The sequence below is a fragment of the Anabrus simplex genome, chromosome 11 (assembly GCF_040414725.1).
Source record: "Anabrus simplex isolate iqAnaSimp1 chromosome 11, ASM4041472v1, whole genome shotgun sequence".
NCBI lineage: Eukaryota > Metazoa > Arthropoda > Insecta > Orthoptera > Tettigoniidae > Anabrus > Anabrus simplex.
This window is the reverse complement of record NC_090275.1, coordinates 104,602,163-104,746,341: the sequence shown is the minus strand read 5'-3', so window position 1 is coordinate 104,746,341 and position 144,179 is coordinate 104,602,163. Positions and strand designations below refer to the sequence as shown.

General features: G+C 39.0%; 2 protein-coding genes across 2 annotated transcripts in view; both read left to right on the top strand.

The window, feature by feature from the left end:
* Window positions 1–19,617, top strand: part of LOC136883531 (myb-like protein X) — a 114,341-nt gene extending 94,724 nt beyond the window's left edge. Inside the window, exon 7 of the mRNA XM_067155898.2 lies at window positions 17,733–19,617. Within this exon, the coding sequence (XP_067011999.2) occupies window positions 17,733–17,821 (89 nt within the window). The 3' untranslated portion in view covers window positions 17,822–19,617. The remainder of the gene's footprint in view (window positions 1–17,732) is intronic.
* Window positions 19,618–67,940: 48,323 nt separating this feature from the next.
* Window positions 67,941–129,936, top strand: Gnmt (Glycine N-methyltransferase). Its single transcript, XM_067155474.2, has 7 exons — window positions 67,941–68,009; window positions 89,467–89,711; window positions 91,360–91,487; window positions 93,734–93,869; window positions 96,229–96,349; window positions 116,541–116,668; window positions 127,806–129,936. Exons 2-7 carry the CDS (start codon window positions 89,506–89,508, stop codon window positions 127,972–127,974), a joined length of 888 nt encoding a protein of 295 aa, XP_067011575.1. The 5' UTR covers window positions 67,941–68,009; window positions 89,467–89,505; the 3' UTR covers window positions 127,975–129,936.
* The last annotated feature ends 14,243 nt before the right edge of the window (window positions 129,937–144,179 follow it).

The following is a 144,179-nucleotide window of genomic DNA, read 5'->3' as shown; positions in this document are numbered from 1 at the left end:
TTCTTCCACCTTACTTAATTCTTTCTTTCTTCCTTTCCTGTTATTTATTCTGAGTCAAATGTATGGTCCGCATTGAACTGCGAATTTCTATCCACCTTTATTTAACTCCACGTAACATCCATCTTCCTTCAAGATTCTAGAAACAGAAGAACTTTCTTCTAGCATCATACTTTGCATCCGCATATATATCAAGTTTATAAACATCTTGTGAAGACAATGTTACTACAGTTTCATTTGATCTCTGAATGAACAGCAGCATCGCTTGGAAGCCAGCCTTTTTCGATTTACATGACCAGCAACTTAAGGATTACTTTTACAACTTTTTACTTTCATATGGTGCACTGGACTTTTTTATGGATCTCTATTTTTTAACATAGTGTAGCACATCTCTGGATTCTTAAGCCTCCACACGCAACAATCACCTTCCTTCAAGTTCCAAAAACCAGAAGATCCTTTCTAGCATCCATGTGTTTTTACGTCTGTGAATATCTTGAAAAACGACTTGCTTTGTCCCAGTTCTTCGAATGTACAACAGCACATTTAAGGAGTAAGCATATATTGAATTCCTTGACCTACAACTGAAGGATTTCCATCCCTAACAACTTTTTAATGCTGTACGGCGTACTGGAATTTAATCGTAAAGAAACGACGTGACTTCGGCTCAGTTGTTCTTCAGTTGGATAACAGCATCTTAAAGGAGCCAGTATATCCTAATCTCCTTTTCCAGCAACTCAAGGATTCCTGTCTTTAACATATTTTTAATGCACACTGAATTTTATGAATCTCTGTCATGAAGTTATTTTTTAACAGAGTGCTGCACGTCTCTATAATTATTTTCTCAATATCTCGCATGGTATGTACGAGACCTTATATGTCTTTACATTGTTTGATTTCTTTGGTATTTCTGTTTTAATTTGTCTTTAGGCTGATGATGACCTAATATTAGGTCAAAACTAGTCCCTAATCATTTATGTAATTTAAACTCTGTATATTTTGTATTGAAAAGGTGGACCTTAATAATACATTAGTTTAACTCTGTTGTTTCTGATATCTTCCCACGCCATCTCTCCACTGACAGCTCATAACATACCACTTAGTCGAGCAGCTCGTCTCCTTTCTCCTAAGTCCTCCCAGCCCAAACTTTGCAACATTTCTGTAATGCTACTCTTTTGTCGAAAATCGCCCAGAACAAATCGAGCTGCTTTTCTTTGGATTTTTTTCTCGTTCTTGAATCGAGTAATCCTGGTGAGGGTCCCATACACTGGAACCATACTCTAGCTGGGGTCTTACCAGAGACTTATATGCCCTCTCCTTTACATCCTTACTGCAACCCCTAAATACCCTCATAACCATGTGCAGAGATCTGTACCCTTTATTTACAATCATATTTATGTGATTGCCTCAATGAAGATCTTTCCTCATATTAAGGTTTAGGTATTTACAATGATCCCCAAAGGGAACTTTCACCCCATCAACGCAGTAATTAAAACTGAGAGTACTTTTCCTATTTGTGAAAGTCACAACCTGACTTTTAACCCCATTTATCATCATACCATTGCCTACTGTCCATCTCACAACTTTATCGAGGTCATTTTGTAGTTGCTCACAATCTTGTAACTTATTTATTACTCTGTACAGAATAACATCATTGTCTGACTTGTTCGATATATTGTCTAGACTAACTGCACTAAGTCTTTTACTGCTGGATTTACTCATAACGACTTAAAAAAAAAAAAACAAGGAAACTCGCAGAACTGCACTCTTACATAAATAATCCGTGCGTGAGATAGACAATGACTTTGTCACGCTACAGAGCACGCTTGACTTACCCATATGGGGTCGCACCAAGACAGGAATTGACGAATGGAAGGTGGACTATACACGTACTTAAATAGACGACCAACAGATGGCAGGAAGAGACTTTATACAGCTTTAAAACACATACTTACTGCGCACCGAAATGGGTTTGCACAGTTCTCGATTTAGAACGAACGTACGACCCCATATGGAGACGTGAAGTTCAAAAACTTGACTACTCTCACGTAGCCAAATGGGGTCGCTTGGCACTCAACGTGTTAATGTTACTTTTAAAGAGCATAGTATTTTAAAAGCTACCCATGTCATTTACAAAACGTAATGGTGCTAACTATCATGGATAACCTGTAATTTTTGCAGATTTTATGTCACTGTTAAGAAGAAATTCTTATAGGAAATTGAAATTGATAATTGAAAAAAATAACTACAAAGAAAGGAATGTGCCATTGGTGATTATTTCTATACACACTAGTTGACCAGCATACGTATTTGAGTGATGCTTCCATTTGCTACAAGAAATGGGATCTTATTCCTGAGTTTCTGAACACGAATCCATATGTTTCTCTTATGAGTGTGTTTAGAAACTCACTCACGCCAGTTTCAAGAATAAGGTCCCTGGCAATAGTTTGAAGAGCGATTGATTGATGGCTTGCTGTGGTTAATGTAGTTCATTTTCGTTGGTTGTAGTGTTCTTGCAGTAGCTGTTTACAAGGGGATTTCTGATAACCCACTTCACAGATTGGCACTCGATAATAAGGTGTAGCTTGTTTGACTTACGACAGATTTATTTCAAGCTCTTTATACCATTGTAAACGTTAGTGCAAAGTATATTTCAAGATGATGATTCCAGAGTATGATAAACATGTTCATCCGTCACATAGACCTATATGTACCTCGTCCCACGAAATTTAATGCAGGGAAAACTGGAATACCCAGGGAAAATACAGGAAAAACAGATTTAGGTTATTAGCAGGCTCTCTGTCTCTGCACTTGTACTCATTTAGTTGTATTAACTAAGCAGAACCTTTCACATTTACTACAGTTTTTAATGATGCACTCAATCTTCTGGCACCATCGGGCATTATATACAATTGTATTCTCTCGACCTCAACTGATAAGCTGGCCAACAACAGACAGCAGAACAGCAGACCCTGCAATTAAGCGGGATAAATACTAAGGATAAGAAGAAGCATAAAACTGTAGGAGGTCTTCCGGTATGACCATATTGGCTCGAATATAAGACAGGGATTTTTATGTTAAAATGGCGTTATAAAAACTGCAGTTTTTTTATGTGAGCAGCCTAACATTTAAAAAGTTTGTATCATTTCCCACATGTAGCCCACTTCTTGTGCAATAAGTGTCTCAATGCACTTCGCAGCTGAGTTCAAGGTCATGGATGAACAGAATTTCTTGAGTTTTGATAATTATTTTTTCAGTTAATTTTGTGGCCTGTACGTAATTAGTGATGGACAGAATTGAATATATTGCATTCTAGAACTCTTGAGAACAAATACTTGTATTCAAAATCATATTCTTGAGTACAATATAACCTTTAAATTTGAGGAGGGCTAATGATAATTTATGTGGTACAAGACTTACCATGTAAAAACTTACTGCATAGAATGGTGACCAAATAACAAGGGGTGATTAAAAAAAAAAGGAAGGGAATTTCCCATTATGTTGTGCGCTTTTGTATCATCTGATGTGCTTTTTTTTTTGTTTTGTCCTTTGTTTTCTCCTTCTCTGCTAATTTTGGCCTACTTTGGACCATGGGAAACAACTGGTTTACTGGTTCGTCTTATTTTCTCCTCCCAGATACCACGAGCACACTAACGCAATAAAATACAACAAGTTTTCAGCCATCGGCCAACACATGCAAGATTATAACCATAATTTCACCAATATTGAACAAGACATGGACATCCTCGTATTAGCAAACAAGGGCCCTTTACTGAACATAATGGAAAATTACTACATACACCTAGACCAATACTTTAATGCCAGTCACAATCTCAATGAAATCTCAGAGAAACCCAACATACTCTTCGATCTATTTATCACTTTCCTCAGAAACAATAATGCAGCCAACCTAAACTCAATCCTAAATTTAATCAAAGGTACTTTTCCAAGACAATTACACTTTCTCCCGCACCCTTCAGCCCCACCTTAAGCCCTCTTCCTAAGCCATATTTCATTTCAATACAAGAACTTACTGATTTCCATGATTATAATTTTTACAACACCCCATTTATACTTTATTCTTTGTTAAAAACCTCTTATTATGTATATTCCTTGTATTATTAACTATTACCATAACATCTCATTTCACTTGTTATTCTTTAAAATAATATTGTCTTAGGATTTCGCCACAAATGATCTTTGCTCCAATACGGCTGATGATGACCCCTAGATGGGTCGAAACTAGTACCGTATAATTTTGTAATCTTGTGAATATATTGTATTGAAAAGGTGGAAACATTTAAGTTATTATTATTATTACTTATATATTGTTCAATACGGACCAAAAACATGAAATTCATAACCATCAATGATGTAGCTTACCAGGCAAAACAGAAAGCCTTTCAATATCTAGGCCTAAAATTAAAGATAGCCAAATTACGCAAAGACATCGATTTCCTAAAGCAATGTATATCACTTAACTTGACACCTAATTTTCTAAGAAGCAATAAAAAGAAACATCGGACTTCACCTCAAACCATCAAAACTCAAAACAAAACAAACAAAATATGGTTAAGAGACGAAATTAAATTCTTGTACAGGAAGAAATATTTTTTGAATCAGAAATTATACGACACTCACCTCGCAGCGACTAAACTACTTTCAAACGCACAATGGACACTATTCTATCAAGAAGTAGAGAACAAATTATTCTACGAACTAGCCAAAAAACAGTCAAATTTGGAGAATAAACTCAACAGGCTAAAAAACTGCCAACTACATAACCAACAAACTAGAAACTCCAATAGTAACACGTTCGTTCGTACGCAGTTTCATCCAGCTGTTGTAAATCTATCTAACACGCCCTTAAGTGAAAGTGAACACTTAACTTTATCCAAAGGACCGAAACACAACTGGCCAAACTTGAACAGCCTCAACATAGCCGCTACTATGATCACAGAATCAGAGCTAGCCATCAGCAAAATACCGGAAGACACGCAAAATGAGGTTAGAACCGATGTTAAAAGGAAACTGACTGATATCCTCCACAATTTAACCAACCCCGCAAATAACCTCAATAATAAAGAAAAAATTGCTGAACAAAAGCGCATATACGCCCTCAAGAAGAAAATTAAAGACAACGAACTCATCATAACCAAAGCTGACAAAGGCAATGCAACAGTTATCATGGATAAAAAAGTATATATTGAAAAAACAAAAAACTTTTTCACAGACAGCTCATTTTCCATAATCAAAAAAGACCCCACCCAAAAAATTCAAAAACTACTTAAACAAACTCTTAAAAACACTTCATTTTTATTTACCGAACAGGAAAAATCCAAACTCATACATATGAACCCAGGACTCCCCACTGCTAAAGCTCTTCCCAAAATTCACAAAACCGGAATTCCCATCCGGCCAATTATCAACTATAGACCGAGCCCCTTATACAGAATATCACAATTCATCCAATGTTTCTTAAGAAAAAATTATCAATTCTTATCCAAAAAGTCTATTAAAAACACATCTGAGCTAGTAGAAAAACTAAACAAGTTCAATTTGCAACCGGATCACTCCATCCACTCTTTCGATATTGTAAACATGTACCCAAGCATACAAGTATCAAAATTAATTCCGATAATTATAAACAATTTAAACAAAAACAGCCACTTAAGCAAACTAGAGATACAAGACTTTATCACAATATTAAAACTTATCATCGACAATAACTTCTTCACTTTTGACAATGTCATATATCAACAAAATGGTTTGGCAATGGGGTCACCGGCCTCAGGTATCTTAGCAGAAATATACCTGGACTTCCTCGAATACACCAAAATTGACAACGAATTCGAAAACATTCTCTTTTGGGCCAGATATGTCGACGATGTCTTTGTAATCATGAATGAGAAATCAATTAACGCACCCACCACCCTCTTAAGACTCAACAATATTGATCCTCATATCAAATTCACACTAGAATCCGAATCAAATCAAAAAATCAACTTTCTAGATTTAACCATCACTAGAAACTCAGATTCTTTCAGTTATAAAATTTTCAGAAAACCCACTCAAACAGCCTCCACCATTCGCCAAGATTCAGTGCACCCCCAGTCCCACAAACGAGCCACATACAACAGCCTAGTTCACCGAGCCTTCAGCATACCTATGTCCAATAAAGATCTAAAAAACGAACTCAACACAATCCGCGGAATCGCAAAATTCAACGGCTTCAGCAATCATTTTATAGAAAGGATAATCAATAAACACAAACATCGCCCAAAAACTACCCTCAAAAAAGAAATAACCAAACCTCTAACATTTTCCACCTTCACGTTCAACAATGATATCTACAAGTTAACCAACATCTTTAAGAAACAAGGCGTTAAAATAGCCTTCAAAACCAACAATAAGAACATGAATGTTTTATACAATACTTCACACATCAACAAGACCAGCAGTTTTTTAAAATCAGGAGTTTATAGGATCAAATGTACCACCTGTAAAAAAACCTACATCGGGCAAACCGGGAGAAACTTCATTATCAGATACCACGAGCACACTAACGCAATAAAATACAACAAGTTTTCAGCCATCGGCCAACACATGCAAGATTATAACCATAATTTCACCAATATTGAACAAGACATGGACATCCTCGTATTAGCAAACAAGGGCCCTTTACTGAACATAATGGAAAATTACTACATACACCTAGACCAATACTTTAATGCCAGTCACAATCTCAATGAAATCTCAGAGAAACCCAACATACTCTTCGATCTATTTATCACTTTCCTCAGAAACAATAATGCAGCCAACCTAAACTCAATCCTAAATTTAATCAAAGGTACTTTTCCAAGACAATTACACTTTCTCCCGCACCCTTCAGCCCCACCTTAAGCCCTCTTCCTAAGCCATATTTCATTTCAATACAAGAACTTACTGATTTCCATGATTATAATTTTTACAACACCCCATTTATACTTTATTCTTTGTTAAAAACCTCTTATTATGTATATTCCTTGTATTATTAACTATTACCATAACATCTCATTTCACTTGTTATTCTTTAAAATAATATTGTCTTAGGATTTCGCCACAAATGATCTTTGCTCCAATACGGCTGATGATGACCCCTAGATGGGTCGAAACTAGTACCGTATAATTTTGTAATCTTGTGAATATATTGTATTGAAAAGGTGGAAACATTTAAGTTATTATTATTATTACTTATATATTGTTCAATACGGACCAAAAACATGAAATTCATAACCATCAATAGTGGCTTCAAGCCCTACTGTCGGCAGCCCTGAAGATAGTTTTCCATCGTTTCCCTTTTTCATACTAGGCAAATACTGGGTCTGTACCTTAATTAAGGCCACGGCCATTTCCTTCCAACTCCTAGCCGTTTCCTATCCCATCGTTGCTATAAGACCTATCTTTTTCGGCGCAATGTAAAGCGAGTTGTAAAAAAAATGTAATAGTATATTTTTTAAGAAAGTTTTACTGGTCAAAGTTACTGACCTGAAAGAAATTTTCACGGGAAAGTGATGTAGCTTCTATGATAAAACTGAATTTTTCAAGTATCGAGATTTTCAACTTCATGTAATTTATTCAGGAAGTTTTGTAAGATTATAATTATTGCACTACCATACATATTTCATTATTGAGGTGTATAGCCAAAATATGATGTATTTAATTCCTATCCAGATTTTCAGTTTTCCCATATAAGTTTTTTTCCCCATATAAGCCCTCCAAAAACAGAGAACGAGGTTCCACTGTATACTGCATTCGATAATGCTATTAGCAGGCCTTACATTCTGCTAAAACAAGAGCCTGCAAGATGATGGCAGTGATGGTGGAGTGATGGATGTGTCTGCCTTTACTTCTCACTCAAGGAAGGCCGTGGAGACCAAGAGAAGGCAAAAGTAATGCTTGGAGCCATGCAGCAGATTCTTGGGGAAATGCAGCGAGTAGCCGGCCTTTGTCTTGAAGACTACTAGTTGACTGCTGCAGAAGTGATTGGAGATGCCTCATAAGAGGATTTGACTACTTCTTTTGCCAATATCAGGGTGAAGTACGCTGACTAAGCTTGACCACCTAAATGTGCTCTCTTGCAAGGCAACATCAGATGGAGGGAGAGCCTCGATGAGATGAACAGAAAGACTCTAAACAGTTGTGTAATATTGTCCAAACTTAGTCCTTTGGTAGATATACTTGAATGAGTGGAAGTTAGTCTGAAAAGGAGCAAGTTAAGTCAATGGTTTTTTTTTTTCTTCATACAAGTTGAGTCTCTGTGGACTGTGCGATAATCAGTTTCATTTCAGTGTCTATATCTTGTTTTTCTGGCTTTGACATCCTCCCTGTGTTTCTTGAGCCCTTCTGCCAGCGCTTCTTATGTTCTTTGGGTGGGGGTCCTCTCTGGGTTTTGATTCCAGCTTAAAGTCTCAGTACCTCTTTACCATCTGTCTAAATTTGACCCTGTTATTAATTTTATGTTCTGGGATATCAGTCTGCCTCTGATCCTTTTCACATTCCAGGATCCACCTCGGTCTTGTCAACTTTGGTTTGATGTAATTCAGTATTCTTTTTGTTAGTCGGTCATCTAACATCCCGAAAATGTGTCCATTGAATAGCAGTCTTTTCTTTTTAATAGAGGCTGTGTCCGGCTCCATGGCTAAATGGTTAGCATGCTGGCCTTCGGTCACAAGGGTCCTGGGTTTGATTCCCAGCAGGGTTGGGAATTTTAACTATCATTGGTTAATTCCGCTGGCTCACGGGTTGGGTGTATGTGTCGTCTTCATCATCATTTCATCCTCATGATGCGCAGGTCGCCTACGGGAGTTAAATCTAAAAGGACCTGCACCTGGCAAGCCGACAACCTCGGATATCTCCCGTCACTAAAAGCCATACGCTGTTTCATTTCATTAGAAGCTGCGATTGGTTCTACGTTGCTGTACACTTCTTCACTAGATCTCAGTCGTACCTGCCCATTTGTTACCTAGGGTGTTCCTTAATATGCTGCGTTCCCTCTTTTCCAGTTGACTGACTCATCCCTGTCTACTCGTGGATATAGTCCCTCTATTTTAACTGCTTTGCTCCAAAAACTGTAAAAGTAGTTCATGAGATGTAAAGCCTGTAACATTAGTATTTAACTGCTGTGTTATAGTGCCTGAACTTGGCTTCTGCACTCATTGTCCTTTTGTTGTTTGTGTTCTTTGTGAGATGGTAGGCCCAGTCTAATTTATATATCCTGCTGTTGATAGTTTCCTGTTCCTGCACATTCTGCTGGACCACCTCACCCAGATATCAGAAATGTTGGACTCTTCTAATATTCCCATAATTAGTAATTATCCAGTCTGGTCCATCACTGATAAGTGTGTCTTATATTTTGTTTTCCCAAAGGAAATCTGCATTCCTACTTTCTCTTATCATTCTGTCAGCCTATTGATCTTATTGATTGTTGAATCAGTGACGTTAACAAAAATGGCAGGGTCATCCACAAAGGCAAGGCAGTCCGTGAGTTTGGGACCAAGTCTGAACCGATCTTAATTGGTTTCTTCTTGGCTGTGTGTGTATCAGATAATAATTTTTTTATACAAACATTTACATGTGTGCATGATTTCATTCTGATTTTAAAAGATCATACAGTTGAAACCACTTATTGCAACATCACTTTTAGCAACGTATTGTATATAACTGCGAAATCTTAATGGTCCCAGTTAAATACTATATGAAGACTGTATTTTAAAAAATCGCTTAGTACAACGTTCGCTATTAAGTGGAGAGAAGATATATGATGGTTCAACTTTTCAATACTATTAAAATAAGAAATTTAAGTTTTACATTCCTATTTAATTATAATTGGTACCAGTTTCGACAATTATTCTTGGTCATCATCAGCCGATCACAAATAAGTATAAAAGACAGTGCAAGGTAAATCAAATGTGAAGTTTAATTCCATCAATTGCCGTTTGTGAAGCACTAAAACATATTAAAGAGCACTAGGTGTTGAAATTTCATTCTTATGAAGTAGTCTAGGATCAAATACATACATACATAATAACTAAACTTATATTTTACATGTGCACATAGTTCATCACAGATGCTTTTAGTACCTTTTAATGTAATTTGTGTTTGTACAGTTTTGTATTATGGCTGATGATGGCCAGCCAAGGCCGAAACTAGTTCCAAGATTAAAATTGTAATGTAAACATTGCTTAATATAGTATTGAAAAGGTGGACCAGTACAACATAAGTTTATTTATTATTGTGATCACACTTCAATACGAATCAAAACCATGAGATTTATATCCTAGGTATCTGTGAAGGCTGTTGGAAATAATTTCAAGGGAAGGGTCAAGAGAAGTTGAATGGGACAAGGCTCTATCTCTGATACTTATTTTCCCAACAAATCCCAAAGGAGATACTAACGGGTCCTTCCCTCTTCACGGGTTTGTCCTGTGTTCCTGGTATTTTACCATCTGTATTCATCTTTATCTTATGTTTCTTCTGTTTTCCTGTACTCTCCCAGCTTTCTTCTTATCCTACACTTATCCAACATGAAGACTGAAGATCTGTCAAGGTGGCTCCTCAATGAATGTTGATGCCTGCCCTCCTGAATAAGCTGGGAAGCAGAAACGAGCTCATTAGAAACTAAGAAGAAATGGAGGTGCCAGGTGTATGCATAAGTCTTTTTCAGTTTCACTAAGAGATGGCACCAGCAAACAGTACGCAGCGTATGAATTTGACACATACATCAGTTTGTTCATCTGACATTATTCAAGGTTATAAACTTCATTATTGGTTCCATATTGAATTAAGATTACGTATAAAATACAAAGTTTATTCCACCTACTCAATACTATACAGTAATTGCAATGTTTATAAACACATTACAATATATTAACAAGGTACTAGTTTGGACCCTATATGGGTCATCATCAGCCTAACTAAGATACTTATGGATATGCCGAAGTCCTAAGAGAGAATTACATTGTGGAAATGAGATTTAAAAAGAATGAACTGTGTATGTGATGTGATGATGTACATATAAAATCAATCAATCAATCAATCAATCAATCAATACTGATCTGCATTTAGGGCAGTCGCCCAGGTGGCAGATTCCCTATCTGTTGCTTTCCTAGCCTTTTCCTAAATGATTTCAAAGAAATTGGAAATTTATTGAACATCCCCCTTGGTAAGTTATTCCAATCCCTAACTCCCCTTCCTATAAATTAATATTTGCCCCAGTTTGTCCTCTTGAATTCCAACTTTATCTTCATATTGTGATCTTTTCTACTTTTATAAACGCCATTCAAACTTATTTGTCTACTAATGCCATTCCACACCATGTCTCCGCTGACAGCTCGGATCATACCACTTAGTCGAGGAGCTCTTCTTCTTTCTCTCAATTCTTCCCAACCCAAACATTGCAACATTTTTGTAATGCTACTCTTTTGTTGGAAATCACCCAGAACAAATCGAGCTGCTTTTCTTTGGATTTTTTCCAGTTCTTGAATCAGGTAATCCTGGTGAGGGTCCCATACACTGGAACCATACTCTAGTTGGGGTCTTACCAGAGACTTACATTCACTCTCCTTTACATCCTTACTACAACCCCTAACACCCTCATAACCATGTGCAGAGATCTGTACCCTTTATTTACAATCCCATTTATGTGATTACCCCAATGAAGATCTTTCCTTATATTAACACCTAGATACTTACAATGATCCCCAAAAGGAACTTTCACCCCATCAACGCAGTAATTAAAACTGAGAGGACTTTTCCTATTTGTGAAACTCACAACCTGACTTTTAACCCCGTTTATCAACATACCATTGCCTGCTGTCCATCTCACAACATTTTCGAGGTCACGTTGCAGTTGCTCACAATCTTACTTATTTATCATTCTATAGAGAATAACATCATCTGCAAAAAGCCTTACCTCCGATTCCACTCCTTTACTCATATCATTTATATATATAAGAAAACATAAAGGTCCGATAATACTGCCTTGAGGAATTCCCCTCTTAATTATTACAGGGTCAGATAAAGCTTCACCTACTCTAATTCTCTGAGATCTATTCTCTAGAAATATAGCAACCCATTCAGTCACTCTTTTGTCTAGTCCAGTTGCACTCATTTTTGCCAGTACTCCCATGATCCACCCTATCAAATGCTTTAGACAGGTCAATCGCGATACAGTCCATTTGACCTCCAGAATCCAAGATATCTGCTATATCTTGCTGGAATCCTACAAGTTGAGCTTCAGTGGAATAACCTTTCCTAAAACCGAATTGCCTTCTATCGAACCAGTTATTAATTTCACAAACATGTCTAATATAATCAGAAAGAATGCCTTCCCAAAGCTTACATACAATGCATGTCAAACTTACTGGCCTGTAATTTTCAGCTTTATGTCTATCACCCTTTCCTTTATACACAGGGGCTACTGTAGCAACTCTCCATTCATCTGGTATAGCTCCTCCGACCAAACAATAATCAAATAAGTACTTCAGATATGGTACTATATCCCAACCCATTGTCTTTAGTATATACCCAGAAATCTGATCAATTCCAGCCGCTTTTCTAGTTTTCAACTTTTGTATCTTATTGTAAATGTCATTGTTATCATATGTAAATTTTATTACTTCTTTGGCCTTAGTCTCCTCCTCTATCTCGACATCATCCTTGTAACCAACAATCTTTACATACTGCTGACTGAATACTTCTGCCTTTTGAAGATCCTTACATACACACTCCCCTTGTTCATTAATTATTCCTGGAATGTCCTTCTTGGAACCTGTTTCTGCCTTAAAATACCTATACATACCCTTCCATTTTTCACTAAAATTTATATGACTGCCAATTATGCTTGCCATCATGTTATCCTTAGCTGCCTTCTTTGCTAGATTCAATTTTCTAGTAAGTTCCTTCAATTTCTCCTTACTTCCACAGCCATTTCTAACTCTATTTCTTTCCAGTCTGCACCTCCTTCTTAGTCTCTTTATTTCTCTATTACAATAAGGTGGGTCTTTACCATTCCTTACCACCCTTAAAGGTACAAACCTGTTTTCGCATTTCTCAACAATTTCTTTAAACCCATCCCAGAGTCTGTTTCCATTTTTATTGACCGTTTTCCACCGATCATAGTTACATTTTAGAAACTGCCTCATGCCTGCTTTATCAGCCATTTGGTCCTGCCTAACAGTCCTACTTTTAAGACCTTCCTTTCTATCACATTTATTTTGAACTACGACAAAAACAGCTTCATGATCACTAATACCATCTATTACTTCAGTTTCCCTGTAGAGCTCATCTGGTTTTATCAGTACGACATCCAGGATATTTTTCCCTCTCGTTGGTTCCATCACTTTCTGAATCAGCTGTCCTTCCCATATTAACTTATTTGCCATTTGTTGGTCATACTTCCTGTCGTTCGCATTTCCTTCCCAATTGACATCTGGCAAATTCAGATCTCCCGCTACAATCACATTTCTTTCCATGTCGTTTCCCACATAGCTGACTATCCTATCAAATAATTCGGAATCCGCGTCAGTGCTACCCTTTCCCGATCTGTACACTCCAAATATATCAAGTTGCCTATTATCTTTAGAAATGAGCCTTACACCTAGAATTTCATGTGTCTCATCTTTAACTTTTTCGTAGCTTACAAATTCTTCTTTCACCAGAATGAACACTCCCCCTCCCACCATTTCTATCCTATCTCTACGATACACACTCCAGTGCCTTGAGAAAATTTCTGCATCCATTATATCATTTCTCAGCCATGATTCAACTCCTATTACAATATCTGGTAAATATATATCTATTAAATTACTTAATTCTATTCCTTTCTTTACAATACTTCTACAGTTCAACACTAACAATTTTATGTCATCCCTACTTGATTTCCAGTTCTCTGTTCCCTTATCACCGCTCCCTAGGCCACTCCGTTTCTCTGAATGTACCTTCCCACTACTCTTCCAAACAAATTTCCTAACTTATACGTACCACTGCGGTTTAAGTGAAGGCCATCTGAGCGCAGATCCGTATCTCCTACCCACCCATTAGGATCTAGAAATTTCACTCCCAGTTTCCCACATACCCACTCTATAGTCTCATTTAAATCCCCAATCAACCTCCAGTCAGTATCCTCCTACACAGTATTCCACTAATAACAATCTCTGCTTTCTTAAACTTCACCCATGCTGCATTTACCAGATCCCACACATCTCCAACTATGTTGGTACTTATATCAGCTTGCCTTACGTTGTTGGTACCAACGTGAAACACTACCACCTTCTCCTTCCCCTCCTCCCTCTCTTCTACTTTCCTCAACATCTGCCTCAACCTAATTCCTGGATAACATTCTACCCTGGTTCCCTTTCCTCCACACTTTCCCCACGTGTCTAACGATGGAATCCCCCATGACCAGAGCCTCAACCCTACCCACCTCATTTGATCCCCTCCCCTCCTGTTCAGCCCTATCTTTCCTGATAGTTGCAGAAGCTACTTCCTCCTCCCTTTTCTCCTTCCCATGACCCTGTTCCACCTATCTTTTCCTATTCTCTACTCTACATTTCCTTTTCCTACCTTTTCCCTTCCTCCTACTTCCACACATCTCAGCAACAGTTCCCTGTCCCTCATCTTCCCTCTGTTGTTCTACCTGGAGTGACTCGTACCGATTTCGCACAGACATCTGTCCTGAATTCTGATCCTGAATAGAGCCCTTAGCCTGCAATCTCCTTCCCCTTAGAACATTAGACCACCTGTCTTCTACAATTCCTCCCTTTCCTTCCCCTCCCTCTTGTACACCTACTGTAGCCTGTACATTGTTTGAGGGAGTCCTATCTTCCTTCCTGTCTTCTGTGAGAATCCTAATTATCTCCCTCAAACTTTCCACCTCTTCCCTCATACCCCTCAATGCCTCGCCACACCCACAGTAAGTACACTCACTTCTTTACGGAAAAAAATGAAATTAAAAATAAAATAACTCATTTGCAAAAAATAAATGAATGGAGGGATATATTGTCTGGGATAGTAGACAACAATAAGGTAATTAATATACGACTACACTACAATACTACTTAGTCGTGCTCTATTTTTTTTATCCTACAACCCCTAATAGGATAAAAACTGCTGTTAATTACTGAATATCGAAAGTAATACACAAGAACTACACAATTCCAAACTGCAATTAAGCCTATCCTAATTACAACAACAGTATTTTAGTAAGAGTTTCTACGGATACCTCTACTACACCAGTACTACACAAATATTTTACAATAATAAAATAAGCACACTAAATTCTAATAGGATATTACTTGTATACTACTGTACAGTACACTATAGTAATTTTAAACTACTTTCAGACGTATCCTAATTACGATACCGGTACAGTACCGTATGTCACTACTAAGCACAACAGAAATGAAATTTGCAAGAACTACTGTACTCAAAGATTACCAACGAAGCTAAATGCTTGGACAAATTATTATTAGTATTACGGTCTAATAGATACACACGAAAGATAAGACACGAATATAGCAGGCAAGATACGGCACTATCTAAATGTAATGTATCTGTACTACAATGTATCTACACTACACTACACTGCGTTTGGTTAAATGCTTAAGTATCAAAAGGATTGCCGTACATGAAGAAAAACACTAATATAACTGGCAAGATACTATCTAATATATTATACCTTATCTTCACTACAATTCTACTGAAATGTGGTTTTGTGATTATTACAGCTGGTGGATTACTATTATTTTCCCTACTCCACGGGATGGAGAATAAAAGTGTCCTTAATTAGGCCTACTGAAAAATACGAGGTTGTCTACAATAATTTCTCAAATATTTCTATCAAAACTACTACTACTCCAGGGACTTGAACTGCAATTACTGGGACATATGAACTTTATTATTATTATTATTAGCTAACCGCTCATAAATACTGAAAGATCGAGGGAGTGAAATATAAATTACGATACTTTAACTACCTACTCAGAAGTACAAATGAATGGAATACAAGGTCAGCTGATTTTTATTTATATTTACTTGACTACACTACACCCTTTGTTCACGACTGTAGCCAACAATGATGGATTGATGAACTGTTATAGGTGAAATAATGTTGCGCTTGTCAGTGACAAATAAAATTTTAGGATTTATGTCAAATACAATTAGACTGTAACAATAGTTATCATACAATTACTACAATGATGAATAAAATATGCCCTTGTTGGTGAATACTCTAAAATTGCACATTGAAAACCTAATATGCCGGTTGAATGCAAGTCCAAATGCTTCTATTGAGTTCTAGAATTCCGAGTGCGTCTTCAGGTGGAGAATTAAAAGTTGAATGTTGGCGCAGAGGGAATCTGTCTTGCTTGAAGTCCAATATATTTAATACAGAAGTTAAATGTCGATAAAACTATACGACAGGCACTCCACATTGCGTGCAAGGTTCTATTGGGTCCAACTTGGATTGGGAATATTCCGCACAGCAAGAATTCATTATATTACAAGAATGAGGAGAGAGCCTATCTATTTCAAGTTGGCAGTGTGTATATGAAAAATACACCCACAGTATCCCCTGCCTGTTGTAAGAGGCGAGAATATGGGGTGACCAAGGGATGATTGAATTAGAACCATGGGTCGACTTTACTTGCGAGTAGTACCACTATGTGAGGTACACAATAGGTTTGTGATTAACTGCAACTTGGGTGGATCACTATGGGTTTACAGTACCCGTGATTAGTACCATTATATGAGTGACACCGTGGGTCTGTGTTGCCTGTGATTAGTACCCACTAAATGAGGAACACCACAGGATAGTATGAGTCCCTGTGTTTAGTACCACTATATGAGGAACACCATGGGTTTTGCGTTGTCTGTGAGTAATACCACACTGTGTGGAACACCGTGACTCTACGTTACTAGTGATTAGTACTGCTGCATGGGAAATACCATAGTTTTTTTTAAATGATATTTGTTTGTGACGTCGATCTTTGGACCTCTGTAGATCTTTTGCTACTACTTGCACCATCTGATTTGAACCTGCATATAATTGTAATTGTGGAAGTGTAAAGTGTTGAATGTGAGGAAAGGAACATTAAGGACAACACAAACACCCAGTCCCCAGGCCAGGGATATTAATCATTTACAATTAAAAACCCCTGACCCAGCCGGGAATCGAACCCGGGGTCGCTGGGTGACAGGCGGACGCTTTGCCCCCTACACCTCGGGGCCGGATTACCATAGATCTACTTTACTAGCAATAAGTACCATTATAAGGGGCCGTTGACCTGAATTTTGGACCCCTTCAGGCATAAAGCATCATCAATTCAGAATTGTGCTTTGGAAGCAGCCCCTTGCTCAGTATATACCATTGTTTTAAGTTCATAATCATTGTTCATCATTGTCTTTTTGAATTCTAGTTAGTGGATTGATTTTGGAATTATTTTTAACTTTCATTATTGTGAGTTGGATCTGCTGATTATTTTGAATTCATGTTCGTCCATTCATTCTTCATCATCAAGTTCTGAGTTCTGGTCAGTGGATAAATTGTGGAATTTTAAATTGTCATTACATTTCGTACCATTAGGGGCTGATGACCTAGATGTTAAGCCCCTTTAAACAACAAGCATCATCATCATAAATTACTTGAGTTAACTTTGTACATTGTACTGTAGTTAAACTTATGTTATTCTGCATTTCAGATGATGAAAAGCCAAAACTTCCGAGCGTCATTCAAGAGAAGAGCTCCGAGGACTTAGAGGACTGGCTGGATTCCATGCTGGACGACTGATGTGATCATTTCATCTGTGATATTGTGTCTTTCAGGTTTACAACCCATTTGATTAACAGAAATCAGTTTCTAGGATGTCCTGTCAAACAGAGCTATTCTTATTTTGTGTGTGTGTATGTGTGTGTGCGTGCATGTAGGCATGTCTCTGTGTGTGTGATGATTATGATGATGATGAAATACCAAGTCATTGCCAAGTAATACATTATATAAATGCAATTCTACATTAACATTTTATGTTTATGTTCAACGAACAAGATATGCGTTGAATCTCTATCTGTCACTGTTATTGCATGAATTACCGCTGTACATAAAACCTGTAAAGAAGGAAATTTGTATTTATACGTATTGGTTTGCAGTAGTGATGGAGGATCATTGCAGTGTTTTATTTTCAGTTAATTTATTTTTGAATATATAACAATTCTGCAGTATGGTATAAATATACATTAAAGACAGAGAGGTGCAGTGGAATATTGATGAAGGATGTATGAAGTGAAAGGTCATTAAGAGCAACATGGAAGTTTAAGAAGGCTAACTCCACATTGCCTTGTCCATTGATAAGATCTCTTCTTGTAAATATTGGCTTCTGATAAACTCATTTCTGCTCCCCACACGTCCACATCTTTGAAGGGGTGTTTATTAAGAGATATTTGTTCATAATAGTCTATATGAAGGGTTCAATAAGGAGAAAGCTTTCTGCAGCTCTTTCCATGTTATGACTAAATTTATTTATGTTTATTTATTTATTTATTTATTTATTTATTTAATTAATTTATTTATTTATCAATTTAATTATTTTCCAATCTAGAAAGCCAAGAATAACGGCCGAGAGGATTTGTCGTGCTGACCACATGACACCTCGTAATCTGCAGGCCATCGGGCTGAGCAGCGGTCAGTTGGTAGGCCAGGTCCCTTGAGGGCTGTGGTGCCATGGGTTTTTATTTATTTATTGTTTTGGTCCGCCTGTAAACATAGACTATGGTGCTTCTGGTACAGCTGTGTTATTTACCAGTTCTGGTGTCTGTAATAGTGGGTTCAGAGGTGGTTTTCTTGTTGGTACTTTAAGCTTTCCTGTTGGCCCAGTATTCCTTCATTTTCTTGCTTTGCTGGGACCATTTCTTGGTCTCTTTGTGGGTAGCTTCAGTAAGGGATGTTAGGAAAGGTCTCATTATATTTATTTAATAATTATATGTGGCAATATTGCAGTAATTCAACGTGAATGAAAATAAATAAGTTCAGAAATCAATATTTAAATTTTGTAGCCAGTTAACAACATTAGGATAATATTCCTAAATTTTGTTTATTGGTTCTGGGCAATTAGTATAAATTCACTGTTCATAACATTTCTTAGATTTTTATTAAGTCGCACAGCAGATGGGTCTTATGGCGACTATGGAATAGGAAAGAGCTAGGAGTGCTAACGATGTGACCGTGGCCTTAATTAAGGTGTGAAAATAGGAAGCCATGGGAAATCATCTTCAAGGCTACTGACAGTGGGGTTCGAACCTACTATCTCCCAAATGCAAGCCGACAGCTACATGACTCAAACTGCATGGCCACTTGCTCAGTAACAACGTTAGGAATAAGATCTTAATTTGTCATTACGGCTTCCAGGATATAAATGTAGAGGGCAGCATTGGATAATATGCTAAATGGCCTGCTCTTCCTCACCACAGTCGTGGAGATTCCCTCTGTCTCGACTTATGGTTGAGACAGCTCCACTGTTCAGTTCCCTTGTTGGACCTAAGACATTTACAAATGTTCCAGAAGTCATCTTTGACCACTCATCCTTCCACAATTCGTTAATGTCAAAGCGTCATCCTTGAGTCTGTTGGCAGTAATACAGGCTGGCCCACTGATATCGTGGGTGACAAAATTCCTGGTGAAGAGAAAGTGAGGACGTCTAGATCTTATTCATCACTTCTCTCAGTAGTGCTTGCGTCCTCTTTAAGTGTGGTGGTGGTATGTGGTTGAGCACTGGTAATCAGTGGCATAGGGATGATATCACATTACCAGTGATATGGTGCATTGTATCGTTTAACTTGTCATCTACCTTTTGCATATGTGTACTCCCCAATATTCTGCAGCAGAGCTGGCAAGGCTGCTACCAGTTAAGAGGAGAGCGTAGGTTCCAAGATGACATTCCTTGCGGGAACTTCAAGAGTGAGGTTAGTGGGGTGTTAGGATTCTGTCAAAGCTGTTTAGAGATCATTTTGAAACTGATTGTACCTGAGCTTTTGTCCGTATAAAACAGTTGATTCATAGTTTACTAGGTGATAAGTGAGGTGGAAGCAGGACACTTCACTCCTAGTGGTGCTTGAATTCAGTTTCCAAAACTTAAAGACAATTGATATCTTCTTGAAGTCTTCTCCATCCTCAGAATTGCAGCTTTCCACCATCTGTGCAATATCATCAGCATAGATGAATTTGGTGGCTCTAGTGAATAAGTGAATAGTGCATAATCCAAAGTAGTATCTATTTGTGCACCTATTCAATATTTCTATAAATTCAATAATGAAAATGAAAACCTACAACCTGTTTTCCAGTCAATGACCAGGTCAGGGATGTAATGAATGAAGCAGATGTAAGCTGTTAGTACGATGGGGTCGCCACTGCCAAAGTGATTTATTATTAATGAGTGATAGATGTTATGAAATGAGAATGGAGAGTGTTGCTGGAATGAAAGATGACAGGGAAAACCGGAGTACCCGGAGAAAAACCTGTCTCGCCTCCACTTTGTCCAGCACAAATCTCACATGGAGAGACCGGGATTTGAACCACAGTATCCAGCGGTGAGAGGCCGATGTGCTGCCATCTGAGCCACAGAGGCTCAAATTCAATAATATCTTTAGATTATTGTACATGGATATTGGTATACATGTTCCAGCTCATATGAGCCATCATCAACCACTAAATCTTCACTTAGACTATTACTCCTTAGACTAAATAGTCTTACATAGACTAAATATTTTGAACTTGTACAACACACAGGTTATGTATGAATTCTACATGTTTAGGTTATATCTTTTAACCAATTGTGAAGATTTAATGGCAGATGATGGCTCAAAAGAGCTGAAACATATACCAATATCCAAGTAAAATAATCTAAAGAGATCATTAAATTTATAGAAGTATTGAACAGGTGGACAGATACGTCTTATGATCATTATTGGCTGTACAGAACCTGAAAATAAATATCATTACTTGTAAAGTCATGAATATAAAAATTGAAGAGGAGTGGAGCTAATACTGAACCTTGTGGTAGACCATTTTTAGTTTTGTTTATCTTAACTAAGTCGAGGACGTATAGGTGTTAAAAATACTGCTTGAGGCAACCTAAATAGGCATTAGAAATGTTGAAATACACTATTAAAACTTCTTTTTTTCCAACACCCTGGTGGAATTGTGGGTGCAAACTGCAATGCACATATAGACATAGTCCTTTTTTTGGCCATTTTCGCTTACTGACATGAAACTGATGTGGACAGGTGTATTCCATGTTTTTGTGGTGGTTGCTAATGTGATATGTTGTATTTATATGAAGGGGAGAATGTTGGTACAACACAACCACCTCGTCCCCAAGTCAAAGAAGTTAATTGGATGCAGTTAAAATCCCTGACCCAATTGGAAATCAAACCCATGACCTGAACTGAAGTAAGGAGACAGACTTTGTATTATTTAAAAAATTGAAATGATATCCTAAAATTGAGAGAATGTCCTTGAACCTCACAAGATGTGATCGTATTATGCTATCTCTAACTAACGAGATATATTGAAACAAAAATAAAATGACATGTTAAAAAAAAAAAACAGAATATGTTAGGCATCTTTGGAAAATACACACTGTCAAAATAGGTATTTATGGGCATTAACAAATGCTGACTGTCATAATTGGACCTAAAAGTGATTTTTAACTTTACTCCATATGTTTAGCTTTTACACGTACAAATAGGCATTTTTAGAAAATATACCTGTGGGTGGGGGGCACAGATGAAGACTAACCCACGTTATCCCCAGCCAGCCGTAAAAGATGACTAAAAGGGGTGACCAAGGGATGATGAATTAGAACCATGAGACTACTCGTGATTAGTATAATTTCATGTGGAACACCATGGGTCGACGTTACGTTCGACTTGTAACACAATGCGAGGAAAGCCATGGTCTACGTTACATAGGAACAGTACCATTGTGGGGGTTGTTTGTGATAAGTGTCATCGTGTACATTCCACCGGTTAGTTCCACTATGTTCAGAATGAGTCTGCATTACCTATGAGTAGTACCACTTTATGAGAAACACCCTGGGTCTACGTTGCCTGTGATTAGTGCCACTATGTAAGAAACACCTCGGGTTTGGGTGACGCGCGTGATTACTACCACTGTGTGAGGAAACCTTGGGTCTGCGTTGCCTGAGAGTAATACCATTATGCGAGGAACACCATGGGTTTGTGTTGCCTGTGGGCATTACCATAATGTGTGAATCACCATGGGTCTACATTGCCTATAATTAGTACCACTATGTGGGCAGCACCATGAGTATATGCAGCCGACGATTCGTTCCACTAAGTGAGGAACACCTCGGGAATACCGGCGCCCGTGATTAGTCCCACTGTGAGGAACACCATGGGTCTACGTTGCTTGTGATTACTACCACTATAGAAGTAACACCATGGTTTTTGCTCTATCAGTGATTAGTACCATTATGAGGGGCTGGTGATCTGGATTTTGGTCCCCTTTAGGTAATATGTATCATCCCAGAAGTTAAAGCATTTGTGAATTGGATCCATTGATTTTTTTTGTTACATGATCATTTTTTCATCATCATTTGTTATAGATTCTAGTCCGTGGATACATTTTGAAGTTTTAATTTTCATTTCATTCAACTCGTACCATTAGGGGCTGATGACCTAGCTGTTAGGTCCCTTTAAACAACAAACATCCTCATTAATAATGTATGTATGTCAAACCCTTATCTCGTTTCTCTGTGGGGGGGGGGGGGGTCGGGTATGAAGCGAGATGAATCTTCGTAGCAAGTTTTTACGATCGGATGCCTTTAATAATAATAATAATAATAATAATAATGATGACTGGCAAAGAAAATCAAAGGGCCCTGATTCATGGAGGTTAAAAGAGATTTGCAAGAAGTGGGGATTACATATGGTGATATCCGTGAGCATAATCCGCTTAAGGTGAAACTCAAACAACACTAGAGTTAAAAACATTAAAGCTCTTTAAGTCTTTAGGTTTTTTTCAGTCATGAAATTGCCAGTGTTTCGCCCCAGTGTAGCAGTGGACTCATCAGTTGGAATGCTACACCTTTCCAAGACGCTGGTGCTGGTGCGCCATTGAGACACCACTGCAAGCCTCCTATGTAGGACAATGCAGTGACGGTGCACTATGGGAAGCATGTGCCTCCACTTGTTTAAATGTCTGCCTTTGGCCTATATCAAAAACCAAAAAAAAATGTAAGGTTCCTAGAAGGAAACCATAATTTAATTTCATCAATTGCAAATGTTAAAAACAGTGACCATTCGAGATTCGCACCAATGTCATCTAGCTTTTCCTCTGTTAAAACTGCTCATGTGCACACATGTTTTTTATTGAGCACTGAACCAGTAGTTTCAAATTTATTTATAATTATGTGAATCTGTGCTCGTGAAGCACCATGAAATTGCTGAACAAATGCATTGCGTACCTGTCAAGGCGACTTGTACTTAAAATAACTTTTACATACGAAAATATGGTGTTGCAATGATAACTCTCTCACCATGTTAACGGCTGAGAGTTGGACTGGCTACTGATGCGAGGTCGAACACGTGCAGGCTGCTTACAAGGTGAAGCACTGTGCGTGTGCCTCCTGAACCGCTGCTTAGTTCTCAGAAAGTAGAAACGCCACTGGATGGTCTGGGTTTATAAGAAAGACCTTGTAAATGCCTGTCTTTGGCCTTTGTATCAAAAATGAAGTTCCCAGAAGGAAACCATAATTTAATTTCATCGATTGCAGGCAGTGTGCTGCACTTTGTCGCTGATATGACTCCCTTGGAGGTGTGTGAGAGTGAGAGAAGTGGGGGGGGGGGGGACATCTGGTCTGATCTATATCAACAGATTAACACCTGCTGGACTGCTACTCATCTCTGTAATAATTATAGATGTTCCCCTCGATCATTTACAAGTGTATAAAGGTTATTTTTAAAGACCAAGTAAGTCAAGATTGAACGTTACACAATACCTTGCTAGTATTTTAAACTTACCGCATGATGTTTTGTGACATGTGGACTCAAGTGCCATCAAGTTATTTTTAAAATCACAGACTGATTTGAATGTGTTTCCTCTCTTTTAGATGTCCTTCTATATTCCAATGTTTTATTTATGTAAATTTTATAAATCTCTACTACTGAAGATGGCTTAGTGGCCAAAACTAGTTCCATGTGCTAATACTGTAATGATAATGAGATAATATTGAGAAAATATAGTTATGTCATTAGCCATATATCGAATAGGTGGACCCATTCTTCTTACCAAATGTCGACTGTAAGTGTTAAAAAGATTTAAGCTAATTAGGCTTTTCCAATCGTGAAATTACCAGCGTTTCGCCCCAGTGTAGCAGTGAGTTCATCAGTTGGATTGCTACACCTTCCAAGATGCTGGCGGCTAGTACGCCATTAAGACACCACTACAGGTCTCCTATATAGGACAAAGCCATGACGGTGCACTAGGGGAAGAATGTGCCTTCACTTGTGTAAATGACTGCCTTTGGGTTGCTCTCTGGGTTGTATCCTAGTTCCATCATCGGCCGCTACTCGTATCAGAGAATATGTTTTTGTCCTGCAAATCTTAAAAGTTTCTTGGTTCTGTGGAGATGTCGCTGATGACTGATCAAGCCATTCTTCACATGAAACATGTGGCCACACAGGTTACATCTAAAGGTGGGTGGAGGATGCGGTTGGATCTGTCATAGTTTCTGCTTTTCATGGCTTTCAGTTTCTTGTCTGTGACATGCCTGCTCAAACTGTGAGACACCTTCTGCAGTAGCTTTGCGCCAAAGAACACTGTTTTGTGTAGTTGTTGCCCAAGTGTTAGCATTTATGTTGGTGCTATTCATAGTCGTCTTAAGCTGGTCTTTATAACGTTTCAAAGGAGTGCCTTGAGGCCTTTTACCATGACCAATCTCACTGTAGAGAAGTTATTTACGCAGTCTGCTATCATTCATACGCTGGATGTGACCAGTCCGTCTAAGCCAATGAGTGGTGATAAAGGCTTCTACGCTGTTCATATGCGCCATGTCAAGAACTGCCACATTGCTTATGTAGTCATCTCATTTGTTGCTCATGATGGATCTAAGTTTCTGCTGATAGAAGTGTTCCAGTTTCTTTATATCATGACGGTATAGTGTCCAGGTTTCACACCCATATAGTAATGTTGTTATGACTACAGCTCGGTACACCATTAGCTTGGTATATGTTTTGAGATAATTATTCAAGAAAACTTGGTGGAAGAGGCAGCTGTAAGCTGCAGCGCATTATATTTTTCACACCCTCTTCTGAGTTGCAGTGTGTAGTTAGAATACTACCAAGCGGGACGGTACCACCTGGTGCCGGCTGTGCAAGTACTTTAGTCTGGGTGTTGATGGTCAGACCAAAGCGTTCATAAGCTTTTATACATAATCATAAATCATCAACATTTCTGTCTTCCTGTCTTTAATGTATGTTTGTACACTTTGTCTCTCTTAATTACATATACATAGAATTATATCAATATTTGTGATTTTAAGTAAATTTTCCACAATGTAAACAAAGAGAAAATGTGATACAATCCTTGCCTCTGGCGCTTATGTAAGATAATCCATTGTTTGTTAAAAGCTGCATATCTTGTACCTTTTAATAGAGGTTTGTGTTTGTGATTGATTATAAAAGAGGCAGAATACAGGCAGTAAATCAAGGTGGATCGTAAATAATAGGACATGTAAGGACAAACATCTCAGTCATCACAAAATGACAAAGCCATATTTAAATCAGTGCAGTAGTACAATAGTAAACAAATACAATTTGTGTTGATGCAGACTGTATTCGTTTACTGTTGTGTTGGAATTGTTTCTTCAGTTTTCTCTAGTTCTTGTAGATGAGGCACATATTATGATCTCCTTCATGTGTGCCTAATAAAATGATATGAAATGAAACATATCAGAAAGAAAGGTTAATATTGGTGTATATAATGCTGTAATTTCATCATCCACTTGGGTTGTACCTTAATTACCTCAATTAAGGCCACGGTCGCTTCCTTCCCACTCCTAGCCCTTTCCTATCCCATTGTCGTCATATAACCTATCTGTGTCGGTGCAGCGTAAGCAAGTTTAAAAAAAATATTTTCATTGTCCAGAGAGAAAGAAGAACTGCATGTGAGATGACTGTCAGTTTTTAGTTTCCTGTTTCTAATCTGCTTCATGGTAACCTTGATAGCTGCAAAGATTTAAATTGTACTTTGGAGGAACAGTTATGAATGACGTGTGGAACAGCTGACCTTTCTTTACTAGGACACATTACAGTTGAGATGGTTAGAGAGTAAAAACATATATGTTTGGAATTCTTTGTCCACTGGCAAGCTGAATGACATTTGCTGTTCAAAATAAAATGCACATTGTGTTTCAAAATTATAGGTACAACCTTTATTGGTTGAGTATAGGCAATGAAACATGGAAAGTCGTCATAATATAGGTTGGGAAACAAACTAGGTCGGAGATATGTTGTAATCTATCAGAACGTTGTTCAGGCTCCACATTGCATGTTAACAATGTCTTGTGTTTGTAACAGCGTTTTAAGCTGCTGTCATGGAACCTCAGACATATTATGACAAGGAGATGCCTGACATCTATTTCAAGAATGTATTTGCCATTGTGAGAGGTACCATGACAATTGCTTCAAATGCCACTCAAATAGAAGATGCTGTTGACGTCCAGTGTGGAGACTGGCACCTGGAACATAAGACACGAACAACGTTTTTAACAGTTACTAATGTGATTATGTTCTTTATCAGAAACTGTTGTTAGGATTTTTTTTTCGTTGTCCTCTACACAACCCTAAAGTTTGTACGTATAATTTTGAAACACCCTCTACAGGGTGTTCCAGAACATGTCGAAAGTAATCAGGGAATGAAGAATACACCCAAAAACAAGACGGATTGTCCCTGTGAACATATGCTGTATGGTCGATAGTTTACGAGCTACGCCTCTTTTAGTTATTAGCATGAATGGGGGAGAGTTTCTATTTAGGATTAAGTTTGGAATCAGGCAAGCTGTTACGAACATTGCAGTACATCACCAGCGAATGGAACAAGGTTACCATCGAATACATGCAATGTCTTAAGTGTTCGAACGTGTCCAACAAACTGTGAGGTAGCGTGTTGAGGGGTGCATTCAGGCACTTGATGGACATTTTGAGCACTTCTTGTATTAAAACGCAGTATCCCTGCTGTTACAACACCATGGTGACAGTTACTTGACATGGGTTGTGCAGGCAAGGCAAGGCTAGTACCAATACTTTCCTTACGAACTTGGAAAGTCTTTAAGTCGTAAACGATTGACCATAGGATATATATTCACAGGGACTTTTTGTGTTGCGTTGTGTACTGTTCACCCCCACCCTATTAGTTTACTTCCCATCCCCACTATGGCAAACTAGCGAAAGTGACAAACTACGGAACCTGTAGTTCTAAAGTTTTGGTCTAGATTTTATTATTTATATTATGTCTACCCCCTGACAAAGTCTCACATCTGCAGCTCGTTCTGTATGGCTAAGACATAAAACCAAGCATTGAATGTAAAAATTGATTTGACATGAGTAATTACAACTTCTTTCAGCTCTCCTAACTTATTGACATTTTGCACATTCATTAGTTTGCCAGAGGGGGGACAATATATATCTGTTTATAATGTTTTGTATTTTTTTGTATGGACAAATTGTTTGTAATTTCTCATCCACCTTGATTTAAATTGTCTTTTACGTGGTATTTTTCAGAACAAAAGGAATATTTATCAATTCACACCAAACTAAGGTATTGTTTGCCTTTTCTTGCCCTTGAAAATCTGCCACTGTAACACAGTTCTCTTTGCAGACTTAGTAATTTAGTTTTGATTAAATCTTTAAGGGCTATAAATACTCCTTAAGATTATGCTATGCAATTAAAAAGAAACCAGTTTTAAACCTTCAACATTGTTAAAAAAAAGTGCTTTATATTCATAATAAAATAATGACAGTATTAATAATACCAAATGCAGTTTCATCATTGTACAAATGTTTGTAATGACCCTGTTCCTCATCAGACAATTAATTGAACACCACTGTTAATTGTCATTCGGAGTCTCCTCTGGCTGTTGTTCTACATAATGCTTAGCTGCTGTGCGAGGGCAACTGGCAGACTCTGTTCAAGGTCAGTCACCCGTGTGTTGTGTTCAGCTTTCATCTTACATAAGGCATTTGTGCACTGAAAACTGATCATTTATTATTTTTGTTAATTCACATTTTTCAGCTCGGATTTATGCCTGTCGAGACTTGAAATATTGAGACACCTCTGTAATGGGAAGACTTGCTCAAATCCTTTCCAGAACATGTATAGCAGATTATTTTGTTGTTGTTAGTATTTCTTCTCTTTTTTCCATATCTTGTACCCATCCCCAAAAATGTATTTTCAAACACAAGAATGAACAGAAAAGTTTTCAGGGGGAAAAGGATTATAGAAAATGTAATTTAATCAAAAATCAACTCCCTAGCAAGGAACCATGCTTTAGTTTCGCTAACAGTGAAAATCTTATTCACAAAAATTGAAAGTATAATATAACTGTAAAGATTTTCAATCTCTCAAACATGGATATAACACTCAGATCACTACCACAAGTGGGTCCAATAAAATGTATACAATGTTTGTTCATCAATAACTGTCTAATAAATCGAGATACAGTATGAAATTTGGTGAAGATATAGCTTAATGTTCAACATATTCAAATCACTTGACATGTTCAAAGTGGCCATTAGAGGTCTGCAAATGATCCAGTTCATTTGTTCACATTTGCCGGACTGAGTGGCACAGACGGTTGAGGCGCTGGCCTTCTGACCTCAACTTGGCAAGTTCGATCCTGGCTCAGTTCAGTCGTATTTGAAGGCGCTCGAAAATAGTCACCCTTCTGTCGATTCACTGGCATGTAAAATAACTCGTGCGGGACTGAATTCCAGCACCTCACATCTCCAAAAACTGTAAAAGTTAGTGGGACGTAAATAACATTATTATTATCTGTTCACACTCATTCAATCCTTGGTTGGCTAGCAGCATGTAGTCCGATGCACTTACGGACAGTGTCAACAAAATTATGATGAACAAACTTATAAGGAGCGATGGAAGGAGATTGGCTAACTATAAAATGTTGGACACCATGCAAATATTTTAATGAAATATGCATTGAAGTATTGTAATTACAAACTTACTATAAACACCATGAGATCAACTTGTTAAGTTAGTAGACACGGAACATTAACTTGTAGGGTCTTTCAAATTGTCACAAACAGTAGCAGCGATTAGGGGCAGTCGCCCCTCCTCCCTCCCCCCACCCCACCCCCACTTTGTGGAGTAAACATTACACTTTCATTCCATTTTAGCTGGCTGAAACTAGGAATTGTAGCAATTTGTACAAGCCCTGTTGCCTTATCAACTAATTTCAACTAATTCTTTTCTTTATTTTCTTTAATTATTAACAAAATTATTAGCAGAAATTCGCACAAAATGTCGTCCGTCATGGCTAACTGATTTGTATAGCGCCGCAAGAAGTAGTGGAGACTTTGCATGTGCTGTGAAGAAGGGCAGCAGGGATAAAAAATGTCTTAAGGTTATGGACACTGAGGTATGATTCACCCGCTTGCCACGCACATTCGTCAGCTTGGCAGTCTCTTTAGTGTCTGTTAGTTTCTTAGTGTGTAGTAAAATACTAAATGATTTTTAATTGTATAATCACGCCATACTTCTATTTAATTGTAATAAATGTGTAATATTGTTCCTTTGGTGAAAGTTTTATTGTATAGTATCGAATCAAAATCTCAAATAACTGTTATTACTGCACTTAAGTCGGTAAACTGTTAACCTTTACCTCTTTGTTGAAATTAGCTCACAGAGCATCAAAAATCCTACCATTTTGTAGCTCTCTCTCCCCTTCCCCCTCCCCCCATATGTCCCACAAACTTGGCCACTATTTGTTGTCTGTACATTACTTGCCCCCTTTCCCCTTCTAATTCCCAATCGCTGGTACTAGTTACAAACGTCCATCATTATTGTGTTGTCTGTTTTAATACAGTATGAATCAAGAGAGTGTCATTTACTATATCTCAGTTAAGCGAGCTCCGTTTGTCACTACTAAAATGACCAGCTGAACTGAAATTTCATTCACTTGCCACATTGGAGGCTGGAATAGACAACCTTTTCTTTGCTAGCAGAGCAAGACTTCGCATTCTGTGTTGTTATTTCTCCACTATGTAAGGTGATCGTCATCAGAAAGGTGATTTTTTAATAAATAAGTTGTTGTAGTAAGAATATCAACAATATTTATTCATCTATAGTTGGCGCCAACATTAACTATTTTTTGATAGATCTAGGAATTCCCAAAACAATCGTAAAGGGACTGAGATCTATTGCACACATTTTGACGCACTTCTGTGTAGTGTTTTGTTTGATATTATGTGGTACTTTATTTGATGGACACATTGTATTTGGCCGCACTTTACACGTGCTTTCATCTGTGAGGTAGTAGATGCATATGTCAATAAGGGAGCAAAACATTTACATGGCACATATCCTGCATGTTGGCCTTTCGCAGTTGTTACTAGTAAAAAGTATTCCCACACTTCACTCTTCATCTCTTCTTAATTTAGTAATTACTGGGTGAGTTGCCCGTGTGGTTAGGATCGCACAGCTGCGAGCTTGCATACAGGAGATAGTGGGTTCAAACCCCACTTTTGGCAGCCCTAAAGATGGTTTTCTGTGGCTTCCCTTTTTCACACCAGGCAAATGCTGGGGCTGTACCTTAATTATGGCCACAACCACTTCCTTCCCACTCCTAGGCCTTTCCTATCCCATTGTCGCCATAAGATCTATCTGAGTCAGTGTGACGTAAAGCAAATAGCAAAAAAGTAATTTAGTAATCCATATTCTTTCCTCTCAGGTTTTGCTTTCACCTTTTCTTTGGACTCCAGTTTCATGTTTGCAACGAATGTCATAGTGACTGCGAGTGTAAATCAATCAGACCGTATGTGGTGTTTTCGCTCAGACGGTTGAGTGCAAAGCGGCATGACTTAACTACAAAACTACCTTTGTTCGACCAATCATGAACACTGAATGCAGACCTTGGGTAGCCACCATCAGCAGTCAAATACAGTTGATGCCACCATAGAGCACCACAAACAACATTCTATAACATGTCCACTGGAATTTCTGCACATGATAATTCAGTGTATTTGTGTAGTGTAGGTAGTGTAGGCGGCTTTGGTCGATACACTGCATCCTTTCGGGTCCCCCAGAGGTAGAAATCTAGAGGTGATAGATCTGGGGACCATGCTGGAAATTCGACAGTGCTTCTTCATCCTATCCATCGTTCAGGGAATGTATTCTCTGAGTCTTAATGGTAATGTGCTGGGGCACCATCTCGTCCCCATACGGCTCTCGCATTGCAGGTAAAATTGATTCTGCAGCTTATCAAGATAAACTTCACTGGTAACCTTTCCTTCAAAGAAGGACAGTCCGAGTGAGCCCCAGTGTCCCTGAAATGTTTTCATAGTTAAGGTACCACTTCAAAATCACCTTTCTTTCTTCAAATGATGTAGCCTTTCAGCCACCATTTTGTGTGTTTCTTCATGCCACATACAAACAAATTAACCCTTTCAATGCTAGGTTTTTTTATGTATACATATCCCCCGTGCCCTAGGTTCTTTTCCCCAAAATATGGAACTATTGAAAAATAGTTTTACTGGTTATTTAACTGACATTCCTCTCAGGTTTGGCTTTCACCTTTTCTTTGGACTCCAGTTTCATGTTTGCAACGAATGTCATAGTGACTGCAGGTGAATAAATCAGACCGAATGTGGTGTGTTCGCTCAAACTGTTGAGCGCAAAGCGGTCGGACAGGTCATGCTTACTAGCAGAGCATGACTTAACTACAAAACTACCTTTGTTCGACTGACCGTGAACACGGAACAATGATGTTCAAAGTCTTAAAATGGACATTACTGTGGCATTGTTCAAAGCGAGGTATATTTAAGAGTTTGGCATTGATTGGGTTAAACAAAAGTTATCAATTGAAGACCACCTAAAAACCAGGACATTAAGCTAACTTCCACTAATTTTCAGACTTGTATCTCAATGTATTACAAAATTATTGATGAATGAACAGTGTATACATTTTTATTGGAATCCTCCGTATTAACTGAATCAACACTGAGAAAAGAACAGCTTCATTTTGAACACAAAAGACTAAAGTTGAAAGTGTCCAACTCACGAACCTGCTTCCACACTACGATGAAATGCCGGTTATTTCAGAATTGAAAAAACCTGAATACTTAAAAAATTTTGTTGATAATATTTAATTTGCTTACTGCTAATTCAGGAGGTCATGAATATCTCCAAAGTATTCCGTTCTTACTAGCTTATTACTTGGCAAAATGTGTGTCCTTGCAACTTCTCCCATGTGCCAAAGTGCAGACAACATTATGTTAGATTTCTATTGTCAGCTGAGGTGTTATGATTTATACAAAAAGTATACATAAATACATTTTCATTATGGATTTCAGTATACACAGTAATCTGCAAGCCTGTTTGAAAGAGCTAAGCTAAACTGTGACTAACAAATACATTGTTCTCCTATGTCAGTTGTCAGATTCTGGCGTTGGGCACATCTGGCTCCTTTGCAAAGAGTGTAAAAGAATTAATTGAATGCGTGAGTTCCCACTTTGGATGTAACTAATAGCGATGACTTTATACTGAAATGTTACAGTGATTATGTAAATGTGTTTATGTACTTTTAGTGTCATAAAATATAACATTATGACACTCGAGGGAGGTAAAAAAAAGTGTCGTAATTATATACTTTGTTTTACAACACTGTCAGTTTACGTAACCAAAATATTATAACTATGTAAAAACAAATATTCTCAAATCTAATAAAACATCAAAATTTTAATTTAAATCCATTTCCCTTTAAAGTAGATATAACTTGGTATGATATTTATATCATAACATCATATTACTGTACTCAATGGGTTATGAAACTCAGCAGTTACTGCAGTTATGACGTAAAAGCAAGGTCTGTGCGAACGAGTACTGCAGAGTCAAGTAACTGCAAACACGTGCAGTACAGTGGAAAGGCCAGTGTAGTAATATGAAGAGACTGAGTAAGTTGTGAAGTGACTGTGTTTATAATAACAGAGGTCATAGCGGCATGTAGCAGTGAAAGACCAACAACTGATACAGCATTTATATTTGTATAGGAAGATTTATTCGTATTATGTATGGATTCAAATTTCTAGCCATCATCATCATTTTCATTTTTGTTTCCCCTTGTCCAGCTCCTTCCACTACTCCTCTTCAGTAATTGTATTCCAGTCCAATCATCTTTTTCTTATACTGTTCTTGACAGAGTCCATACACCTTGCCCTCTTTCCTTCTATCTTAGTCTCCAGCACTTGTTTTGATATCCTTCCCTTCTCCATCCTCATAACATGTCCAAACCATCTCAGTTTATTCTCCTCCATCCATTCATTCAGTTTTTCTACCTCTATCTCTTTTTCTGACATCAACATTTCTTACTCTGTCTCTCCTTGTCTTCCCTACCATACTCTCGAGGAACTTCATCTCGCTGGCCTGAATTTTACTCTCATCTCTTGCTGTCAAAGACCAAATCTCTGATGCATACGTTAATATAGCGGTATAATACATCTTGTACTCTTTTGTACTCTTGACATTTCGTAGGAACTTCTCTGTTCCACACCAGGTTCCGTACATTCCCTGCTTGTACCCTTCTGGTGTTCTCCTTATCCAACCTTGCATCTTAAATTATTTCACTTCCCAAATATTTGAAGTGTTTAACAACCTCAAGGTTTTGTCCCCTGATACTAACAATTTCTTCTCTTTCTCTTTTTCTCATTACCACTATTTTGCTCTTCTGCACACTGATTTTCTAGCCATGTTGAGATTAATTTATAATACTAACAAAACTGCCACAAAAGAATCGGCCGCACCAAATTTGTTCATTGATGCTGTGCCACCACTGTTCAGTTGAAGGTTACCATCCCTTCACTGTCTACATAGTGTTCACAAGGAACCCTTCCCAACTGACAACCCAGAAATTGAGATGAACATCAGTGAACTAGAAGAACAGTTCATTTTATGTTGCAAAATTTCAGCTGCGTATGGTGGATGGTTTCGGAACACCAAGAGGAAGGGAAACCTGTCAACAATATGCTTAAGGCATAAAAGTATAACACGGTTTATCACTTTGAGACAATTTCTTTTTTTGTATTGAATGTGTGGACTAGCAAAACATTGGTGTAATCATTTTGATAATAACAATCTTATATTACACCATATTTAATATCCCACTAGCTGTGTCTGTGGATCAGTGTCGACCTCTGGATCCCAAGATAGTCAGTTGTGAAACTCAGAAATGGTCTGATTTTTGAAGGGTGGAAAAAAAATATTTTCAATGCTACACATCGTACAGTGTCGGCGTAAAAGAGATCTGCGGTGACTCATTTGGTGTTCACCCGACAAAATTCATTAAAACTCACCCATAGATGCCCAAGAGAGATTCGGTTGATCCTATCATCTAGTAGGTCTGGAGTGAAATAGAATGACGTTGAAAAGCAAGCAGCCAGATGGGATCAAATTAAAATTCTTGCACATGGTAACTGAGGCCATACAATTATTATTAATGTCTCACTTTGACCAAAGTACACAGAAACTCTAAATTATTAACCATTATAGATAGTGAATTTAGCAAAATGATAGTTTAATGAATTTATGATGTGATCAAAACGAATTTATCTTTCCTCTTGGTTTTCTGAAACTATTCGTCATACGCAACTGAAATTTTCCATTAAATATATTAATAAACAGTACATGTCATTTATTGGGGCTCATCCTGGTACCTGGGGTGTCTACTGGAAGGGCTTCCTTGGTAGTATGCACAGACATTGAATGTGGAATATGCCGACTACTGGCCTACAGCCTTGTTTCACAACTTTTCCATCTTGTATTGTAATGTGATACATTACGATATGTGTATCGTAAATAACTACTGTATTATCAGTTTCTGTACATCTTTAGTTTAATATTTCTGTGATGTTTATGAGCATTATATTTCTGTAAGAATTTATTTATGAATATTCATAATTATTTTGTAATGCAATATACTTCTTTCATTCATGTAACAATGGTAATTTGTTTTATAAACTTGTGTACAATACTCTTAACTAAAATCCTATCCCACAGACTCTGCGTAAGAAAAGCGGTAACATTTTGTCAGCCCACTGGGATAAGAGCTAAACATGTTTTAGCACAGTTTGTCATTTGAGTCTATATAAAATTAATTTGACAAATTGTTCTTCTTTAATAGAATTTGTGGAAACGAGAATAGCACTTGTGAGGCACTCATCTGACAAGATTCTAATCTGTCTTCATAGAATTCACTAAAGCACATCATTGATTGTCATCGACAACAGCAGCATGGCCTGGTAATGAGAACAGAATGTCTAAATTGATAAACAGGTTGCTCCAGTAGAACTGTTCCAAAGGACAGAGAAAGCTATATTGTATTACTAGCTGCTGTGGAATTCTAGGTTAACTAATGTACACGTTGTGAGTAAGATTATATTAAATTGCATAGCTCTTAACATTACTCCAGAAACGCAACGCGAAATTCACCGTACATTTTTTCTTGTATAAAGACTGGGTTATGTAATTTTCATTGTAATGGCAGGTCCTCTTATCTACTATCAGTTACAATCAAGTTGGGGAGTTTTCATTATAATGGCAGACACTTGCTCTCCACCTACCTTTTCACCTCATCAGAAAGACTGAAATAAACACAGGTCATTACAATGAAGTCAGTAGGAATGTCACTATTAAAAGCAATGTTATCATGTGGAATATTCAATCAAATGGAAAGGCCACACATTTTCTCACTTTTAATGAATAGTATTATGCTGCCAACCTACAGTCCACAGTTCCCGAGCTGGAAAGACTAGGCCGCAGACAACCGCGAACACTCCTTTGCTATTATTCCTTTTAAGTGTGCACACTGCTCATTCCAATTGATGTCTCACAGTAGGGATCCAATACCTGGAATACTATGATGAACCAGTGTGTTACATATCAGTAGTATCATCAGATTTATGATCCAGAGGAATGGCATGCAAAAGAAGAAAGTTATCTAACTCCCCGCCAACATTCAGGCAGGCTGTTATACTCCGTACGCAGCAGCAATCCCATCTATCGGAGATGAGTGACAACAGAAGAGACAAAGCATATGACAAAAGCAATGGTCAATGTGATGTTATTGTCAATCAGTTTTATGAGCTTTTAACATTCTAGGCCTTCACATTTAGTTTTCTTCTGACACTGTCATATTAGGACATGTAAAGGGAGTCTTGACTCCCTTTTGTCTTATTCTGTTCCCTTATGATCTCCCTAGGTCATCTCTTGTTCTTTTCTGACCCCGACACTTTTACGCTTAAGGAGTCTTTCTTAGGCCGATACCTTCCTTTTTTGAAGTGTCGGACCCCTTCCATTTTTCTCTCTGATATAGAGGATGGCTGTCTAGTTGTACTTCCTCTTAAAACAATAAACACCACCACCACCACCACTACTCTTATCACAGTTAGTACGGTAAAACTGAATAAGACATGAATGATCTGAAATTGTATTCTCTGTAACTTTTGTTATGTAGTACTTTTTAATAGGATAATAACATAGGTATTTAAAAATTAAATTTCAGGTTCCTTTCCCTAAAGTACCATTTCACTTAGCATGAATAAAATGATTTATAGTCTAGATTGTAGTGGCTCATTCCCCGACTTTACATACTGATTTTCATTAAATTCTCCTCAGCCATTTTCTCATGATGCCCATACATACATTCAGACAGAGACGATGGAAAATTTTAAAAAAAAATCATTTCCTTGTTACTGTGGACACGACTGATACAGAAATAAAATTCATTTTGAATTCTGAGCAATGTACAGACAAAACTTTTATTTTATATGTATATATTATCCATTGTTATCGACTTCGATTATTAACAGCAGTTGGTGCCAAGATATTGAAAGAATGACTGACAAAAGTGATTACAGTATATGATTGAGGAACATTAGTGGCAAATCGATTTAAAATGTGAGGAACGAATTCTTTGCGTGGTTTGTGAAAGCAGCACTGACAAAGAAGACATTATACAAGAAAATAACAAAGGTATTTTATTGGTCTACCTATTCAATACTATCCACTTTTATGTGGTCACATTTATATACAGCCATAGAGTTTTCGGTACATGTTTCGCCCTTTCTAGAGGACATCTTCAGCCTTTAGTCAATCTTAAAATGTTGGACTTAAATAAAATGAGAAACAAGAAGCTAGATAATTAACATTGTAAAGCTAAAACTAGTATACAAAGTCATGTAAAATATGGTCAATACTACATTAAAACTGTTATAACATAATAGATTAAAACTATCTCAACGTCAGTCTAAAACCATGTGTCTGAAACTATTCTCGTGACTCTTGGAATTACATATTCGAGAATATACAAGTTCCACACGTTCTAGAATGATGGAGATCTAGTTTTTGTTTCAATCGCAATACAGTCCATTGGACCTCTTCCCTTAGTAATACTTCTCTGCAAACTACTACTGAACAAGACGATTATGAGCTACAGTTAATTACCTCTAGAACAGCGAAGGAAAAAATTGTGATTGACCTATCTAAGGCATGATAGGGTAGATCATGGGAGACTAGTGGCAAAAATGAGTGCAATTGGACTAGACAAAAGAGTGACTGAATGACTGGCTATATATATCCTGACTGACTGACTGATTCATCATCGCCGAGCCAAAACTACTGGACATAAAGAAATGAAATTTTGGGCATAGATTCATTTTAAGATGTAGGTGCTCGCTAAGAAAGGATTTTTGGATATTCCTTCGCTAAGGGGGTGAAAAGGGGGTTGGAATTTTAAAATGAGTGTATCTATATCTCAAAACTTTGAAAGTTTACAGATGTAAAAATTGGTATTTAGAATCTCCTTTAAAAATAAGGAAATACGTATTTTTTTGTTTTCAGAAAATCCCAATAGGAGGGGTGTAAAATGGTAAAAAAGGGGGTTGGATGCCTTTAATCAGAATACCGGTACTTATATCTCAGAAACTGAAGATATTACAGACCTGAAAATTGGTACTTTTGATCTCTTTTAAAAATAAAGAAACACGTATTTTTTTTGTTTTTGAAAAATCCAATTAATGGGAGGGTGAAAAGGGGGGTGAATTTTTAAAAACAGTGCATCTATATCTCAAAACTTTTAAAGTTTACAGATGTAAAAATAGGTATTTAGAATCTTCATTAAAAATAAAGAAACACGTATTTTTTTGTTTTCGGAAAATCCCAATAGGAGGGGTGAAAAGGGGTGAAAATGGATTGATTGCCTTTAATGAGGATACTTATATCTCAGAAACTGAAGATATTACAGACCTGAAAATTGGTACCTTTGATCTCTTTTAAAAATAAAGAAACACGTATTTTTTTGTTTTTGGAAAATCCAAATAATGGGGGGTGAAAAGGGGGGTGAATTTTTAAATTGAGTGTATCTATATCTCAAAACTTTTAAAGTTTATAGATGTAAAATATGGTATTTAGAATCTCCTTTAAAAATAAAGAAACACTTTTTTTTTGTTTTCGGAAAATCCCGATAGGAAGGGTGGAAAAGGGTGAAAAAGAGGTTGAATGCCTTTAACGAGGCTACTTATATTTCAGAACCTGAAGATATTACAGACCTGAAAATTGGTATTGGGGATCCACTTTAAAAATAAGGAAACACGTATATTTTCGTTTTTGAAAAACCCGGATAATGGGGGTGAAAAGGGGGGTGAATTTTTAAAATGATTGTGTCTATATCTTAAAACTTTAAAAGTTTACAGATGTGAAAATTGGTATTTAGAATCTCCTTTAAAAGTAAATGAATAAGTATTTTTTCGTTTTCTGTAAATCCCAATAGGAGGGGTGTAAAAGGGTGAATAGTGGGTTGAATGCCTTTAATGAGGATATATATATCTCAGAAACTGAATATATTACAGAACTAAAAATTTGTATATGGGATCTCCTTTAAAAATAAAGAAACGCGTATTCTCGGAAAATCCAATGAATGGGGGGGGGGGGGGAAAGAATTCTAAAATTAATTGACTTAATTGTATGAGAATACATACATCTAATAAAAACTAAAGTTGTTACGGACGTGAAAATTGGTATTTTGATCTCCTTTAAAAACAAAGAAATACGCGTTTTGTGGGGGAAACCATCTTGGGGGGCGGGAGTGGAAAGGAGTTGAATTCCTTTCATGAGGACACATAAATCAAAAACTGAAGAAGTTAGAGTCGTGATAATTGCTATTTAGAAGATCCTTTACTATTAAAGAAACAAGTATTTTTTGCCGGAAAATTCACTTAAGGGGGGGGGGGGAGAAGTGTGAAAGGAAGTAAAAAAAGCGAATTATTTTTATGGGGATACTTATATCTCAAAACTCAAGGTAATAGACGTGAACATTGGGGTTTGGAATCTCCTTTAAACATAAAGAAACACTCCTCCTTTTAATTTTTTTTTTGGGGGGGGGGTAAATAAACTTAACGGCGGTGGGGTGTAAAAGGAGGTGAGACCAATTGATTTTGCTGTTCATAATGTACTTATAAGGAGCCTCCGTTGCTCACTCGGCAGCGCGCCGGCCTCTCACAGCTGGGTTCCGTGGTTCAAATCCCGGTCACTCAATGTGACATTCGTGCTGGACAAAACGGAGGCGGGACAGGTTCTTCTCCGGATACTTCGCTTTTCCCTGTCATCATTCATTCCAGCAATACTGTCCAATATTTCATTTCATTTGTCATTCATCGATCATTGCCCCAGAGGAGTGCTTCGGCAGCCGGCACAATTCCTACTGTCGCCGCTAGATGGGGCTTTATTCCTTCCATTCCTGACCCTGTCGAACGACTGGAAACAGGCTGTATATTTTCGATGTACTTATTCTGATCATAAACCGATCTTTTTAATCTTTCCTGGGTTCGTTTTCAACAGCCAACTTTTCCTTCGGAGAACGTTCTTATATTACAGTGGATTCTCCTGGCATATGAATAAAAATTTAAACACATTTGAAATAAACGATAGGAATGAGATTGACCGTGCAATTGTTCACCTCTATAATAAGGTCAATAATGCACGGAAGTATGTCATTCGTATCGCCAGAAATCCCGCACACTTGCGTACGCGCGACATTGGTGCTGGTCACATTCTCAACAATAACAATGGCAGCAGATGTAATTTACCGCCAAGTAGCGGTCTTGCATCTTGCTGTGGGGTCCAGAACATCTATAATAATAATAATAATAATAATAATATTCTGGACCGTCGTCAAATGTGCGGACCGCGGTGGAAACGGGTCCTGGATGGGTAATGACTAAGAATGCAGTCTGGCCGCGGGTTCAGTACCGCCAAGGCACCCAAGACGACACCACGCTGGATCTCCTGAAGGATTTGTTCCATATTAAAAATGCTTATAAGAAAAGATGGCAAAGATTTAGAGACCCAACTGACAGGGTGGAATGCCTGGACCTAGCCTGGGAAGTACGAAATCGATTGCTGGAAATAAAGATTGAAAAATGGGAGGAAACTTGTCATAATCTATTAGAAAACGAGTCAGATCGCGAGTTTTGGCGGATTCTCGCAGAAAACGATTCAGATCGCGAATTTCGGCTGATTATATATCTAAAACAACATTCAATTATAAATTTCAGTATAATACCGTAGCGAAGCACGGGTATCTTGCTAGTATATATATATATAGAAAATAGAACTCAGAGAATTAGAGTGGGTGAAGCTTTATCTGTACAATTGGGCAACCACTAATCAGAGAGAAAATATGGAAGGGATCCGACACTTCAAAAAATGCAGATACCGGCCAAAGAAAGACAAGGGCCATGAAGGGTGTGAGAACAAAAACGTTAGGGTCGGAACAGAACAAGAGTTGGTCAAGGAATGTCAGACAAGGTGGATGAAAGTGAGGACCCTGGCACAAGTAAGTAGAAGCAAGGCTAGGCCTCAGCTATGGACCTCATGGTCACCAACCCATGCTCCCGACTTTGGGAACCCATTTAGCCACCTCTTTTCTCCAGCACACAATTGGACTGTGTTATGCATCACTTGACCAAGCGCCAATTCTCAATTTTAGATATATCTACACCATTTAAATCTAAGAATTTCATTTTTGTCCGTATTGAACTGAGAATGGAAGATAGGAAAACTTAAAAGGGTCCACCTTTTCAATACAAATAAATGTTATAGCTTATTTACAACATATATTTACACTTGGAACTAGTTTCGACGCTGTTTGGCGTCATCTTCAGCCAAAATGTGGGAAATAGGCTAGTATGTAGACATTTATATTACACAAGGTGTTACATCAGTGTGATTAAATGAGATAACATGAAGACGCGAAGTACAATGTCAGTTTCAAAGTGGTCATGAAGGGTGAGTCAAAATTGTATAAACATGAGATAACATAATCACTTAAACAAAAAACATATAAACATATAAACTGTAACAAAACCATGCGGAAGTACGAGATGATTGGCATTGGAGATTCAAATTATTTCAGACACTCTTCCATTGAATGTTGCCTGTCGCGAGTGTAGTACACCACCTGGTAGCCGAGGCTTCAAACTATATGGAAAAAAATATTCATACTCTCGAACATCATTTATATCGAAAATAAATCGATTAGGACCATGCACCAATCTAAATATCGCCTGAAGATATTTCTCCATCAACTTACCAAAGAAACTCTCATACAGTTGAATTTTGCATCACCTGACTAAACGACATTTGGCGGTCGCTTGGTCATGTTATGCATATTGCTCTTTCCCCCCTTTTTATTCCTGTGACAACAGTGAAGTTTCTCCGTGATTGTCTACCGTCTTCATATCAACAAAATTATTTAGAGAGTGCTTAATAACACTATTCACTTCTGTTTTGGCATGGATCACTTTAGGTCTTCCTCAAGAGCCCATCGAATCGTCGAGTTAGCAAGGAAGGAAATCTACTTGCAAACATTATTACAGGTTAAGTTGTTCAGTCTATATCACAGTACCACTAGCATACATGACAAATACATGTTACTTATGGATTGTTTTTCAAACAGTTTCACCATTCTATATTCTCTTCTCATTACGCAGGAAGATGAGCCGGATTTACATCCACACACACCAGCTATTGCGACACCCGTTTGTGAATCCCCAAAAGATGTCATTTTTTCCAGCAGTCTGACTGAGCTGAGTCCAATGAAATGCTGTCATGCTACCTAAAGTACTGTTCTGAGGTGTAATAGAGCCACGACTAGCAATCTTCAGGATGATTATTCAGATTTAAAACTGAGATGCTCTAGTGATTTAAACTTTGTTGAGAGAAGAATGGACGCAACAACATTGTTGAAGGTAAGTACGATTTAGTTAATGGAAAAGAAACACCATCATATCCTATAGCATTGCCAGGCAGATACTGTAGATCAGAGTCGGGTAAGGTTTTCCTAGGAAGAAATACATTCTTACTCCACAATATAGTGTTTCTGTTTTACAGGAAAATACACGGTCTGAGGATCAACAGCAGTCCGTTCCTGTATTACTGGACGAACATCACTTCTCTCATTCCCATACAGACGTTAGTTTCAATGATAGTAATGCTACTAATGAACATGTTGTTTTAGACTCCAGCATCTCTAATTATGCAGCTAGCCAGACCCATTATTCAACTCTTCAGCCGATGAATGAAGCATCTCAGATATTGGAAGCTCAAAATAATGATTCTCTGGGAGAAGGGAGACCAAGAAAAGGTCGGAAAAGAAAATATCCATTTCAGAATCGAAGAATTAGGAAGATGAAATGTGTTCAAAATGAAACCTATATCACACAGCGGGGATATCTTAAAGAACCCAAAGAATTTAGAGAATACATTTGTTCATGTAAATATCTGAACAAGATAGGAATTGATGCAGTGAAAAATGAGTTTAAAAACTTCTATAGTACTACATCACACGATGCACAAACAGCTCTTATTTGTGCCATGGTAACAACAAAAGATGTCAAACAGAAGAGAGTGAAGGACTCCAACAAAAGAACAGCCACAAGAACTTACACCATGCGCGGTGTCAAAGTATGCAAAAGTTTCTTCTTGCAAACATTTAGGATCTCCAGTGGAAAGGTTCATCTGGCAATTAAGAAGATACAATCACCAAGGGGCATTGTGGATCGTCGTCGATTGGCTGGTGAAAGAAATAAACTCCCTGAAAATAAACTGAGAGAAGTCATAGACCACATAAAGAAGTTTCCACATTACAAATCTCACTATAAGAGAAGCGAGTCACAAGCACAATTTCTTGCCCCTGAAATAACGGTCAATGTCATGTATGATATGTACAAGGACGAGGTTTCAAATCCTGTATCAAAAGCAAGTTATAAGAAGATATTTCTCACGAAGTTCAACATCAAAAGGAAACCACTGAAAAAAGGACACATTGTAAGTTCAGATCCAAAACACAACTGGATGCGAAGCCGAGAATTTTAAATCAAAAAAAGAAAATCATCTTGAACAAGCCAAAATTGCGCAGGATATGAAATCATCGGACACGTCGAAGGCAAAACAAGATGGCGCCCTGGAAGTTCTTTGTTTTGACCTAGAGAAAACCTTGCCATTGCCTAGAATTCCTACAAATACAGTCTTTTATAAAAGGCAGTTATGGCTTTATAACTTAGGAATACGCAGCGATAAGGATGAAAGAGGACACTGCTATGTCTGGTTAGAGGGTGAGGCAGGCCGAGGGTCACAGGAGGTATCCTCATGCCTGATGAACTATTTATTGGAAGAGCTACCAGCTGTTGAAGAAGTAATCTTGTGGTTAGATTCCTGTGGAGGACAGAACCGAAACTTAAAAATGGTTTTGATGTTAAAAGCTATCTTAGAACAGCATCCCATAGTGAAAAAAAATCACTCAACGTTTCCTTGTTCCAGGACACAGCTTTCTCCCCAATGACAGTGATTTCGGGGACATAGAATGTGCACTGAAACTTCAGCAAAGGTTGTATACAGCAGAGGACTACATCAATGTGATGAAATTTTGTAGGAAGAGGAATCCCTTAGTTGTTCACAGAATGAAGCTTGAGGATTTTAAAAGTACAGATTTACTTGAGAAACAAATCGTGAACTGGAAGACAAATAATTTGAGAGAGAAGATAAACTGGCTGAAAGTAAAAGAGATAGTTACATAAAGACAAACCATTTAGCATCTTCTTCAAGCAGGAATATAAAGGACAGCTAGTTGAAATAAACATTCAGAAGAAGAAAGCTGTTGGTCGTCCTTCACAAAATGGCGTGACCCACTATTTTAGCAATGTTTTAACACCTCTGTGGCCGAATGCAAAACCCAATTCAGAAGCGAAGCTCAGCGACATACGCTCTTTGATGTCACTTATTCCAAAAGATGCCACTGATTTTTATCGTAAACTCTGTAGTCATCCGGGTATTGAAGACGATATTGATGGATTCGATTGCCAGGAATTTGATTTCATTGTTGAAGAGGAAACTTAGATGAAGCTGATGATACTTCCCATTTCTGTGTCAGATTGAACATTCTGAAGTTTATTTCAATTTCTGTTGTTAGTGATATCAAGTAGATACACCAGCATAAGTGAAACCCATCTGTAAAATGTCGGTATGTAATAGTATGGATAATAGGTTTCTTTGTATGTATGCTAACGGTATTGTAGAATAATAAACAAGTTTTGTTCAACATTACTCATAAAACTGTTTATACGTCTGTTTACCTAGATTATTACCCTTTCGTAGTAACAATCCCCAATGTAAAACATAAGTAAAAGCATAACATTAATATGCATCACATGACCAACTGACAAAATTGTCACTTGGTCAGTTGATGCGAAACAGAAAGAATGAATTACTTCAGAAATTTAAAATTGACTAAGCGACATTTTATAGAAAATCAGACACTTAATGACTTGCTATGCAGTTGGTGATTGGTCTGTAAATAGAACTGACCTTAGTCCTTCTTATGGTGAAAGAAATCTGCCAATTCATTCACGACTCGAATTTATATGCTAACAAACGCGTTCACGTCAATATCAAGAAGTAAGTATAAATAACCACCTAATCGATACTTTATTAATGCCTCAGGCAAAATTGAATAAAATTAAAACTTACAGGACATGTTTCGACCACTTAGTGGTCCTCTTCAGCTGTATAAATAAAGAACTGAAAAGAAAAACATTATGACAATAAGCACAAATAAAAGTTCTTTGGAGACTCCTTTGATAAAAATGGAGGTCATCAGAATAGGTCATCTTGCCTCTCGTTCTTGTTTGGAAAAGATGTTTATTCTGCGCTGTCTAGAGGGTCTGTCTTTGAGCGCGACCTGGTGAAGTAACGATGTGATACAGTTTGACAGTTCATGGAAAGCTCTGGAGAGAAGGGAAGTAGAGTTTTATCGTCATCTAAAATTACAAGAGATATAATCAAACACGACATCGCAGAAGCACTTCCCTTCTCTGCAGAGCTTTCCATGAACTGTCAAACTGTATCACATCGTTACTTCACCAGGTCGCGCTCAAAGACAGACCCTCTAGACAGCACAGAATAAACATCTTTTCCAAACAAGAACGAGAGGCAAGATGACCTATTCTGATGACCTCCATTTTTATCAAAGGAGTCTCCAAAGAACTTTTATTTGTGCTTATTGTCATAATGTTTTTCTTTTCAGTTCTTTATTTATACAGCTGAAGAGGACCACTAAGTGGTCGAAACATGTCCTGTAAGTTTTAATTTTATTCAATTTTGCCTGAGGCATTAATAAAGTATCGATTAGGTGGTTATTTATACTTACTTCTTGATTAAACATCGATACGGTCATGAAATGGACAACTTGTAATTTCACGTCAATATCTCGAAATGACAGTTTGGCGCATGGTCAAGTCATGCATAACACTGTCCAATTGGTCCCTGGATGTGATCTACTAGATAGTGGTAGTACCTTCACACTTCCACTTGACAATTTCTTCACTGACGGTCAGTTTGGGAACGTTTGTAAGGTTAGAAATATCCTTACAGATTTCTTGCTTATGTGGCAACCAGTGGCGACGTGTGACATTTTGAAAAGTGTTATCACACGCCTTCTTAGAGTATATCTCTCTAAATCATCCACACTGTCTTTATTCCAAGCATTTTTTTTTTTTTTTCTGACGAAAAAAGAATACATGGCCAACAGTACAGTTTATTCATTTTTGCACAACCACATAACCAATCCAGATCTATGTAGCACGAGTCACTGTTGCGCCATCAAATGCCTCTGCTACTAACTTTTCACCACACTGAAATTCTTGTTACTTTCGAAAGAGATGTTTAGAGAGAGAAACAGCAGAACGGTCACCACCTACATCACCGAATTTCAAAAATTTCTTGAATTTTGCCTTCGGGATTAACATATCTAAATACAGTTGAGATATGTGCTCTGTTAGAAATGTCTGTACTTTCATCCAAATTAACGGAAATAAAGTTTGCTTTCTTAACCTCGTCTTTAATTTTGCTGGTCATAAAAGTAGCTATGGCGTCAATAATATCATTTTGAATGTCAGATGAAAGTCCTGAGAAAACTGTAGATGTTTCTAAGTGGTGCCAAAATGTCATCTTTCTTAGCAATTAACGTTAGTAACTCCCTGTAATTACCTCTGTTATCAGATTCTTCAGGTTCTCGATGACCACTGAAAGGTAATCCTTGCTTTGAAAGAAAACACACAGTATCTATTAAAGTGCTGCTAATATATCTGTTATTTTTACTAGCTCATTATGCTCGTTAATTTTCTTTCTGTGAGCTGTACTATATTCTGGACCTTCCGAACTGAATCATATCGGCAACAGTGACGATGTGAGCTTGAAAAACCTCATGGTGTCTCTTTAAAACTCTATAAATTGTCCACACACTGTTTATTCCAAGCATCCTTTCCTGAGGAAAATGGAACACACGGCCAACAATCGTCTTCATAGTACCGTATCAGGTCCCTCTGACATTGGCAATCGCTTTGGCGAATGCAGTATGATCTCTTGATAGGTGGAAAAGTCTTTCAACACTGTGAATTCCAGTCCATTCTTTGATGTTTCCAAGCCATGATGTTCGCCTCCTCCCAACACCTCTTCGACCCTGTATTTTGCTTTGTACAATCTGCTGTAAGATGAGGTAACGGTCATTTCTAAGGATGTGGCCAAGGTAAGAGATCTTCTCGAGTTTTATTGTTTGAACGAGTTCCCGACTTGCTCTTGCCCTTCTGAGTACTTCTTGGTTCGTTAGTGTGCAACTCACGAAATCCTGAGCGTCCTACGGTGGATCCACATTTCAAAGGCTTTCAAGTGTTTCACTGATATATTCTTGAGAGTCCGTGTTTCCACACCATATAGCAAGGCTGACCATATATAGCACTTGACCATCCTCTGTCTAAGTTTTAAATTTAAGTAGTCATTGCAAAAGAAAACCGGGCGAGTTGGCCATGCGCGTAGAGGCACGCGGCTGTGAGCTTGCATTAGGGAGATAGTTGGTTCGAATCCCACTATCGGCAGCCCTGAAAATGGTTTTCCGTGGTTTCCCATTTTCACACCAAGGCAAATGCTGGGGCTGTACCTTAATTAAGGCCACAGCCGCTACCTTCCAACTCCTAGGCCTTTCCTATCCCATCGTCGCCATAAGACCTATCTGTGTCGGTGCAACGTAAAACCTCTAGCAATGCAAAAGAAAGATTTCATTTTTGTAAATACTTTTCGTGCTATTACTATCTTCTGTTTCACTTCTTTCTCGGGATCAAGTTGTTCAGTGACAATGGTACCCAGATATTTAAAAGTGGTTACTCTCTCAATCTGTCGGTTGTTTAGTTGTAAGATTGCCTCAGCATTGGCTCGTTTGCTGAAGATCATGAACTTGGTCTTGTTTACATTTATTTTTAGTCCCATGTCCTCACTTACTGCACTAATATTATTGAGCAGGAGTTGGAGACCTTCATAATTGTCACACAAGATGACTGTATCATCCGCATATCTTATGTTGTTAATTATGCCACCATTTACTTTTATTCCATATTGTTGATTTTCTAAAGTTGTTTTGAAAATTTTATCCAAGTAAAGGTTGAATAACAATGGAGACAAAACACAACCTTGTCTAACTCCTCTTTGGATGGCTATCTCGTTTGTAGTTTGATTTCCGATTCGGACAACGGCCTTTTGTCTCCAGTAAAGGTTTTCAATAATGCAGATATCTTTGCTGTCAACTCCTATATCCTTTAGGAGTTCTACAAGTTTTGGATGTTGTACTCTGTCAAAAGTCTTTTCAAAATCAATGAAACAAGCAAACACTTCTTGCTGTTGATCTAGACTGTTCTGAATTAGGATATTTAGCGCAAACAAAGCTTCCCTTGTACCAAAAGAATTTCTGAACCCAAACTGTGTTTTGTCGAGGTCTTGTTCACACTTAGTCTTGATTCTGTTATGTATTACACGAAGGAATACTTTAAGTGTGTGGCTCACGAGGCTTATTAGCCTATAATTATTACACTTACATGCCTTTTGCTTCTTTGGCAACGTGATGAATGTAGATAACAGCCAGTCAGATGGGATGTCTCCAGTATTACATATAGTATTGAACAACTTTACCAAGAATTGGATATTGTCTTCGTCAATCATTTTAACACTCCAGTGGTCGCGCGATGAAATGTCACGTTACACAATTGTGATCCGTACTTTCTTTGTGATATAAGGCTATTCTGTTATATTTATTCAATGAATATGGTTATGCATTGTGAAAAGAACTTTATTTTTTGTACAGTATAATATAATTATGCATGCATTTATAAGAAATACCTGAAAAATTACCGGACATTGTGATTTGTCTCACTTACTCCCTACACAAGGTTTTTGAGGTATCTCAACTGTCTGGTTCATTCAGCCATCAATTTATATTCTCATAGTCATCCATTTTGTGCTTATATACCAATAATTAATATAAACTCATAAAACAGAGTAGATATATGCACATGAACTGAGATTAGACATCGTAATAAGAAAACAAACAAAGTCAAAAAATATCACGTTAGTGGTCGCACGGATCACAGTTGTGATCCACAAGAATAAATTGCTTTGTAACGCAACAACCATCAGTCAAGGTTAGCAGACTACTGCGTTATCAGAGAGGGGATGTGACGCAGGGAAGGTACACAGATGCTCAAGGTCAACAGTCATACCAAAAAGCAGGAGCGGTAAAAACTAAACTGCTGGATCACTATTGTGATCCGCGCGACCACTGGAGTGTTAAGAAGTTCTACAGGGATGTTATCTGGACCTGGTGATTTCTTGCTTTTTGAAACTTTCACAGCATATGGCACTTCTGATTTAAGAATGTCAGGGCCTTCACAATTAGCTCGTTGGTTAGTTTCCTCACCTCTCTGATCACAGAAAAGTTCTATCAGATAATTTTCCCAAATATTTAAAACTTCTTCTTCATTAATAATAGGCCTGTTTGTGACATCAACCAGTACATAAAGATTACGTTTTCTGTACATGCCAGCTATTTCCTTTAATTTTCGATGTATATTGAACAGATCATGTTCAGACTGAAAGATTTCCATTTCCACACTTTGTTCTCTCATCCAGTTCTCTTTCGCAGCACGTATTCTTTCCTTATGTGGCGTTGTAATTTTTGGTATTCCTCTGCATCATTTTTTACTAATCTTCGTTGTTCCATTAGTTCAAGAATATCATCTGTCATCCATTTCTTTTTCTTCATTGGATGTATCTTTTGATCTTTGTTTTGAAGAAGTACCTCTACCTGACTTTTAAACTGATTCCACAAATCATTTGCTGTTTCACAGTTATTGGTATCGATTTCTTTTAAATGCCTATTCAAATCCTGAGCAATTTTCTGCCGAGTCTCACAATTTTGTAGATTAGGGGTATTTAGCACCTTTCTTCTAGGCTTATTCTTCATGATTTTCAGACGAACTCTTACGTTAGCTATCAATGGATTATGGTCCGAGGAAATATCTGCACCTGGATATGCTGTGACTCTTTTGATGGAATTTCTGAAATGCTTATTTATCAGAATGTAATCAATTTGGTTCCTTGTTGAGTCAGGATTCTGAGGATCATCTTTAGGAGCTTTCCATGTGTATAAATGACATTTTGGAAGTTTGAACCATGTATTGGTGAGAACCATTTGATGTTCTACACAAGATTCATACAGCTTTTCTCCCCGGTCATTGCATTTACCAAGCCCAAATTCGCCTACCAAGTCAGAACGACGCCCTTGACCAATTTTTGCGTTGAAATCACCCATTATGACAGTTATTTCATCCTTCCTCAGGTCTTTAAGAATAGTTTCAAGTTGCTCATAGAATGTTTCTACTTTGTCATCATACTTTTTGTCTGCTGTTGGTGCATATATCTGCAAGATGTTTACGTTAAAAGGTGAGCATGAAAGCTGTAATAACACGATTCGATCAGAGACTGGTACAAAGTTGCTGACACACTTCGTAAGTTCAGAATTTATAAATATTCCGACTCCATTTCTATGATCTCTATCATTATCTTCGCTACCAGAGTAATAGAATGTACCATCATCACAATGACATTTACCTGCACCAGGCCAGCGAACTTCACTAATTCCCATTAATGGTGTTCTTAGTCTAACCATTTCCTTGATAAGATTGTCAAGCTTGCCAGCTGCATAGAGACTTCTGACATTCCAAGTCCCCATTCTTATTGCGGAATTCACTAATTTGAGCCAGGAGATTCTTAGCACCCCTCGCCCATTTAAGGGCTGCCCGGGACTAGGGGCCGTTTCTTTCTGATTTCTAGCCATAGTGATTTCCTGGGAATTTATACCAGTGTGGTTTCCCCTTGCCTTCGCTGGTGTAGACTCAGCCGCCCCTAACATGGAGAACAGACGCTTTTGGTAGCCGCTCCTAACATGAAGTACAGACACTACCTGATGGATTCTAGTGGCCTTCCCTCCACTAAGGGACCATCACCCTCCTAAGGGAGCTCCTCCGCCATAAGCCGTTGGCTCCTTTAGGGTGTCAGGTTATTTCCCGCCATCCAACACTCGGCGTTGAGTCGCTGGCTGTACGGTCTACTCCATATCGTAGCAGGATAACCTGGCCAACAATGCAGTTTATTAATTTTTGCACAACCACATAACCAGTCCAGATCTATGTACCACGAGTCATGAAAATATCGTACTATTCTTTTCGAATCCTTGACTAAATTTTTAAGACAAGGCATGGGTCTACCTTTTTCAATTATATTTTTATTTTCTTCAAAAGTTCTTGATCATCACCGTAAGACATATCTGTGTCGGCGCGACGTAAATCAAATAGCAAAAAAATTGTTCTTGATGAAAATGGCGTGTTCATTATGCTTCCTATTACACATGAATATTCTGGGCCTGCCAATTCACTTATTTTCGAGGTGGAAGTGACAGCACTCATTTTAATGTTTAATGCGTTGTGCAGTTCTGTAGGCTATCCTTACCTAACATAAATTCACACTTTAACAAGAAAAGTCACATCGTATTATAATAGAAAAAATAATAATATGGTAGTGCACTTTTCAGCACGGCGGGAAGACCAGACAGTACAGCTCAACACGGACATTATAAGCTTTTGTTTCCACTTTCCATTGTTGTAACATGACCGGAGCACGTAGCAGGATACATCTCTGTGTCGAGGGGAGAGGTGCCTTGTTCGGCACAGGCGCAGTAATACTCGCCTAGCTATTAGAAGAGATTGCCTCTCATAAGTTCAACCCCTCGTCCACGTCATGGGAGGTGGGCAACGGCATGAAGTAAGGGATTGACTGCAGGGGTGATGTACAGCAGGGACTGTGTGTGCCCCATGACCGCTACGGTAGCTGTGAAGGCCCTACAGGAACCCTGAAAAGTGATGGCTAATGGGGCTCTGGTGAAGTCCTCAATGGCAGATGCGGCGGAAAAAGAGACTTTTGGAACGGCAAATCTGGCAAACGAGGCAACCCTCTTCCCGTGGGGTTTAAAGAAACAAGGGTAACCACTGCCTTGTGGTGAAGAGGGATCTTCAAAGGCTAAGGGAGACAACCCTTACAGAAAACAGCAGGCTTGGAGGCTTAGGTGGCAGTCCCACCAGCAAGCTCGGGTTGCTGTGGGCTGGGTGTCGCCAGATCAGGTTACAGAAAACCAGATAGACCACATCGCCATAAGTAGAAAGCCTTAAACATAAACTATTAAAGAAACCGAAGTGAAACACAGCCGGATGGATAATAAGTTGACGAGTTTTGGCATGAAACGGAAAACGAGAATAGGTTTTTGGAATGTCAGAACCCTGAGAGAGAGCAGTAAATTGAAGCAGGTGGCTAAAGTGATGGAGGAATACAGGCTGGATATCTTTGGATTAAGTGAAGAACGGTGGCCAAACTTTGGAGAAATACAGACTCTTAATAGGTGCACATTCCTGTATTCTAGGCAAATGGGGGAGGATGCAGAACATAGAGATGGTGTGGGATTGCAAGTGAATAAAACTGCAAAGAGGAACCTCCTTGATTGGAAACCCATCTCAGAAAGACTAATGATAGCTCAATTCAAGACCCGGGTTCGCAATGTGACTGTGATCCAGTGTTATGCTCCCACAGAAATGTTAGAAATTGAAAAAAGGGAAGAATTCTACTGCCAACTAAATGAGACTATTAAGAAAGTGGGAAAGAGAGATATTCTTCTTCTTCTTCTTCTTCTTCTTCTTCTTCTTCTTCTTCTTCTTCTTCTTCTTCTTCTTCTTCTTCTTCTTCTTCTTCTTCGTTTAGGCCTACGATGGACCACGTGGTTCTTAACTCTGGTGAGCTCTTAAAGAGAGATATTATTATTGTGATGGGGGATTTAAATGCAAAGGTTGGTTCTAACAATCAGGGACTGGAACAAATTATGGGAGTGCATGGAGTTGGTGACTATAATGAAAATGGGGAGCTTTTCATTGATTTCTGTGCTAGCCATGATTTGGTAGTGGGTGGCACTTTATTCCCTCATAAACGATGCCATAAGATTACATGGGTGTCGCCAGATCAGGTTACAGAAAACCAGATAGACCACATCGCCATAAGTAGAAAGTTTAGAAGATCATTGACTGATGTTAGAAATAAAAGAGGGGCAGATATTGGAAGTGATCATCACCTGGTAGTTGCAGAGTTTAGAATGAAAATTGTGACAGGTAGAAGGAAATTTGAAAGGCGAAACAAGAAATTTGATTCAGGTGCTTGGATTTTACAAGTATCTCAAGAAGGAATGGATGTCTGATGATACTTGGTAAAAAAAAAGAAAAAAAAGAGGCTAGAAAGCTAGTTAAGGCAAAGATTAATGTGTGTAAAACAAGACAACAGAAAGCCGCAGCACAAAAGGAATATGTGGAAGCTGATAAGAGTGTGAAGAAAAGCGTAAGAAAAGATCATATACAGTGGGTAGATGAACAAGCACGAATGGCAGAAGAGGCTTCAGCAAGGGGAGATGCTAAGGAATTGTATAGTATCACAAAGAAACTGTCAAGGATTTATCAGGAATAAACCCATTAAAAACAAGAGAGGTGAACTACTAACCACCCGGGAAGAACAGCTACAGAGATGGAAGGAACATTTCTCAGAGTTGCTCAATAGAGATACAGAACAGAATGGTAACCAACAAATGGAACCAGTAGATAGTGACCCAAAAATAAATGTACATCCTCCAACCTGTTCAGAAATAGAGAAGGCCTTGAAACAGATAAGAACTGGAAAAGAACCCGGTATGGATAATATCGCGCCAGAAGTACTTAAAGCAGATATTGAGACTTCGGCAAAATGATTGCACCCCCTGTTGGAAAGGATCTGGAATGAAGAAAAACTGCCAGCTGAATGGAAGAAAGGCCTGATTGTTAAGATACCAAAGAAAGGGGATATTACTAAGTGTGATAATTGGAGTGGGAATTACATTGTTGTCGGTACCAAGTAAGGTAAAAATGAAATGTCGTATGGCTTTTAGTGCCGGGATATCCCAGGACGGGTTCGGCTCGCCAGGTACAGGTCTTTCTATTTGACCCCCGTAGGCGACCTGCGTGTCGTGATGAGGATGAAATGATGATGAAGACAACACATACACCCAGCCCCCGTGCCATTGGAATTAACCAATTAAGGTTAAAATCCCCGACCCGGCCGGGAATCGAACCCGGGACCCTCTGAACCGAAGGCCAGTACGCTGACTGTTCAGCCAACGAGTCGGACACCAAGTAAGGTGCTTTCAAGGATCATTTTAGAGCGGGTGAAGGATGTTGTGGAATTGCGCCTTAGAAGGGAACAGGCTGGTTTTCGTAAACACTGTAACTGTATCGATCTCATAAACACTCTGAGAATCATCTTGGAACAAAGTGTAGAATGGCAGAACACCCTCTACTTGACTTTCATTGATTTTGAGACAGCCTTCGACTCTGTAAATAGAAGAGTTATGTGGCAAACACTTGAAGAATATGGTATACCTCAAAAGATTCTGAATATTATAAAGGATATGTACGAGGGTTATAAATGTCAGGTTCTGCATATGGGAGATCTTACTGAACCAATAGATGTGACCTCGGCAGTTTGACAGGGCTGTATTCTTTTTCCTACTTGTGTTGGATAGTGTGCTCAGGAGAATGTATCGAGGTCGGAAAAGGGGGATCCAGTGGGACTTACAAGATAGGTTAGAAGACCTTGTTTTTGCAGATGACATCTGCCTACTGGCTCAATGCTTCAGAGATATGGAAGAGAAGATTAAGCAGTTGAAGGAGGAGGCAGAGGATGCTGGACTTAAAATAAATATTAATAAGAACAAGGAGATGAGGGTCAATTCCAAGATTGATGATAAATTGTCTATAGATGATAAAGAGGTAGAACAAGTAGACTCCATATATCTTGGGAGTATGGTTACTACGACTGGAGGAGCAGAAGAAGACATTAAGAGTTGTATCAGGAAAGCGAATGGTGCTTTTGTTCAATTGTATCCTATATGGAGAAACAAGAACATTTCTAGAAAAACTAAGTTACGACTTTTTAACACAAATGTTAAGTCCATTCTGCTTTACAGCTGTGAAACGTGAAAAGTTACCCAGAAGACGACCAAACAACTGCAAGTCTTCGTGAATCGCTATCTAAGATGTATCATCAACAGAAGATGGCCAGATGTTATTTCAAATGTAGATCTATGGGAAGAAACTAACCAGCAGCCAATTGAAATGCAGATAAGGGAGAGAAAATGGCATTGGATAGGACATACTTTAAGGATGCCCGCTGGAGCCATTGAAAAGACAGCGCTCGACTGAAACCCCCAAGGCGCTAGAAAGCGTGGACGTCCGAAGAAGACCTGGAAAAAAGACGATCGAAGAGGAATATCTAACAGTGGGAAAAACTTGGAATGAAGTGAAGAGGATAGCCAACAATAGGAACAGATGGAAGTGTTTCATGGAAGCCCTATGCTCCAGGAGGAGCAACAGTAAATAAGTCAAGTAAGTATTAGAAGAGATTCAAAGCAGAACCACTGCATGGAATTGTAACAGCCTCTTGCTCGACTTTGACGGTGACAATCTACTGCAATAGAGTTTTTGTGGCACGTCCAGGTGAAGAAACAAGAATATTAAATGTTAGTATTAAAAGAATACTTGATTTTTATATTTTCAAACTGTTACCAGTGGTAACAGTGGATACTAGCATGCTTCGCCACTGGTGGCAACCAATGACTACCCCACGTTGAAGTCACTAAGCTGACCTTGCCCACTTCTTGCACTGAGCAATACAAACCTCCCTGCCTCCTTTTATACTGATACAAAGCATCATTTGTTGTTGTTTACTAGTGAACAGTGGTGTCCAGATACTTTTGATCAGATAATTTAAGAGTAAGCAATGTCATGCTCAGCTACGGACCCCAGTTTTGCAGACCTGCACTTCCAAGATGGAAGCTCCTGGTGTGTTACCCCATGTAGTTACCTCTTATTACAGAAACAGGATCCTGCATGGAATGGTGTTGCTAGCATTGCTCTTACCTCAGTCATTTTCCTAGTAACTTGTTACCGAGCTCAATAGCTACAGTCGCTTAAGTGCGGCCAGTATCCAGTATTCGGGAGATAGTAGGTTTGAACCCCACTGTCGGCAGCCCCGAAGATGGTTTTCCGTGGTTTCCCATTTTCACACCAGGCAAATGCTGGGGCTGTACCTTAATTAAGGCCATGGCCGCTTCCTTCCCACTCCTAGCCCCTTTTCCCATCATCACCATAAGACCTAACTGTGTCGGTGTGACGTAAAGCAACTAGCAAAAAAAAAAAAAAAATGTAACTTGTAACGTTAGATCCTTCAGTCTGTCAAAATTAATTTTGAGAAACAAATTTTTAAAGTACCTGAAAAAGAAAACATATGACATCACTTGAAAAAAGAATGACATGTTTCGTTCTTCAAAGAACTTCTGCCTGACAAAAAAAGTTAAGCACCCAGAAGGAGTGGCCCAATATATCCCATTTCAGTATACATGCATACCATTGATCTGTGAGTGATTAGATTAACAAGGATCTGTAATGTGTAGAATGCCCACCACTGTGAATTTGTGATGGCACCGTTATGTTGTTGATAAGTTGTTACCAGTCAACAAGTTAAGCAAGACGTGTAGAGAGGACTACGTACAGAACGAAACAATGCCTCGTAGACACATTAGACAGCCTATCCACCAGTTGACAGAATTTGACAGAGGCTGCATTGTGGGACTCCATGAGCCTGGTTGGTCGTATTGTGCAATTGCCAGGCATCTGGGCCATTCAGATGTCACAGTGGTCCGATGTTGGACTCAGTGGGTACACGAGAGCACCCAATCACGTTGTGCAGGTAAGGGTCGACCAAGAACACCACCTCAAGGGAGGAATGTCGTATGGTGCACCATAACTTCGGCACCCGTCATCGCAAACATGTACTGGAGACACAACAACATCCTGTGAGTTCCCGCACAGTGTATCGACGACTCACATCCATCGGATTTTGGTCCTGTCGCCCCATGCATCAGTTACCATTGACAGCAGAATACCAACGCCTGCGTTTGAAGTCGTGCCTTGTCCGGGAGGCATGCACAAGCTAACCAAGCTAAACAAAAAGCCTTCTCTTACATGGGCCTTACTAATTGGCGTCGTATATTTTTATATACGTAATTGGCTTCCCGCAGCCGTGACAGGTTCTGGACCTTCGAAACGTTCTCCACTCTACTTTGGTGTTTGGCTGCAACGTTTCTTTCCTTTGAGTATTGAATAGGTTGAACCTCCTTTCCAGTTATTTAATTTTTAACATGACATAACATTATGTTCAGTGATGTGTCCCGCTTCTCCATAACCTCCGATGACTATTGTGTGCGGGCTTGGGGGCATCGAGGGCAGATCCTGCTCATATTGTGGAAAGACACACAGGTGTAATCTCTGGCATCATAGGATATCCATTCAGGTCACTTCTAATAGTGCTTCAGCAGACTTTGATGGCACAGCGATACGTCACAGACATTCTGTATCAGCACGTCCTACCCCTTATGGCACAGAACACTGGGACAGTGTTTCAACAAAATAATGCACATCCACACACAGCACGTATGTCTATGGACTGCCTAGAGCTTGTTGAAGTCCTCCCGTGGCCAGCAAGATCCATCGACCTCTCCATCATTGAACACATGCGGGATGACATTGGAAGGGGGGACTGTGGGATCTGGAGGGAAAGCTGCAACAACTTTGGACGAATTTGCCTCAGGAGAGGATCCAAAAGCTGTTTGCACCACATAAGGGCATTCATTGTGACCAGGGAGGGGGCAACACCCTACTGACCTGGTGCCAACATTCCACCTGTAACTGCCAACGGCCTTGTCTCTTTCATCCCATATTGTAATCAGTTCAATAAAGGCACATGGTCTTTCAGCATATGTAGTTTCATTCCCTTTCAACCACTCCTTGTGGGTGCTTAACTTTTTTTTTATCAGGCAGTGCATTTAGAAATGTATAAAGATTTATATTTATTTCTGTTTAAATCCTTAAAAAATCAAAATTTGGAACTTACCTTAATGAATTTCTCTCTTCTCTCCCATTTAGTAGCTAGAGTTCCTTCAAGAACGAAATATGTCAATCTTTTTTAATAAAGTTCTTTATTTTTCAGGTAGTTTGTAAATGTACAAGGGGGTATCCAAAACAAACCAGAATAATTTTTTTTAACTTATATATTTTCAAATTTTTTATAAAACAACCTTATCCCCTTCAAAATACTCTCCATTACAACCAATTCATTTGTTCCATCGGTGCTTCTACTGTTCGAAACATTTTTTATAGTCATCTCTAGAAATGGCTGACAGATCCTCCCTCGTTTCTTTCTTGACCTCTTCAATGTTGTCAAATCCATGTCCTTTCATGCCCCTTTTCATGCGTAGAAATAAGAAAAAGTTGCACAGAGCCAGGTGAGGCATGGGGCAGCAAAACCATGCCATTTTTAGCCAAAAAGTGTCTAACAGAGATGGCTGTGTGTGCAGGTGCATTGTCGTGGTGGACAAACCAGTCTCCTGTCTGCTACAAATCATATCTTTTTTAATGAACACGTTGTACTATCTTCTTAAAACTTCCCAATAAAAGGTTTGCACGTTGTTCACTTAAACTTGCCATCATAAAAAATGTAACAAGAACAAAACAGCGCTAGCAAAAACAATCACACCGAGCTCGATAGCTGCAGTCGCTTAAGTGCGGCCAGTATCCAGTAATTGGGAGATAGTGGGTTCGAGCCCCACTGTCGGCAGCCCTGAAGATGGTTTTCCATGGTTTCCCATTTTCACACCAGGCAAATGCCGGGGCTGTACCTTAATTAAGGCCACGGCCGCTTCCTTCCAATTCCTAGGCCTTTCCTACCCCATCATTGCCATAAGACATATCTGTGTCGGTGCGACGTAAAGCAAATAGCAGGGAAAAAAAAAAAAAAAAAACACTGCAGATGAACAGAACAAGCCAGGTCGACAACACAGGCGGCACTGAACTGGCAATGAGTTGCGTTATACACGCCTAGCAGCAGAAATGTGTACTACACAAGCTTCACCCATGGCCATGTTATTCTGGTTATTTTTAGGTACCCCCTCATATTTATTCAGAATTGAAATGAAATGGCGTATGGCTTTTAGTGCTGGGATGTGTCCGAGGACTTCAGCTCACCAGGTGGAGGTCCTTTGATTTGACTCCCGTAGGCGACCCGCATGTCATGATGAGGATGAAATGATGATGAAGACAACACATACACCCAGTCCCCATGCCAGGGGAATTAATCAATTACGGTTAAATTTCCCGACCCTGCTGGGAATCGAACCCGCGACCCCTGTGACCAAAGACCAGCATGCTAACCATTTAGCCACTGAGCCGGACTATTCAGAATTAGTATTGACAGACTGAAGAACAAAACAGTTACAAATTAACTGAGTTGAAACTGAAAAGGGATGGCTTCAGATTAGCAAAGCCTAAGATGAAACTGAGACAGATCATTGAAAATAACAAAGTCATTCCAGTCCATCATAGAAGATATAAAGAGTTAAGAACACTGTCTTACCTGACATGGATCTGGGCAAACATAAAATTATAACCAGGGCTCTTTTCCTGGAGGAACTCTGGGGGATGTATGTCGCCAAACATTTAGGGAGCCAAAGAAGGAAAACATAACTATTCCTGAATTTAAAAATTAATTTTTAAAATTATGTTTTGTTTCTTGTTGCTATTTCTTTTTAGTCTTGAATCATTATGATCACAAGTGTTATCAAAATTATTGTTGCGTAAGTGATGTGAATGGGTTGTAATTCAATCAACATTTCTGGGATTATTTTAAGGATGAGGAAATTCCAATGCCCCTTCTTCCTTCTGTGAACACAGCAAAGTGTATCCACATATTCACCAGCAAGTGTGAGTGTGGATTTTCTGAAATGAATCCGATTATCATATCTACAAGAGCTAACCTTTTTACTGTCACCAATCTCCTGTTTATCAAGTTGGTTAGTCACCCATTGCAGTAATTTAGACTTGTGGTTTATGTAAATTCCGGATTTTGATATGAAGATAACTTACAACCACCATGAAGAGTAAAGAGGAAATGTGGCGTGTTGACTACAGCCCTGGCAAGCAGTTGCCAATTTGGAAGTTGCTGTAATGTAAGGTAAATTTTTATTATCCAGGTCTACTATTGAAATTATAGATAACTACCATTGCCTTCTCTCTTTGGAGGACCCTGTACAGGTGAGGGGTGGTAAAATACATCCACATTATCCCTTCCCTATTTAAGAGATGAATAAGAATGAACCCCAAGGGCTCTCGACTTGGGAGCATGGGTTGGCAGCCACGGGACCCTTGGCTGAGTCCTGGCATTGTTTCCACTTACTCGTCCAGGCTCCTCACTTTCATCTGTCATATCTGATCACTCTTGGTCAACACATGTTCTCCTCTCACCCGACGGTATTAGGTTTATGAAGCCTTGGGAGTCTTTCATTTTCACACCCTTCATGGCCCTTCCTTTCTTTTGCCGATACCTGCATTCTTAAGTGGATCAGAGCTCTTTTTCTTTTCCCTCTCTGATTAGTGTTAATCGAGGATGGTTGTCCAGTTGTACTTCCTCTTAAAACAATGATCCCGATCACCTCCACCACTAGTGTCTTGGGAAGGAAATTTTGAATTTGTGGTTACAAGTTAAGTTGAGTCTCAGGTGTGAGTACCTCTAAACTTGTTTTTTTTTAGTTGGGTTGAGTGGCTTAGACAGTTGAAGCACTTGGCAGGTTCAATCCTGGCTCAGTCTGGTGGTATTTGAAGGTGCTTGAATACGTCAGCCTCATGTTGGTAGATTTACTGGCATATACAAGAATTCCTACGCGACTAAATTCTGGCACATTGGCATCTGCAAAAACTGTAAAAGTAGTTAGTGGCATGTAAAGCCAATAGCATTATTATAAATTTTTTTTAAGAAAAAGAGCTGTGAAGATAACAAATCTAAATTCTATGCAGACAGTTTAAAAAATTTTCAAAATATCACCTAATTTTAATTCCAATTTCAGAAATGTTAAACCTCTCAAAAAAATTAAAACATTGCTTTTCATTTGTGTTTCATAGTTAAGTAACATTTTGAAATTGGAAATTCAAGGTTGTCTTTTAACCTGTTTCTTGAACTCTAACTTTTGTCTCACAAATAAAACAATCTGGGACAACTTGTAACTCCCCTCAATAGGAATGAGAAGGAGGTACTAAATGAAAGGATGAGAAGGGGCAAATGGTTTTTAGACTATGCCATGAAATGAACAAATCCAAGTTCTCCATACGAGATAAATTCTAACATTATTGTATGGTGGATAGAATTACATCATTACATTGATTGAAACTAGTCCAAAAACATTTTGAATGAGTTAATGCTAACTAACCCAAATTAATGTATTGATTAGGGAGAAGAAAAAAAAAATTACTTTTGTAAATAAGGGCTGCAGTGAGAATTAATGGTAGATTGAGTTCTTATTCAGGGTACTTCCAGGGGTTAGACAAGGCTGTAATCTTCCACCTTTGCTGTTTGTAGTTTACATGGATCATCTGCTGAAAGGTATAAAGTGACAGGGAGGGATTCAGTTAGGTGGAAATGTAGTAAGCAGTCTGGCCAATGCTGACGACTTGGTCTTAATGGCACATTGTGCCGAAAGCCTGCAGTCTAATATCTTGGAACTTGAAAATAGGTGCAATGAGTATGGTATGAAAATTAGCCTTTTGAAGACTAAATTGATGCCAGTACGTAACAAATTCAACATAATTGAATGTCAGATTGGTGATACAAAGCTGATAACGCTTCACACAACAAGTCAAACGGGCCAACAACGCCATAGAACCAACCAAACACAACATTAATTCAAGAGCCCCATCAAACTTCCACAATATTCTTCAATAATATAAAATTTCCAATATCAACGTTTTGAAAATAAATTGTCAATCAGATGAAGAAAACAACAGCCATTCAACCTTCGTGTCAAAATCATACCAATGTAGAGAATAACAGCTCATCATCATCTCTGCAAACTTACTCGGATGACTTAAAATAAATTTAAGTCAACTATAAACTTCATGTCAACACAATCTTGCTGAACCAATCTATAAATAACCTATGAACTGTTGACCATTAAACATCACGGGCAAATATAGGCTAACGTCAAATAACATTTGCCCAGCAATTGGAATATTTTTCCTTTACATTTTATATTCAACAATTTATTCTATTTCATATTCGTTTACTACATATTAGCATGTTATTTTACTTATACTTCAAACTTTGACTACGGCTTTAAGCCATCAACTGTCACTTATAATTATATGACACCTCCATCTTTAAGTGTACCATCTATGAATCTACTAGTTTTTAATATCATTTGAATGTATTGTATATTCTCAATAAAATTATTTTATATGCCTTCCACTATGTATTAAAAATCTAGTATTGACTAAGGCTGCAAGCCATCATCTATGCTACTGTACCATCTAATGACGTCTTATTCATCAAGTGATCTACACGTGAGTTTTATCATGATATTAGATTTTTAGTTATTTCATGAACATTTTTATAATAACTGTAAACTTTTGGAAATGTTGCCTGACAAAAATAACAAGGTTTTGATAGTGACTGAAGATGCCTCACAGTAAGAGGCAAAACATGTCTCACATTTGAAAAATGTTTTAACTTAAATGCCAACATCTTGTATATTGTATTGAATAGGTGGAAATAAATATTAAATATTTTCCTACATACATGCTATGACACTTTCAATACGGACAAAAATGATTTTCATCACATGTAAAGCTAGAACAGGTTAATAATTTTAAGTATTTAGGTTGTGTGTTCTCCCAGGATGGTAAGTGAGATTGAATCAAGGTGTAGTAAAGCTAATGCAGTGAGCTCGCAGTTGCGATCAACAGTGTTCTGTAAGAAGGAAGTCAGCTCCCACATGAAACTATCTTTACATCAGTCTGTTTCTAGACCAACTTTGCTTTACGGAAGCGAAAGCTGGGTGGACTCAGGATATCTTATTCATAAGTTAGAAGTAACAGGCATGAAAGTAGCAAGAATGATTGCTGGTACAAACAAGTCGAAACAATGGCAGGAAGGTACTCAGAATGAGGAGATAAAAGCAAAGTTAGGAATGAACTCAATGGATGGATGAAGCTGTATGCATTAACCCGTTTCGGTGGTGGGGTCATGTGAGACAAATGGAGGAGGATAGATTACCTAGGAGAATAATGAACTCTGTTATGGAGGGTAAGAGAAGTAGAGGAAGATCAAGACAACGATAGACTCAGTTTCTAACGATTTAAAGATAAGAGGTGTAGAACTAAATGTGGTGACGTTTAGTAAATTCACAGAGGCTTGCAGACTGAACGCTAAAAGGCATAATGGTCTATAATTATAATGTATGTATGTATGTATGTATGTATGTATGTAATAAAGTCATATCCATCAATCTAGGCCTCAGTATCAAAATTATTGCCTATACTGGAAATCGAACCCAGGCCTCCCAGAATGGCAGCTAATAGTGCTAACCATTATACTGCGGAGTTAGACAAAGAGTGTGGTAAATAGCAACAACTAAGAGGCTTCCCACAAGATACAGAGCTCTGCATGACTGAGTACCAAGGTCAGAGGTGACAAAGACAGTCTCAAGAAGATGTACAATATTAGAAGGATCCACCTTTCAATACTCCATTGTAAGTTGAACTAAAAAGAAGTCACAACTTGTTTATTGGGGCTCTGAACTTCGGAGCGTGGGTTGGCAACCACGGGGCCCTTAGCTGAGTCCTGGCATTGCTTCCACTTACTTTTGCCAGGCTCCTCACTTTCATCTATCCTGTCCGACCTCCCTTGGTCAACTCTTGTTCTTTTCTGACCCTGATGCTATTAGGTTTCCGAGGGCTAGGGAGTCTTTCATTTTCACACCCTTCGTGGCCCTTGTCTTCCTTTGGCCGATATCTTCATTTTTTGAAATATCGGATCCCTTCCATTTTTCCTTTCCTTCTCACTCTCTAACCCCCCAGGGGCTCTGAACTTCGGAGCGTGGGTTGGCGACCACGGGACCCTTAGCTGAGTCCTGGCATTGCTTCCACTTACTTGTGCCAGGCTCCTCACTTTCATCTATCCTGTCCGACCTCCCTTGGTCAACTCTTGTTCTTTTCTGACCCCGACGCTATTAGGTTTGCGAGGGCTAGGGAGTATTTCATTTTCACACCCTTCGTGGCCCTTGTCTTCCTTTTACCGATATCTTCATTTTTCGAAGTGTCGGACCTCTTCCTCTTTTTTCCTCGGTTTAGTGTTATATAGAAGATATTTACCCATTTGTACTTCCTCTAATAGCAATAATCACCACCACCACCACCACCACCCTCTAATAAACATTCCCCAACCTTTTCTCTATTTATCATCTCCCATTCATCTATCAGTTACTACGGCAAGTTGTTTCGAGTTAAACCTCACATTGCAATTTTCTTTTATTATTTCTTCCTATTTTTAATATATTTTTAATTGACTTTATTCTTTTTAATGTTTTAAATTATTTTCAAACTTATATACCTACTTTGAATTTGACAAAATTAAATCCTACACTGTTTTCCTAAGACTTCAATTACGTCACCTTTTACTCTTCGGCCTGAGAAACAAATGCCTACAAGACCTGCCTAGCAACGACTCTACATAAGTGCATACTTGACCTGCTTGTGAACTTCAACTATATTTGTTTTCGGCGCAAGACAATGATGTTCTGTTTACTCTCTTGACTGCGATCATTGTGTTTTGGACATTAACTGAATTGCTACGATATGAATCAATGTTAATTTTTTTTACCTGTGTTCAATGTATTAGTTGTTTTAAGATCTTTATATCTTGCCCTATTTTACTATTTGGCTGATGATGACACTTGTAATGTGTCGAAACCGGTCCCAATAAACAAGTTGTGACTTCTTTTTAGTTTAACTTACAACGGAGTATTGAAAGGTGGATCCTTCTAATATTGTACATCTTCTTATTTCTCTATTCAATACGGAACGATCATGAAGTTTTTAACTTAAAAAAAAAAAAGACAGTCTCTTCGTACATCTTTATACTCTGCCGTCTGTATCATAAAGTGACCAGAGCCATACAAGGAGAGAGAAGGCAAAGAAGTTTAGTCCTAAACTTTTTGTGAGACTGTACAATAATGAGAGTCATTCCATTCTGATCACATTTATAGCCTGGTAGAGACATAAAACAGATTGTTGTTTGACGCTGATAATATGGAGCTGTTGAACTTGACAAGCTTTCTCTCGTAAGCTATCAGCTCTTATCTCCCTCTCCTTGTTTCAATAAAAAGAGAAAATTTGATAACCGTATGCCATATATTGAACTTTTGACTAATGTGATAACAACATCAGAGTCTTCATATTCACTTTCTTTTTTCTTTTCCAAAGGCAGCATTAAGAAATTACATTATCAGCAGTTAGTTCATAAAACAAGCTGTCACAGTCACGAGACTGTGCACGAAACACAACTGATTGTAACTCCTGATGGACCGAGCAAGTGGCAAGGTAGTTTGGGTCACGTGGCTATCAGCTTGCATTCGAGAGATAGTGTGTTCGAACCCTACTATCTGCAGCCCTGAAGATGGTTTTCCATTTCACACCAGGCAAATGCTGGGGCTGTACCTTATTTAAGAACACAGCCGCTTCCTTCCCACTCCTAGTCCATTCCTATCCCATCATCGCCTTAAGATCTATCTGTGTCCATGTGCCATAAGCAAAATGGTAAAAAGTAAGTAAATAAATGGTTCATTATTATCTACAGGTAGAAGTGAAATATGGTGTGAAGATTCTTGTACTTGCCATTTAAAAATGTCATAAAACTGTCCGTCCAGAACAGCAATATTCAATCTTCTTTGTTCATGCATACCCAGACATAATATCTCTTAACGTTCATGCCACCCCAAAAAAAAAGTCAGTGTCTTTCTCAGAGTCAAGATATTCAGATATGGACTTGTAAAATAAGAAGAAAGTCAAATTAATATGTATTGACCTGCTTCTTAGGACACCAACTCCCTACAAAGGTTGGTGATCCAATTGATTATGATTACTTGCAAAACAGCAGTTCAAAATATTTCAATTCTTAAAACCAGGAGTTTCTCTGTCTCCCCACAGACCGTTGTCCTTCAGTTTTCCCCTTGATGACAAGCTGGAGAAGTTAATTTAGTTCACCTCTCATGTTGCACCTGAGCTTGCACTTGTTGATGGTTGTTAGAAGCTCTTTTTTCTTATTCAACAAGTTGAGGACTTCCTCATTGGACTTCCTTTCTACCGAGGATATTCGAAGCATTCTTCAGCATAAGAACATTTCTAAACCTTCAGTACACCTCTCCGGCAAAGGGATGGGCATCCAGCCTTTCAAACCAAAGGGCAGGGAAAACATAGCATCTCAACATCCAAACTCAGGGCTGAAAGTTAAGATCTCTACTGGTGAATAGGACCATCATACAATTGAACAAGTTTTTGGCTTGCCTGATCCTGGAGAAGATTGACCAATCAAATTTAATTAAAGCTAGCAGCTGATCCCCAGGTTAATATTTAAAACTTTTTTTTTTTTTTTTTTTTACAATACTAGCTGTTGAATGCTGTTTATTCTTATGGAAGCAGTTCTGGTTGGTAGTTTGGGGGATTGTATGGAGTTCTGCCTGCAATTTTAGTTTGATCTCTTTAGTCGTCCTTTTATGATGAATTTTAGTTTAGGAAATAGAACAATAGTCTCTCAGGACTAGATTAAGTGTGTAGAGTGTAACTTTGTAAAAAATTCACAGAGGAACAGTGGTTCATGAGATGGCGCATTGTCATTGGCGCATTTTGTAGGAGTTATTTCTCCAAGAGCCTGGTCTTTTCTCTCGTGACGTTTTGTCACTGTTTCTGGCCAGGGTTACCTGTTACATAATGGAGTAGACTGTACAGCAAACTTCGAGTACTGGGTGGCGGTAAATTGAAATGCTCCCTAGCCCTTGAGGTCGGAAGAGAACATGAACTGAACAGGAGAAGAAGTAATTTGAAACCATGTCAGTCTGATCTAGGACCCTGCTGGTGCCTAAGCTATGCTCATAAGTCAAGAGCCCCTGAGTGGGGAGGTCCCTTTAGTGACCTCCTACAACAAGCAGGAATCTATTCTATGCCCTCACCCATAGAAGGATGGAACTCCAAAGAAAAATGTGAGTAAAAGTGGGAGATAAGTAATTATTGTAAACCATGAGACAAATACTGGATTTTGTTTGTGGAGTTTTCACTTTTTCTTTGTGTTTTCATGTCCCTCACCAACCTATCCTACTTCCTATCTTCTTGCCTTGCAATATTTATGTACAGGTGGAAGAACTGCATCATCTGTCAGATTGTTAAGTCATATAAACAAACAACAGTACCATATCACATTATCTACCATCCAGGTTATTCAACACTGAGATAATCTTCAGTAAAGGTAACTTAACTATCAGATGTGATAGTCATTCTGACTTTTTTTGTCTAGCTTGCAGTTGTTACAGAACTGCTCAATTGGGCAAGAAGCTGTCTATGAGTTGCCTATTCTTAAGTTGTGAAATGCTTATCTCATTGATGTCATGTTGTGTGTGCATGATGCAATATAATCATGACAGAGCAGTTACCAGAGAAGCTATTTAACACTTGGTAGGGAGTCAGCTGTTGGCAGTGAAGAGCCTGGCCTTGTTGACTCAACTTCTCAGAGAGGAAGCTACATCCCATTCAGGGTACAGTATCTGTTTTATCTTCTCTCTTATGTGCTTTGCATTCTTTTCTCCAGTGTGACCTCACTCAGTTTACAATCTATACCCAGTTGGGTTAATAAATTGTGTACAATATCCAAATTAATTCCTATTAAAAATTATGTATTTAAGATAGAATTGAAAATAACAAAAATAACATGTCCAAATTGGACAATGCTTAACCATGAAGAGTTTGAAGAAACCTCAGAAATGTCCCCTGGACAAAGAAGATGCTTCGAGTACACCCTGTCTGTTTACAGTCTGTGTCTTGTCATGAAATCTTATGTCCAAATTGGACAAGGTCATCAGCATGAAGATATTTGAAGAAGCAACAAACAGAAAGTCCTCTGGACAAAGAAGAGAGTCAACAAAAATGCATTCATCATGATACTTGCAGACTGTTTACAAATCATGTGTTGTAAAATCCTATGTCCAAATTGGACAATGCACACAGCCTGTCTCAAAAGTTAGTGCACAGCCACACTTTCCAATCATGGCCATTCCTTCTAAAGAACAGATGATTAACTTGTAAATAATTTTTCACTCATTCAATCTCTGATTGTTTATTTCTTAAACCATTCTTTCTTTAGGAGTATGGCATTGAATATGTTTTATAAGTATGTAGCAAAGTTCTTTTTCTGGGTTGGGCCGTGTTGTTTTTTCATGTATCTTATGTGCAGTTTGCCAGAATTTCAAATACATTGCAGTATTCTGTATGTTCCCCTACTCGATCCGAGATAATTGGTCCCTCCCCAAGCAGCTAAGCTCAACTATGAAGGTGGTCACTATGGCTCGCTTTACATCATCTCTCTACCCAAGGCTCCTGCAAGCCTCGAGCACATCTTTGGAACATCTGAAACATATCTCTCACCCTGCAGTCAGATAGGCAGTGCACATTACTGTTATGTAAATTGGCATGTCATGTGTTTTCATGGTCCAAACAGCATACTAGTAATTTGTGTAATAAAGGCATCCAAGAATTGTTAATTTTGTAGCCTTCCTCTAAATTCATGTTTTCTGGGTATTTCTGCGAACTCATGGATTTCATGGTTCCAAAATATATATGCTATATAAATAAAGATACACCCAAACGAAATGAGTTTAGAGGAAAATTACAAAATTAAGCATTCTTAGAGGCCTGTTATTCACAGATTACCAGTGCGCAGAGTAAACTATGAAAATACGGGCTTCCCAACAAGTTATAGAAATTGTCCAACTGATCATGAGTGAGGGATACGTTCCAGATGTTCTCAGGTCTCATATGAGCCTGGGGGTTGGAGGGACAAAATAAGGCGAGAAATTGACCACCCTCATAGCTGACAAGACTGTCGGATCAGTCACCTTGATAAGGAACACTGCGAGGTATTGGAACCTGTACGAACAACAACAACATGATCCAACCTGCAAAAAGAACTTAGCAGTACTTTAATGGACTATAGAAGCTTCATCAATAGGCATGTACTTAATTTTTAGACAGACTGTGTCCAATGAATAAATATTTTGTAATGGTTTACAGATGTGATTCTCCCTCTGATTATGGATTGTATTATTTGTACAAAAAATGTCCAAATGGACCTCCAAACAATTGTTTGTATAAATACTGAAAAAGAAAATTGTAAACCATTATATTTACATTTGTAAATATGTCCAAATTGGGCAGTTAAATACAACTATTTAATCTGAAATATCTGAACATCCTCCTCCTATCCTTTCTTCTTGTATTATAAAGAAATAAAGATATATTTTGTCATGTTGTGCTGTGTTTCTTGTCATTGCTTTTATTATATCCATTATATTGTGATATTTCATCAAGTGCTATGCCAGCGGAGTTTGCTTTGTCACGAGCTGGAGCTGAAGTGACAAGCAAGACTGCATTGATCAGGAGTGTGATGTAATATTTGTGAAGATCATGAAGAAAGTGTCTCCATTCATCTCAGTATAATATTAATTTGTTCAATGTGCACTCTGTTGCAACACTTTACCTTGAATTTGATGAAGTAGTACCTCAGTAGTTTATTGTAGATTACCATCGCAAGTGAAGGATTTAGGATCTCCCAGCATAAAAGCCTCTGCTATTGTAATCACTAGAATAGCGTTATTCAATCTTTTTTTACTTTGATTATCTTCAAATATAACTTCTCTTTAACACATTCAGTGCATATTAATACCCACCAACCTGAGAAAAATATTTGCACGGAACTTCTTAAAAGTTATAATAATTGGAGTTTTGAACATTGGTAGGACGAGTTCTATTGAACTCGTGGACTTATCCCATTCACATGCCTGGTGTATGACCCGTACGGTGGTTGAAATCGAGAGGTAATACTGGTCATCAGGCGGATCACGCGCCAGGTGCGTTGGTAGATTACTGTACATTATCTACAGAGGACAACAAACAAATACATAAATTCTGATTACAAACATAAATGTATTCATATACACACTTCTCATTTTTACATCACAATGTATTTATCATTGCAAAACTGCTGAGGCGGTATTTCTTCTCTTGAAGCCTTTTATTGGGCAGGCCTCGTGATGTTGAAGGAAGTGCACTGTCAGCCATCTGAACAAAATATAAGTAAAATGATAACATGAGCATCATAACACAGTCAAAAAATATTACTATAACTTCTTTCATGTTACTCATAAATATGATGCAAGAATAAATGACAAGTTCTATTGAACTCACGGACTTATCCCATTCACACACCTGGCATATGACCTGCACGGTGGTTGAAATCGAGAGATAACACTGGTCATCATGCGGATCACGCACCAGGCGCGTTGGTAGATTACTATCCATTACTTACAGAGGGCAACAAACAAATACATAAATTATGATTACAAACATAAATGTATTCATATTTACACTTCTCAATTATAGAATTTTACATCACAATGTCTTTATCATTGTAAAACTGCCGAGGCGGTATTTCTTCTATCGAAGCCTTTTATTGGCCGGGCCTCAGTCCTTACACTGAACTCATTGCAGTAGTGGAATTTATTTCAAAAGTGGAATCACCCATAATTCTCTTGAAGTAATGACAAACAGAAAATCCAGTGTCTCACCTTGCAATAAAGTTATCTTGCTGCTGAAAGATTCCAAAAAGAATGATGACGTACGATGAAAAAGTGGAGAGGAGATATGTGGGAAATGGAATACACTTGCGCAAATCTGTCTATGGATGAACCTGCTAGTAGACTGGGCTTACACGATGTGCGGGATGACAAGGAGAGTCTTTCTTACCATGCGGGAAATCTGTGATTCACATTTTGTAGCACCTGTCCCATGATGTGCTCTGCACTGAACATGTTAAGGGAGCGTTGACCACCATGGTAACCTTCTGACATTGTTGGGCAAAACAATTTATAAATCAACTGATTTTGGTGAAATCTATACCACATATAGGGAACTTACGAAGTAACTGGTACTGGTAGCTTAATTTGTTAAGATATATCTTGAAAACTTCTTTCTTTAATAATTTATTTACAGTAAACCATACATTTTTTAACATTTTTTATTTATTTGTCTCTTTTAAAGTACTAAGCCAGTAGGCCCAGTAGACCTTCTTAACACACCAATACTTATACTACATATGTAAGTAAAAATAAATATAAAATAAAAGGTAATGAAAATAAAGATAAAGAAGAAGAATGAAAATAACAATCTAAAGTACATTAAGGACATTTCCATACTATCAAGTACAGGAATAAAAACTAAGACATAACTCAAGTAATAAGTGACTACACTAATAAATACCTTATATATTTAAAAAAAGTAGGGTATAAGATTTGAATTTATAAATTAGAAACACAGACATTTAAATGTTTATTAATGGTAGTGTGTGATTCTGAAAATAAATCCATTCCTGCAGCAAATGTGTTGTAAAAATGTAGCATTTTAAGAAATGGTGAATTCAAGTGATGAGATTTTCTGGATCTTTGAACGTGAAATACAGTGTTCTTGTGAGCTCTAACTTGTGGAACATGAAAGGAGATAAAATTCAGCAGTCCTATGGAATAAAATTTATTGTTCACAGTTTTGTTTAACGTTCTTAACGAAATAATAATTTTTCTCTTACATAGTGACATGAGGTTAAAATTACTTCTTAGATATTGCTGCGGTATATCAAAAGGGCATAATGTATTATCTGTTTTATAATACAGATAACATAAAAAAATTTGAACAACTTCAATAGCATGAACTTGTTCCTTTGAACGCGGGTCCCAAATTACAGATACATATTCTAAATTTACTCCTAACAAGGCTAGTGAATAACTGAACAACTATCAATGATTGAGAAAATAATTTTAGAGCTCCTTATTATAAACCTGAGCATATGGTTGGCATCATTCTTTATTTTTGTAACATGGGCACTGAAAGTTAATTTTTCATCAAATATTACTCCTAAGTTTCTTATTATTGAAACTCTAACTAATTTAGTATCTTTTATATAGTAAGACGCAATCGTATATTTCTTTTTTGTGGTAAATGTTACAGATTTACATTTCTTTACATTAAGAGCCATGTGATTCACATCACACCATAGTACAACACGATCAATCTCCTGCTGTAGCTGATCCTTGTTATTTATAGTATTACATCATCAGCAAACAGCATACACCTGTCATGACAAAGATTATTTGGCAAGTCATACTGATCTCAGTTTTTTCCTTATGCTATGGGGAGTAATTTGAGTGATTTGATCTAACAAAATAATTTGTTTCTCAAGAAATATTAATATTAAAAAAGATCACGCCTTTTAGTTGAGTATTTCTTTCAGAATATTTCATTTTCTTGAGTGGAAATGTGCTATTTAACAACTAGCTTTTAGTTCAGATTGATGAAAAACAATGAAAGAACCTATAATGGTACTGAAAATTTCATGTTAACACTTTTCCCTCTATGCTTGAACACCACTCAGGTCAGCTAATACTCCCATGCGTATGAAGCCCAAGTGTCATTCGTTTTCACTTTTAACTGTTCGTATAATGGCAGGTGAACACCACTTGTTCATAATGTGGTGTAGGGTTTCAAGTACTTATACAAAAAGAAATACAGTAAATTGCAGCACCTATTCGAAAGTAACTACATGTGGTAAGTGGTGGCTGTCAGGCAGAGCTCCTGAAGTAGAATGGCTGCCAGAAAGTTGTCCAGTGATGACATCAGGAGCATCTTGTCTTAAGGATCACATGAACACGTGATCAACCTGGTAATCCCAAACAGCTGATACTTATGTGATATCGTACGATGACAATAAGATTTTTGTGCATTGAGAACATATTTATGAAGATATAAGTGATATAGATGGTGATTCCCTTAAGGAACTTAAATATTTGTCCCGAATGAGTAAATTTATAATACCAATATAAACGGTCCGTTATGGACATTATAAATTTTCCAGGTAACTCATTCCTGGTTGCCAGCATTTCACCCCCATGTGCTAAGTTGGACTCATCAGTTGGTCCCTAGCACACCCACCAAGACGCATGGCTAGTGCATACTGTGGAGGCCACTGCGTAGGCTACTTGAAGCCACCGGCAGTGCTAATCCACTATGAGAGACTTTGTCTCATTAGGTACCAAAATTGATGCCTGCTTGGCTATCAGATGATATAGATGTTGATTCCCTTAGGGAACCTGAAATATTTGTCCCGAATGAGTAAATTTATAATACCAGTATAAATGGTCCGTTATTGGGCATTATAAATTTTCCAGCTAACTCATTCTTGGTTGCCGGCATTTCGCCCCCTGTGTGCTAAGTTGGGCTCATCAAGACCCACCCACCAAGACACATTGCTAGTGTATACCGTGCATACAATGTCTCTCCTTAAATCATCACCTTCAAAAGACTACAATATGATAAAATAGAGCTATGAACAGAAACCATGTCCATTTAAACAGAACAATCTATGTGCTTTCAAAAAAACAATAATTTTTTCCCCTATTTTTTGACCTGGAACCTCACTCAGTTATTGGTGTGGGGGTGGGTATGAAGTGAGATGACTCTTCGTTGTGAGTTTTTATGACCCAATGTCCTTCCTGACGTCAACCTTGTCAGAGGAGCTAATGAGATGAAATGAATAACGTGATATATGATTGTAGGAAGGGGGAGGGTGAAACCCGGTTTCAGCACATAGCCTACCTCTGTTGAATACCACAAGGCTTTACATTGCCATCTGACAGATGAATCACCATCAAATCTAAAATAAATCAAATAAGTTATATAAAGATCACCAGAAATTCAAATTCTGTAGCCTTTTTCAGTTATGAACTCAATGTGGCAACAGGTCCATCAGTTGAATTGCCACATGTTTCAAAGATGCTAGTGTGCCATTGAGACACCACTGCAATCCTCAATCAGATAACACGTTTTGCAAATGACATTTAGGGTTGCCACCTCTCCTGTATTATACGGGACATCCCGTACTTGAGGTGGAAATTTTGCATTCCATATTATGAACTGTTGTCCTGTAAAACCAAGCCTTTTTCTTTTTCGTCTCTAAATATTTTAAAATCCTATTTGATTTGAGTGCCATTAAAATTCAAAGCATCTTCATTATTTTTCCCTTTGAAACCTCAGAAAAAGGAAATCTTGTGATGTCCCACCATTTGCTGGTAACATTGAGCATGTATGTACATTCAATCCGTCAGCGATGCCGCTAGTGGGATCCTCAACAGCTCTCCCATCAGCTGTCATAGATGGCCTAGGCATCACTGAAGAGGTGTACTAGGAAAATGAGGAGTGAGGTAGTTTCCCGTTGCTTTCCTCACCGAGCCAGAATTGCTATTACATATCAGTCTGCCAAGCCCACTGAAATGCATACACCAACCGACCCTATGAGCAACATTTTCACACCATTCATAGCAGGGACTGGCTGCATAAGGAATGGCATTACTAGCAACGCTCATACCTCAGTCACTTTCATATTGTCAAAGCCAAGGATGAGACAGAGACAGATCTATGAAAATAACAAAATTGCTCTAGCCTATACCAGAAGACATAGTGCACTGTAAATACTAGGACCTGCCAGCAAAGGCATAACATTGAGCATGCTGCACCTTATTTTCCAGCACGTACTTTTGTAGGTCTTGCATTCCAATTTCTAACATGATTGTTCATGCTGTTTGAGACTGATAACTTCAGAATTTATGTAAATTTAAAGCTTATCGAAACATCAGTGTTAAGATATCAGACGTATTGTACTGTATGTGCTGTTTAAAGGGTGCAAGTTAGTTCCTTTTACGAATAACAATAATAATCTTATTCTGTTAATGAAACTAATTAGAATCAAATTGAAATTGGTACCTAACATTTGATTTTCTAGTGTTTATGAAAGGACCCTTATTTTTCTGAAAAATCCTGTAGTTTTAAGTTGATGTCCCTTATTTTTTATATCAAAAAGTAGCAACCCTAGTGACAACATACTGTATAGATCAGTAAATAAGTTACAGGATTGTAAGCAGCTGCAAAGAGACCACAACAATATTGTGAATGGACAACAGACAATGAAGCACATGTTTGACATAAAGGACAAGTAGAGATTGATATCTTCCCTAATGCACTGCTGCTGCATTTGCTACAAAGAAGGCTCACAGTGGTGCCTTGATAATACACTAGCCGCTAGTATTTTGGAGAGTTGTGGCAATCTAACTCCTCGCCTGCTGTCACACTAAACTGAAACATTGGTAATTATGGGATTAATATACAGTTTTACGTAATTCTGCCAGGCTAGCAAAAGCCACATTAAGCAATTGAAAGAGCTTGAATACTTTCAATTCTTGTTGATATTATATTCTCAATTAGTGAAATTAAATTATGATACCCCAAGGCAAACTTAATTTTTAATCAAATATAAAATTTCATTACAACAATGAAAATAGCGGTAACAAGAACATGCCTGTAAATATTGTGCTACATGAACATAAACTCAAGAAACCAACGGTCCACAGTGCAAAAAATTTAAAACAATAACAATCCATACAGTAAACTCTGGATTTTGTGTGTGTAGATTATACAGTTTGTAGGTTATACATATATCCTAAAAAAGATATTAAAAATAAGAAACATATAAATAAATACTGTATATTGTAGTGTACAGTACATTATTTTTTTCTGCTTTTGCACTAGGCTTTCTCTAAGTTGAGTTGTTAAGAAATGCAGCATCTGTGACAGCAATAAATTCTGTGCCAGGTGTCCATAGAGTACCGTATCCATTGCTATCATCGTCTCTTTGAAAATTGAAAATTTCTGTTCCTCATTAGTCTGTATGGTTTTCAGTTTAGTCTTGTTATGGCAGAAAAACATTAAACTACCGGTACTATTTTAACAGTAAAGCAAACACTGTTGTAGAACAGAAAAGAAAAATTCCAGAAGGGAGGAGTGGCAAATATTCGAAATTAGAAGCAGGGAGGGGGACCACAAAAGAATTTATAGACAACAAAAATACCTGGGTTTGTGGGGTAGGAGAGAGCGGGAATGGGGGTGGGGGGGGTAGACATCAAAATAAAATAATAGTTACAAAATGGTATTTTATGGTCTCTGAGCAAATTTTGAAAGAAAACTAAAGATTGGCAGTCTATTGACTTAATTTTGATAGCTCACTATTTACTACTCAATCACTACTGATCTGCATTTAGGGCAGTCACCCAGGTGGCAGATTTCCTATCCGTTGTTTTCCTAGCCTTTTCTTAACTCCCCTTCCTATAAACAAATACTTGCCCCAATTTGTCCTCTTGAATTCCAACTTTATCTTCATATTGTGATCTTTCCTACTTTTAAAGACACCACTCAAACTTATATGTCTACTAATGTCATTCCACGCCAACTTTTCACTGACAGACGGAACATTTTGATTCAATAAATACTGGTACAATCACACTTTCACCAGAGCAACAATTACTTGTATTGCAATTAAATAGAAATACACTGTTATCATACAATAAGTCATTTAGTAGCCTATTTGACTACACTCTAACAAAGTAAGACATAGACACATTGACTGAATGAGGCTGCCAGACTGATGAATGAACGCAGTAAGTGGGTAATAATCATACCTCGATGTCTATGGCCTTCGCAATAATATACCCCTGCTTTCCTTTCTCACAGCACATGCTATACGTTCCTGTGTGAGTCTCCACTACTTGTTGTGGCACTGTATGAATCGGTTAGCTGCAACGAATAACATTTTCGGCACATTCCTGCTAAGTATTCTTTTAATAATTGAAGTAATTAAAAGAAAGAATTAAGTGACAAGACAACAGGGTTTGAATAAATTACTTCTTTTTCTGTAATCAGTCCTGGTTTCAGGGGGCTAAAATGCTAAGTTAATGGCAGATTATGGAATAGGAGTACTGAACAAACTGCCCGCAATTTCAAGGAAAGCAAAGCTGGAGGATTTTGTGCAGAACAGTGATAGTTAAGGACCTTCAAAAGAAACATTCCCTGCTGTATATTTCATCTTATTTCAGCAGCGCAAATTTTATGTTTTGTTTGGTTATTTTGAGGTTGTCAAAAATGACCCAGTCAAGCTCTCTGTGATATTATTACTATTTGGAGTATGGCCTTCAGTGCTGGCAGTTCATAGGATGTGTTCGGCTTGTCTGGTGTAAGTCTTTCTATTTGATTCCCATGGGCGACCTGCGCATCTGGGTTGGAGATGATGATGAGGAGGTAGGGAGAGGGTGAAACCCATGTCGACATGTAGCCTACTCATGTCAAATTACACCAAGGTGTCTTCTCAAGGCTTAACATCGCCATCCGATGGATGGATCGTCATCAACAGCGTCATATGCCCTCACTCCATATGAACTATATGGAGTGGTTTGGAATTGAATCCAGGCTTCTGGCATACATTGTCGTGATTAGAAATTGTCCTCTCCTACCCTGCTGGCCAACATTCTGATGGTGAAATTTCTGTCCACCAAGGGGGCATACCACAAAGAAATTAAAGGAGGTAAGGGTAATAACTCATCAATAAAGAAATTTCTATTCAAGTGAACCTGTTGGTTGGCAGTAGGTTACAAGTTGCTTTATGACGCACCGACACAGATAGGTCTTATGGCGACAATGGGACAGGAAAGGGCTAGGAGTGGGAAGGAAGCAGCCATGGCCTTAATTAAGGTACAACCCCAGCATTTACCAGGTGTGAAAATGGGAAACCACGGAAAACCATCTTCAGGGCTGTGGACAGTGGAGTTCAAACCCACTATCTCCCGAATATTGGATACTGGCCGCACTTAAGCGACTGCAGCTATCGAGCTCGGTGACAGTAGGTTAGAGGTGTCTGCAAGAAACACAGTAAAACACCAATAATCTGGATTAATTGTGGGTCACTCACTGGTGACTAAATCAATAAACATCAGAAATGGTTAAAATAATGTAGGTACAAGTACATGGGATAAAATGCATTGAAACTATGCGCTTAGGAAAAACACACGACACTTACAGTAATATAAATGTTGCGGCACAGTCAATTATCATACTTGAGAGACAGGGTTGGGTTCGAATCACCCGTTGGCTATCCTCGAAAGGTTTCCCATTTCAACTCCAGGTAAATGGTGTGACTGTACCTTTCTTAAGGCCATGGCCACTTCTGCCCATTTCTAGCCAATACAACAATTACACCTACACCCACTGACAACACACCCACACAGCAGTACATGTAGGTCACCCCCATGAAAGTCTGGCTCCGTGGCTAAATGGTTAGCGTGCTGGACTTTGGTTACAGGGGTCCCGGGTTCGATTCCTGGAACGGTTGGGAATTTTAACCATCATTGATTAATTTCTCTAGCACGGGGCTGGGTGTATGTGTCATCTTCCTCATCATGATATGCAGGTCGCCTAAGGGAGTCAAATCGAAAGACCCGCACCTGACGAGCCGAACATGTCCTCAGACACTCCCAGCACTAAAGGCCATATGCTAAAAAATGAAAAAGTTCATTGTAGGCCTTTAACTGAAATAACTTTGTACATTGGTACAGAACCATAAGAAATTCTTCTCTTTGTTGAGGAAGTTGGCAAAGATCAGACCTTTTAGGAGAATTTTCCATATAATATGCAATATTAACAACATTTTCTTCACTTCTTATCTTGAACTTCTCTCACTGAGCAAAATTTGTTTGCTATTGTACAAGACCGTTCTTTTAATGAAGTATTGATTGAAGTGAATTTATAAACTGAGGAACTAATATAAATATTTAATTTAATCCTTATGCAGTATTCTTAACATTCCTGTTTTAAGAGAATTATTGATCCAATTTACAACCTCTCAGATCAAAATAATTATGAAGAAAACATATGTAGGGCCTACTCACCAAAAATATTTGTGCCAAAACCTCGAACAAAACCTTTAAATGAACTAATAAGAACAGCAGTGAAAGTAACACGTGCTTGCCTGACATAGAAATAATTAAGCGTGGCTGTTGCCAATAAAAGCATTTGGTCACAATTTTAGTTGGCACGAAAATGAAATTAACAAAATACCTTACCCTCAAGTTGAAGGCTTCAAGGCTAGAAAATAGAACTCAGAGATTTAGAATAGGTGAAGCTTTATCCGACTCTGTAATAATTAAGAGGGGAATTCCTCAATGCAGTATTATTTGACCTTTACGTTTTCTTATATATATAAATTATATGAGTAAAGAAGTGGAATCAGAAATAAGGCTTTTTGCAGATGATGTTATTCTGTACAGTGTAATATATAAGTTACAAGATTGTGAGCAACTGCAAAATGACCTCGATAATGTTGTGAGATCGACAGTAGGGAATGGTATGATGATAAACGGGTTTAAAAGTCAAGTTGTGATTTTCACAAATAGGAAAAGTCCTCTCAGTTTTAATTACTGCATTGATGGGGTGAACGTTCCTTTTGGGGATCATTGTAAGTGCCTAGGTGTTGATATAAGGAAAGATCTTCATTGGGGTAATCACATAAATATGAAGTACAGATATCTGCACATGCTTATGAGGATATTTAGTGGTTGTAGTAAGGATGTGAAGGAGAGGGCACATAAGTCTCTGGTAAGACCCCAACTAGAGTATGGTTCCAGTGTATGGGATCCTCACCAGGATTACTTGATTCAAGAACTGGAAAAACTCCAAAGAAAAGCGGCTCGATTTGTTCTGGGTGATTTTGGACAAAAGAGTAGCGTTACAAAAATGTTGCAAAGTTTGAGCTGGGAAGACTTGGCAGAAAGGAGGCGAGCTGCTCGACTAAGTGCTATGTTGATATAAATGTTGATTCCCATAGGGAACCTGAAATATTAGTCCCGAAGGTGCATGGCTAGTGCATACCGTGGAGGCCACTGCGTAGGCTATTTGGAGCCATCGGCAGTGCCACTGCACTATGAGAGACTTTGTCTCATTACCAAAAATTGATGCTTGCCTGGCCATCAGATGATGCATCTTGGTGGGTGTGCTATTTACCAACTGATGAGCCCGGCTTAGCACAATGGGGCAAAACACTGGCAACCAGGAATGAGTTAGCTGGAAAATTTATAATGTCCAATAACAGACCATTTATATTGGTATTATAAGTGCTATGTTCCGAGCTGTCAGTGGAGAGATGACGTGGAATGACATCAGTAGACAAATAAGTTTGAGTGGTGTCTTTAAAAGTGGATAAGATCACAATATGAAGATAAAGTTGTAATTCAAGAGGACATATTGGGGCAAATATTAGTTTATAGAAAGGGGAGTTGGAGACTGGAATACATAACTTACCAAGGGAGATGTTCAATAAATTTCCAATTTCTTTGCAATCGTTTAAGAAAAGTCTAGGTAAGTAACAGGCCTCGCAAATCTAATACTGTCAAAAGGGAATGAGAGTGGTACAAGAAAGGTCAGATCAGGAGGGTGAAAGAGAGGAACCTACCACAATTAAGTGGAACAAATGTTAGACTCAGCAAGGGGCCCTGTGGTCACAAACTCATACTCCCCAACTGAAAGCAATTAGGCCTTTTATTTGCAATTTTGTATTCTTTGCAGACTTTACTCTAGGTTTAGGCATGCCTCGTTTCTTTCCCTGTTCAAACGACTCTGTCTGAAGGTCAGTGTAGCAGTTTGGTAAACCCTTCCTATTTGGCACCAGGCTGTTGGTCTTGAGCTTATTCGCATGGTCGTCAGATATTTGGATGATCCATATACAGAGGCCTCTTTAGGCCTAGGCCGACTAGGAAGCTGCTTAGGGCGGTGGATTATTTATTTTTAATTTTTATATTATACTGGTATATAATATTTTGATACGGTATTTTTCTTTCTTTCTTTCTTAATCTGCTTACCCCCCAGGGTCGGATTTTTCCCTTGGACTCAGCGAGGGATCCCACCTCTACCGCCTCCAGGCCAGTGTCCTGGAGCTTCGTCTGGGTCAGGGGATATAACTGGGGAGGATGACCAGTACCTCGCCCAGGCGGCCTCACCTGCTATGCTGAACAGAGGCTTTGTGTGGGATGGTAAGATTGGATGGGATGGATAAGGAAGAGGGAAGGAAGCGGCTGTGGCCTTACGTTAGGTACCATCCCGGCATTTGCCTGGAGGAAAAGTGGGAAACCATGGAAAACCACTTACAGGATGGCTGAGGTGGAAATCGAACCCACCTCTACTCAGTTGACTTCCTGAGGCTGAGTGGACCCCGTTCCAGTCCTCGTACCACTTTTCAAATTTCGTGGCAGAGCCGGGAATCGAACGCGGGCCCCCGGGGGTGGCAGCTAATCACACTAATCACTAAACCACAGAGGCGGACATTTTGATATTTTTAATTGTTTAATTTTTAACATTTTATTTGTAACCCTTGAAAAGAGAACACAAACTTAACTCACAATGAAATGGATATGAATAACGTTAACATGCCGTAAGAGAGAGTTGGCCGCGCGGTTAGAGTCATGTAGCTTTGAGCTTGCATTCGCGAGATGGTTGGTTCAAATCACAGCGTCGGCAGCCCTAAGGATACTTTTCCGTGGTTTCTCGTTTTCACACAGGCAAATGCTATGGCTGCTATCTTCCGAATCCTAGCCTTTTCCCATCGTTAGACGCCAAAACCTTCGATATGTTAGTGCAACGTTGAACGAGAAAAAAAATAGAAAGAAAAGAGAACTAACTGGGGCAAATATTTTATAGGAAGAGAAATCGGGAATTGAAATAATTTATCAAGAGAAATGTTCGATAAATATATAAACAACTGATAGGGAATCTGCCCCCTGGGCGACAGCCCTATGCAGATTAGTGATTAATCGACTGATATGTTGGCAACTCAGCTCACATTTTCAATGCACGGTCTGCAACAGAAAGAGAACAGGTAATGTTTTAGTAATAACGTCATGTCGTCAAATGCGATCATTTCTACGTCATGCCTTCTCATGTGCTGATAACTTTCAGGGGTCATCAAGAAACTGAAGAATATGATAACAGAGTTAATAACAGGGAGTTACTAGCGTTAATTGCTAAGAAAGATGGCATATTTCGGCACCACTTAGAAACATCTACAGTTTTCTCAGGACTTTCACGTGACATTCAAAACTATATTATTGAAGCCAGCGAAGTTAAAGACGAGGTTAGGAAAGCAAACTTTATTTCCATTATTTTGGATGAAAGTACAGACGTTTATAACATAGCACAACTCTCGACTGTATTTAGATATGTTAGTCCCGAAGTCGAAATTTAAGAGAGATTTTTGAGGTTCAATGATGTAAGCGGTGACCGTTCTGCTGTTTCTCTCTCTAAACATCTCTTTGGAGTGTTACATTAGCGATGGGCATTCCGAATGAAAACTATCGAATTATTCGATAGTCTCAAACTACCGTTTCATTCGATTGTTTTCAACAACATTCGATGTTTCATTCGGTCTATATGATACTGAATTCTCCTGCAGCAGTTGCTCCCACTTCGCTCAAAACGATAGTACGTAAGTCAAATGTTAAGGAAACGATAGGAACCAATGCAATAGTATTACGGTCTAGGAGAGCAACTATCGCGCGCGAATTTTAAACATTATCCAATGATGGTCCGTAAATATTATTCTCTCCATTACATGGGCAAAAAAAGCAGTCCAGCAGAATTCTGGAAGACACACAAATCTGCCATGGAACTCTTATACACATTGTCACAGAAATATCTCACAGTTCCTGCAATATCTGTTCCAGCAGGAATAATATTTTCGAAAGCTGCCCAGATGAATGAAAGAAGAAACAGGCTGAAAGCAAAACATTTAGATCTTTTAATATTCCTGAACAAAAATCTTTGATTATAGGAAGACAGTGGTAGCCTAAGTGTCTGATTAATTATACTGCAAGTTTAACATATTGTTTTAGTTATCCTAACCTGTTCTATGTGCACAGAATGAAAACATTTGATCTAGCTACTTTATGTACTTTTTTCCACGACATATTATTAGTGACTGCACATATAAATGCTTATTGTTCTATTACATGTGTGTTTCATTTAGTTCGCGGTTTGGTTGTATTTTTTCATGTTAAAATGCAATTTTTTAAAATATAATGTAAGTATCTGAAAATCTATGACAGCTTTGAAGAGAGCTATGTTTAACGGGCGTTTGCACATGTATATTGTTTGACATGATACCACTTAAATAAATAAAAATGTATTTTACTGTACTTCCTCCTACGAAGAGAGATTGCCTAACCTAAAACTGACAAAGTGCACCATTAAATATTTCATATTAAAATAAGTAGGCCTATGTGGTCCCAGTGTCCATAATGTTAATGAGTATTCTATAAATTGCTCCTAATGATTAGCACAGATCTTGTGGGAGCCGAAATTGCAAGGATCAGAGTAAATATAAGACCGTACACTGTAAAAAGCGTGCATATTGCAGTAATTAGTAACTACCGTAACGAATGTCAGCAATTCGGAAACCGAATGAAAACTATCGAATAAAAACATTCGGTTGTTCTCCTGGACTATCGTTTAACAATCGATAGCAGGAAACATTCGATATGCCCATCACTATGTTACATAGAGGTGGGGACGGAGCGAGTAATACCGATGAGTAATCCGGTTGTAGCGGTAGAGCGCACCACCGATCCCCTCCGCTTACAACTGCGAGTACTCGCGGAGGACCTGAGCACTGTGTAGCGCACAACACACGTACGAAAGTACCTGTATTCAATCTGTGTTGTTTCGAATGCACGTATATATTTCCTTCGCTTGTTATGTTTTGTAGATAATGTAAAGTCTGTTAGATTATATTTGTGGTGTTAGTGTGATATTTAAACATATTCGTAGATAGTAGTTATATTTTTAGAACATTTAAAGGAATTTAAAGAAATTTTTACAGAAAATTGTTCCACAATGGCCACGAAAACCGTCGGATGCCTGGCAGTTTTTTGACATCACTGACAATAGGAAACAAGCAAAATGCAAATTTTGTGGCCGCACATACACGACGGGTGGTGGCACATCAAATATAATATAATATAATATAATATAATATAATATAATATAATATAATATAATATAATAACTGTATTTATAGAAGCATTCTACTGATAGCTGTTTGGCATTGGGACGTGTAGTAGTATGTTGTCAGATATGTTTTGTAATCACATTTGCAAAGAAGGACATTCCAGTCAACGTTCATTTACGTAATTACTTTTGTCATCCTGTAGATGAAATTATGTCAGTGTTTTTCATTATATTCTGATAAGATTCTTTATATTCAGGTTATTCTTCTCATTAACAGCGTACCGTATCACATGAACTTACGAAATAATTGTTAATACATTACTTTTCTGTTAACTTCCAATCCCCTTGTATACAAACCCTTTCGGTAGGTATGCGCCATACTTTGTTTCACTATTCGAATGAGTTAACTATACGAGTAACTAACATTTATTCCACATACTACCTCCTACTCCCTAGCAGTTACGTATATAACAATTATAGTGAATATATATGCAGTTATTTACAGTTGTTACGTTGTGAGAGAAGGGTATTAATAGAGGGATGCAATACCTTCGCAGTGCATACCTATAACGTGTTTAAACGTCCCGCGTCAGGACATTTACTCGGTAGTTCACTCGGTACTACCGGGTGATGACGTCACAACAACTGCTCCGCTCCGCTCCGTCCCCAGCTCTAGTGTTACAAGTAGGGGTGGAAAACTATCGATAGCGTTATCGATAGTTATCGATAGCGACCACTATCGTCATACATCGATAGTCAATTGCCTATTATCGATAGTCATCGATCTTTTTTTTTTCTTCATTGGCTTATTTTTCGCGCTAACAGAAATTGTACGGCTATTTGCCATTTAAGTATCTCTCCGTACCTGCGACTTCAGTGCCAGAAGAAAGACTATTTAGCATTTTGGAAGGTGGGATTCTCAATTCATCCTAACAAAAAATGATATTTATATGTTGTCAGAGACTGTATGTAGGCGAGAGAAGATAAGGCACATTTTAGGTCAAAAACTTCATGAAAGCAACTGAAAACTCTCCTGCCATCTGTTGAGAATGCTGTTAAACATATTTCCAAAGATATTACTATACCCGAGAAAATGTCGGGCGATCGAAAAATGAACACTGCAGCTGAACGAGAATTTCTCGGGCGGTCAAGTTATGGGCAAGAGCGTGCAGCCCGAGAATGTCTCGGACGTGCCACTGATGAGATTTATGAGTGATTCCGATTTGAATTTCAGAAATTACATAGCATCACATAGTTGTTTTTACTATTGATTTTTTTTTTGTTGGATTGTGTTCAATAAATGTTCTATTTTCGGGCATAATGATATGATTCGTTCCACCTTTTGTAAACTATCGATAGGTGTAAACTATCGATTACTATCGATAGTAGGGCTCATAATATCGGAAAATATCGATGGCGATTACTATCGATAGTTTGCCGCCTCTAGTTACAAGAATGTCTGTCAGTGTGGTGAAATGCTAGCAAATACAATAGAGATAATACGCGACACTTACGGATTTCGCCTTGCTAAAATGGGAGACAATTCGACGGTGGCGCTCCTAGTGACTTGACCTGAACAAATCGCGCTAAATTCAAATATCAATGGAAATGTATATACGGAAATGGATAAATAAATTATGTCTAGAAAGAAAGTGTTATTGAGATATTAACTTCGAAGTTGCTAAAGCAATTCTGGATAAATGAATAAAGAATTATTTAAAAGGTTATTATTCAAAGACTGAAATTAGACATATAAACAAGAAGTGAAATGGACTGGTGTGAAATGGCTTGATCTTTCATTTATGCATTACTTTTTTAGCTTTAGCATTCCTGCCTGAACTCTTACGGTTGGATTTGTCTTTTTTCTCATTTAAAAACATTGTATCATCACATTAAGACACTTGTCAATAAAAATATCGGCACATTCCTTACACATATGATGCAATGAATTAACATTTAATAGCTGGACAATTTTCCTCTCAACATGAAGCCTACTAACAGAAAGATATTCCTTACACATATGACGCAATGAATTAACATTTAATAATAATAATGTTTTTTGTTTTACGTCCCACTAACTACTCTTTTACGGTTTTCGGAGACGCCGAGGTGCCGGAATTTAGTCCCGAGGAGTTCTTTTACGTGCCGATAAATCTACCGACACGAGGCTGACGAATTTGAGCACCTTCAAATACCACCGGACTGAGCCAGGATCGAACCTGCCAAGTTGGGGTCAGAAGGCCAGCGCCTTAACCGTCTGAGCCACTCAGCCCGGCGAATTAACATTTAATAGCTGGACAATTTTCCTCCTAACATGAAGCCTACTAACAGAAAGATAATCTATAAAATCCCGGCTTTAATCTGAGAAGAGGGATAAAGAAAGAAAAGTATGAAAATGTTGTCGATAGTGATGCTTTAAGGAATATTTACGTACAATTAGAGCAAAAAGGTAACATAAGCTTGGCGGTATTGTCGAGGATTTCTAAAGTCGCTGGCCTGGAAATGATCTGAACAGATCTTATAATTCGTATATAAGCGTAACGTCCCTTCTTTCTTGTACACCTTATCCAAATCGCTTCTGTGACATTTCAAAACCCACAGATCACACCTACAACAACACATCGGTATTGAAGGTTAACTGCTGCACTATACAATAAAATATGCGTATTACATTTTATGCCAGACGATTACCAACAGTAGCGCCTACTTGATGAATATATTCTGGTAGGCTGGTTGAAGATGTCCTCTGTCTATACAGATCTCTTTTAATCTTCAGAGAAATGAAAGATAACGCAGACGAATGGGACGGTGGAACGAGAATTCAAGCTACGTGTTACAATGTTACCTTGCTAGACTTTGATTTCTGTTTCCTATTAAATTTATTTACTGAAGTGCTCCCTCAATCTGAAGGTCTGTATCAGATCCTTTAGAAGAAAATATGTGATATTGTCTTCTGCCCCAGAGATATCCAGCAGTTTAAAGCGCTTTTGCAGACAATCAGAAATACGGTACTTTTGAAACTATGCGGTCAAAGTTGCAAGACAATGAAGGGAGACAAGATTACCCTCAAAAGCGCCAGAGAATTGACTTTATGGGAACTAAGAAACCATCGTACCTCCGACTGTATTTGGAAATAATTTACATTATGTCCGTGCAACTATCAGATATATTTGCTGATATTAACAAGCAGGAGTTCCTTCAATTGATTAATATTGACCAGTTTAACAATTTCACGAAGAAGTTCCCGAACAGTGCATATCAGTCGTTAGTGAAGACCTATGGACAACATTTCGACTGCATAACACTTAAAAGTGAACTGTTTGTCCTCTACACGAAACCAGTCCTTGTTGAAAATAGTGCACACGACCTCTACCAATATTTGCACACCAGTAGTCTTAAAAAAGCATATCCAGAAGCAACGACATTGATAAGCCTCATTCTCACCATCCTCGCAACTAGCGCTTCCACTGAAAGAAGCTTCTCAGCCTTAAAATGGATACACACCTCCCAAAGAAATTCACAAGTAGAGGACAGGCTCTCTGCACATTCTTTGATTGAGATTGAGAATAAATTTCTGAGTAAATGAAGAAGCTTAATTTCTGTGATGCTGTGATAGACATTTTTGATGTCACAAAATGCCGTGCTATCGACCTGAAGTACAAATAGGAAATACTGAGGTAAATCTTAAACCTCCGTTAGAAATTAATTTTGAACTTTATGAGTGCATGAGTAGCCTGTCATGCGTTTTGCATGATGTGAACTAGTTTTAATTAGTACATTATTATTATTATTATTATTATTATTATTATTATTATTATTATTATTATTATTATTATTATTATTATTATTATTATTATTATTATTATATCCAGTTACAAACCTTATTTTACAACTAGTATATTAGGGTTATAGATAGTGAGACAAAGTTAATACATGAGAGTTGCATTTGAAATGGAGATGACTTATAAATGAGGTGGATAAATTTAACAAACACGTTATAACTGCTAGTTTCTGTGATGTTGATGCTCACTAATGTTCAATATATTATGTGCCGTTTCATCACTTTCAAATGATGTTATCTTATACAAAAGTAATATCTGTTTTCAAGTCTTTCAGTTTTATGAAATGGCATCTGTACTGCCCATAAAAGTGCTGCGGTGCGAGCAACAATATACCGTACTCTCAGAAGGAGTGTGATAACACTTTTCAAAACGTCACGCGTCGCCGCTGCTAGCAGTATTTGTTGCTAGTTCGCCTGGCCACATGAGATTCATTTGTCGCGTGTTTCATTTAATACTTGAGTCTTGTGGAGTTTGTAGACAGCGAATGTCTAATTCTGGAGGTCCAAAAGCACCCAAGTATTTACGGCACGGAGAGTGAACATAACGAAGAATAGTCACACGAAATCAAATGCCTGGGTTGCTATTTCTAAGTGACTCGTTCAGTAGCCTGCACACTGTGATATGATGGTTGCGGCAACGGGAATGGTTTCTGACGCTTGATAGCGCGACCACCGCATGGTTGCGACATAACTCCCCGAAGAGCAGTAATTACGGCTCTAGTGAGTCCATCTCATTTGCGTCAGTTGCAGCTGCTTCATTTGTCGCCGAGTTCCATCAGTAAACGTTGCTCGTGTGGCCGTACCCTTAAAGCAACGATCACTACCACTCACTTTCACAAATAATATCGGTTCATACGAAATTGTTCAGAATCTGAGAATAACTCTCTTCGTCAACTATAGGTTTGTCTCTAAAATACTACTCATGATGGCCTCTCGCAATTGAAGCAAAAGTATCATCCTTCTTCTCAAACACCTTCGGTACGAAATTTGCAACTCTCAGAGTAAAAGCCTACCAGCCACGCACTGCCTTCTTGATCCTAGCCTCACAAACTATGAATGAGCTGACAACTTTGAAGACAATTACAAGGCAATTACATTTAACTTAGCAAGTTGATAAGTCTGTGAATAGTTCAAGTGTTGTAAAAGTAACATCCAATTGAAATCTTTGTTTCTCTCTTTAGGTTTTACCTGCTCGAAGAAGAAAGAAGGAAAACAAAACAATGGTTGATAGCGTATTTCTCACCCGCTCCTTGGGCACGCCAGCATCGGGCGTTAAGGACCAATATGCGGACGGGAAGGCAGCCAAGGTGTGGGAAGTGTTCATAGGAGACAAGAGCTCCCGTACGAGGTACTACAAGAACTTCTTGGTGGGACTTCTGAGAGAGAAAGGCTGCAAGAGAGTGCTGGACGTGGCTTGTGGAACAGGGTGAGAAGTCCCATGTATTGGTTCATGTAACAGGTTTGATTAACTGCCATGTACTGTACGCTCCTATGTATCGTATTCTAGGTAAAAATGGAGGTCCCGAGGCACGATATAAACAGCCACATGAAATTACAAGTTTGCTTATCTTTTTATAAGACTAAGGTATAATTATTACCGGGTGAGTTGGCCGTGCGGTTAGGGGCGCGCAGCTGTGAGCTTGCATCCGGGAGATAGTGGGTTCGAATCCCACTGTTGGCAGCCCTGAAGATGGTTTTCCGTGGTTTCCCATTTTCACACCAAGCAAATGCTGGGGTTGTACATTAATTAAGGCCACGGCCGCTGCCTTCCCATTTCTTAGGGCTTTCCTATTCCATCGTCGCTATAAGACCAATCTGTGTCGGTGCGACGTAAAGCAAATAACACAAAAGTATAATTATGAGCTTTCTTTCCTAAATTCTTGATCTTTAAAAATCTGGTTTATACTACTTGCTACAAATTTTAAATATTATTACTCTTGGAACATGTTACTATTACAAATAAACAAAATGTAAGTTCGATGTTACGTTCTCCCATTCCAAGTCATCAACTGCTGACAAGACATCGCGGGAACTGTTTGGAAATAGTGGGTATTGCTGTAAACCTAGTCCCTTGTCCCGTTTCTCTACAGGGTCGCGTATGAAGTGAGATGAATCTTCGTATCGAGCTTTTACGACATGATGTCCTTCTTGACGTCAACGTCATCAGAAGAGTTAATGAGATGATAGTAGGAAAGAAGACGGTGAATCCCGCTGCCGTCGTAGGGTCTACTCCTGTCGAATACACCGAGGGGTCTGTTCAAGGCTTTACGTCGCCATCTGACGAACGAATAATCATGAACAGCGTCATATGCCCTCACTCCATTAGAACACTGCGGATAGGTTTGGAATTAAATCCAGTCTTTTGGTACGCAATCTAGTGATTATACATTGCATACCACCATCTGTCGGTGACATTTTCTTCCACCAACGAGAATCGAACCAGCTAACCACGGTGCCAGGCCATATAGACAAACGAGCATGGCCACCAGGCAGGCTCATTGAGAATTTACAGTGATTTAGTATAATTTTGCATGAAATAATGCTACCGGCGAATGTTTAATCTCACATATTAAATGACTGCATTGTCCGACTCGTTCGCTCAGAGGGTCCCGGGTTCGATTCCCGCCAGGGTCGGGGATTTTAATCGCTTCTGATTAATTCTTCTGGCTCGGGGACTGGGTTTATGTGTCCGTTCCACCACTCTCCTCATCATATTCATACAACATACCACACTACCAACAACCACAGAAACACGCAATAGTGCTTACATCCCGCCATATAGGGTTGGCGTCAGGAAGGGCATCCGGCCGTAAAACAGGGTCAAATTCACATGTGCTACGCAGTTCGCACGCGCGACCCCACAGGTGTAGGAAAAAGAGGTAGGGAAAGAAGAAGATAAAATAACTGGACTCTTAGTTGAAAAGTTCCTAGTGAGTTTTGGAAGGAAAGCTGTCAATTATTTATGGATGTATTTATAAATTGAACGCTGAAAGACATGACAGTTATTAATAATATTTATTTTGTTATTAATTTTTTTCAGGATGACTATAATATTGATTTTTTTACTCCAACAGAATTGACTCTATTCTGCTCTTAGAAGAAGGGTTTGAGGTGGTGTCCATAGATGCATCGGACAAAATGCTCAAGTATGCACTGAAAGCTCGCTGGAATCGTAGGAAGGAACCCATGTTCGATAAATGGGGTAAGTGTGGATATAACAGTTCTTATTTGGAAACAGGGCTAACGTGTGACACCACTGTAAAAAAAACAAAAACAAAAAAAAAACAGACTTATCAAACATGGAATGATATTAGTAGACGAATAAGCTTATTGTTAAATGTAGGAAAGATCATAATATGAATATAATATGAAAATAAAATGGTAGGGAATCTTCCACCAGGGAGACATGTCTAAATGCAGATTAGTTGTAAATAAATAGTGTTGTCGTTTGGGTCATCAATCCATAGACTGCTTTGATGCAGCCCTCCATGCCACCCTATTTTATGCTAACCTTTTCATTTCTACGTAATTACTACCGGTAAATCTCACATCTACACGAATCTGTTTGTCATATTCATACCTTGGTCTACCCCTGACGTTTTTATCGCTTACACTTCCCTCTAAAACTAACTGGCCGGGCTGAGTGGCTCAGACGGTTGAGGCGCTGGCCTTCTGACCCCAACTTGGCAGGTTCGATCCTGGCTCAGTCCGGTGGTATTTGAAGGTGCTCAAATACGCCAGCCTCGTGTCAGTAGATTTACTGGCACGTAAAAAGAACTCCTGCGGGACAAAATTCCGGCACCTCGGCGTCTCCGAAAACCGTAAAAGAGTAGTTAGTGGGGCGTAAAGGAGATAACATTATTATTAAAACTAACTGAACAAGGCCTGGATGTATTCAGATCTGTCCTATCATTTTACCTCTTCTTCCGGTCAAATTTCGCCAAATCGTTCTCTCACTAATTCGTAATTCCATCTTCTTATCATCTCACATTTTTAAAAGCTTCTGTTCTCTTTCTGAGCTACTTCCATACTTGCTGGGTAGACTAGCTGGCACTTCATGGGGCGCAGATGCATGCACATGACGAACAACTGCTCTAGCAATAGTACATTCACCAGCTGAATATTGTTCCTCTGTATGGCTCAATAGCTTACACACTAGTCCGGTTGATGTCCAACTGCACCACACAATGAGAATTAGGCCTATATCTGGTACATTGCGCTCTACTCCTATTCAATGGTTACCTTTACTGAGCAACATTCAGCCTCCTCACATCAGACGGCAAAACGCCCTCTTTAGACTGTGGACCAGGGTGGCGAAGAACAGTTACCTCCCAATACATCAGGATACAGATGAAAATGCCGTAATGAGACTCAAGTCTCGGAAACCTGCCTGGAAGACGGCAAAGGAATTAGATAATTCACATTTCAAGCCTGATGAAATATGGAAACGCGAATGGTCTCAATCACACCCTCATGGCATTTTCAACATCAGGGATCCAAATACAAAGTTGCCTGGGTTCAACTTTTCTCGCTCCACCTGGACCACACTCAACAGGATACGCTGCGGAGTAGAAAGAAGTGCTTCTGCTCTGCAAGATTGGGGCTGGAAAGACTCTCCAGCTTGTGACTGTGGTGCTGAAGTGCAAACCATCCTGCACATTCTGAAGGACTGCCCTCTGCGAGCTTTTGCTGGTTCCATCGAGGACATTCACCGAGTGACCCCTGAGGTACTCTCTTGGCTGGAAGAGCTGGGCATTCATCTCTAAGAGACTGAAAGAACCCCACACTAACCTTTTTTAATGTGGAGTTTGTATATATATATGTTGTATGTATATAAAGTCAATTTTTTGTGTGTCTGTTAAGAACTCGATTGTCAACTGTAGCATCATACGCTAAATAATAATAATTCACTTCCATACAATGCCACGCTCCGAACAAAAGTCTTCAATAATATCTTTCTGATTCCTATATCAATGTTCGAACCGATCAAACTTCCTTTCTTAAGAAAGGCGTTCCTTGCTTGTGCTAGCCTGCATTTTATATTCTCCTTACTTCTGCCATCGTTAGTTGTTTTACTACCAAAGTAACAGTATTCATCTACTTCCTTTATGACTTCATTTCCTAATCTAATATTTCCTGCATCACCTGACTTCGTTCAACTGCACTCCGTTACTTTTGTTTTGGATTTTTAAATTTTCATTTCGCATTCCTTCTCCAAGAAATAAAACATCAAATTACATTTTAGTTCAAATTTGTGTTTTGAGTGGGTTTAGAAAAGTGAAAGTTTATGATGGAGAAAAAAGGCCCTACGATTTGCCCTATTAAGAAAAAATCTACCTCTTCAATAATGAACAATCTGTAGGCAAAAGGACAGTAACTAATCAGAAATGGTATGAATTTTAGGGAAGATTGCATAAATCTGTAATTATATTCTGATTTTATTTTCAGTTATTGAAGAAGCAAACTGGCTAACGTTAGCGGATGATATTGATTACCTTCTAGAAGGAGGTTTCGATGCTGTCATCTGTCTCGGCAATTCTTTCGCCCACATGCCTGATCAGACCGGAGACCAGATGGACCAAAGGTAATTTCAAATTCGTTTCTTTCCTTTCCGAAAATAAATTATTATGTCATGTCAATTAAATTCACGTCTTTTCGTAATAATAATAATAATAATAATAATAATAATAATAATAATAATAATAATAATAGTCCGCCTCTGGGGTAGTAGTTAGTGTGATTAGCTGCCACCCCCGGAGGCCCAGGTTCGATTCTCGGCTCTGCCACAAAATTTGAAAAGTGGTGCGAGGATTGGAACGGGGTCCGCTCAGCCTCGGGAGGTCAACTGAGTAGAGGGGTTTCGATTCCCTCTTTAATCATCCTCGTAGTGGATTTCCGTGGTTTCCCATTACTTCTCTAGGCAACTGCCGGGATGGTACCTTATTTAAGGCCACGGCCTCTTCCTTCCCTATCCTTTCCAATTTTTCCATCCTCCACAAGGACTCTGTTCAACATAGCAGGTGAGCGTACCTGGGCGAGGCACTGGTCCTTCTCCCCAGTTATATCTCCCAGATCCAGAGGCTCATGCTCCAGGATACTGTCCTTCAGGCGCTAGAGGTGTGATCCCTCGCTGAGTCTGAGGGAAATACCAGCCCTGAGCGGTAAACTAATTAAATAATAATAATAATAATAATAATAATAATAATAATAATAATAATAATAATAATAATAATAATAATAATAATAATAATAATAATAATAATAATAATAATAATACTGGGCAAACAGAAAGACATGCAGGAACTGGGAGTAACTGAAAACGATATCAGAAACTGAGCATCTCTCAGAAGAAACATAGACAGAGAATGCGCGAGTATTAGGCAAATATCAAATCCCTCTCCAAGCTCAAAAGTTGAACATCGTGGTCCTTAGTTGGCCCATTCTAAGAAATAATAATAATAATAATAATAATAATAATAATAATAATAATAATAATAATAATAATAATATCGGACGAGTTGGCCGTGCGGTTAGGGTCGCGCAGCTGTGAACTTGCATCCGGGAGGTAGTGGGTTCGAATCCCACTGTTGGCAGCTCTGAAGATGATTTTCCGTGGTTTCCCATTTGCACACCAGGCAAATGCTGGGGGTGTACCTTAATTAAGGCCACGGCCGATTTCTTCCCACTCTTAGACCTTTCCTATCCCATCGTCGCTATAAGACCTGTCTGTGTCGGTGCGACGTAAAGCAAATAGCAAGTAATAATAATAATAATAATAATAATAATAATAATAGCAATAATACTACTAATAATAATAATAGCTTAATCCCTTGGTAGATGATACTCGGGATAAGTTTAAGTTTCTTAAAAAGGAGTGAGTAACTAGAAAAAGTAAAGTGATTAACATTTTCATTTATATGTCTGTTGTTTGATTGTTCTAAAAAGTGTGAATTCCACGCATGATCTTTTCATGGAAACTGTTTAGTGATTTTTTATACTATGACGTAATTGACTTTACCGTTCTGTAATTATTTTCCGCACTGTCTTACCAGAATCTTCTCTGACTGGTTGAACTCCGCTTCACAGTAATGGAAACACGGATAGTCAGAGAGATCATGAATCAGAGCTGAATTGATTGCAGCAACATGGTTCCGTACCCATCTACAGCAAAAAATACTATGTAATATAAAAACGAAACCACTTTTCCCTTTACGAAAATTAAATGATCATAAATATGTCACCCGGTCATGGCCATCCATCAACGGTTGCTAATTTCAGATGGCATCCGTCTATACTTTACATCACAGCCTGTACGGTTGCTATGGTTACATTTCCGTTTTACACATTTTGTCGCGTAACGTTTCACAAATTTTCAGATTACCGCTAGCCATAAGACATATTTAAGTGAAAATAGCGTCTCTACATTCCCAGCTCAAGAAATCTGCTAATGTTGAATAATGCGTGGGTTAGTCCATTTACGACAGATAAATATGGCATATATTACAGTACGGTATATCATAAATTTCGTATTACGGTCAATAATCCAGGAGCAGAGGACCATGTTTACGACTCTGGGAGCTTAGTGGACTGTTTACTCCTTCAAATAACATTAACTTTGATGTTTTACTACCACATAACTCCAAGTAAAGACCTCTGATATAATTTTTTAGCTCCATACAACAAAACAAGGAAACGTCACTGCATGAGTCAGGCATGGATGATTTACGTGATGACATCTCAACATTATTTATAATTAAATATTTAATTTAATTCATCATACTAGGAAATAAAATATTGTACGTAACAGCCACTAAAGTGAGAACTTTACGTTAATCGTTCCGAAATTCCGTAAACGTAAAATATCACTTTCTGTACTAAACTCTTGCTCTACGTTTCCTTTACTTGTCCGGTGAAATTTCACTTTTCTCCTTTCATATTTTCAGGATTGCCTTGAAGAACTTCGAGAAATGTGTGAAGCCTGGTGGTCTTCTTCTCATCGATCATCGTAATTATGATCACATCATAGCGACTGGGAAAACGCCTTCCAAATGCATCTACTACAATGTAAGATATTTCGTCTAACAATTACTTTTTTCTATTTTCATTAGAGCAACTATGCTATTATAATGCTATGTTTAGGTAATGAATTGGATTTTACCTTCATATGTGTGTCGGTGAGACGTAAAGCAACTTATAAAAGAAAAGTAACCCACACCGCCGTATATATAACGGTGGCCCATCCTGTGATGCTGCACATTTCCATTGGGACGATACCTCAATGTTCTGATTGGATCTTTACTTTCGGAGCTAAAAGCCTGAATGTAAGAACATGATTTCGTTACACAGCCTGCATTTGCAGACGATGCATCTCACAATGGTTTAGCAAGGAACACAGTAGGCCATGGAACAACACCTGCTATAGGTTTAACCGGTGGCGTTGGTTTAACATAACCTTCATAACGTTTCTCCAAGACGACTTTCTATTATTTCGTAACCACGAAGAAGACATTAGTGTGGTCAGACAGAAATGCTGATCCTCAATAGGATTTATGAGTCACTTGCCACACATCGAATATTCACCAATCCTATTTACAGTTCGTGTAAGTTTCAACCGATCACGGTCGATTATCACTGAAATGGTACTGTCATGAGATTGTTTGTTCAGTCCTCAGCCCTAAGGCTGGTTGGATCCTCAACAGGTCCACCAACAGCTGTCATAGATGCCCTAGGCATCACTGAAGAGGTGTACTGGGGAAATGAGGAATGATGTAGTTTCCCGTTGCTTTCCTTACCGAGTCAGGAGTTGCTATTACATACCAGTCTGCCAAGCCCACTGAAATTCACGCACCAAACTGACCCTATGAACAACATGTTCATACCATTCATAGCAGGGACTGGCTGCATAAGGAATGAATGGCATTACTAGCATTGCTCATACCTCAGTCACTTTTAAATTGTCAAAGCCAAGGATGAGACTAAGACAGATTAATGAAAGTATCAACATTGCTCTAGCCTATACCAGAAAACTGTGAACACTAGGTCCCTCCAGCAAAGGCATGAAATGAGATCATAGCACTTGATAGGCAACTGGTTGGGAAATTATCGAAGGTGATTCACATTTGCTTTCGATTTGTAACCTAACGTGTAGTATTTAGAATAATACTGGTATTTGCTTTACGTCTCACTACTATCTGCATCTGACGAAAAGTCACGGCGGCTTGTAGGTACGGCAGGATTATATGTTATATTACTGGTACTAGTTTCGACCTTGCTGCATTAGGTCTTCCTCAGCCAATGGTCAAAATTGTAAATACATGCATAGATATAACCACCAATAAAAATTACAAGTTGATATGTCTTAAGTATAACTTTATTCACAACCATTTTAATGCCTTATTTTAATTCCCGTTTTAAATGTGTAGTCTGACATTTCATCACTGTTTCAGATTAAGACTTGTAATTTTTATTAGTGGTTATATGTATGCATGCATTTCCAATTTGACCCTTGGCTGAAGATGACCTAACGTAGCAAGGTCGAAACTAGTACCAATAATATAACATGTAATATTCATTTAATGGTATTGAATAGGTGGACCTTTTTCTACCCTTTGATAGTGATCAGTTGTCAATACGGACCATAATGAAATTCATAACTTACTGGGGGATCATAAAGCATGTGGTGGAGTAGCCCCCTGGTGAACTACTGGTGAACTACTTACTTGTGAACTACAATATTAGACAGTCTTACTTACCACTTGATGTAATCTTTGATTTTTTAACATTTATGGTATCCACTTGAACGGAAGCAAATGCAAGTGCATTATTATACTGACGAATGTTCCGGAGGTAATTTTTGGTTCTATTATCATTCTTTTCTTAACTGATAATTACAACATATTATAATGATGTAAAACAGGCGTCCCAGCGGCCAAAATGTGAAGTGAACAGCAATGATGGCGCGTATTCTCCTACAGCAACAGTATTTGCAAATCACACACTTTAGAACAAATTTTTAAACTCATTTTTTAAAGAAATTATCGATATATATGAAATGAGAATGAAATTCGTCACTGCTAATGTCTATTATTTTTCTTTTGAATGCTCATTTCGCACGACCGGTTATTTGTGAGCGCCGCAAAAGGGATCTATACTACTGAAATAATATATAGGTTATGATGACATATGACAGGAGTAACAAACACCAGTCATGACAGACAAGGGGAGCTCTCTGAATCAATGCATATTCATTATCGAAACCTCAGAACAACACCTCAGTTCGCAAGAGTCAACAGATGTTTATTGTCAGGCATTGAGACTTGAGGTATTTACTACGTAGAATGTGGGTGTTGAAAAAAGACATATCATTTTTTTTTTTTTTGCTAGTTGCTTTACGTCGCACCGACACAGATAGGTCTTATGGCGACGATGGGACAGGAAAGGGCTAGGAGTGGGAAGGAAGCGGCCGTGGCCTTAATTAAGGTACAACCCCAGCATTTGCCTGGTGTGAAAATGGGAAACCACGGAAAACCATTCTCAGGGCTGCCGACAGTGGGGTTCGAACCTACTATCTCCCGAATACTGGATACTGGCCGCACTTAAGCGACTGCAGCTATCGAGCTCGGTAAAAGACATATAAGCTGGCAATGCAGTCCAAGTTGGGGCCAGAAGGCCAGCGCCTCAACCGTCTGAACCACTCGGCCCGGCGTAGTGTTTAGAAGGCAGTGAATGAATCACATATGGCGACAAATACAAAGAGATTTGCAGAAGCGACGTTATCACATTGGTATGATATAATTTCAATTAAATGATATTATATAAAGTACCTCTGTTCTTTTCATTAATACTGTTTATTAAACATATCATTCAGTAAATAGTCTTACCGTCCGTCTGTGTGGTGTAGTGGTTAATATAATTAGCTGCCACCCCCGGAGGCCCGGGTTCGATTCCCAGCTCTGCCACGAATTTGAAAAGTGGTACGAGGGGTGGAACGAAGTCCGCTCAGCCTCGGGAGGTCAACTGAGTAGAGGGGGGTCGATTTCCACCTCAGCCATCCTTGAAGTCCTTTTGCGTGGTTTCCCAATTCGTCTCCAGGCAAATGCCGGGGTGGTATGTAACTTAAGGTCATGGCCGCTTCCATCCCTCTTCCTTGCCTACCCCTTCCAATGTTCCCACGCCCCACAAGGCCCCTATTCAGCATAGCAGGTGAGGCCGCCTGGATGAGGTACTGGTCGTGCTCCCCAGTTGCATCTCCGACCAAATGTCTCACGCTCCAGAACACTGCCCTTGAGGTGGTAGAGGTGGGATCCCTCGCGCTGAGCGCCCGTTGATAGTATATGTAACTTATTATCATTTATTACGTAGAATGTGGGTGCGGGGAAAAAGACATACACGCTGACAATGCAGTCCGATAATAAAACTCTCTTGCCGAGCTGAGTGGCTCAGACGGTTGAGGCGCTGGCCTTCTGACCCCAACTTGGCAGGTCCGATCCTGGCTCAGTCCGGTGGTACTTGAAGGTGCTCAAATACGCCAGCCTCGTGTCGGTAGATTTACTGGCACGTAAAAGAACTCCTGCGGGACAAAATTCCGGTACCTCGGCCTCTCCGAAAACTGAAAAAGTAGTTAGTGAGACGTTGAACCCTTGAACTTACCATTCCATCGTTGGTCGGCCACGGCTGCTATAGTAGAACAATTTAGAACTCTTAAATCTTGGGTCGTTGCGGGAATAAATTCGGTCACGATCTTAACCAAACGATGGGGTTCAGAAGAAAGCCTAACTACTTGAAATGAGGAGCAAAATATGCTTACTAACTTTTATTAAACTGAAAGAGCACGATAACATCGTTAATTTAATATGCATTCTTGCCACAAAAATATAAAAAAATTTAATTCTTGATTTTGAAAAGTTCCAAACACAGTCACATTACATAACGTCACTTCGTTTCTTCCAATGTCGAAGAGTTGCTTCAGAGAAGCTACTATGTTAGTGGACAGCGAAACTGAAAAACTGAAAAAGGGAAGACCTGAAAACCGGGCGCCTATTTTTCCAAACAAGAACTGAGAGTTAATCCACACGATCCGTGGAAAATCTGACTTTCAACAAGTAGAACGCCTGATTTTCTCTTAATCAAGGTTATCCACCAGTCAAATACCCTTCACGGATACGGAACATCCGCCGAATGGACCCTTAATCGAACCAAACTGACTATCAGTTGCTTTGGATAGGTTGCGAAATATTATGGGAAAGCATGGTGTTCACTACAAGTTAATGGCATCATTCACAATTGAAATAAAATTCCACCATGTATTTGTCATTCATGACACCCTTAAGTGATACGTTAATCCCGATGCTAACTGTGCATCACCCAAACAACTGTTCGGAAGGAACCAACAACCACATGATCCGGGAGGATCTTACGTTAAGTCGCTCTAAAGGAACAAAACTGCGAAATGCAGGAAACACTTACTAATCATGCATTTAGAAGAAATGCCAAACACTGAAGTTAATCAAAAAGTGAAAAGTCACTTGAAAATATTATTATTGAACCGATTTTCAGGTTAGAAATGGGTTTATTATGCTTAATAAATTTACCAGTCCACGCCAAAATTTACTACAAATTTAAGGAATTCTTTCCCTTGACAACAATGCTACCAGTACAGATCTCTCTATTTACTGTCTGTCCCAACACACTACTGGTAAAGTGATTACTTACTTACTTACTATGAATAAGAATGAAAATACGACAAGGTGAAAATAAAATAAAATACTGGCTGACGAATCGAAACCGCATTCGCAACTCAAGTCTCATTCTAAAACACTGAGTGTCAATATGCACACCATCAAACGAAAACGGACGTTAAAACGAGAAACAATGAAGTTCGTAAAAATAAATTAACATCTCAAAGTCATACAGCTTAACACGCACGAAGAAACACAGTAAAAATATTTAATCTAGATCGGGTCGATGTCCCACACTTGGACAGCCCTCATTTATCAACAACAGTCCCGTTATCTCAATGAGAGCTTCGCATAGACCCTCTACAATAAATCATATCGCACAGTAACCGCCACCTTCCTCCAGGCCACTACCACAAAAGAACAAAAGAAAAAAATCTGAACCGAGACTTGAGTGTGTACAGCTACCATCCCAGACCTATCGTCGGGCTCACTTGAAATCTGTACACCCTAAACCTAATCAGTATGTACATGATGCCTTCCAAATCCTATCGTCGGGCGTGACCTAGGACGTCTCATCATCAATGACTCCAAGAATAAACACGTGACGTCCTAAATCTATCGTCGGGCGTCAAAGTGGGTCGTACTACGTCTCCCGTAACATATCAGGCGAAATGCAATTCTCAAACAACTCTGATATTTAACACTAGATTTCGTCAAACAAAATACGCACGACGGAACCCACGTCTCTATTATCAAATGAATGCAAGTCGAAATACAGCAAGTGTCTACCTCTCGAAAAATACAGTAAGTGTCTACATCATTATAATATGTGAACTCAAAAATAAATAGACGTGACGAACGATTCTCCACCTCGAACACAATCTCAGCCTGTGCACTGAAGTGTCAGGGCAGCCCATGAAAATTCCCAACACACGTTTCCCTTTTAGTGGATGCCTTCAAAATAATAATCATCACCATCACATTCAAAATTCTCAGATCGCCTATCATCAATTCCAACCATCTTATCCATGACCTCTCCAATGAACAAATTAAATAAAACCCAACCGTGTGTCCAAAGTGCTCTTTGATCCTGAAGATCGTTCATTCTCTTATCATCCCTGCGGGCTTTACGTAACATAGATCACTGGATGTGTACTACCCAGACTTTAACATTTTACAAGAGTCGTTTTCACTTGGAATCTTTCTATAAATTTCATAATGCTTCACATCATAGTCATCTCAAATTCGGATTGATTGCGGAAAACAATACAGCCTGCCTCACACAGCCTGTTCCTAAATACTTCCTCTACAAAAATACAACACTCTTTCTCATCGCTTGATTCCAGCGGTAACGCTTCTCTCTCATCTCCACGTACATATAAATCCATCGCTCTCAATCCCTTTTCCTTCAAGACCCTTTTCCATACTTCGATCCCCTGGTGAAAACGACAACCATTATTAAGCACATCTCTGACTTTACTATTATTACGACTTTCGAACCTCAAAAATCCAAGAGCACACATCGACCTTTCGCAATTCAAGTATACACGATGTCTCAAAATTTTCTTTCCCATTAACGACTGTGACTCTAACAAATTTTCTTGACATTATCTAAATATGCCTACGATCCTTGTAAAAATAACTGGTTAAATGTAATTTAACAGAGAGGAATTTCCTTATCCCGCGGTAAACATTATTATTATTATTATTATTATTATTATTATTATTATTATTATTATTATTATTATTATTATTATTAACCAGCATTTCTGAATGCAACTGACACCTGAGATTACAATGTTCGCCACGACAAATTTACACTTATAACGTTCACAAATCCGCACTTTGAATGATATCTCATCTCAACACCAAATTTTAAGCGTCGCATTTTACCGTTCTTGACATGAATTTTACACACTGAAATTTTCACACGCTGACTAAAATTTACAACGCCTTTCGCCTGATAATTACGCATATCACCCGACAATCATCTGGAAATTTTGTTTAGGACAGACAGTAACTAAATAACTAACTACAACATAATATAAAATAGACAGACCTGCACAATGGTGACATTCTCAGCATTCTGATTGCATCATCCCAGCAACCTCGTACTTAGCCACTCATTTTCACAGATAACATTTTCATATTTAAAAACTCACTCATCCAAACACTACCCTTCACACACACACGAGATTAAAATTACCATAAATAATGCATTTTCTTTGTAACTTGCACCACGAACTTCCCTCGTTCTGCAGTCGGCTATAACTGTCTGATGCGTCTCCCAGAGTGGTTTCTCTCCCCGTTGTTTCAACAAGAACAGGTGTTCGGCCGATAAGGGAATCGAACTATTTTGAATCGCTTCCCCCAGACCTTCTTCACTTACAAGAGTACAGGAAATGATAAAAATAAAATCTGCTGTGTATTTTTCAACCAGCCTACACCTTCCCAGTTCGTCTGCAAACGTTCACAGCTTCTCCAATTCACTTTTCTTCTTACTAAATATATGGACTTTAGCCACGAACATGTATTGAAATATTGTCGGTCAATCTGGCGCGAAATTCTAATGACGACGGGCACGAGCTCCCGCGGCTTCAAGTTCCAGATCGACACTCAAAAATCTACGGTGGGGGGTTTCTTTTATAATTTCCGGAAGGACGCTATCCCCTCTATGAGTCTCGGTGGTGTAATCTGCCAAATTTGCTTCTAATAAACCGATTTTGATAAGACTTGTCCCAGAACTCCGGACAGACTTGCACTTATGTTAGGTGTTAATTTTATAATTTTTTCTACACTCACAACATGAGAAATAAATTGTTTCTGCCCGTGCGTTTCGCGCGTTTTTCTTCTGCCCACGACCTTGGCACGTGTAACTAGCTCGCTGTTCTCACGCTAACACACACTTGGGCTTAACTGCATCTAAAATTTTCCCTGGTGTCACTACCTCCACAGAGGGTATATGAATAATTTTGCTTATTTATTTCTTCCTTTACTATCTTGTCAAAATCCCTCGTTGTGCAGAATTCATTAATTTAGAAAATTGTCGGGCACTCGAGTTCCACCGAAGTGTCCCGGCAATCCACGAGCTCGCCTTGCGGGAACCTTCCCACGCAACATCGGGCTCTTGGGAGCGCAAAAATGGCTGCCCTCAAACATACAGTAGTTTCTGAATACCAAATAAATATTTGGGAAAAATAAAAATTTTTCTCACCGTAGAATTATGGGTTCATAATCCACCTACAACAACGAAATGTTTACCCAGAAAGGGGAAATATTTAAACAGATATATTCCTTCAAAATTCTAAAGTGTACATGGGAATTTTGATACAGATGAACCATGATTCTACGTAAACTTTCCCAGCCGATCTCACTCTTGACGTAGGGCTCTGTTACTTTCACGTATTTCCCTGTTTTCTTCTTCCAACAATAGGATCGCGTTACAGATGTCATCAACAAAGTCTTCTCTTAAGAATGAACATCGTAAACATTCAGCGTCTTTCTCTTCTTTACTCCCGCTGCTTGCCTGTCCTTGGAGTGGTGCCTCGACCTGTCTTCCTCTCGACGTGACGATCATATTTACGGGTTGTACCTCTTCTTCTTCTTCTTCTTCTTCGGTGACCATTTCCCCAGCTGGCAAGGCTGCGTCATCCTGTAGTGGAATTCTTTCTTCGGCTCTATGATAAACCTTTAAGTTGGCGGCATTGAATATAGCTTCGCTACTGCCATCCAGACTCTGAATTCTGTAGGAATTATTCCTGAAACTTTTGACCACCTTGAAAGGCCCAACATATAAGGGAGCAAATTTAGCATATATGTTTTCCTGCGGTTTTGACATCATGGGTCTCCTAACAAGCACCAATTCGCCTTCCTCTAAGGGACGGTGGAATCTCCGGTTCCTCACCCTGCGCAACCGGCGGTCTGCCTGCCGACGTAGATGTTCTGCCGTACTTTGAATGCATAATTCCTGTGACGGGCGGGGATCGATGGGACACTGGATGACACCGTGCCAAGATCTCACAGGATACCTATTGAAGTGCACGATAGATGGAATCCTCCCAATAGATTCGTGTATGGTGTTGTTTACACAAGTTACTATTAGGGGTAACACATCAACCCACTTGAAATGCTCTTGGGCGCAATAAATTCTACAGAATTTTGCAATTACTTGCATTACCCTTTCGCTAGGATTTCCCTCAGGATGTCTCACGCTGCTCAGGATGTGGTGAATTTCCATATTCTGAAGGGCAGTTTTGAACTGTGCAGAGGTGAACTGGGGACCATGATCTGTTAGAAGGAATTTCGGTGTGCCCATTTCCGGAATGATATTTCGGGAAATACACCTCAAGACTAGCTTGGTGTTAGCTTTTTGCATGGGAAACAGAGTCGTATACTTGGAGAAAACATCGATGGTTACCAGCACGAACTTGTTCCCACGCTTTCCTTTCACGAGCGGCCCATAGATATCCATCGCGAACAGCTCTTTAGGTTGTGAAGGTAAGAGAGGAATAGGCGCCTGCCTGATCAGATAAGGGTTTGCCTTAACCCGTTGGCATGTATCACAGGTGATGATGATGTCTCTGACATTTTCCCTCAAATTTACCCAGGTGAACGTTTCTTGGATGGTTGACACAACCTTATCAATCCCTCCATGACCAATAACCCTGTGTACGTGCCAGATTAATCCCTTCCGCAGCTGCGGTGGTACCAAAATTCGGGATTTCACGTGATCGCTGTCCACGAATTTTACCAACATGTTATTCACGTACAAGTAGTTATTTGACAATTTCTGGATGGCAAAGTACCGTGGATCGTCAGCCGGAAGTGTCCCTCGGAGGAAAGAAATCATTTTTCCGCAGAAAGGATCTCTCAATTGCAAGTCTCCCAGTTGTCTCAACTCTGATAGGAAATCGTGGTCTTCCTGAACTAAGTCCAAATGATTCACGGCGTGTTCTTCCTCATTAGGGTTTCGGCTTAACAGGTCTGCCAAGATGTTCGATTTTCCGGAACAGTGCTCAATTTCAAAGTCAAATTGTTGTATGAACAAGGCCCACCTAGCCACTCGTTCACTAGCGACAGCTGTTTTCATTATAAAGGTCAGCGCCTTGTGGTCGGTTTTAATGATTATGTGAAAACCATAAATCATTTTCCTCCAATGTTGCAATGCCTGAACAATAGCCAACATTTCCAATTCGGTCACGCTGTATTTGACTTCGTGTGATCTCAACTTTCGGCTATAGAAGGATAAGTAATTCCTATTATGAGGCTGGTCCAAACATTCCTGATATAGGAGTGCCCCGATTCCTACGGTCGATGCATCAGTCTGTACGATAAAGGGTTTCTCGAAATCTGGATACCCTAGCTTAACGCTGTTTAGCAAGAGCTCTTTGGTCTTCCTGAAGGCCTCTTCGTGCTCGGGACTCCATTTCCACCTGTTATTCTTGTGAAGCAAGCTCTGAAGTGGGGCTACAACCTCCGTGTAATTCATACAGTGGTCCGAAAAAAAATTGCACATTCCAAGGAATTGCCTGACATTCTTAATTTTGAGCGGTCTTGGGAACTTGTCTATGGCTTGGAGCTTCACCGGGTTCGGGCGAACTCCCTCACCATCAATGACATGGCCGAGAAATAGGACTTCCTTTTGACAAAAATGTGACTTCTTCAAGTTGATTTTGAAACCTGATGCCCTCAAATTCTCCAGGAGTTTCCTCAAATCCCTGATATTTTCCTCAAAACTGGATGAAGCTAGCAAGATGTCATCAACATACCGAGTTGTAGCGGCTTTAACTTCATCAGTTAGACATCGATCTAGGGCGCGTATGAGAGCTGCACCGGCATTTTTCAACCCGAATGGGAGACGATTGAATACATACGTCTGTTGGTCAAAAAGGAAGCCAGTAAACAATTTAGACTTGAGTTCCAAACCGATATGATGATATGAGGACGTCAAATCAACGCTAATAAAACGTGATTTTCCTCTAAAACGTTTAATAACCTCTTTAATAGGAGGGGCATGATCATGCTCGGGGACTAGGCGTTCGTTGAGGGCACGAGCGTCCAAACACACGCGCAGAGACCCGTCCGGTTTTTGAACCCCGACCAACGGATTCAAATATGGAGTGGGCTGCTTGGAAATTAGCCCGTTCTCCTCCATTTCCTTAATAATTTTTGCAGCTTGAGCATAATACTTGTCCGGTATAGGGTACGGTCTCCTCTTAAACGGTGTCCAATCCGTAACAGCTAGTGCATATGTGAAATTAGGGATTAGACCCGGTTTGGAATCGAACACAGATATATATTCCATTAAGAGATCTCTAAGTTTTTCCTTCTCTTCTACAGTACCAGGGCATTCCGCGACCTTTAACCCAATTAAGGCCTCGTAATCAGTGTCGACCTCAGCTTCCAAGACGTCATGTAACTCTTCATGATGAATCCCTTCGTCATCTACACTGTCAATTTCACCGGCGACTCCCTCTAATGAATTTACAAAGTCTACACATTGGGCCTCCTCTTCGCCATATTCTAATGTTCTATCTTCTCCCAATTCCTCGTTTAGTGTAATGACTTCTGCTCCCTCTTCTTTCCTGAACTTTATCTGGTTCCTGCTCAAATCAATGACTGCGTTGGTCTCACGGATAAAATCAGCCCCTAAAATTACATTGTAGTGCATTTTGGACATGACTACGAATGCATGAGCGAAAGTTGAATTTCCAATTTGTACGTCCAAATAAGTTTGTACCTTACAAACAGCAATTTTGTCAGGAATGACCCCTCGAATTTTTACATTTGACACCGGAATAATTGGCAATTTATTTCGTTGTCTCAAATCGTCGAAAAGAGCTTGGGAGATGATGCTGATACTGGCCCCGGTATCTACCAAACTTTTGACATGAAAATTACAGATGCGGACATTTATTAAAGGTAGTTTCTTTACTTGATTGCTCTCCTGTTTCAAGTGGTCTTCCACCAAGTCATCAGAGGTGATGATCCACGAATCTATCTGTGCGACCACCCACTCATCTGACGTCTCTCCTTCAGAATCTGGGATGAGAGACTCTGAAAAATCTCCTACTGGGAATTTGAAGTTTTTTTTTTCTATCAAGAGTCGACATTGACTCTTGCTCAAAGTTCGGCGCAAACGGGTTCAGACCGGAGTTTCGCTGGTCTTGCCTATGTGCCTTCTGGAATTCCAGACTTTCAGCCCCGAAACAATCGGTGTTGACGTCCTGGCGCTGTATAGCCCCCTGCCATTTCTTCCTTTCGTGGTCCTTCCTTAACCCGTCGGTGTACTGAACACGTTCACGGTACCGTTCATCCTCATCACGGCGGAAGTTCTGGGTTCGATTATTTCCCCAGTCCCTGCGGTTATTAAGTCCATTCCTGAAATTCCTCTGGTTTTCTCTGTCCCCATCGTATCGCCTCCAGTAAGGGTTCCTCCTTTGTGGATAATTCCAATTGCCCCTACGCCTTTTCCAATCCTCATTTCGTGGATGCGAGGGTTCCCAGTTATTCCGAAACTCACGCCTCCGCTCAGTCGGCTGTGGTTTCCCCTGCTCAGGTGCCTCTGGACTTCCCTCTGGAACCTGGCTAACAGTGTTTACATGTTGCTCGTGCGATCGTCCCCCTCTGGGTGCTATTTGATTATGGGTATGATCCAATTGCCTAAGGATCATCTCTGCCTGCATGGGGGTCTCTACCTTTGATGCAATGAGCATCCTTTGTACTTCGGGAGGTAACTGCTTCTGGATGGCCTGTACCAACTCTTGCTCCGAGGGCGGCGCCTCAAGTTCTCTGAACTTTACCATTTGTGCAATAAAGTATTCACTGAACTTTGTAGGGCCTATTGCATTATACCGACGTGAGTATAGCTCTAATCTAAGACTCTGCTGAATTTCCGTACTCCAAAATTTATTGAGAAACGCCCTCTGGAATTCATCAAAGGTATCAAAGTGGTATCGGAAGCCTTTAAACCATAAAAGTGGTGCCCCCTCTAAATATCTTTCAGCTACCCTCAACTGACGTTCCTCAGGAATCTTGGCGTCCCGGATGTACTCCCTGAGATCCTTAAGAAACCCCTTCGGCGTGGTATGTGGACCTCCATTAAATTTCTTAGGCTGGTCCTCATGTAACTTGATCATGTTAATAACGTTGGTGACCCCTGAGCCTTGAGATCGACTAGTATCTACATTTGAGCTCTGACCGTTATTATTCACATGACTGATACTTGGCAATTGACCACTGAGGTCAGAGTTAACAGCTGTCGAGGTTTGACTTAATACTTTGTCCACCTTGGACTGCATATCTACCACGCTGCTAATCCAACTGCTCACTTCGCTCTTAATGAACCCAACTTTCTTGTCTGTCTCTTCCTGGGCTGACGTGATTTCCCTTAAATCCTGTTCTATACTAATTTGCCTGTCATTGAATTCCCTGGTATGTTCAATTTTCATTTCAACTAGCTCCTCTTGAATTTCTTTAATTAAAGTTTCGGAGTCCTCATTAGCCGCTTGGAGTTTACTAATTGCTTCCTCATTAACTTGCAACAGTTTCTTCTCCATGGTTTCGGTTTTTGACAATACCTGACTCTCCAATTCCACACTAATTTTATCTACCTTGTTGTTCAGTGACTGAATGTCCGCAGATAATATTTGACGTTGTTCCTCTATTATGGTTAGCGTTTTCCCCTTTTCCTTATCACTGGAGATCCGCATCTCTACGACCTGTTGTGTAATGTCGTCCTTAAATTCAACCTGACTGTCAATCAGCTGTTTATGCGCCGCCTGGCTCTCCAATAAATGCTTGTCAAGTTCCTTTCTCATCTCATCCTGACTATCACATAACCTACTGTACATGTCGTGGCTTTCGTCAAAACGCTTGTCCATATCGGTTTTTAAACTGTCATGGATTTTAGAAAATTGTTTATCAAAATCGTTCTTTAAATTGACCTGCACTTCCGCAAATTGTTTGTCAATTTCATCCCTAATTTCCACTCGGCTATCATCAAAACGCTGGTTGAGTTTACCTATCTCACCCCTAACTTCCTCTTTAAGTTCGGTGCAAATAGTGTATGTCTCCTGAACTACGTTCTTCAATCCAGCCTTCAACTCATCACTAGACTCTTTACACCTAGCCTGGGTATCCTCGATACTACTCTGTAACTCCTCAATCTTACCATCCAAACTTTCATTATGAGCCTTCATGTCCTCTCTCAAATTCTCACTCTGGACTTTCGTGTCCTCCCTCAAACTCTCATTATGAACTTTCATGTCCTCTCTCAACTTACTATCCAAACTATCTATCTTACTATTTAAACTCTCATTGTGAACTTTCATGTCCTCCATCATCTGCCTTAGCAGATCCACGGTCACCTGACCTTCCATCTCACAATACCACAAAGAATACAATAATGAGTACGCTGGCTGTTGATGCAACCAGAATACTCCAAACTACTAGGGAAAGAATTCACTACCTACTGCGTTTTCACATACAAACGCTGTTATAATTTAATACCGAAACTGACAACATTCCAACAGTTGTCTCATAAAATCTTGTTTACATGGCTGGTATCACAAACTTGTTTAATAACAAGAAAATTCTAAAGTTAATAAGTTACTCTGGATAAATATCCCAAATAGTTTCGCTTCCGTAAATTAAGTAAATAACGAACATGTTAACGCATAAACTTTGAATGTAATTCAGCGTTACCACTTCCAAAATTTATATTGGCAACATGACATAAGCTTCAATACAGCTTTAAATACTAGTTTCCTAAAAATGCATTGTGACTGTTATTATTATTATTATTTACCAGGTAGTTACGCTCCTCATTAAACGTGTTAATATCTAGCACTCTCATTGGGCATAATTCGTTTAACTGTGGCTCAGCCATAATTTTCACCCGCTTGTATTATTTATAATGTGGCTTAAGCCTCAACATTATTTTATATTTTTCTAACATTTATTTTCAATATATAATTTCATTATCGTTATCGTGGCATCGTATCGTTATCGTGACTTTGGGCTCCTCATCGTTATCGTGACATTAAGGCCACACAGTTGATGGCGCCACTTCTACTGAACCCTTGAACTTACCATTCCATCGTTGGTCGGCCACGGCTGCTATAGTAGAACAATTTAGAACTCTTAAATCTTGGGTCGTTGCGGGAATAAATTCGGTCACGATCTTAACCAAACGATGGGGTTCAGAAGAAAGCCTAACTACTTGAAATGAGGAGCAAAATATGCTTACTAACTTTTATTAAACTGAAAGAGCACGATAACATCGTTAATTTAATATGCATTCTTGCCACAAAAATATAAAAAAATTTAATTCTTGATTTTGAAAAGTTCCAAACACAGTCACATTACATAACGTCACTTCGTTTCTTCCAATGTCGAAGAGTTGCTTCAGAGAAGCTACTATGTTAGTGGACAGCGAAACTGAAAAACTGAAAAAGGGAAGACCTGAAAACCGGGCGCCTATTTTTCCAAACAAGAACTGAGAGTTAATCCACACGATCCGTGGAAAATCTGACTTTCAACAAGTAGAACGCCTGATTTTCTCTTAATCAAGGTTATCCACCAGTCAAATACCCTTCACGGATACGGAACATCCGCCGAATGGACCCTTAATCGAACCAAACTGACTATCAGTTGCTTTGGATAGGTTGCGAAATATTATGGGAAAGCATGGTGTTCACTACAAGTTAATGGCATCATTCACAATTGAAATAAAATTCCACCATGTATTTGTCATTCATGACACCCTTAAGTGATACGTTAATCCCGATGCTAACTGTGCATCACCCAAACAACTGTTCGGAAGGAACCAACAACCACATGATCCGGGAGGATCTTACGTTAAGTCGCTCTAAAGGAACAAAACTGCGAAATGCAGGAAACACTTACTAATCATGCATTTAGAAGAAATGCCAAACACTGAAGTTAATCAAAAAGTGAAAAGTCACTTGAAAATATTATTATTGAACCGATTTTCAGGTTAGAAATGGGTTTATTATGCTTAATAAATTTACCAGTCCACGCCAAAATTTACTACAAATTTAAGGAATTCTTTCCCTTGACAACAATGCTACCAGTACAGATCTCTCTATTTACTGTCTGTCCCAACACACTACTGGTAAAGTGATTACTTACTTACTTACTATGAATAAGAATGAAAATACGACAAGGTGAAAATAAAATAAAATACTGGCTGACGAATCGAAACCGCATTCGCAACTCAAGTCTCATTCTAAAACACTGAGTGTCAATATGCACACCATCAAACGAAAACGGACGTTAAAACGAGAAACAATGAAGTTCGTAAAAATAAATTAACATCTCAAAGTCATACAGCTTAACACGCACGAAGAAACACAGTAAAAATATTTAATCTAGATCGGGTCGATGTCCCACACTTGGACAGCCCTCATTTATCAACAACAGTCCCGTTATCTCAATGAGAGCTTCGCATAGACCCTCTACAATAAATCATATCGCACAGTAACCGCCACCTTCCTCCAGGCCACTACCACAAAAGAACAAAAGAAAAAAATCTGAACCGAGACTTGAGTGTGTACAGCTACCATCCCAGACCTATCGTCGGGCTCACTTGAAATCTGTACACCCTAAACCTAATCAGTATGTACATGATGCCTTCCAAATCCTATCGTCGGGCGTGACCTAGGACGTCTCATCATCAATGACTCCAAGAATAAACACGTGACGTCCTAAATCTATCGTCGGGCGTCAAAGTGGGTCGTACTACGTCTCCCGTAACATATCAGGCGAAATGCAATTCTCAAACAACTCTGATATTTAACACTAGATTTCGTCAAACAAAATACGCACGACGGAACCCACGTCTCTATTATCAAATGAATGCAAGTCGAAATACAGCAAGTGTCTACCTCTCGAAAAATACAGTAAGTGTCTACATCATTATAATATGTGAACTCAAAAATAAATAGACGTGACGAACGATTCTCCACCTCGAACACAATCTCAGCCTGTGCACTGAAGTGTCAGGGCAGCCCATGAAAATTCCCAACACACGTTTCCCTTTTAGTGGATGCCTTCAAAATAATAATCATCACCATCACATTCAAAATTCTCAGATCGCCTATCATCAATTCCAACCATCTTATCCATGACCTCTCCAATGAACAAATTAAATAAAACCCAACCGTGTGTCCAAAGTGCTCTTTGATCCTGAAGATCGTTCATTCTCTTATCATCCCTGCGGGCTTTACGTAACATAGATCACTGGATGTGTACTACCCAGACTTTAACATTTTACAAGAGTCGTTTTCACTTGGAATCTTTCTATAAATTTCATAATGCTTCACATCATAGTCATCTCAAATTCGGATTGATTGCGGAAAACAATACAGCCTGCCTCACACAGCCTGTTCCTAAATACTTCCTCTACAAAAATACAACACTCTTTCTCATCGCTTGATTCCAGCGGTAACGCTTCTCTCTCATCTCCACGTACATATAAATCCATCGCTCTCAATCCCTTTTCCTTCAAGACCCTTTTCCATACTTCGATCCCCTGGTGAAAACGACAACCATTATTAAGCACATCTCTGACTTTACTATTATTACGACTTTCGAACCTCAAAAATCCAAGAGCACACATCGACCTTTCGCAATTCAAGTATACACGATGTCTCAAAATTTTCTTTCCCATTAACGACTGTGACTCTAACAAATTTTCTTGACATTATCTAAATATGCCTACGATCCTTGTAAAAATAACTGGTTAAATGTAATTTAACAGAGAGGAATTTCCTTATCCCGCGGTAAACATTATTATTATTATTATTATTATTATTATTATTATTATTATTATTATTATTATTATTATTATTAACCAGCATTTCTGAATGCAACTGACACCTGAGATTACAATGTTCGCCACGACAAATTTACACTTATAACGTTCACAAATCCGCACTTTGAATGATATCTCATCTCAACACCAAATTTTAAGCGTCGCATTTTACCGTTCTTGACATGAATTTTACACACTGAAATTTTCACACGCTGACTAAAATTTACAACGCCTTTCGCCTGATAATTACGCATATCACCCGACAATCATCTGGAAATTTTGTTTAGGACAGACAGTAACTAAATAACTAACTACAACATAATATAAAATAGACAGACCTGCACAATGGTGACATTCTCAGCATTCTGATTGCATCATCCCAGCAACCTCGTACTTAGCCACTCATTTTCACAGATAACATTTTCATATTTAAAAACTCACTCATCCAAACACTACCCTTCACACACACACGAGATTAAAATTACCATAAATAATGCATTTTCTTTGTAACTTGCACCACGAACTTCCCTCGTTCTGCAGTCGGCTATAACTGTCTGATGCGTCTCCCAGAGTGGTTTCTCTCCCCGTTGTTTCAACAAGAACAGGTGTTCGGCCGATAAGGGAATCGAACTATTTTGAATCGCTTCCCCCAGACCTTCTTCACTTACAAGAGTACAGGAAATGATAAAAATAAAATCTGCTGTGTATTTTTCAACCAGCCTACACCTTCCCAGTTCGTCTGCAAACGTTCACAGCTTCTCCAATTCACTTTTCTTCTTACTAAATATATGGACTTTAGCTACGAACATGTATTGAAATATTGTCGGTCAATCTGGCGCGAAATTCTAATGACGACGGGCACGAGCTCCCGCGGCTTCAAGTTCCAGATCGACACTCAAAAATCTACGGTGGGGGGTTTCTTTTATAATTTCCGGAAGGACGCTATCCCCTCTATGAGTCTCGGTGGTGTAATCTGCCAAATTTGCTTCTAATAAACCGATTTTGATAAGACTTGTCCCAGAACTCCGGACAGACTTGCACTTATGTTAGGTGTTAATTTTATAATTTTTTCTACACTCACAACATGAGAAATAAATTGTTTCTGCCCGTGCGTTTCGCGCGTTTTTCTTCTGCCCACGACCTTGGCACGTGTAACTAGCTCGCTGTTCTCACGCTAACACACACTTGGGCTTAACTGCATCTAAAATTTTCCCTGGTGTCACTACCTCCACAGAGGGTATATGAATAATTTTGCTTATTTATTTCTTCCTTTACTATCTTGTCAAAATCCCTCGTTGTGCAGAATTCATTAATTTAGAAAATTGTCGGGCACTCGAGTTCCACCGAAGTGTCCCGGCAATCCACGAGCTCGCCTTGCGGGAACCTTCCCACGCAACATCGGGCTCTTGGGAGCGCAAAAATGGCTGCCCTCAAACATACAGTAGTTTCTGAATACCAAATAAATATTTGGGAAAAATAAAAATTTTTCTCACCGTAGAATTATGGGTTCAACGTAAAGCCAATAACATTAGAACACTCTCTTAGCTCATGAATTGTTGAAGTGACTGTAGTCCATAGGGAGAGTGTCTCGAGAAGACTTCAAACAAGCAACTCACACTTAAAATTAACACAGGTGAGTTAACTAACGTTGTAAACTGGTCTCATGCTCCAGCAATCCAGTTCATTCCTCGGTCATTTAGTTGAAACGATCGTTAGTAGAACTGTATGGCAGGATGTAAACAAGCTGTTCCACGCTATTTCATCTAGATAAGTGTCTGTTATTATGTTTTATTGTCCATAACTTCCGGCATCACTTCTCTCCTAGCTATTTCGGGTAGCTTTTTATAATTGAAAACTGTTTTCCTTGCAGTTATTATGTATTCTGTGTGTTATAGCTCTTCCTCATACCATATAATTTACGAATAAACTTAATTTAAAATCGAGTATGCTAATATGTTTCAATTAATAACATTAATGCCAGTACATCATCTCTTTGTTACGTTATGATGGGTGGTGAATAGTTTCTTGGTTTTAACTTCATTTGTTATGTAACTTCAAATTACGGAAGAGGGTGAAAAAAAAAACTCTCAAAGAATTACCTATCTCAGTGTTCACTATTGTGTTTTATTGTCCATAACTCTCGCTTGATGAAAGGTAGCGATTCCAATGAGGGTCGCATGTTTAAGAGACAGTAAAGCATAGAAAAATGATAGGAAGGGATACCTGAAGTAGCAGTAAAGTGAGGTCCTTCCTTTATGCTTGCCAGGTATTCACGTACCCGCCTAGAAATAGTCTTATTTTGTTGGAGAATTAAAGAGCCGAGACTATGTAAATGTGCGAAATGCGACCATTTTCTGTGTTGCTAATGGCCGGCTGGGATGAAACGAAGTTTTCTAATTGTCTCCGATAAATCTCACATCATGTCTGGACACAAGACTACTACGTCCGGTGAAAGTAAGAAAATCGCCCCGTCGATTGCGGACCGGTTGTCTTATTTGTCGAGAATAATAATACAATAAATAAAAGGTAAAATAATGTATTTTTCTTGATTTGATCAATTCTACTTGTTACGAAGATATGCGAACGCTTTTTAAAAGTTCCTTATATTTTCACTTTGTGAACATAACACTCCTACATTTTCCACATCCAGTACCACATTTACCACGCCAGTTTTATAGCATCGAGTTTGGTACTGTTTTCCAGTACTGGATACATTAAATGTATTTTCCTTTTGTTCCAGAGCGATCATACGACGGAGATAATTACATCCGTTCTCTACGTGGATGGCAAACCGAACCTCGTCACGATGGACTACGTTATCGACATGTCAAATGGAAAATATCAGACACACATTGAAGAGGCCGTAAGGTAAGAGAAAAATCTTCTGTTACTTTATTACTTTATTATAAATTGTCCACTACGTGGAAAAGCATGGAAACTTGGATATAGTTTTGGGTTTAGAAGACGAAATAGCGAGTTATAACAAGACCACTACAATCCTCAGACCTTATTGCTATTCTCGATCGTTCCAAGATGGCGAATCGAGCAGCCGGGCATGTTGGAAACGTGGGCTCGTTGTTTTCGTGTGCAGTCGGCGTATTTCATAAAAGTTGACGATACATAGGCCTATTAGTTTCTTTGTAGAATATAACTGTGGTACCTCTGCTCCATCTGCTGCCATCGGTTGGATCTCCCCGTATTAGTCACTCAGAACTCCTAAATTCTCAGGAGAAAAATCCGGCTGTGAATGGAGAAAGTGAATTTTTAGGAACATCCCAGATTTTGGTAATTGTCAATGAGTTCTTGAACTACCTGTCGGTAATTTTCTGCTTTATTATTTCCCAGGAATCCACTCACTACTTCACGAACAACAATAATATAGGTCACAATGATTTTTCTGTATTAAAGTACAGTACTTCCTTTTTTTTCTAACGCACATTCAATTTACTCTTAATTATAATTTTGTACCGGCATCCATTGTTCGATTAATTCTTTCTTTATTTCTTAAATTTTCTAACAATCTTTTCGATGTCAGTAATATTACAACATGATATCGAAACCAGAAAAACATCGAAACAAAACATCGATAATGAAATATCGATAATATCGCAACGTCCCTACTCCTGTTGAATAACACAAATAGGTCAGCTCAAGGCTTAAAGTCTCCATCCGACGGACGAATCAGCATCTGTAGCGCCATATACCCTCACTCCATATGAACACTGCGGAGAGATTCGTGCTTTTAGCACGCGATATAGTGATTAGTAGAGCCCGGATTTCCATGCACTATCAAATCTCAAAATATGCATGCATTCATGCACTATCATATGGCAAAACATGCACAATAAACTGGAAAATATGCACTATAAAAATTCAGTTCCTTTTGAAACATGAACAAAAATTACCCTAATTTCTCCAAATTGTCTTGATTAAAGCTCATCCGTTTATCATTCAGCACATACTTAAGCACAGAAAATTATCTTTTTACGTCACGAGAAGTGATAGATGCATAATTCAATGAAGACATTTGGACAAAGTGAGGTCAAATTGTACGTCTTTTGCATTTTCACTACAATACGTCTTTTATAAGCTTGACGAATTCAAAATCAGGATTTGAACGAATTAGTTTGTTCAACTTATCTCTATCTGCGGCAGCTGCTTCTCCATGCGATGATTGCAGACACATTTGAATGTCCTCAATAAGTGGTAACGATTGCTTGCTGCGATAACACAGACGTGTGACGATTGAGAGTTCCGGGTAGGACATTCCAGGATAACAACGGTAGAGGGTTCAATGAAAAACCAGAATTTGTAAGCTGCTATCCCAGTAACTCGGCGCCACAGAAGTGCGATACAAGGTTTCTTTTGTTCGTCTAACAGACGAAAACTGAGCCGTCAATGATTAATGAACAATTTACGGTTCAATTTATAGCAATGTACAACTGTAAAACTGGGACACCTGATTCCTAAGAATTAGATATCGACGTGCGGACTTCCGAAATACTTCATTATTTACTCAAGCAACAGATAAGAAAGTGTTTGGTTAATTGGATTATAGGACTTGTACCGTATGTAGGCTAGTAACTTTGATTGTCACATAGGATGCCAGGAATACATTCTCTCCGTCTCTCAGTAATAGACATACTGTAGCCTACAACGTGAAAAATTGTCCCAAATTCTGCAAACTAACATTCAGAAAATGCGCTATGATGCAAGTTAACAATATATATGCGTCAAAGTCAGAATAAGTCATATTATGCAATATTAAACGTCCAAATATGCGCTATTAAATCCAAAATCTTCCAAATATGCATTATGCATGAATTTTCTTCGAAAAATGCCAAAACATGCAAACATGCACGGAAAAAGAACGGTTATTCGGAATTGTTAAGCCGTAAAACGAATATTTGCAAAGTTTGAGAAGTGTAGCTAGCTTATTTAAAAACATGCATTTGCATGGAAATCCGGGCTCTAGTGATTAGAAAGTGTATACCACCACCTCTCCTCCCCGTCATCCCAAGATTCTGATGATGATATATTTTTCCCACCGGCGGGACTCGGACCGGCTAACCACGGAGCCACACGGCAGAGACTAGACGTCTTAACGATCATGACCACCAGGCAGGCTTCTTCTTCTTCTTCTTCTACCGTGATTGATTGATTGATTGATTGATTGATTGATTGATTGATTGATTGATTGATTGATTGATTGATTGATGAACTATTTTTCTAACAGGGTCTCTCTCTCTTTCTCTCTACGTTCAATAAATTTCCAATTTCTTTGAAATCATTTAGGAAAAGGCTAGGAAAGCAACCGATAGGGAATCTGCCACTTGGGCGACTGCCCTAAATGCAGATCAGTATTGATTGATTGATTGATTGATTGATTGTTTCCTCACTGGAAGTCGGCTGTCATCAGGGCGATCTGGTTCTTGTTCTCAACAACTCGGAAAAGAGTGGGGGTACGGAACCAATACCATTCTCGTAGATTCCATAACCAAGATATTCTCATTCTCCCCCTACTTCTCTTTCCTTCAATTTTACTTTGTAAGATAAGCTGAAGTCCGCCTCTGTGGTGTAGCTGCTACCCCCGGAGGCCCGGGTTCGATTCCCGACTCTGCCACGAAATTTGAAAAGTGGTACGAGGGCTGGAACGGGGTTCACTCAGTCTCGGGAGGTCAACTGAGTAGAAGTGGGTTCGATTCCTACCTCAGCCATCCTGGAAGTGGTTTTCCGTGGTTTCCCACTTCTCCTCCAGGCAAATGGCGGGATGGTACCGAACTTAAGGCCACGGCCGCTTCCTTCCCTCTTCCTTGTCTATCCCTTCCAATCATCCCATCCTCCACCAAGGCACCAAGGCCCTGTTCAACATAACAGGTGAGGCCGCCTGAGCGAGGTACTGGTCATTCTCCCCAGTTGTATCCCCGACCCCATGCCTCAGGCTCCAGGACACTGCCCTTGAGGCGGTAGAGGTGGGATCCCTCGCTGAGTCCGAGGGAAAAACCGACCCTGGAGGGTAAACAGATTAAGAAGAAGAAGAAGAAGAAGAAGAAGAAGAAGAAGAAGAAGAAGAAGATAAACTGAAGGAGTCTATATTTATCATTTTGAATGACATGGCCAAGGTACCCAAGTTTCTTCTTTCTGATGTTGTACATGACCTCTAGCTCGTTGTTCAGGCGTTAGAGTAGGCTTACTTGTGTGTTTCGTGTTCTGTCAGTCCATGCTATTCTGACCAGGCATCGGTAGCACCACATCTCAAAAGAGGCGGGCTGAGTGGCTTCTGACCTAAACTTGCCAGGTTCGATCCTGGCTCTTCTTCTTCTTTTCTTCATGGGGTCTCTAAATATTAGTTCCTAATTAGCGTCGTCCTCTAAGATCTTTTGCTATCATGTTTTTCCTTCATTCCCACCTAGATATACCTGCTCCCTTCCCAAAGCTGCAGCTTGTTCTTATTGGATCTTCTTGGATTTTTTTCTCTCTCTTCACCTGGTAGTCCTAGAGTGGAGAGTCTGATTCTACCCAGCGCCTCACATTTGTTAAGTATGTGTACAGCAGATTCCTCTGCTTCATTGCATTTCCTACATATGTTGTCTCTTATTATTCCAATTCTATGTAGGTGTTTTTACAGATGGCAGTGTCCTGTCAACAGTCCTACTACCCATCTTATATTTTCTCTGCTGAGTTTTTAACAGTTCTTTAGTATGCTTCTTGTTTGGTCCTTTTATCAGTTCCTTTGCAAGCCTGCATCCTGGAGTATTTTTCCAATTTTCCATTTGTTTCTTTTGTACCCATTTTCCTATGTAGTATCGGACTTGTCCATAGGAAATCCCGCATACAGGTTCTGGGCCTACAAAATGTGTTTCTGTCCCTTTTCTAGTGTTGGGTCGCTCAGGAGCGAGTCGTTACTGATGAACGACTCTTTTTGTGGAGTGACTCCCCGCTCGCTCCTTTCAAGAGAGCGGACCGTTCAAACATAACACTCGCTCATACTGAGAGCGTCAAGAGAGAGAGTGAAGATAACTTACCTTGACTTTCAGCTCATCCCCCAAGCTCGCTCCGCTCCTCGCCATGCCGCTCTTCCCTCTCCAACTCCGCTCCTTAGACACGTACACGTAACCAGTTTGTCTTTACCGCCACGTTTGAAACTATGCCCTTTGGTAACACACAGCGCATGTCCAAATTGGCTATTCAACATTTGTTTCGTGCCCGTAAATTATCACTTAAAATGGAATGAAATACGCTAAACTAATGCGGCTGCATTCCTATAATAATATTCTTAGGCATATAAAACTAGAAGCTAAAGTTTATGTACAAACTATTTACACAAAGCACATCACCCGAAATACATCATTCACTTAAATTAGAATTTAAAAATAAAATCTGGGACACTCGCTTTCCTGTGAGTCGGCTCCTTCTCTCAGTTATAGTCTGTCCTGCCTTTGAAAAAATTCTCTCACAAGGCGTTGAAGTAGCGACTACACACAAGCGCTTCAATGCCAGTTTGTGGAGAGAAGGGTACACATGTTGTCTTTCTGACCACCAAACAAGTGGATTTCCTTTCAGAGGCAACAATGGCTCTTGAAAGAATTTATCCACTTGAATTATCGCAGCTGATTTTAGGTGTGGACTCCGGACAAAACTCGAAACTTCAGCTGTGAAGGCACCCCACACAATGGACTTCTTATCAGAAAGGGCAATAGGAGAAACATCATCTGAGCTGACGGGAAGTTGGTGACTTTCACAGAAGCGGATAAGTCCTTGTTTGCAGGAGTTATAACAACTCTTATCCGCGAAACCATGTAATTTAAAGCGCGGATCTACTGCTGTTGCCTCTGAAAATATGGCATTCTCTTCGACATTCCTAAACCTTACTGTGAGAGCCATCTCCTGCACTTACGTACACATGGCAGAGTTATTTACAAACTGGGTACACCATTGTTTAAGTGACTGGCTCAGAGGCTGCCACTTGTTTCTCACTGCTCATCTCTTCAGTGACCAGTTTGAAATGTCTGAGCACTTCACAAACTTGCTTAATCTTTTCAATGTCATCGCTAGTTAGCTGCGGCAGATCAGGGTAGTTGAAATTAGAGCTCGTTGGACCTCAATAATCCTCTCGAGCATAACGAAGGTGGAATTCCACCTCGTTGCCACATCTTGTTTAATACTCAAGACTGGTTCACCCATCTGCTCCTGCATTTTTCGCAGTTTGCCTTCAGCTTGTGAGCTGCGTTTGAAAAAGTCCACAATTGTTTTCACTTTTGCAATGATGTCTAACACAGTGGAGTCCGCACTTCACAACTAAATTTAAATTATGGGCAAAACATGGGATATGACTCCAGGCTGTCAGATGTATTGCAGCCTTTATATTTGCAGCGTTATCGGTAACAATACACACGATTTTAGTCTCCACTTTCCACTCACGAGCAACTCTTATGAGTTTTTCAGCCAAGTTTTGAGCCGTGTGCTTCTCGTCGTACTTGAAACATTCCAGTAGAACAGATACCAACTCGACTCCCTTGATGAAATGAGCCGTCACGGACAAGTAGGAATCGTTGTTCATAGAAGTCCAACCATCAGTAGTTAATGTCACATAGACTGCGGACTCCAATTGTTCTTTGACAAATTGTTATACAATTGTGGAAGAATTACTTGCGACAGAGTTTTTCTTGTAGGCAAGTTATAAGCGTTATTGAGTTTATGAATCAGTGTCCTAAATTTTTTACTTTCAACGATGCGGAATGGCAAGTAGTTTTCCACAATTGTCTCCAAAACTAAAAAATCAATTTCTCTATTCCTTTTGTTGGAAAGAGGTCGGTGCATGGACGTCTGACCTGAATTCCGGTGCGGCGTTCCGCTCTGTTCAGCTGATGCTGGTGTGACTGCACAATCATCTTCATTCACTCCTGACCTACGATCATCCGAAATTTCTTCTGAAGAGGGAAGAGCGGGCGTAAGCCGTTCTATAAATAACGACATAGCAGGACGTAAATTTCGAACGTGGCGCGAGAGATTGAACGTACTCCCACTTTTATATGAAATATGTTTCGAGCAAAAATTGCACTTTGCTTTCCCATCGCCTAAATCTTTAAAAGAGTTCCAAATGTCACTCTTTTTCTTTTGCCTTAAAGCCATGATTTCCACTGAGCACTGTAGACAAAACTGACCATAGACCGATATTCGACAAACTCCAGTTCACAATGGATCATTGGTGCCATGCATAAAACGGAAAAAGCAGATAATGTTGTCTACTCGAAATTTTGACGCATTCTTTTTTAGTATAAAATAATTAAAGAAAGACATAGGAATTTGTCGCGTTATGGAAGTGATCACATTCTGCGTAAGAGAAATGAATTTTCTCAGTGTACACTGGAATTATGATTATTTATTTATTAAGAATGGTTTACGGGTTGAGTGGGTCATAATGCCTTTATGGCAGGGGCAGGTACACTGAGAGTGACACATCTGGTTAACAGATGTTGATACCCTGTCTCTTCCTGTGTATGTATTCCTCACAATTTGTCGGGTTTCCAAAAAAGATATTCTTCGAGAAGAACCGTATTGCAATGCTATCTATTGGCTATTTGATTAATTACGTCCTAAACACTGTTTGTAGTAAGGGGTGGGGGTGAACAAGGGTACAGCCTACCAACACAGATTGTTTATCTTCTTTGTTTTTAAAATATTTACCAGGAAAAAATATTATTCTTCTCGGAGTTATATCACTCTAATATTCTATGCAAGGACATACATTAGAATGCATTTATTAATAATATAGATTTTCAACCATTTCCTTCCTTTCCTTCTCACAATGTCGTTGGCAGCAGTGGCACAGACCCGCACATCTTTAAATGAGGGAAGGAAGAGCGATACTATGCTTGGAGCGTGTTGATGGAGCGAGCGAATGAGGGAGGGGGTGTGGAAGAGGCTAAGCTCTTCGAGCCGTGCGATGCTTGGAGCAAACCGCTCCTTCGAACGACTCTCCGGAGCTGACTCCATCTGGAGAGCGGAGCGAAGGAGCGCGCTCCTTTCTTTGAACGACTCCAACCCAACTCTACCCTTTTCTGGCCAGTTTACCTGCCTTTTCATTTCCTTCTATACCTGCATGCCCTGGTACTAGAGCTGGGTCGGAGTCGTTCAAAGAAAGGAGCGCGCTCCTTCGCTCCGCTCTCCAGATGGAGTCAGCTCCGGGGAGTCGTTCGAAGGAGCGGTTTGCTCCAAGCATCGCACGGCTCGAAGAGCTTAGCCTCTTCCACACCCCCTCCCTCATTCACTCGCTCCATCAACACGCTCCAAGCATTGTATCGCTCTTCCTTCCCTCATTTAAAGATGTGTGCGTCTGTGCCACTGCTGCCAACGACATTGTGAGAAGAAAAGGAAGGAAATGGTTGAAAATCTATATTATTAATAAATACATTCTAATGTATGTCCTTGCATAGAATATTAGAATGATATAACTCCGAGAAGAAGAATATTTTTTCCTGTTAAATATTTTAAAAACAAAGACGACAAACAATCTGTGTTGGTAGGCTGTACCCTTATTCACCCCAACCCCTTACTACAAACTGTGTTTAGGACGTAATTCATCAAATAGCCAATAGATAGCATTGCAATACGGTTCTTCTCGAAGAATATCTTTTTTGGAAACCCGACAAATTGTGAGGAACACATACACAGGAAGAGACAGGGTATCAACATCTGTTAACCAGATGTGTCACTCTCAGTGTACCTGCCCCTGCCATAAAGGCATTATGACCAACTCAACCCGTAAACCATTCATTAATAAATACATTCTCATAATTCTAGTGCACACTGAGAAAATTCATTTCTCTTACGCAGAATGTGATCACTTCCATAACGCGACAAATTCCTATGTCTTTCTTTAATGATTTTATAATAAAAAAAGAATGCGTCAAAATTTCGAGTAGACAACATTATTTGCTTTTTCCGTTTTATTCATTGGCACCAATGATCATTGTGAACTGGAGTTTGTCGAATATCGGTCTATGGTCAGTTTTGTCTACAGTGCTCAGTGGAAATCATGGCTTTAAGGCAAAAGAAAAAGAGTGACATTTGGAACTTTTTTAAAGATTTAGGCGATGGGAAAGCAAAGTGCAATTTTTGCTCAAAACATATTTCATATAAAAGTGGCAGTACGTTCAATCTCTCGCGCCACGTTCGAAATTTACATCCTACAATGTCGCTCTTCCCTCTTCAGAAGAAATTTCGGATGATCGTAGGTCAGGAGTGGCTTCGATTGCAACTTCTAATGAAGATGATTGTGCAGTCACACCAGCATCAGCTGAGCAAAGCGGAACGCCGCACCGGAATTCAGGTCAGACGTCCATTGGTTCCTACATGCACCGACCACTTTCCAACAAAAGGAATAGAGAAATTGATTTTTTAGTTTTGGAGACAATTGTGGAAAATTACTTGCCATTCCGCATCGTTGAAAGTAAAAAAATTAGGACACTGATTCATAAACTCAATAACGCTTATAACTTGCCTACAATAAAGACTCTGTCGCAAGTAATTCTTCCACAATTGTATAACAATTTGTCAAAGAACAATTGGAGTCCGCAGTCTATGTGACATTAACTACTGATGGTTGGACTTCTATGAACAACGATTCCTACTTGTCCGTGACGGCTCATTTCATCAAGGGAGTCGAGTTGGTATCTGTTCTACTGGAATGTTTCAAGTACGACGAGAAGCACACGGCTCAAAACTTGGCTGAAGAACTCATAAGAGTTGCTCGTGAGTGGAAAGTGGAGACTAAAATCGTGTGTATTGTTAGCGATAACGCTGCAAATATTAAGGCTGCAATACATCTGACAGCCTGGAGTCATATCCCATGTTTTGCCCATAATTTAAATTTAGTTGTGAAGTGCGGACTCCACTGTGTTAAAGACATCGCCATATTTTCAGAGGCAACAGCAGTAGATCCGCGCTTTAAATTACATGGTTTCGCGGATAAGAGTTGTTATAACTCCTGCAAGCAAGGACTTATCCGCTTCTGTGAAAGTCACCAACTTCCCGTCAGCTCAGATGATGTTTCTCCTATTGCCCTCTCTGATAAGGAGTCCATTGTGTGGGGTGCCTTCACAGCTAAAGTTTCGAGTTTTGTCCGGAGTCCACACCCAAAATCAGCTGCGATAATTCAAGTGGATAAATTCTTTCAAGAGCCATTGTTGCTTCTGAAAGGAAATCCACTTGTTTGGTGGTCAGAAAGACAACATGTGTACCCTTCTCTCCACAAACTGGCATTGAAGCGCTTATGTGTAGTCGTTACTTCAACGCCTTGTGAGAGAATTTTTTCAAAGGCAGGACAGACTATAACTGAGAGAAGGAGCCGACTCACAGGAAAGCGAGTGTCCCAGATTTTATTTTTAAATTCTAATTTAAGTGAGTGATGTATTTCGGGTGATGTGCTTTGTGTACATAGTTTGTACATAAACTTTAGCTTCTAGTTTTATATGCCTAAGAATATTATTATAGGAATGCAGCCGCATTAGTTTAGCGTATTAAAAACTATTTCATTCCATTTTAAGTGATAATTTACGGGCACGAAACAAATGTTGAATAGCCAATTTGGACAGGCGCTGTGTGTTACCAAAGGGCGTAGTTTCAAACGTGGCGGTAAAGACAGACGAAGGGGTGTAGTTGGAGAGGGAAGAGCGGCATGGCGAGGAGCGAAGCGGGCGAGCTTGGGGGATGAGCTGAAAGTCAAGGTAAGTTCTCTTCGCTCTCTCTTGACGCTCTCAGTATGAGCGAGTGTTATGTTTGAACGGTTCGCTCTCTTGAAAGGAGCGAGCTGGGAGTCACTCCACAAAAAGAGTCGTTCATCAATAACGACTCGCTCCTGAGCGACCCAACACTACCTGGTACCCATATTATTTTGACAATGTTGTACTTTGAGAGCTTCAGGAGAAGTGAGTGGCAATACCAGACAATTCTGGATATTATCTGGACTGCCTCTGGTGCCTTAATGGCCGTTTGGATGTTCGTAAAAATGAAAATGTTTTTATTCCTATAGTTCATTTTCAGATTTTCTTCAAGACATGTTGTGATAGCTATCATTTCAGCTTGAAAGACTGCAGTGTGTCTGCCCAGGCTCATCTGGATTGATCTTTCAGGTCTTTCCCCGTAGATCCCTCCTCCTGTGCCATCCCCAGTCTTTGAGCCATTAGTGCACCACGCTATATCTTTTTTTCAGTATTCCAGTTGTTGATATCCCAGTCTTCTTTTTTGTATTATCTGGGTTTCAAACGGTTCTTCAAAGTTGTACTTTGGTATTACATGATCAGAAGGCATGTGTATAACTTCCTCTGTTATTACTCTGTTACTTTTACAGTGTCCTAGACTGGGTCTTTGTGCATTCCAGCACTCTGATTGTGCAGATCTATATGAACTCATTCTAGCCTGTCCTTTTATGAAATTGCATAGTGATGAGAGGTCTACTAAAGTATTCAAGGCTTCTGTCGGCGTAGTTCTCATGCCCCAGTTATGGCTATGCTTGTCATTCTCTGTAGGCGATCCAATCTACTGCTGACTTTTCCTTGACTTACTTTCTGCCACCAGATGATTGCAGCATGGGCCATCAACGGTCTAAAGATCATTGTGAATATCCACATGATCATTGATGGTCTTAGGCCCCATGTCTTCCCAACGGCTCTTTTACACGCATACAGCAAGTTCTTGGCCCGGGTCATGTGCAGTTCCTGTTCTTCCACTTGCTCGATCCTGGCTCAGTCTGGTGGTATTCGAAGGTGCTTAAATACGTCAGCCTCATGTTGGTAGATTTACTGGCACGTGGACTAAAATTCCAGCACCTCGACGTCTTCAAAAACCGTAAAAGTAATTAGTAGGACGAAAAATTAAATAACATTATAACATCTCAAAAGATCGAAGTTTTTTGATGGCTTGATTCCGTAAATTGAAAGTTGAAAATATTGTCACATTGTTGGTCCGACTTACTGACATATTGTATTATTCTCTTTGTTTGCAGCGAGTTCCGTCTATCTTATTATCCTCATCGCCTGGAGGTGTTCAAAGAGATGCTCCAAGACACCTTCGGGCATAACAGCAAGCACACCATCTACGGAGACTTCAAACTGCTGAATGAGATTGAAGATCCTGCTTTCTTCATCCACGTCATAGAGAAGAAAGAACCATAACAGCATCAACGTCAGTTTCCCTGTGAAAACACTCGTCTGGTTGTGATAGTGTTATCGTGTGCTGATAACACTGGCTTGCGAATAGTTCCTGGTCATGGCTGTTGTTTACAGAACACACAAAGGAAAATGAAGTGTGATTTCATTCTTTAAGTGCTTTTATCATGAAGGGTCCACTTCATCACAAGATAGCAACGAGTCAGAGACAGGAAGTTGAAGGAGAACAATTAGAGCACAAATGCCAATAGAATTTCTCATTCCTTCACTCGTGATAACTGAGAATCTCGTCAAATTTTGCTTAAAGTAAAATTTAGGTTTAAGACTTCTCTGTGATCTAGATATTTCACATTATTTATTGACAGTTAGTTATGAGCTACAGGATGGAAGTAAGTTGGTGTTCGTAGATTACACAATAATCTGGGTTCTCATATTTTGATATTACAGTAATTTGTAGCACATCGTTTGAGACTCTGCAATAAACTGAAGGTTTTTGACATTTATTTTATACCTTTAATTCACACTTGCTACAATTTAACTGTTTTATTGTTGACAATTAAAGGTTCCCGAACTGCGAAAAACGTAAAATTAAACAGTTTCCACAATTGTGCCGAAAGTTGAAGGTCTAAAGGGCCCGTAAAAGCCTTGGATAGCTCTATCAAACTAAAAAACAAATTCCGAAAATCACTTCCGGCCTAAATGCAGTTCCGAAAAAAACAGCATAAAATCGCTTTTTTCTTTACTCGTTTCCTTTTTTATTCAGATCCAAGCCAAATTAACTTATTTGCACAGTTATTTCTTTAATGACTTCCTTGGTTCAATATCCCCAGGCGTTTTTTGAATTTTTGAAAAATGTTCACACCGATTGCTTAAGTGAAACAATGCATTGACTCACATTAGCGCTCGTAGTGGTGCTTAAGTGAAACTCAGCACTGACTCACATTAGCGCTCGTAGTGGTGCTTAAGTGAAACTCAGCACTGACTCACATTAGCGCTTGTAGTGGTGCTTAAGTGAAACTGCATTGACTCACATTAGCGCTCGTAGTGGTGCTTAAGTGAAACTCTGCATTGACTCACATTAGCGCTCGTAGTGGTGCTTAAGTGAAACTCTGCATTGACTCACATTAGCGCTCGTAGTGGTGCTTAAGTGAAACTCTGCATTGACTCACATTAGCGCTCGTAGTGGTGCTGAAGTGAAACAATGCATTGACTCACATTAGCGCTCGTAGTGGTGCTGAAGTGAAACAATGCATTGACTCACATTAGCGCTCGTAATGGTGCTGAAGTGAAACAATGCATTGACTCACATTAGCGCTCGTAATGGTGCTGAAGTGAAACAATGCAATGACTCACATTAGCGCTCGTAGTGGTAGAAAAGGTAAACTGCTAATCCAATCAACCGGATAACGATGATTAAGAAAATGATTGTAATTGTTTAGGAACAAATAAAGAATATATTCTCAACCTAATATTCGTAGCTCATATCCCTAGGATGTGTTCAACATTGAGTTGCTTGCCTGAATGGCTAGAACTGTACATTTTTTAGTTATGTCTACACGTTATACATATTTCAAACTACTTAGAAATTTGGGGCCTGTTACTGTATTAAATTTCTGTTATGATGGGACATGTAAACGAATTCGAGTTGGAAACTCGGGGAAAGTTTTTCATCCATTCCTGTTGGGTCGCGATCCGAGGACAGTCCTCTCAAATGACATATGTCGGAAATTGTCCGAACAATGATCCATATCGCTGCCATCTCGTAGAATCATCTGTCATCAACACACACAATGCTATATGGATGCTTCTTGTGTACATTTACTGGATCAAAAATAATTGCTCAATTGTAAAATACGGGTGTAACGTATTACACAGAGTTTTGTGTTCCAGAAAATAATTCTTATTTTGTAAAACATTCTGTATTTTGTATAAATAAATAAATAAATAAAGTCTTAGTTGATATTATTATTTTAATGTTTGAAATTCCTTCTCTTGACATGAAGAGATGAGTTTTGCAACCTGTTGTTGTTGTTGCTGCTGCCTTCGTCGTTGTCAATAACCTTACAAGAATTATTATTATTCATTATTGTTATGTCCGGCTCCATGGATAAACGGTTAACGTGCTGACCTTTGGTCACAGGGGTCTCGGGCTAGATTCCCGGCAGGGTCGGGAATTTTAACCATTATTCGTTAATTATGTTATAATTATGTTATAATTATGTTATAATTATGTTATAATTATGAAATGTGTTTTAACAAAAACGGGACCGAGCTCGATAGCTGCAGTCGCTTAAATGCGGCCAGTATCCAGTATTCGGGAGATAGTGGGTTCGAATCCCACTGTCGGCAGCCCTGAAGATAGTTTTCCGTGGTTTCCCATTTTCACACCAGGCAAATGCTGGGGATGTACCTTATTAAGGCCACGGCCGCTTCCTTCTCAGTCCTAGGCCTTTCCTGTCCCATCGTCGCCACAAGATCTATTTGTGTCGGTGTGACATAAAGCAACTTGTAAAGAAAGAAAAAACTGCTTCCCAGACAATCTGAGCTGTCTCAAGAAAAAAGTTCTACGCGAAACAAAATAATCTATAACTCTCAACTCTAAAATAGTTCATTAAATATCAATCAACGTCACAATAAAGAAGTATATACAAGAATTCACTTGAGACATCATTAACAGGTAATACTTCTTCTTCTTCTTCTTCTTCTTAATCTGCTTACCCTCCAGAGTTGGTTTTTCCCTCGGACTCAGCGAGGGATCCCACCTCTACCGCCTCAAGGCCAGTATCCTGGAGCTTCACACTCTGGGTCGGGCATACAACTGGGGAGGATGACCAATACCTCGCCCACGCGGCCTCACCTGCTATGCTGAACAGGGGCCTTGCGGGAGGATGGAAGATTGGAAAGGATAGACAAGGAAGAGGGAAGAAAGCGGCCGTGGCCTTAAGTTAGGTACCATCTAGTATTCCTACCAGATCATCATCCACCGCAGTACTAAGCATTCCCATTCACCGCTCAACTGGCTACAGTAGATCATTTATAGTCGCCGCCAGCCGAATTTGGAATTCCCTAACTGCTGAAATTAGGAGCGTGTCAAACCATCTCCGCTTTAAGAAACTCTGTCAAACCTGGTTAATAAATAATAATAATTTCTTATAACATAGTAGGATTAGATCATAGCTAAGTATTAGATTAATTAAAACATTTAATTGATACCTTAAGTTATTAAACTGTAGATAATTTAGTGTATATTTAACTTCTCATGTAGGTGTATGTATGGTCGGACAGAATAGCAGGCTTCATAGCCTGAGTCCCGCCATATAAAACAAGACAATCAATAAATAAATAAAAAATCCCGGCATTTGCCTGGAGGAGAAGTGAGAAACCATGGAAAACCACTTCCAGGATTGCTGAGGTGGGAATCGAACCCACCTCTACTCAGTTGACTTCCCGAGGCTGAGTGGACCACGTTCCAGCCCTCGTACCACTTTTTAAATTTCGTGGCGGAGCCGGGAATCGAACCAGGGCCTCCGGGGATGACAGCTAATCACACTGAACACTACACCACAAAGGCGGTAAACAGGTAATACAAATCCTAAAAACAGACATTTAGTAAGTACCCGGGCAGCGCATGGAGCAATTTTATGTTAAGATACATTATCTTACCTATTTATAGCAAATGCTACGGACCAGCAGGGATCCTCCAATCATTATTATTATTATTATTATTATTATTATTATTATTATTATTATTATTATTATTATTATTATTATTATTATTCGCTAATCGGCCAACTAGGGGCCTAGCATTTATTCAATTTTCCATTGATCCAGTAGGTTTTCTATAGCTCGATGTGTTGAACACGCCGTTCATCCGACCACTTTGCACCAGTAGTCCACGAACCTACTACCTGGCGTTGAAGGGGGAGAGGTGATACTCCCACGTGGCGCGTCCCAGATGGCGGGTAGGGGAGTCCTAACCGGCTTGCCGGCGGACTTGAGGGAAATAAAATACCTCTCGCGGACCAAACACACAACCCCTCTGGGTGGGGGACGCAGACGAAGAATTTACCCTTGGTATCCTCTGCCTGTCGTAAGACCATATTAGAACCATGATACTGCTTGTAATTAGTACCACCACGCGGGGAACACCATGGGTCGCTTTTACTTGCGCGCAGTACCGCTATTTATACCAAATAGGTTTGTGATTAGTAGCAACAGAGTGCGTTGCCGGCTTTTACAGTACCTGTGACACCACGGGATAGTACGAGTCCCTGTGGTTAGTACCCGTATGTGATGAACACCATAGGTTTGCGTTGTCTGTCAATGGCATAGGTCTGTAATACATGTGCGAATTTCATTACCTGTGAGTAGCACCGTACTGTGTGGAATACCGCGAGTCTATGCTACTCTTGCTTAGTACCGCAACATGACAAATACCATGGTTCTACTTTCTTAGTGATAAGTACCATTGTGAAGGGCCGCTGACTTGGATTTTGGACCCCTTTTGACTACAAGTATCATCGATTCACTATTGTGCTATAGAAGCAGTCCCTTGGTCAATAATTCTATTGTTCTACGCCAGCTTCTGTGCATGTGAGGCACAGTGGGTCGGTTCCACTGATCGTTTTAAATTCATATCCGTCCATCCATTCATTCTTCGTCCTCACGTTATGAATTGTGGTCATTGGATGTTTTGGGGCTTTTAATTTGTCATTTCATTTCGTCACATTTCGTACCATTTAGGGGCCGATGACCCAGATGATAGGCCCCTTTAAACAACAAGCATCATCATCATCATCATCATCATCATGCGCCAGTAGTCGAGTTCTCATATCGAAAAGTTCCAAAAGTCACGATGCTTGTTATGAAATTATTATTGTTACTAGTGGACCCGAGTTGCTCCGCAGCATTCCTTTATACATCGCTCAGATACCTCGTCTCGATATGCATGTCGCGGTCATATTGTTTTTCCTACCCTTTTCAATAGTTTTACGAACATTTAATGCCGGTACTGAACCCGAGTGACAGAGGCCCGTAGTCAGTCATGATTTGATTGATAAAATAATGTATGGTACATTTATTGAAATACAGAAGTGTAGTTGAAAATATTTCATCTGTGTAATGTCGAAATATGAGCGAGGAAGGACGACAGACTGGAGCCTGACGGATTAGCTCGACACAACAACATTTAGCTACTTCACAGCAGGGGATCTCATTAGTGGGCGAACAAGGAAATACAAGTCCACAAATAAGTCTTGGTCAGAAAGAGAAAGGGGGTAGGTGATACAAAGGAAGCTCGCAACATGAGTAATGCGCTGGGATATTTTTGGCAGGACGGAGATTCCCGTGACGTCATGGAAAGCTACAGCGGCTGCGAGGACATTCGCTAGCCTAGGTTCGGGCAGGTGGAGATTTAAATCACGTGACCGCTTGCCGGCCAATCCCTAAAATTTGATGGAAGACCCAGGGATACCATCTTAAGGAATGATGGATGATATATTCTCGTAACTTCAAAAGTAATCAGTAATAAATTATTGTGAGTACACGGATCGATGTAATGAATTTATTAGATGTCACGCATGGAAAAACAATCAATAATTATTGGCAAATTAAATAAATTGAAGGCTGGATTTCTTGGAAACCAGACAGCTTGAATGTCATTGGCTGGACGAAGGCCACGTTGTAAGGGACGCTTCCGAAGGCGCGAAATGTGAGGAGCTAAATCCACCCGTATCTCCTAAATCTGTGATCGTTAGGAGTTCATATTTAATCCAGCAAATATGCTAGCGGAGTGGATTAATTTGATATAAATTTTAACGTCCAATTCGGAGTGCAAGTACCGATATTAAAAATCCACCTCCTCCCTCAGGGGTATGACGTCAATGAATCCGCGAGGGAAAGCTTCATCCATATATACGGGACAAGGGATCCTCGCCACCACACTTGAAACGAATCTCTGGAGCTGAACTGTCGGTCGCAGCTAACTTCAAATTCTACGGGCGTACAGTAACTCAACATTTAATGGCGCGAGCATCCGCCAGTGTTTAGAAAATGTGATCGCGCTCAAGCAACATGAACTGGAAATAGTTAACGTAGGACAGTGTTTGCCAGTTATAAATATCAGTGAAGTAAAGTAATTGCACTGTAGGAGAGTAATATAAATTGCACCGCAATAAGTACGTAAATAACATACTGTGTGACGAACAGTACTTTAAGGGAATAATAGCCTGTACTTTGCAATATCGAACCGCTATCATGAACACTTCAAGAGTGCCGTATGAAACGGGCGTATCGCGTCGGACGACATAAATCGCGACGGGCGTAAAATTTGACACCTCGTCGTACGTGTCCAGGTCCATTGTGCGGTAATTGGACGAAGATTAAAATAGTGTAAAAATATTAAATTTTTGGGTCTAGGATATTAATTTGTTGTATAAAAGTTAAAGTGTTCAGTGTTAACGTTGTCAATGGTGAAGTTTTGTGATAATTAAGGTATTAGTGTAAAATGGTAATGTGCCAGGAAATCTTTTGTGGAACTACGCCATCAAGAATGGAGGAGTAAAATGCAGAGAGGGGCCGAAAGGAGCCTCTCATCTGCAAAGCTGTAATCGAATACCGAGAAACTAAGATGAGTACATAATGTAAATAATATTTGGGAAATGTTATCGTGATGGGAAAAATGGGAATAATTTGATTAGACTTGGTTACCTTCTGTAACAAGATGAGTCGCTTAACGACCCCATCCTAAATTTGTAGCACGGACAGTAGTAAATATAACAATGTAAATAATCGGGTCTTTTTATGTATTCAGTTTGTTGGAGATGTAAATTTTGTAGATATAGGGTAGTACGTTAAGTCATGCATGCATTCATATTTTCTTTGTAGTCAAGAATAATTTTCTTTACATTTGATTTTGGTTATTATAGTTAAATAGACCCGATATGTTTTTTTTGTTTGTCATTTTAACGAGCTATGTAATGACATTGAAGGAAAGACCAGCCTCGTCATACCAGTTGTGTTTTGTCGTTGATTAGTATGTTCATATTTTCAAAGTGAAGTTGTTAAATTTGGGAGAAGCGATAATAATAATAATATTCCAAGTAAATCATATCTGGATTGATTAGTGCCAAAATAAATCGAAATTGTAAAAGGGGTTATGCGTTAAACATATTAAGAGTGGACTACCGTGTAACAGGCGGAAATTATTTTTTTTAAATTAATAATAATAATAAATAAAAATAAAACTACTTTTTTTAGAAGAATTTTTTAATATAATTTGGATATAATAATAATTCATGTGATATCGGAAATTTAGTGAGCCGTGCGTAATAATAAATAAGTGATCAGGTGTTGATTTTGTCGGAAATCATTTAATGACGGGAGGTCGTTTTTAATTCGGAATTAAAGTGTGTGGTAATTTAACTTGATAAATTAATAATATTGAAATTTAAGATCTGTGCTAAGAATCCGTACATGTTAATGAACGTGTGGTTTAAATTACGGTCCAATATTTTCTTTACGAATAAATGTCGTGTCTTAAATTTGCAATTCAGTAGCCGGAACACGTAGGACTAATATTACGAAACCATGATTGTCAAATTTTGGTAAATATAATTTCAAGATGTTACGATTATTTGTGGAGAATGAACTAAGGCGTGGATCAAAATGAGATAGAAAATGTTAAAGAATCTGCAGTCAGATAATAAAAGGTCGTACGATGTCAGAAGTGGAATAAATAAGTCAGTTGATAATTCTGTGAGAAATAAATGAATCAAGGAATATTGAGATAGAAGGGGATATAAATTCCGTACGAGAGACACTTAGGATGTAAATGAGTGTAAATTGTACGGGTAGTGTCACAGAGAAATACTGAGTTATGTAGCGGGTAGAATTCGAACCCGTGACAGCATGTACGAAATAAATAGACTGCACCGCTATTCGTTGAGATACTACGGATCTAAGGATAATGAGAGTTCGGAGTCCACATAAATGATCGTATAGTGTAATCATTGTAATGACGAGCGATGACAATCATGATGTCGTGATAATAATAACAATAAATATTGCAGATAAAGGATTGGACCACCTTATTAAATTGAGCGTTGATAAAGATGTTAAACGGGAATCTAAATGATAATATGCAACCGATAATAATAATAACAATGTAAGGACGATGTTAAATCATCGCGGTCAGATTAATAATAATTGTCATAATAATAACAGTAATGATGCCGTTGGTTGATCAGTGAAATAATTATAATTGCGACCGATATCCTAATATATTTTGGCGGAAGTGACCGGTTCATTAATAATAATAACCTCTTGAGTGACGTGAATAATAATAATAATATCTGGAGTCACCTATTCATTAATAATAATAATAACCACAAGAGGGATATAATAATAATATTAATAACCATTTGTGTTTGCGTCCCACATAATAATGACGATATTAATCAAACGTGGCAGTACCAGGAACCGTTGAGTAATAATAATAATAATAATAAGGATGATAATTTCGTGGATAAATGAATATTCTGACGATAGTGAATTAATTATGTTTGAATAATACGAGTGAGAAATATTTAGTCATTTGTTACCTCGTTATCGTACGGTTTCCGCACGGTATTTCCCACCGCTTCCCGTTATCTCATCTGTGGCAGTAGTCTACTGAGGCCCGGTTTCATCAACACATGTTAGTACTTAACAAGATGTTAAATCATTTTAACATACGATTTAAGAAAATTTGCGTTTCATCAACAAATGTTAACATTAACAAATGTTAAACTGCGTATTAAAGTTAACATCAGCCATTTCCAATGTTAAATGGCTAACATTAGCATTTAGCAACCTATTCCCAAATGGCTGCTGTGAATCTCGCTTTCGAGGCGGAATTGCTCTATTTAGATCTTTTACAAAACAATCCTGATCGAAGAAGAGTTCAGCGACCTAATGACTTTGAAAATTTGACGGATCCGAAATTTCTTCATAGATACAGGTTATCGAAAACAGTCGTTGCTAAGGTTGTTGACGAAATTCAAGTGAGGTTAGAATATCCTACGAAGAGAAACTTACCTCTTTCTCCAATGTTGCAGGTACTGATAATATTACGAGTTTTTGCTACTGGTTATTTTCACATAATGGCCGGAGACAATGCTGGAATTTCTAAAGCCACTGTTAATAGAGTTGTTTGTCGAGTGTCTGCAGCAATAGCATCCATGAGAATGAGGTATATAACATTCCCTTCAGTACAAGAGCGTCAGCAAATTATCCGCTACTTCTACGAAATAAGCCGTTTTCCTGGTGTTTGTTCGACGTGCAATAGATTGCACACATGTAAGAATCCAATCACCTGGATGCAATTGGGCCGAACTATATCGTAATCGAAAGGGATATTTCTCTGTTAATGTTAATGTTCAGGTGATTAGTGAGCCTAACCTCCAAATCAGGGATATACTTGCTAGGTGGTCTGGTTCTGCACACGACAATACAATATTTAATAACTCCCATATCGGAGCACAGTTTGAAGTGGGACAATTAACGAAGGATTTTGTTAGGTGACAGCGGATACCCGCTAAAAAAAAGTATCTGTTTACCACATTGAAACCCTCGCGGACTTTTCCCGCGCCTCGTCCTTTTCTTTTATCGTCAAGCCATCTGTGCGCTTGCACTCATTAACTTATATATATTTACTAACTAATTCAATTAACAACTCTTCTTCGAAGGAGGAAAAATTAGAACTACGATTCTGTTTCACTTCACGCGCCATATTTTACAGCTGTGCTCAAACAAAAGCGCATCGGAGCGCGCTGTAAAACAGCATGTTCGTGCCACTGCCTCCTTGATTCGCACAAGTTCGCAATATTGGGAGAGTTAACAGTCGATTAGTTAACATTTCACAAGAAAAGTTTGATGAAACGCAAGAAACCTAACAAGATGTTAAATTTCTAACTCCGTATTAACTAACTACTTGTTAGTATATATTTAACATGTGTTGATGAAACCGGGCCTGAGGCTACTTTGTAACATCTCAGATCATGTGTAAATAAAATATAAATGCTAATTCAGTGGTATGGCATCAGCTGGACATCGTAAGATAGGAACTGTCCGTGTAATCCATTTTTCGTAATTCACGAGAAACATTACCCAGTCCGAGTACCGGTCTCGGAAAAATGTATATAGCCGGGGTACATCATCTTAGTTAAATCGGGAAGCCGACCGTAACATGGGTTATGCTCGGGCTCCCGATAGAAGGAAGCTATATCCTTGAACAACGGTTCGATTCAAATGGAATGGACCCATAAGTTATACTCCAATTGTAATTTCTTTCAGAGGCAACCCAGCAAGATATTGATACCACTTGCGGTATAGCAAGTGATTTGTTTATGTAACATGTGTGGGAATTTAAATATCGTTGCCAAATGTATCAAAGTTTCGTACGTCGGATGGCGTAATAAACTGCTCCTTCTGGCAAATTATTTCAAAGGAAACCACTCTCATAATCTTTTTATTGTAGTTATATGAGACCCATTTTAAAGTTAACAGTCACTTCCTAGTCCTATCATGGAGTCCTTAAATTCAAGTTTACAATCGAGCCTTCCCCATTTTAATTTTAAATTGCTCCGTTCATTCCCGTGTTCATTTATGCCGCTATATTTATATTTGATGACTTAAATAATGAACCGACACCCCTGAGATAAATGCTAGTCTGGGACTCGGGAGGTGGACGGGTGCAGTACAGAATAAATGATTCATTCGTAATTTGGTTTATGCTCGACGATGCCGAAATATAAATCTTATATGCCAGAAAACTGAATCTTAATGAGGCTCATTATAATTCAAGTTTCATTATGATGCAACTGTTTGTCCAATTAGGTAAGGATAGCATCGCACCTGCGCTCAACGCACTAACTTCGCACTTGTTTCCAAAATCAAACATGTCGGACACACATATTAACATCAATGCACCTTCTACTTTCAATATTCCACAACCACACGGCACATTCCCGAAAATTCACTTCACCAGCTGTACAATAAACAATTTATGTTTGAAATAAAGCTAGGTTACGACAACCAAATACAGTAGAGATAATGCGCGACACTGAGCGAGATATCGAGAGACAGCTACTGGAGCTCACTCTAGCGGATAGACCTGAACAGTACTGATTCTCTCATAAGAGCACGTGTATTTTTGTGTGAAGTTTTTGGTGTTATTTATGCGTTTTCAGTGAGTTGACGTAATTAAATAGTAGCGTGTGCCATTCCTTGATATCTCCTCTCAACACGAGGCGAAAGGTATGTGCTGTGTTTGGCTGCAGTAATTACGAAGTAGAGAAAAATGCGCGGTCGTTCTTCAGGTTCCCTCGTGACAAGAACATGTAAGTAATATTGTGTTTGCATATCTATTCTTCCAGTGACAGAGATTTTTATAGTACTTCATAATCTTCTGACCTGCTCGACCCATATTTTAACTGGCATAAAATGTAATACGCATATTTTATTCTATAGTGCAGCAGTTAACCTTCAATACCGATGTGGTGTTGTAGGTGTGATCTGTGGGTTTTGAAATGTCACAGAAATGATTTGGATAAGGTGTACAAGAAAAAAGGGACGTTACGCTTATATAAGAATTATAAGATCTGTCCTCTACAATACAGCCAAGGGTATGTTACATTTTTGCTCTAATTGTACGCAAATATTGCTTAAAGCATCACTAACGACAACATTTTCACACTTTTCTTTCATTTATCCCTCTTCTCAGATTAAACCCGGGATTTTATAGATTTTCTTCCTGTTATTAGGCTTCATGTTAGGAGGAAAATTGTCCAGCTATTAAATGTTAATTTACCGGGCTGAGTGGCTCAGACGGTTAAGGCGCTGGCCTTCTGACCCCAACTTGGCAGGTTCGATCCTGGCTCAATCCGGTGGTATTTGAAGGTGCTCAAATACGTCAGCCTCGTCTCGGTAGATTTATTGGCACGTAAAAGAACTCCCGCGGCACTAAATTCCGGCACCTCGGCGTCTCCGAAAACCGTAAAAGAGTAGTTAGTGGGACGTAAAACAAAAAACATTATTATTATTATTATTATTATTATTATTATTATTATTATTATTATTATTAAATGTTAATTCATTGCATCATATGTGTAAGGAATATCTTTCTGTTGGTAGGCTTCATGTTACGAGAAAAATTGTCCAGCTATTAAATGTTAATTCATTGCATCATATGTGTAAGGAATGTGCCGATATTTTTATTGACAAGTGTCTTAATATGATGACACAATGTTTTTAAATCAGAAAAAAAGACAGATCCAACCGTAAGAGTTCAGGCAGGAATGCTAAAGCTAAAAAAGTAATGCATAAATGAAAGATCAAGCCATTTCACACCAGTTTATTTCACTTCTTGTTTATATGTCTAATTTCAGTCTTTGAATAATAACCTTTTAAATAATTCTTCATTCATTTATCCAGAATTGCTTTAGCAACTTCGAAGTTAATATCTCAATAACACTTTCTTTCTAGACGTAATTTATTTATCCATTTCCGTATATACATTTCCATTGATATTTGAATTTAGCGCTATTTGTTCAGGTCAAGTCACTAGGAGCGCCACCGTCGAATTGTCTCCCATTTTAGCAAGGCGAAATCCGTAAGTGTCGCGTATTATCTCTACTGTATTTGTGACAACCTTCTATCAAAGCTTTGAAAATGTATGACATTGTGAATGTCTCTGATCCACTCACGGAAAATCAATAACCCAGCGCATGCGCTCTGACCTCTGTTCAATAAACTCAATTGTTAAGCGACATCTCGACAGAAGTTTCTGAATATTTAAAAAAACTAGAGTTATAATTATCGTCGAGCATAAACAGTCGTATGCGACTCGCTTCGCTCGCTTTATAAACATACTCGTGTCTTAATTATTGTCATTGTAGGCTTGTTGCATAATTTACTATTATAACACTTCTTTCTATACAATATTCTCTGTGCTCCGACTATTAGGCCGTATCTGGATCTTAACATTTGCGAACAATCTTGTCCGAGATAGTACAACATACATTTGGCCGTAGCTGAATACTGGTTCAGGTAAGCAGACTACCCACTTTTTCCAAGCCTTTGTCCTTGCGTTTTACTAATGGTCATATAGAAGGTTAGTCGACTTGACTTGATACTTTCCCGTCTGTACGTATGTAAACTGCTTTCTCTTAGCAGTATGTAAGTTGTTAGGAACGTTCTGCCATCTGTTGAGTATATACAGAACCTGAGGAAAGTCAGAGAATCAAAGAGTATCTAGCAGAGAATAGTATTCTCCCATCATCAGAGGAAGTGTATACTCTCTGGCTTGACATGTAGCAATCATTAATGAAAGTGTTAGTCGCTTAGCAACCTGCTAGTACAGAATGTATTGCGGGTTAGGGTAAGCCTTCGCCTGCAGTTATTGGAGTTACCATTTAATGATTTGATCTTCTAAATAAATATATTTCCGACCGAGCTCGATAGCTGCAGTCGCTTAAGTGCGGCCAGTGTACAGTATTCGGGAGATAGTAGGTTCGAACCCCACTGTTGGCAGCTCTGAAAATGGTTTTCCGTGGTTTCCCATTTTCACACCAGGCAAATGCTGGGGCTGTACCTTAATTAAGGCCACGGCCGCTTCCTTCCCACTCCTAGCCCTTCCCTGTCCCATCGTCGCCATGAGACCTATCTGTGTCGGTGCGACGTAAAACAACTAACAATATATATATTTCCGTTGATTTTTCAAGAAATGCTAGATTTTTCCTGTACTATTGAAACGATTTGGAAGATTTTGGTGCAAAGCTCATCTTTTAACTCCCTCTGCTTTAAGAGCTTGAGTTGTGTGAAACATACACGTTAGCGTTTTATATAATATACTAGCAATTGTACCCGTGCTTCGCTACGGTATTCCAAATTGTATAGGGATATCGAAGTAAATTACTGTACATGAAGTGAATAATCATTTTTAAATTGCATGGCTCTTGGCGTTATCCGAGAAAAAGCATAGGGAGGTTCGCAGACGTTGTTTCCAATGCAAAGTGCGAGTTGCGGAGTTGTCATGATAACGACAGTTCCACTTGTCTACCACAATTCACTATGCGTAACGTCAGTCACATTTTGATGGGTACATTTGTTTATAATCGGGGGCACCCTTGCAAAGGGGGCACCTATATCTAATGATAAAGAGAATCAGGTAAAAGAGTTTCGAAAAATGCACGCTCCCTTGCCTTCTGCTAGTCAAATCGAGAAGGGAATTATTCATTAAAATGGTACACAAGCGTTGGAGGAGGACTCCATTCCTACTGCCAGTTAAAGTCGATGTGGGAAATACTGATTACAACAGCAGACGCCCTCCTGCTGACAGTCACTATTGATTTGTAAAGTATTAATTACAGTGTCAGACACACCCCTTCTAGATCGCTACAAATTGACTTAAATGAATAAATGTAGATCAACATACGGAAGTATATGCATGTTCACCACGTGTACAAAGTACAAAATTTAGGTAAATCCAGAAATAGAGCCAAATTTAACGTATAAAGGATAGAGATACGACAAAAAGTCATAGGACCAAAGTTGTAGATCACTCCAAATTGAACGGAGATTGTGCCAAATTTAACGTATAAGGGATAGAGATACGACAAAAAGTCATAGACCAAAGTTGTAGATCACTCCAAATTGAACGGAGATTGTGCCAACCATTTTGTGATACGACTTACCGTTTAGCCACGAAATACATCGAAAGGAAAGACTGCAGCGTCATTAAAATTGCCTCCATATTTCGATATTTTTCGGGGGTAAAAATAACAATTTTAAACATTTCATAAATTTTCCGTCGGTTAAATGCTAAAAGCAATAATTTTGCCAAATTTCAATTTTCTAACTCGTCTGGGAGATTGTGCTGCCATCTTGTTATGGAGGAGGGGGTTAAAAATCAGTTAAAATCAGTACTTTCAGGACACTTTTAAGCCCATGAAACCTATAGGTTATCGTTCTGGATAAATATCACCGACTGTGTTCTTATGCAGATTTGAAACTCCCAGCGTGTCCCCCTCAGAGAATTTTGAGAATTTTAGATTTTTCTAGAGATCCTGAAGTCATCAGCTTGTCTGGTACCAAGTTTTAAATTTCTAAAATGCCTAGAATGGTCTCATTAATTTACGTCTGTTTTCATTATAAAATAGTACGGTATATGTAGATCGCGCCAAACTGACTTCCATTCATTAATATGGATTATATTTCACCCGCTTCCCTAGTGGTTCTAGGGGTGTCTTACTCCCACAGTATGTTTTCCAGGTAGTAAGTCATACTTGAAATTCATACTGGAACATACACACGTCCAATATCTCGGTCATTCCTAACAATTTATTTTTTCACCCTTTCTCACCCCCTATGCCAAAGGGGACTGAAGTTGGACTTTAAAAATCCGGAATGTTACTATTCATCTCAGCGACCCGGAAAACTATGGATTCGGCAGTATATTTGATTATTATTATATCTCACTCCCCCCTCCCCCACCCTAAATGGGGCTAAACTCTGAGTTTTAAAAAATGGCGAGTGTTACCATTCATCTCAGCGACCCCGAAAACTATGGATTCGACACTATTTTCGATTATTTTTATATCTCAATCCCCCCTCGCCCCCACCACAAAGGGGGATGAACTTGGACTTATAAAATATCCGGAGTCTCACTAATCATCTCTGCGACCCCGACAACTAGGGATTCGACACTATTTTCGATTATTTTTATATATCACTCTCCCATCGCCCCCCACCACGAAGAGGGCTGAACTTGGACAATAAAACATTCTGGAATGTTGCTATTCATTTCAGGGAGTCCGACAAGTATGGATTCGACACTACTTTCGATGATATTTATATCTCACCCCATCGCCCCCCCCCTCCCTGCCCCTAAGCGTTCCTGGGGTGCCCTACCCCCACGTGGTTTGTCTTCTGATACTAAAAATCCGAAGTGTACCATTCATCTCAGCGACCCCGAAAACTATGTATTCGACACTATTTCCATTTAATTTTATATATCACTCCCCCCTTACCCTCACCACAAAGGGGGATGAACTTGGACTTATAAAATATCCGGAGTCTCACTATTCATCTCAGCGACCCCGACAACTATGGATTCGACACTATTTTCGATTATTTTTATGTATCACTTTCCCATTGCCACCCCCCCCCCCCCT

Coding starts and splice junctions, on each gene's coding strand:
- Gnmt (XM_067155474.2), top strand. CDS start 89,506: ATGGTTGATAGCGTATTTCTCACCCGCTCCTTGGGCACGCCAGCATCG. Junction 93,870..96,228: donor GGAGACCAGATGGACCAAAG/GTAATTTCAAAT, acceptor TCATATTTTCAG/GATTGCCTTGAAGAACTTCG. Junction 116,669..127,805: donor CACATTGAAGAGGCCGTAAG/GTAAGAGAAAAA, acceptor CTTTGTTTGCAG/CGAGTTCCGTCTATCTTATT.